Here is a 144179-nt window from a genome sequence, read left to right on the forward strand (position 1 = left end):
TGGGGTGTACCCAACACATCCTAGACACCTCGACACAGCCGGAGAACTAAATACCCCTATAGATGGAAATGGGAATTCTATCTTGCCTCAGAGCAGAACCCCAAAGGATAGGCAGCCCCCCACAAATAGTGACTGTGAGTATTAGAGGAAAGACACACACAGGCAGAAAACAGGATTTAGCAAAAGAGGCACTTCTAGCTAAATAGAAAAGGATAGGACAGAATTCTAAGCGGTCAGTATTAAAACCCTAAAAATATCCACAGCAGATAATACAAAAATTCCACATCTAACTAAAGACATGGAATGTATATCTGCATCTCCTGAGAATCCAACATGGCTGAAAAAATCCAAACACAGTCTAAGCTGGACAAGAAAAAACAATGAATAGTACTGAATAGTAAAGCACACAGCATGTGTGCTGCAGAAACAAAACCCAGACACTTATCTTAGCTGATTTGGCAGCAGGGCAGGAGGAACCAGACAGAGATGTAAGACCTCCAAGAACAATGGACAACTGGCAAAGGCTAATGGATCCTGCAAACCTAAATAGCCAGAGAGAGCTGCAACCAGCAGGGACACCTCAGGATTGCAACCCAGGGACAACTGAATTACCGCCAACAACCACCGGAGGGAACCCAAGAGCAGAATTCACAACAGGTCTCCAAACGCTACATGACATCTCTCTATTTCAGTCATTTTTGCGTTCAAAAAGTCAAACTGCTCATTCCCTGAAAATGTGCCCAAACAGTAGTTTTCACCCACATATGAGGTATTGGCACACTCAGAAGACATTGCACAACAAATATTGAGGTTAATTTTCTCCTGTTACTCTTGTGAAAATTAAAAAAAAACGGAGTTATAGTTTAAAAAATTTTGTGAGAAAAAAATGTTCATTTTTTTTCCTTCCACATTCCATTAATTCATGTGAAGCACCTGAAGAGTTAATGAACTTCTTGAATGTGGTTTTGAGCACTTTGAGGGGTGCAGTTTTAGAATGGTGTCACTTTTGGGTATTTTCTGTCATGTGGGACTCCACATTCACTTCAAATGTGAGGTGGTCCCTTAAAAAATGGTTTTGTAAATTTTGTTGTAAAATGAGAAATTATTGATCAACTTTTAACCATTCTAACTTCCTAACAAAAAAAATAAAAATTTTTGCTCATGTGGGAAATGTTGTTTATTAAATATTTTGTAAGACATAACTCTGCTTTAAGGGCAAAATTAAAAGTTTGAAAATTGTGAAATTTAAAAAAATGTTTTATATTTTCGCAAATAAATGCAAGTCATATTGAACAAATTTTACCACTATCATATAGTATATGATTTCACGAAAAAACAATTTCAGAATTGGTGGCATCCGTTGAAGCATTCCAGAGTCACTTTTTACTGACGCCGCTGCGGTCCCTCAGCACTATCTAATGCCCGAAAAGTCTGACTGGCTGGGATGCAAGTCTTTAAGTGCCAGAACGAGGTTCTCAGTTAGTAGTCAACCCTGGCGATCTCCATGAAACACTGGAGCTCCTAGGAGGTGGTTTTCCTGTGAGACAGACGAGTGATGCTGGAAAAGGATGAAGGAGGTGACAGGCAAGTACGAGATGGGGCAGGAGTATTACACTTAAAGCACCACTCCAGTGGTGCAATAAATAAAAAACAAAAACACTTTTTTGACTGGTGCTTTAAGGCAGTTTACATTCTTCATAGGCTTTTTTCACATTTGCAGTCGGGAGGGCTTCGGATGGCAGCGTACTTCCTTCTTCCTCCTTGAAGCCCCGCCTACTTCTCCATGTGTCCTGCGTAACTATCTTTAACATTGGGTACTCAGGGACGTGCATTGTATGCAGATGCGTCTGCATGCGGCGACCGCACAGAAACGCAAAATTTTGCGTTTCCGTGTGGTCGCCAAACACGTCAAATCGCTGAAATCATTAGTGGACCTCAAGTTCCATTTGGAGAGCCCCAGATGTGCCTAAATAATGGAAACCCTCCACAAGTGACCCCATTTTGGAAACTAGACCCCTCAAGCAATGTATCTAGATGTGTAGTGAGCACCTTGAACCCTCCAGGTACTTCGTAGAAATTTTAAAAGTTGAGCTGTGAAAATAAATGTAATTTTTCCAACAAAAATATTATTTTAGCCCCAACTTTTTATTTTCACAAGGCTAACAGGAGAAAATGGAACCCAAAATTTGTTGTGCAAATTCTCCTGAGTATGCAGATACTCCATATGTGGGGGAAAACTACAATTTGGGCGCACAGCAGGGCTCGGAAAGGAAGGAGTGACGGATTGGAACTCTCATAGAATGATGGTGACTTTGATGGAATGGTCTGCGGGTGGTCATGTCACGTGTGGAGAGCCCATAATTTGCCTAAACAGTGGACCCCCACAAGTGACCCCATTTTGGAAATTAGACCACTCAAGGAATTTATCTAGACATGTGGTTAGCACCTTACACCCCCAGGTGCTTCACAGAATTACAACACTGATCTGTGAAAATGAAAAAATATTTTTCCAACAAAAATGTTTTAGTCCCAAATTTTTCAATTTTCACAATAGCAGGAAAAACTGGACCTCAAAATGTGTTGTGCAATTATTCCCGAGTACGCCGATACCCCATATGTGGTCGAAAACTACTTTTGAGGCACAATGCAAAGCTTAGAAGGGAAGCACCACCATATTGGGAGTCCAGATTTTGCTGGAATGGTTTGCAGGTGCCATGTCACATTGGCAAAGCCCATGAGGTACCAGAACAGTAATCCCCCCCATGTGACCTCATTTTACAAACTACACTCCCCCAATGAATTCATCTAGGGGTGCATTGATCATATTGACACCACGGGTGTCACAGAATTTTATGCCAGTGAAGAAAAAATAATTACATACCGTATTTTTTGGACTATAAGACGTACCCCAAATTTGGGGTGAAAATTGCAGAAAAAAAGATTTTTTTATAAGATGGGGGTCCGTCTTATGGTCCGAATTTAAGGTATCGTACCTGAGGGCTGGAGGTGGCAGAGCAGGGTCGCAGGAGGCATGGTGTTGGCAGAGGTGCGGTGATGTTGAGGTGCGGTGGGCGATACGGCGGGCACCTGAGCAGGGTCCCTTCCTGCTTAGGTGGGCGACGCCACGGCCTGGTGTCCATGAGGGGGTTGCGGCAGTGCTGTGGCGGCGGCAGAGGTGCGGTCACCTCCTCAGGTGAGGGCCCGGTATCCAAGGTGAGCAGCAGAGCCGGGTTAATCACCGGTTTCTCGGTGGTGGTGGTCATCTTCCTGAGGCCGCACGTGTGCAGATTGAGTGATCTGCTTCCCGGGGCTTCAGGAAAATGGCGACGGGAGGCCGCGTGTGCGCAGATTGAGATCGTGGCGGCCATTTTCCTGAAGCCGAGGTCTCAATCTGTGAACTCTGTGTCAGCGCGGCGTCACCTCACCTGTGGAAGGGACCCTGCTGACGCTCATCCCCGCACCTCTGCCGCCGCCACACCACTGCAAGTAAGCCTGCATTCGAACTATAAGAAGCACCCCCCTTTTTCCTCACAATTTTTTTGGGGAAAAAGTGCGTCTTATAGTCTGAAAAATACGGTATTAACCACCAAAATGTGTTAGCCCCAGATTTTACATTTTCACAAGATAAAGTGGGTAAAAACGGCAATGACAATTTCTGCTGAATGTGGAAATACCACGTATGTGGCTGTGAAGAACTACTTAGCCATAAGCTGCAACGGAGTTCTATTTGCCTCCTGGAGCGCAGATTTTACTAGAATAGTTTGTTGACCTAAGTCCTAGAAGAGCAGAATACCCCCTTCAAATGACCTAATTTTGGAAATTATACCCCTTTGGGAATTTATCCACAGGTGTAGTGATGATTTTGACTCCATGGGTGTAGCAGCAGTGGATGTTGCTGAGTGAAAATAGAAACCTGCCGTTGTAGTCACCAGTACTTTGTAGTGCCCAGTAAGAGGTAGTGCTCAGCTCATGGTTCTAGAGACATGCACCCATAAATTAGGCAGACTCTCATTGCTACAGAAATGCCACACGTGAACGCTGAGGGTTTGTTCACGTGTTTTTTTTTGTTAATAACAATTTTCAGCTGCGTTTTACAGTACCTGCAAAGTCTGAGATATCAGAAATCTCATGCACACAGCTTGTTTTTTTGCCCTCAGTATTTTGTGCTTTGCTTGTTTTGTGCAGAATAGAGCACATCACTTCTTTCAGCATTTTTCACCCATTGAAAATAATGAGTGGTGAAAAAACACTGAAAAACAGCAGTTCTTGCTGCAATTTTTTTTGTGCCAAAACCTTATGAAGTAGAATATGCTTTTTTGTCACTAAAGTTTATCAGCATGCACAAGAGACAAATGTAGCGTGACAAAAAAGAATAGAGATGGGTGAACCAGAACAGTAAAGTTCAGCGTCCATACCAAACACCTACTGTTCAGGCATGAACACGGACTTCACCAGGAAATCTGTGTTATTATTCAGGTTCGGCACCCCAAACACCGGGTGTTTGTCGCCCTGTCATGTGAATGACAGAGCACCAAAGACCGCTTCTGATAGGTGGTAAAATCACCGCCGGTCCGACAGCTGCGGTTCCCACGCTGTCAAAGGACTGTGTAAGTGTGCAGCTGTGATGCCCCTATCTGAGGAAGCCAATACGGCGAAATGGCGCTGTCGGGGTTATTGACGGGCATCCAGGACAGGACATATACTTATGTGAGTAAGAGGATACATGGGCTAGGGGGGATAATGCTTATTGAAGCACTCTTTCTGCACCAGACACTTTATTTAACAACTTGCTGCAAGAAATCAATATTATTTTGCTCTTAGGATAAATTATCTAGCACTATGCACTTTGATTAAATACTATCTAATGAGCCATACTGCACATAGCAGCGTTTAAATGGAAGTTTTTGTACTTGGTATCCCCTTAGCTTTTCCATTTTTTCCTGGTTTACCCTCAGTAGTTATGAAATTTCTTAGTCTTGTTTTATTTTATATTAATGTTAAATAAACTAATGTTTTTATAATGCATTTATTTGCCTATGCCTCTTTTTCACCTGCAACGAGCATGGTGTATGTGAGAAGTAACTGTGATACGAGGTATAAAGTTTACCTCCGGTAACTGGTGTCAGCTGATCAGACTACTGCTCCCATCAGCAGACGCCTGCTGCTAATAACCGCGAGAGCAGAAGCGGCCGATGGGAGTATTCGTCAGCTGACTCCTGCTCTGTAAATAAATAATAAAAAAAAAACCCTGACATTGGTTCCCCTGTATTTTTGATAATCAGCCAGGTAAAACTCACAGCAGGCGGCTGCAACCCTCAGCTGTCAGCAATGTTGGTTATCAAAAATAGAGGGGTCCCCACGCCATAGTTTTTAAATAAATTTTTTAAAAAAACAGTGTGGGGTCCCCCCATTTTTGACAACCAGCTAAGCTAAAGCAGACAGCTGGGGGCTGGCATTCTCGGGCTGGTAAGAGGACATGGCTTTCACGCCCCCCCCCAGCCAGAGTAAAAATAGCAGCCCGCAGCCGCCCAGAAAAGACGCAAATTCTGGCATTTTGCCAGGCTCTTCCCACTTGCTCTGTAGCGGTGGCAAATGGGATTCATATTTGTGGGATTAATGCCACCTTTGTATTGTTGTATTATTGTATGGTGAATAAACACACAGTCAGAATAAAGTTTTCATTTGAAATAAAACAAACACTTTTACTTTTTTATTTAAAAAAAAAAAATGTTATACTAACTAACGCGTAATTCCGCTGAAGCCCTCGTCTTCTGTAATAAAACAACAATATCCTTAACCTGTCCATCATTGTGTCCCACGCTGTATTCCATGTATGGGGGATAAACAGTTTTCAAGATGCGACCATCCAGGCTGAGAACCACTGGTGAGTGAGCTGATGCGCAGCATCACTGAGGCTGCATTCCCATCAGGGCTAAACAGCGGTGAGATCCCCACTAGCACCATGAGAAAGTCTCACAGTGCAGAGGCAAGTTCACCGGGAGAATCTGAACTAGTGGTGATGTCACAGAGGTCACTACCGTTCAGCCCGGCTGAAAATGCAGCCTCAGCGACTGGCAGTAACCTCGATGACTTTACTGCTAGTCACTGATGCTGCACTTGCAGCAACTTATTCACCAGTGGTTCTCAGCCTGGACGGTCGCATCTTGGCACCATCTGCCCGGCGGCAATGATTTTACCGTCGATCAGAAGCAGTGTTTGCCGCGTTGTCATGCACATGACAGCGTGCCAAACACTGGATGTTCGGTTCACCTATACAAGTGAATGGGGTTCGAGTACTGTTCTGGGATGACCAGACCATGTCTCTGTACGGTCAGACACTGTCATTACACAGTACACAGCAGAGGCACATTTATAAGATTATCTCAGCACGGAGACATTTGTTTTAATCAAATCCATTTGTGGAAGTTATTATTATTCCAAGATCTAGTGAATAATAACTTTTGTTTGTGCGAAAACCCCTTTAAAGATAATAGTCACCTTTATCTAGTCCAGACAAGCCCTTTAAATAAAAACAGTACAACATTATGATGCAATCTTAAATTTGGAAGCTTAGAAAACTTGTCAAGTGGGAATGACAAACTTTATATATTTTATTATATAAAATTAGAAAATAAATTAATCATAAAAATAGAGTAATGATAGATGTAAATCAGAAAAAAGTGTGCACTGTACTTGTAACATGAAATATTTAGCAGCTCTTTTTAATTCTTTCTTTTCCCTTAATTTCAAAAGTTGCAGATACTTTTGACATTGCGTAAACTGTAGCACCTTTTATTCTATGTTGAATGGAAGAAGACGCACAGTCCGCTTGATCCTCCCATTCTTTCATTTCCTCTTCTTTGATGAGGATTGCCTTTCCAAGCGACTGGCCAACAAGTCGACAAACATCCTGGGCTTTGCGTCGTGCATTACTTACTGCATTGAGACATACTTGCCTCCTGGAAAACATAATTAGACAGTTGAAATTTAACTTTGTACTACATTCTCTATTACTAGTAACAATGGACAAGCAATAAAGTGCATCAGGGCTGAGGAGTAGGAAACCCAAGATCCCGACTCTTATTTGTCTAGCACAAACACCTTCATAAATAGTAATAAATTGATTTATGAAAAATGGTAACATATACAGTGGGGCAAAAAAGTATTTAGTCAGTCAGCAATAGTGCAAGTTCCACCACTTAAAAAGATGAGAGGCGTCTGTAATTTACATCATAGGTAGACCTCAACTATGGGAGACAAACTGAGAAACAAAAATCCAGAAAATCACATTGTCTGTTTTTTTATCATTTTATTTGCATATTATGGTGGAAAATAAGTATTTGGTCAGAAACAAAATTTCATCTCAATACTTTGTCCTTTGTTGGCAATGACAGAGGTCAAACGTTTTCTGTAAGTCTTCACAAGGTTGCCACACACTGTTGTTGGTATGTTGGCCCATTCCTCCATGCAGATCTCCTCTAGAGCAGTGATGTTTTTGGCTTTTCGCTTGGCAACAAGGACTTTCAACTCCCTCCAAAGGTTTTCTATAGGGTTGAGATCTGGAGACTGGCTAGGCCACTCCAGGACCTTGAAATGCTTCTTACGAAGCCACTCATTCGTTGCCCTGGCGGTGTGCTTTGGATCATTGTCATGTTGAAAGACCCAGCCACGTTTCATCTTCAATGCCCTTGCTGATGGAAGGAGGTTTGCACTCAAAATCTCACGATACATGGCCCCATTCATTCTTTCATGTACCCGGATCAGTCGTCCTGGCCCCTTTGCAGAGAAACAGCCCCAAAGCATGATGTTTCCACCACCATGCTTTACAGTAGGTATGGTGTTTGATGGATGCAACTCAGTATTCTTTTTCCTCCAAACACGACAAGTTGTGTTTCTACCAAACAGTTCCAGTTTGGTTTCATCAGACCATAGGACATTCTCCCAAAACTCCTCTGGATCATCCAAATGCTCTCTAGCAAACTTCAGACGGGCCCGGACATGTACTGGCTTAAGCAGTGGGACACGTCTGGCACTGCAGGATCTGAGTCCATGGTGGCGTAGTGTGTTACTTATGGTAGGCCTTGTTACATTGGTCCCAGCTCTCTGCAGTTCATTCACTAGGTCCCCCCGCGTGGTTCTGGGATTTTTGCTCACCGTTCTTGTGATCATTCTGACCCCACGGGGTGGGATTTTGCGTGGAGCCCCAGATCGAGGGAGATTATCAGTGGTCTTGAATGTCTTCCATTTTCTAATTATTGCTCCCACTGTTGATTTCTTCACTCCAAGCTGGTTGGCTATTGCAGATTCAGTCTTCCCAGCCTGGTGCAGGGCTACAATTTTGTTTCTGGTGTCCTTTGACAGCTCTTTGGTCTTCACCATAGTGGAGTTTGGAGTCAGACTGTTTGAGGGTGTGCACAGGTGTCTTTTTATACTGATAACAAGTTTAAACAGGTGCCATTACTACAGGTAATGAGTGGAGGAAAGAGGAGACTCTTAAAGAAGAAGTTACAGGTCTGTGAGAGCCAGAAATCTTGATTGTTTGTTTCTGACCAAATACTTATTTTCCACCATAATATGCAAATAAAATGATAAAAAAACAGACAATGTGATTTTCTGGATTTTTGTTTCTCAGTTTGTCTCCCATAGTTGAGGTCTACCTATGATGTAAATTACAGACGCCTCTCATCTTTTTAAGTGGTGGAACTTGCACTATTGCTGACTGACTAAATACTTTTTTGCCCCACTGTATATATTACACACAGACATCAAAACAGGAGTATGCGGAGAATAAAGGTTTAAATAGTGATTTCTATTAGGAAATTGTTATTGGATAAACAGTTGTTAAAAGAAAAAAAAAAAGACAGTAAAGCGAATGACAGCCATGAGTGACATCAGAACCACAAATGAGCAGGTGAAATTTTCATAGGATGTGCTTTTATGTAAGACTAGCACAAGACCAACCCATTATTGCATATTTAACTCAGACCAAGTGGACATAAATAATGTATGGTTGGAAAGGGTACATCTTACCTATGTGGAGGAACTCAGGATGTCAAAAAAATGAATGACAAGACCCCCGACGAGCGTTTTGTGTATTAAGATTTCACTTTCTCTGTGTTAAATGTGTAACAATGGGTGGGTCTTGTGCTACTCTTACCTAAAAGAACATCCTATGAAGATTGCACTTGCTCAATTGTGGTTCTGATGACACTCACGACTCTCACTCATTTGTTTTTTGACACACTTTCTTACTAACTGGTTATCCAAAAAGAATTTGCTAATAAAAAGCACTATTTACCGTATATACTCGTGTATAAGCCGAGATTTTCAGCACTATATTTTGTGCTGAAAACGCCCTCCTCGGCTTATACACGAGTCAATTGTCCAGAACAATGGAGGGGGATGGAGGAGCAGACATCATACTCACCCTCCGTTGCTGCATCTTCGTCCCTGCATCTCCATTGTCATGGCGCCGGCAGCTCTCCTCTCCTGTGCTGAGCGGTCACGTGGTACCACTCATTAAGGTAATGAATATGAATGCATAAGAGCTTAGTTATTGGCTGCAGTGCTGTTGAAATGGCATCAGAAATGCAGACAACAAAAGCCTTGGGGAGCAGCAACGAAGACTCAGCGCGTGACCCAGTGAGGGTCAGACTAGCCGTTCGTTTTAAAAACAGACTGCACCCGGGGAATGGATTTTTTCGAAACTAGAAACCCCTTTAACGACCGCCGATATGCTTCGGCGGCAGTTAAGGGTACTTAAACCACAGTGCCGTTAATTAATGGCGCTGTGGAAAAAGTGAATAGCTCCCCCCAGAGTCGGATTTTCTCTGGGGTCTCGGTTGCCGGGGGTAGCCGAGACCCCAGAGAACATGATTCGGGGGTTTTGTACCGACCCCCGGGTTACAATCGCTGGTAATTAACCAAATAAAAAAAACGCGATTTCCCATTTAATTTCTCTGTCCTCCGATGTGATCGCACATCAGAGGAAAGAGAAATGGGGACCCCGATCGCCCCCCGATACTCACCTGTCTCCCCCGGTGCTCCTCGTGGCTCCCGATGGGCGCTGCCATCTTGTTCCGGCCAAAAAATGGCGGGCGCATGCGCAGTGCGCCTTCCGACCGGCACCCAGAAGGTCTTTGGGGTTTCGGCTGCCGGGGGTAGCCGAGACCCCAAAGAACATGAGCGGGGTCGGTTTTTACCGACCCCTGTTTTGCGATCGCCGGTAATTAACTGTTAACCAGCGGCCGCATAAAGAAAAAAAAAAAAGCGATGTGTCATTCTCTGTCCTCTGATGTGATCGCACATCAGAGGACAGAGAAATAGGTGGAATCGGGGACCCTGTTATACTTACCAGTGTCCCTGGGTCCTCCTGTGTCCCCTCCTGCCCGCCGGCTTCTTCATCCGGAAAAAAAATGGAGGGCGCATGCGCAGTGCGCCCGCCATGATCTGCCGGCCGGCAGCTAGAGGAGTTGGGGCTAAATTTAGGGTTAGGGCTAGGGCTAGGGCTAGGGTTAGGCTTCTTTCACACTTGCGTCGGCCCGACGTACCGACGCACGTTGTGAAAATTGCGCACGTGGGCAGCGGATGCAGTTTTTCAACGCATCCGCTGCCCAGTCTATGTCCTGGGGAGGAGGGGGCAGAGTTAGGGCCGCGCATGCGCGGTCGGAAATGGCGGACGCGACGTACAAAAAAAGTTACATTGAACATATGGAGCATCAGCGTACTCGGGATAAATTGAACAACAACTTTTGAGGTCCAATTTCTCCTGTTACCTTTGTAAAAAATAAAAACTTGGGGGCTAAAAAATCTTTTTTGTGGAAAAAAAAAATATTTTTTATTTTCACGACTCTGCATTATAAACTTCTGTGAAGCACTTGGGCATTCAAAGTTCTCACCACACATCTAGATAAGTTCCTTGGGGGTCTAGTTTGCAAAATGGGGTAACTTGTGGGGGGTTTCTACTGTTTAGGTACATCAGTGGCTCTGCAAACGCAACATAACGCCCGCAGACCATTCTATCAAAGTCTGCATTCCAAAACGGCGCTCCTTCCCTTCCGAGCTCTGCCATGCGCCCAAACAGTGGTCCCCCCCCACATATGGGGTATCAGCCTACTCAGTATAAATTGCACAATAAATTTTGGGGTCCAGTTTCTCCTGTTACCCTTGTGAAAGAAAAATGTGGGGGTGAAAAGATCATTTTTGTGGAAAAAATATGATTTTTTTAAATTTTCATGGCTCTACATTATAAACTTCTGTGAAGCAGTTGGGGGTTCATAGTGCTCACCACACATCTAGATAAGCTCTTTGGGGGGTCTAGTTTCCAAAATGGGGTCACTTGTGGGGGGTTTCTACTGTTTAGGTACATCAGGAGCTCTGCAAATGCAACATGACGCCCGCAGACCATCCCATCAAAGTCTGCATTCCAAGCGGCGCTCCTTCCCTTCCGAGCCCCGATGGGTGCCCAAACAGTGCCCCCCCCACATATGGGGTATCAGCGTACTCAGGACAAACTGGTCAACAGATTTTGGGGTCCAATGTCTCCTGTTACGCTTGAGAAAATAAAAAATTGCAGGCTAAAAAATCATTTTTGAGGAAAAACAAAAGGATTTGTTCTTTTCATGGCTCGACTTTATAAATTTCTGTGAAGCACTTGGGGGTTTAAAGTGCTCACCACACATCTAGATTAGTTCCTTTAGGCCATGTGCCCACATTGCGGATTCCGCTGCGGAATTTTCCGCAGCGGATTTGATAAATCCGCAGTGCAAAACCGCTGCGGTTTTTACTGCGGATTTATCGCGGTTTCTAGTGCGGTTTCTGCTGCGGTTTTTCACCTGCAGTGTCCTATTGGAGCTGGTGAAAAACCGCTGCAGATTCCGCACAAAGAATTGACATGCTGCGGAAAATAAACCGCAGCGATTCCGCGCGTTTTTTTCCGCAGCATGTGCACAGCGGTTTTTGTTTTCCATAGGTTAACATTGTACTGTACACCGCATGGAAAACTGCTGCGGATCCGCAGCGTCAAAAACGCAGCAAAAACCGCAACGTGTGCACATACACTAAGAGGTCTAGTTTCCAAAATGGTGTCACTTGTGGGGGGTGTTCCACTGTTTAGGCACATCAGGGGCTCTCTAAACGTGACATGGCATCGGATCTCAATTCCAGCCAATTCTGCATTGAAAAAGTCAAACGGCACTCCTTCTCTTCCAAGCTCTGCGGTGCGCCCAAACAGTGGTTTACCCCCACATATGGGATATCGGCGTATTCAGGAGAAATTGCACAACAAAATATAGTTAAATTTCTGTTTTTACACTTATGAAAATAAAAAAAATGGTTCTGAAGAAAAATGTTTGCAAAAAAAAGTTAAATGTTCATTTTTTCCTTCCACATTGTTTCAGTTCCTGTGAAGCACATAAAGGGTTAATAAACTTCTTGAATGTGGTTTTGAGCACCTTGAGGGGTGCAGTTTTTAGAATGGTGTCACACTTGGTTATTTTCTATCATATAGACCCCTCAAAATTACTTCAAATGTGATGTGGTCCCTAAAAAAAAAATGGGGGTGTAAAAATGAGAAATTGCTGGTCAACTTTTAACCCTTATAACTCCCTAACAAAAAAAAAATTTGTTTCAGAATTGTGCTGATGTAAAGTAGACATGTGGGAAATGTTATTTATTATATATTTTTTGTGACATATCTCTGTGATTTAAAGGGAACCTATCACCCCGTTTTTTTCGGTATGAGATAAAAATACTGTTAAATAGGGCCTGAGCTGTGCATTACAATAGTGTAGTTTGTGGACCCTGATTCCCCACCTATGCTGCCGAAATACGTTACCAAAGTAGTCATTTTCGCCTGTCAATCAGGCTGGTCAGGTCGGATGGGCGTGGCTTCTTCCCCCAGATATTGCGTAGTTTTCCGTTGGTGGCGTAGTGGTGTGCGCATGTCCAACGTCCCCAATCCTGCACGGGGGGGTGAAAATAGCAGCGATGTCCGTTATTCCATTGGTGGTCGGTGGGCGCGGCCATCTTCCTTTGGCCGCGCGTGCGCAGAAGCGGCGCTCTGCTGGCCGCGGCTTCAGGAAAATGGCCGCGGGATGCCGCGCGTGCGCAGATGAAAACTACGCAATATCTGGGGGAAGAAGCCACGCCCATCCGACCTGACCAGCCTGATTGACAGGCGAAAATGACTACTTTGGTAACGTATTTCGGCAGCATAGGTGGGGAATCGGGGTCCACAAACTACACTATTGTAATGCACAGCTCAGGCCCTATTTAACAGTATTTTTATCTCATACCGAAAAAAACGGGGTGATAGGTTCCCTTTAAGGGCATAAAAATACAAAGTTTGAAAATTGCTAAATTTTAAAGATTTTCGCCAAATTTCCGTTTTTTACATAAATAATCGCAAGTAATATCGAAGAAATGTTACCACTAACATGAAGTACAATATGTCACGAAAAAACAGTCTCAGAATCAGCAGGATCTGTTAAAGCGTTCCAGAGTTATAACCTCATAAAGTGACAGTGGTCAGAATTGTAAAAATTGGCTCGGTCATTAAGTACCAAATTGGCTCTGTCACTAAGGGGTTAAACAATTAATTAACCAATATTCATAACTGATATGTTTTGAAATGGTTTTTCTGCCCACTACGCAGCCCTGGATGACATTATCCTTTTATTTCCATGTCCAGTCATTATAATAAGTTTAATAAATACCTCAATGTTTCCATGTTCTCAGGAGAGTGATAGAATTGTGGTGAAGAAATGCAAACTGAACTGGACAGTTTTTCTACAAGCATGTTGCAAACGTTCTGCAGCTTTTCAAAATCCTTAAATACTACACAGACCTAAAACAAAAGAATAAAACAAGTTTATAGGTCCACATCTTTAGACATAAAAAACATAACACTGGAAATATTGAAGACTATACCTCTACAAAACATACCCTAGCCTAAATACGTTCAGTAGGCCATTATGTCATGTCGGACGCTGTTCAGACCAGGTCGTTCGACAGACAGCGGTATCTCCGCTTTTGACCACTATGCGCTCATTGTCGTCGGCTAGATTTTATCTAGCTGGTCCAGGGTTAAATTACCTGGTGCTCGGATTGGAAGCTGGGCCATGCCCACTGCCTTTAAATAGTTCTCCTGAACATTGGGCGTCGCCGATTATAGCTTCTGTCTTGTGCATGTTATCTCGGTCTGGAGTGGTGAGCTAGTAGTTGGAGTATCGTTGCTGGTGGTGTATTTCCCTTTGTCTTATTTGCTCCTTCCTATATTTGTATTTGTTTTGCCCTTTGCATTTATAGTGTATTCCTGAGTGACTGCGGCGTGGTGCTTATTTTTCCGTTATCCTTGTCTGTGCTAACTGGGTATTGGAGTGTGGACTCTTCACTGGGTGGTGGGTTGAGGTTTCAGCCTAGGGTTGAAACAGGAGATAGGGTGGAGGCTCAGACATGCACACCATCAGTGTAAACTCTGGGTAGAGGGTCAGTCAGGGTTTCCCTAGTCTGAGGGAAATCGCAGGGGCCCGGGTTATTAGCTCTATCCTACCTAGGTCTCCCGTGACACATTATGTGTCTTTATGAAAAGTGGAAACCCTTACTAAAACAAGTATGAAGGTTGCAATATACATCTGACAGTTCTGCAACTTCCACAGTCTTTGAATGGTGCAAGAGGATGCATGCTGATCCTACTTATCAGTGTATCCCATTTATCCAGCAGATAGGTGGAAACATACCTGTGTAAGGCGACATTTTGACGTATTCCTATGTGTAATAATACAATTAGCAACCCTTGCTGGATACTGATTTGCAGTTGTCTAGATCTATCTAAGGCTATAGTCACATTTATATCAGTAGGTTCTATCAGGAACTTCTGTTGCAGCTGCCATTACATTTGACTGAAAAGACAGCACTGCAGGCAGTCCTCTTTTTTTTATTTTTATCAAGAGATAGAATCCAATGAGATACGCCGTACTAGCATGTGACCGCAGAAACCAAAAGCAGACCAATTGCAATGATGCCTCTATGTGGTACGTCCTTGCTTCCAGGGTGTAAATAAAAACTAGAGAATGGGACAAGCAGCAGGAAACAAAGAGCAACAGTCATCAATGTCAGTATTGTAAAAATATGTCTTCACTGAAGATAGATTTAACCTGTGAATTGAAAATATTGAGTGACTGATTAGTCTGGAGGAGAAAGAAACAGAGTTCTCTGATAATATATACTACTATGTATGCACTATTAACCACAATAGAAAAAGAGCTTAAGTACAAGATATGTAAAATTCATATAAATCTTTATTGACCATTTTTTTTTTAAATTGCAACTAGAAAAAATACAAAATGCCGAGGCTGCAAAAAACCCAAGACAGTCTAGGGAGCCCTTTAATTCATCTTAAGCTCATAAGTAGAATCCTAATTAGCATAAACATATATAAAGTGGTAAAAGAATGCTTGAAAAGAAACAAATTTTGCTAAAGAGCATGCAAAAAATATGTAATCTTATAAAGTGCTATCTATATAATTGTCTAAGGGGTACTTCCGTCTTTCTGTCGGCAACTTCCGTCACGGAAATCCCGCGTCGCTGATTGGTCTCGCCAGCTGCCTGTCATGGCTGCCGCGACCAATCAGCGACGGGCACAGTCCGATTAGTCCCTCCCCTACTCCCCTGCAGTCATCTGGGTAATTTCGAAATGCATCCTGGGAACGGAAGATGGCGGCAGCCGTGCGCGCATCGCCAGAGCTTCGCTGGATCCCAGGGGGTGAGTATATAACTATTTTTTATTTTAATTATTTTTTTTTAACAGGGATATGGTGCCCACACTGCTAAATACTGAGTGGACAGTGTTACATACCGCTTGGCTGCTATATACTACATGGGCAGTGTTATATACTGCGTGGGCTGTGTGATATACTGCGTGGGCTGTGCTATATATTACGTGGCCAGTGTTATATACTGCATGGTCTGTGTTATATACTACGTCGCCTGTGTTATATACTGCGTGGGCTGTGTTATATACTGCGTGGGCTGTGTTATATACTGCGTGGGCTGTGTTATATACTGCGTGGGCTGTGTTATATACTGCGTGGCCTGTATTAACGCATCGGGTATTCTACAATATGTATGTATATATCAGCCACATAGTATATAGCACAGGCCACGTAGTATTTGCTATATACTACATGGCTCCTATATACTACGTGGCCTGTGCTATATACCGTATTTTTCCAAATAGAAGACGCACTTTTTCCCAAAAAAAATTGTGAGGAAAATGGGGTGTGCGTCTTATAGTTGGAATGCAGGCTTACCGGCACTGTGGCAGCGACAGAGGTGCGGGGATGATGTGGTGCAGTGGCGTGGTGAGCGGTATGGCGTGAGCAGGGTCCCTTCCACATTTGAGGTGACGCCGCGGCCCGGTATTGAAGGAGAGCAGCAGAGCTGGGTGAGTCACGGCTTTCCTGGTGGCGGCAGCCATCTTCCTGAGGCCGCGCGTGCGCAGATTGAGCTTTCTGCTTCCTGGGGCTTCAGGAAAATGGCCGCGGGTGTGGAGATTGAGATCTCGGCTTCAGGAAAATGGCCGAAGCGATCTCCATCTGCGCACGCGCGGCCTCCTGTGGCCTTTTTCCAAAAAATTACCGTAGGGGACACCACAATTCAAGGCTATAATAAGTATACACTCAATAGTATATAATATGTACTAAATAGTCACTAGACAGCATAAATAAATACCCACGCTGATACAACAAATCAATACCAGCAATAATACACATCAAAAAGTGGCAATGCCATAGCTTAATCCAAAAGGAATTGTCAACATATTATGCCCAGACAATGCGTTATCTGTCTACACAGAACTTACAATAAACGGCACAGTGGCCTAATAAAGGACAGAAATAATGATCTGGAGAAGTGTGACCCAAGATAACTATCTACAGCGGACCAGTGTGGATACTAAGTATAGTACCATGCAGAACAGTATATTTTACCTTGTACTAATGGCGTCCCCTCACCCGGCGCCATTGGTTTTAACTATGATTGGGATCGCTTCTTCTTCTCACATGCAATGATGTGGGATTAGTTGTTTGTATATGCTCAGTAGTAGAGATTGGCAAACCTGAACAGTAAAGTTCGGGGTCCGTACCAAACACCTACTGATCAGGTACGTGTGTGAAGGGTGTGAAGTCTCCATGCTTCTGCATTTTTAGGATTGCTAAAAGAGTAGGGGAGAACAATTTCCCTGCTCCCAAGCAATTTCACCAATATCACAGTTTTTAAAGGTGAGAGTCTTGACAGGCAAACCTTCCAATGGTTCAAAGAGGGGCTTGGTCAACACCTACAGGAACAGATTTAAGTCCCAGGGAGGTATTCTTAGCCCAGGTACTGGCTTGGATCTGTTACATGCCTTGATGAATCTAACAATCCACCTATCAGCCGCTAGATTATAGTTACGGAATATAAGGCTCATAATGCCGACACCTGCACCTTAAGATAGACGCATTTCCATACCCTTCTGGAGGAATTCTAATTTTGCGTTAATTGGTATTCTACCTTCCAAGGTCTGCCCCGAACTAGACAAAAATCTTGCCCAGGTTCTTCCATATATCTTAGTTATTACCGGGTTTCTTCTTTTAAGCAGAGTAGAGACTTAGTAAGTTCGGGGAAAAACCTTTCTGAATCAATAATGCCCTCTCAAACTCCAGGCAGTCAAATGAAGGCTAGAAAAAACCTTTTTGACTGTGATTGTCATCAATGAGTGAAACAGGCTGCCACGAGAGGTGGCGAGTTCTCCTTCAGTGGAAATCTTTAAACAGAGGTTGGACAGACATCTGTCTGAGATGGTTTAGTGAATCTTGCATTGAGCAGGGGGTTGGACACGATGACCCTGGATGTCCCTTCCAATTCTAACATTCTATGATCCACAATCTGCTGAAATACTGATTGATTCAGTTCCCATTCTCCTTGACTTCGTTAGTTCTGACTCAAAAAATCTGCTCTTTTGTTTTCCTTCCCCTTTATAAGCAACGCTATTAGTATCAAATGATGTTCGGCAATCTGAAAGATCTCCTCCGCCACCAACATCAGAAAGCGGGATCTCATGCCCCCCTTGATGGTTGATGTATGCTACTGCTCTCCGACTGTCAGACAAGATATGAACAGGATTACCTTGCAGGAAGGAAAGGAACTTCACTATTGCATTCTTTACTGCCAGTAAAAAATTCTCTTTCATTTTTCAACCAGGTTCCTTGGACCACACCATCCATGCGCTCCCCATCCATCCGAGCTTGCATCTGTTGTTCTTGCATCCTTGATCTGATATGACCAAGGGACACCTAGTGACAGATTTTCTATTTTCAGCCACCATGCCATGGAATCCAGTTACCGAGGAAAGGATTACCTTTCCCTCTAAACAGCCCTTGGAGTCCTTTTTCGCCATTTAGAATGTCCTAGTCACCAATGTCCAGATATAATGACTGGCACTTCTCAATATATACTAATCGAAACTCGGTCTAACCTAACAAAACAGCCGAAATGAAGCGATCCAGAACAGCAATAAAATACATTAAAGCTTTATTGTAAACAATTTTTATCACATGCATAAATGCCCAAGCACCCTAACAAAGTGGGAAGCTGAATAATGTATATCACACTCAGTAGTCAGTAATGCAAAGTAGTTAATACACATCCCTTATACCTGTCCGGTACATCCCTAGCTGCTACAGCATGCATATAGTACAGATGTATATGAAACCAACAGATAAAAGTAATATCTACCTGCAACACAGCGTCCCACATCATCGGTATTTTTTGCACCTGTGTTTTTGCCATCATTAATCGGGTCCGATGCGCCCTGCTAGTGCATTTCTTTGGAGGCTTAAGCAGGTAATCATCTCTGCTTTTTTCTCTGATTTTTTTCAATTTTCTGGAGGATTTTTAAGTCCTCTTTTTGTGTCTGTGAGCTTTTAATGCCCCTGCCGAAGACTCCCTTGTCTACTTCAGATATACATCCGCTTTCTTAGCAAGAGGGTCTTTAAGAGTGCCCAAATCTTCAAAAGGCATGGTAGATTTCTTGGATGATTTGGCCACTGCCACATGTATCTTAGGGGGTCTTATCCCAGTTGGCCAATTCTTATCAAATGGATACCTCCTTTTGGATGACGAGCCAGTGGACCTTTCGTTTCCTTTTTTTTTCCATTCCCTATTAATGAGCATCTTGATTTTCTCATTAACAGTAAATGTGTGCCTTTTCTTTTGTTCCAAACTTTCGAGCATAATGTCCTGGATCGGTCTGGGGGTTTGAGACTCTAATATACCCATGGTGGCCCTAAAGGCTTTGACCACCTTACCAGTGTCTTCCAAAGGAAAACACGGTCTACCCCCTGTATCAATATCAGAGGAGGAAGGAGAAGAGAAATCTGAGTCATCTCTATCTTCAGATATTACAGAATTGTCTGAATCTGCTGCCTGCAGTTTATTTTTTTTTCTCTTTTTTTCCCTCTTTCCTGTTGAATGAGTGATCTAATAGTCCTTAACTTCTGTCCTAGTTACAGATTTTAGAACCATGGCAAAGTTGAGGGTTTCTTCAGAGAGTCTTCTGAATGCAATCTGTGCAGAGCTTCTTCAGGTGTATGCTGGGCAAGTTATCCCAGCACAGAGCACATTCCTTATTTTTAAGCTTGGCGCTACACTTCCTTCCTCAGTAAGAATACAGAGAGAAGGGGTCCTATTTAACATGATAAACTTTCACGAAAGCCACTCATCACTCTGCCGTTCAGTCTAGGGTACCGGAGATGGAGGCTGGATCAGCTCGCATGATCTTTCTCCCCTGAAGGCGGTGGACTCACGACATTCCCTGGTCTTCTGGCTGGTCCTACTGCCACTTGTATGGCTGCTGCTGTTCCTGCCACGCTGCTGTTCTTCCTGCATATCCATGCTAAGCAAAAGAGAAAAGCTATCTGCATACTGGTGGTCATAACTGTAATATGAGCGACCACCACAGCCAAGCCTTCAGCACTTGTCTTCCAAACCCTTCACCGGAAACACCATCTCGATTTGTGCAGGGAGCTGTCAGGCGAGCCCTGCGCATGATTAGACCCGGCATTTTACCGCTGCGCTTCGTCATCAGGGTGCCAAATACAATACTTGTGCACTCTGCGCGTGCGCAGACCCAGGCAGCCATGTCTCCGGCACGCTCGACACCAGCCACACAAATCCAGCGTGTCACAGCTTGCGCAGACCCGGGGCTGCATGCCAGCATGAGACTTTATAGCAAAGAGGTCTTCTGTATGAGACCGCATACCACCAACCTCCTGGCCGGCAGCTACGTTTCCAGACATGCAGTGTCCCGGACCTCGGCAGATACCAGCCAGACCTTTTTATAGATTGCATCGCTCTGGATACAGCCATACCATCTATGAGTACTTTTTTACTAATATATATATATATATATATATATATATATATATATATATATATATATATATATATATATATATATATATATATATATATATATATATATATATATACACACACACACACAGTACAGACCAAAAGTATGGACACACCTTCTCATTTAAAGATTTTTCTGTATTTTCCTGACTATGAAAATTGTACATTCACACTAAAGGAAGGCATCAAAACTATGAATTAACACATGTGGAATTATATACTTAACAAAATAGTGTGAAACAACTGAAATTATGTCTTGTATTCTAGGTTCTTCAAAGTAGCCACCTTTTGCTTTGATGACTGCTTTGCACACTCTTGGCATTCTCTTGATGAGCTTCAAGAGGTAGTCACCGGGAATGGTTTTCAATTCACAGGTGTGCCCTGTCAGGTTTAATAAGTGGGATTTCTTGCCTTATAAATGGGGTTGGGACCATCAGTCGTGTTGTGCAGAAGTCTGGTGGATACACAGCTGATAGTCCTACTGAATAGACTGTTAGCTGCTTTCTTCTTGCCATAATACAAATTCCAAGTAAAGAAAAACGAGTGGCCATCATTGCTTTAAGAAATTAAGGTCAGTCAGTCCGAAAAATTGGGCAAACTTTGAAAGTGTCCCCAAGTGCAGTGGCAAAAACAATCAAGCGCTACAAAGAAACTGGCTCACATGAGGACCGCACCCAAAAAGGAAGACCAAGAGTCACCTCTGCTTCTGAGGATAAGTTTACCCGAGTCACCAATCTCAGAAATCGCAGATTAACAGCAGCTCAGATTAGAGACCAGGTCAATGCCACACAGAGTTCTAGCAGCAGACACATCTCTACAACAACTGTTAAGAGGACATTTTGTGCAGCAGGCCTTCATGGTAAAATAGCTGCTAGGAAACCACTGCTAAGGACAAACAACAAGCAGAAGAGACTTGTTTGGGCTAAAGAACACAAGGAATTGGCATTAGACCAGTGGAAATCTGTGCTTTGGTCTGATGAGTTCAAATTTGAGATCTTTGGTTCCAACCACCGTGTCTTTGTGCGACGCAGAAAAGGTGAACGGATGGACTCTACATGCCTGGTTCCCACCGTGAAGCATGGAGGATGAGGTGTGATGGTGTGGGGGAGCTTTGCTGGTGACACTGTTGGGGATTTATTCAAAATTGAAGGCATACTGAACCAGCATGGCTACCACAGCATCTTGTAGCAGCATGCTATTCCATCCGGTTTGCGTTTAGTTGGACCATCATTTATTTTTCAACAGGCAATGACTCCAAACACACCTCCAGGCTGTGTAAGGGCTATTTGACCAAGAAGGAGAGTGATGGGGTGCTACGCCAGATGACCTGGCCTCCACAGTCACCAGACCTGAACCCAATCGAGATGGTTTGGGGTGAGCTGGACCGCAGAGTGAAGGCAAAAGGGCCAACAAGTGCTAAGCATCTCTGGGAACTCCTTCAAGATTGTTGGAAGACCATTCCCGGTGACTACGTCTTGAAGCTCATCAAGAGAATGCCAAGAGTGTGCAAAGCAGTCATCAAAGCAAAAGGTGGCTACTTTGAAGAACCTAGAATATAAGACATAATTTCAGTTGTTTCACACTTTTTTGTTAAGTATATGTATTGTCTGTACTGTGTGTATATAATTTTTTACCGTACCTGGCAGACCCGGTGGTCATCATGATGACATCGGGTGACCATGATGACCATTGGGAGCCCTCTCCTAAATGTTGCGATCAATATCGATCACGGCACTTAGCAGGTTAAACCGCCAGGGGCGTGTGTGTGCCCATACAGCTCATAGCAGTGATAGCCGGAGCCCGGCTATTACTCTGCCTCACTGCCACGCACGATCAATAGGACGTACCTATACATCATTGGTTTGGGACCCCTGCCTGACAATGACATATAGGTACATCAAATGTCTTGAAGGGGTTATGGCTTGGTTGACATAGCCTTTTTTTTTCTGTTGTCAGTGGCTCCGTCAAGACTTGCATCTGAACCCCTCGCACAACAGGAATCGGGCATATGCATCATTATAGCCTAAGGCGCTGTCTGAGCATACACCCAAAACTCGTTTTGTGGGGAGTTTGGACGTAAGCAAGGACAAAGCCATTGACTGTAGGAGAAAACACTGTGTGAACCCAGCCTAAGAGGCGAGTACAATGGTTTTTATTTCCTAATGTTTACTGATGCTCTGAGAACCCCCTTAACATTTTGCTTTATAAGACAAAGTTGCTGAAAAAGTGTTGCACAGATTATTCCACCAATGGTTTGTTTGTACAGAAAGAGTGTTCTGCAATCATACCTCAGCATCCATTTGATATGAATTTGCTTTTCTTTCAATTTCCTTGGAAATAGTTATGTTTTCATCCTGGGCATTAAAAAAACAGAAAAAAAGTAGTCAAGTTCAAGCTATTCTGAGGCACGCTATGTCTAAGCGTCCCTCGATTCTTCACACAGAGCAAGCTGATTTCTGTAAAGATGATTTTTTAATTACATTTTCAGTAGTTTGGGATGTCTTTCTGGTGTGGACTTTGCAGGCTGAGGAGTGGCCACAAACTGTACAAACATTAACCCCTTAATGACCGGCCAAGAGATGCAGAAAGCGCGGAGGAATTTCCACAAGCAAATCTGCAACATGCGCACTTAGCCTTAGGAGGTTTAAAAATGTACCAGTATTTTTTTTATTTTTTCAAGGAAATTTACAACATTTTTTTAGGGACCTATCCAGGTTTGGAATGACTTTGGGGGTCCTATATATTGGAAAAACCCCAAAAGTGATACCATTTTAAAAACCGCATCCCTCAACATATTCAAAATTGCTTTCAGGTAGTTTATTAACCCTTCAGGTGCTTTTCAGGAATTAATGCAAAATGGCATAACAGGAATGAAAAGGTGTATTTTTACCACCCTAAATGTCGCTACCTTTGGAACAGGCCGCTATTTGGCCATGAATTGCCATGTCAAACATCAGGAACACACAATCATGATCTCAGGGTGCCGATGGGGATAAAGAGGAAGCCCCCACACTCTGTTAACCATTTATATGATGTAGTCACTATTGACAGCAGCATCTAAGGGGTTAAACAGATATGGACGGTGCCAACACTGAACTTGGCTGATGTAGTAAGTTGTCAGCTATAGCGTACAGCCGACAGCTGCTGGACTGTCACCTGTATGGGGAGGCTATACTCTTATATCTCAGGTCAGTAAAAAGACGTATTGGTGGTCATGAAGGAGTTAATAAATAGACCCTTATTTGCCACATGCTAAAATGAGCTGGCATTTTTCCAGCTCCAGAGTTCAGCGCAGGTCAGGCTGTAAGGGAGCGCAGCTTCAGTGACGGCACCGCTAGTCACTGAAGCTGCGCTGGCAGCATCTCCTTATTCACCAGTGGTTTTCGGCTTGGGCAGTCGCATCTTGGCACCGTCCTGGTTGAAAACTGTATATACCCCAGATATGTATTACAGCGTGGGGCACAACTACAGGTATGGGTATATTGTTGGTTTGTTGATTTTATTACAGGAGATCGAGGGCATCGCATGCATTAGGAGTAACAATAAAATGGGAAAACTGTGTTGTTTTATTTCATTAAAAAACTTTATTCTGGTTGTGTCTGTATTTAACATGTAAGGCTTCTTTCACACTTCGGTCTTCCAAATCTGCACAGGATCCGTCAAGGCGTTGAAATTACGGATCCTGTGCAGATTGTGGAAAACGTGTGCACTGGGCCCGTCTTTCTGACGGACCCGTCGAGGCTATGTGCACCTGTTTGTATATGGGTCTTCGCAGCGGTTTTCCGCTGCGAAAACGCATACAAAACACAAACCAGGTTAAAAAAAAAAAGTCGCAGTATTCTCACCTACCGACGTCCCAAGCAGCGATGCTCCTGGCAGCTAGCGTTCCTAGTAATACATTGCGAAATCTGGCGAGAAGTGAAGGACTCGCGAAACCGCGACTTCTCGTGAGATTTCGCAATGTATTACTAGGAAGTAACGCTAGCTGCCGGGAGCATCGGTGACGCTGCGCAGGAACGCCGGTAGGTGACAATATTGTGATTTTTTATTTTTATTTTAACATTATATCTTGTTACTATTGATGCTATATAGGCAGCATCAGTAGTAAAAAGAGAGAGAGCGAGAGAGAATTTCCCTGACGGGATATTCTTCCACGCATGCTCAGTTTGAAAAGACGGGACCTGTCGCTGGATTCCTGCTTTTCACAGTCAGCGATGCATCCTGCGCCCATAGGCTACTATTGTAGCCAGTGACGGGCAGCGCAGGATGCGTCGCTGACCGATTTTCCGACGTGCAGAAAAAACGTTCCTCTGAACGTTTTCTCTGCCCGACGGACCCTTTTGGTACACAGGATCCGGTGCACGACGGAAGAAACGGATGGCCATCCGTCACAATCCGACGCTAATACAAGTCTATGAGAAAATGCAGTATCCTGAAATTTTTTTTTGCAGGATCTTGCATTTTCAAAAATCAACGGATTGTGACGGGAGCTGAAAGACGGAAATGTGAAAGAGGCCAAACAAATATAGGATTAGTAATAGATAGGTGTCTTATTGACACCTATAATGTAAACCTTAGAAATGACACCTCTCCATTACTAAGCCGTGGGCTTGATGTCACCTTACAATACAAAGGTGACATCAGCCCCACAACTATTACCCCACTTGCCACCACTACAGGGCAAGTGGTAAGTGCGAGGCTAAGTGCCGGAATTGGCACATTTTAGGGATGCGCCTTTTAGGGGGTGGCTGGGAGCTGATGTTTTTAGCCGGGGGGGAGCCAAGATCCATGACCCCTTCCTAGGCTATTAATATCAGCCTGCAGTTGTCTGCATAGCCTTTGCTGGTTATTAATTATGGGGGGACCCCATGTCATTTTTTTGGGGTCCTCCATTTTAATAGCCAGGAAAGGCTAAGTATACAACTGTGAGCTGAAATTAATAGCCTAGGAAGCTCCATGGGTATTACCGCCTTCCCAGGCTAAAAACATCTGCCCCCAGTTGCTGGCTTTCCCTCTGCTGGTTGTGAATATTGCGCGGGAGCCAACGCCATTTTTTTCCGTAAAATAATCTTTTGTTAATTAAATACATGTTCAGAATGCTGGGATTTTTTTCCATTCCGTTCGTGATCCGATCCGAACTGGAAAAAAAAATCAGATGAACACACAATCATAGAATAACATTGGCCCGAATTAAATCCGATTTTTTTATCAGATTGAATTCGTCAGATTTCATCACAAGTGGGCATGAGCCCTTACTGGGCTGCTTGGTGTAGTTTTAATAAAATACCTGTTTTGCCTGATGTGAATGTATAAGAGCTAAGACTTTTGGGCTGTGTATAATCCCACCTACACTCCTGACTGGCAGCTTCCCGTGTACATTGTGCATTGTGAGCAAGCTGCTGATCAGTGGTGGGGGCGAGGTTACACTGCATGTGAGATGTAGTCAGGCAGTGAAAATATCTAGCTAATAAAATACTGATTGAACTGAACCTACAACACACAGCCTATTAAATGACACATCCCTGTAATCAGGCACTCGTAATAACCTGTATTATGCGGCTGCTCAGATTAAATAGCAAAAACCTGCTGACATTCCTTTTAAGTTGGCCACTGGGAGTACCTTGACTGGAATCTGTCAGGTTTATCCAACAATGCATCACTTAGTTTACTGAGTGCAGCAGTTCTGATAAAATTAGAGTGTTTAGATTTAGAATGAAGCAGAGCTGATGAAGCTAACCCCACCCACACCAGGCTCTCCATGTACAAAGTTTATAGTCAGTGAGGTGCTTATCACTGGAGGGAGGCTGCCAGACTACTGTAGTCCAGGAATGTTAAAGGGACCCTGTCACCTGAATTTGGCGGGACCAGTTTTGGGTCATATGGGCGGGGTTTTCGGGTGTTTGATTCACCCTTTCCTTTGGCATGCTTTTGGCACACAAAAATGCAGCAAAACTTGATACCTGCTTTTTTGGTGCGTTTTTGCCACCCATTCAAGTCGCTGAAAAAAACTGCTGAAAGAAGTGACATGCTCTATGTCCAAAAAAAACATGCAAAGGACAAAATCATGATGAAAAAAAAAAAGTGTGTGCAAGAAATTTCTGAAATCTCAAACTTCACTGGTACTGTAAAAAGCAGCTGAAAATGAGCATCAAAAGCGCCTAGTGTGAACTTAGCATTACAGATGTGCAGAAAACAGGTACTTGAAGGGGTTTTCCACTAGACTATTGATGATCTAACCCTCGGACAGATCTATAATATCAGACAGTCCCGCCATCAGTGCATTACTGGTTTATGGAGCCCGGGCTGGGTGAGACATGCTGCGCAGTCGAGCCATTGTATAAATGGCATGGCAGACTGTGTGGCATGAGCTAATTACTTTACTTTATTAGGCTGCCGTCACACTAGCAGTATTTGGTCAGTATTTTACCTCAGTATTTGTAAGCCAAAACCAGGAGTGGAACAATTAGAGGAAAATTATAATAGAAACATATGCACCACTTCTGCATTTATCACCCATTCCTGGTTTTGGCTTACACATACTGATGTAAAATACTGACCAAATACTGCTAGTGTGACGGCAGCCTTAAGCCCCGGGCCCTAGTCACTCACATTGTATGGCTGCGGAAAAGGGGGCTGGCTGCGCCTGACATCAGATGCTGTCGGCCTGCCCTCTGTTTCTAAGCTGACGGCTTGCCCTTTCAGCCCATTATACAGGTCCTTCTCAAAAAATTAGCATATAGTGTTAAATTTCATTATTTACCATAATGTAATGATTACAATTAAACTTTCATATACTATAGATTCATTATCCACCAACTGAAATTTGTCAGGTCTTTTATTGTTTTAATACTGATGATTTTGGCCTACAACTCCTGATAACCCAAAAAACCTGTCTCAATAAATTAGCATATTTCACCCGACCAATCAAATAAAAGTGTTTTTTAATAACAAACAAAAAAACCATCAACTAATAATGTTCAGTTATGCACTCAATACTTTGTCGGGAATCCTTTGGCAGAAATGACTGCTTCAATGCGGCGTGGCATGGAGGCAATCAGCCTGTGACACTGCTGAGATGTTATGGAGGCCCAGGATGCTTCAATAGCGGCCTTAAGCTCATCCAGAGTGTTGGGTCTTGCGTCTCTCAACTTTCTCTTCACAATATCCTACAGATTCTCTATGGGGTTCAGGTCAGGAGAGTTGGCAGGCCAATTGAGCACAGTAATACCATGGTCAGTAAACCATTTACCAGTGGTTTTGGCACTGTGAGCAGGTGCCAGGTCGTGCTGAAAAATGAAATCTTCATCTCCATAAAGCATTTCAGCCGATGGAAGCATGAAGTGCTCCAAAATCTCCTGATAGCTAGCTGCATTGACCCTGCCCTTGATGAAACACAGTGGACCAACACCAGCAGCTGACATGGCACCCCACACCATCACTGACTGTGGGTACTTGACACTGGACTTCAGGCATTTTGGCATTTCCTTCTCCCCAGTCTTCCTCCAGACTCTGGCACCTTGATTTCCGAATGACATGCAAAATTTGCTTTCATCAGAAAAAAGTACTTGGGACCACTTAGCAACAGTCCAGTGCTGCTTCTCTGTAGCCCAGGTCAGGCGCTTCTGCCGCTGTTTATGGTTCAAAAGTGGCTTTACCTGGGGAATGCGGCACCTGTAGCCCATTTCCTGCACACGCCTGTGCACGGTGGCTCTGGATGTTTCCACACCAGACTCAGTCCACTGCTTCCTCAGGTTCCCCAAGGTCTGGAATTGGTCCTTCTCCTCCACAATCTTCCTCAGGGTCCGGTCACCTCTTCTCGTTGTACAGCGTTTTCTGCCACATTGTTTCCTTCCAACAGACTTACCATTGAGGTGCCTTGATACAGCACTCTGGGAACAGCCTATTTGTTGAGAAATTTCTTTCTGGGTCTTACCCTCTTGCTTGAGGGTGTCAATGATGGCCTTCTTGACATCTGTCAGGTCGCTAGTCTTACCCATGATGGGGGTTTTGAGTAATGAACCAGGCAGGGAGTTTTTAAAAGCCTCAGGTATCTTTTGCATGTGTTTAGAGTTAATTAGTTGATTCAGAAGATTAGGGTAATAGGTCATTTAGAGAACCTTTTCTTGATATGCTAATTTATTGAGACAGGTTTTTTGGGTTATCAGGAGTTGTATGCCAAAATCATCAGTATTAAAACAATAAAAGACCTGACAAATTTCAGTTGGTGGATAATGAATCTATAGTATATGAAAGTTTAATTGTAATCATTACATTATGGTAAATAATGAAATTTAATACTATATGCTAATTTTTTGAGAAGGACCTGTATGCAGGAGTTGAGGGCACGAAAGTGATATAGTTTGCGCACCTGCCCAAAATAATTAGAGCCCCCTATAATATCTTGTGATATATATACATCTATATGTCCATATCTCCAAACAGGCAAGAGATCATCTTCCATAAATGTACAGAAACCACACTAAAATAATGTGAAATCAGAAATATAGATTATATAAAAATGACCACCACATTCACTGCTTAATAAACATGGAGATGAAGTGCACCAACTTTCCTCCTGTAATGCCAAGCAATCCTGCAACACCACAGACTGAAGGAGAGCTGCTGAAAGAGGGGGGCTATGATGGTCAAGCATTGATCAATGGTCCCCCCTATCGCTGGCCACATGCATGTTTAAATCCAAGGTGATAGACCATCAGCTTCATTAAAGAAGCACTCCAAAGAAAAATGGTATCCCCTAAAACTTCTAAAAATGTCTGCAATCTAGTGTAGTTATATTAAAATACTTATTGTACATTGATATCCTCCCAGCTAACAGAGTTGCTCCACTCCTCTATTGGGACACTTGACATCAAATCAGCCTAGCCAGATGACACTAGGGTTTATGTGTGGACCAGAATGTAAATCTTTGGAGCCTCGTTCTAAGTCTCCATTGGCTTACGCTGATGGAAGTATCGGCGGTCCCTGTGTGAGCCGACAAAGAAGGGGGGAGTTCACCTGACCCATAAGAGGACCATAGCGAAGCTGGATACTGGAGAATATGGCGTCGGTAACTATACAATACAACTACACTACAATACAGACATATTTGGAAAGGGGGTAACATTTTTGTTAGCAGTGCTTCTTTAATGAGATCTTCAGGAATTTATTATTTATTTTTAGTGCTATAATCTTTATGCTATACAATGTGACCGGAAAAAAACAGACATAGAATCTATGGATCTGTTTAGAATCTGCAGGAAAACTACCCCATGCAGGATTACAGTTGTGCACAAAAGTTTACATACCCACAGCAGAATTGTTGCTTTTTAGATTTAATTTTATAAATAATAGAACGATCTCACCCAGCGTTGCTGTTTTCAAGAAGCATTCGTAGGGCACCGAATGTCCGTGAATCCCGGGGGAGGCTTATCAAATGTCCATACAATACCCCGTTCTTAAGACAGACTCGGATCAATTCATCCCCAGAAATGCGGCTCCCGACGCGTTTCCCTCGGCTCTGTTCATCAGGGGAGACAAGACTTTTTACAATAATATGGGGAATAGATGCGCGGTGTCCATAACTCCTCTGTCATGAGGAAGTGGGAGCAACGCTGGGTGAGATCGTTCTGTTATTTATAAAATTAAATCTATGAAATTGAGGTATTTTTGTGACCTGTGGGCTGCAAGGTGATTGCGCCTTGTAACTCTTCTGGTAGAGCATAATCTTTAAGCTATTGTGATACGCATCTACCTTGCTCCTCCTAATTTCAAAGGAAGGGACTGTGTTTGGAATTTTAAATGGTGTAATTCACTTTGGTGTGTTATTATTTTTCGTTTTGTCTTCTCTCTAAACCGGCTGGGTCTATATACCCTACGGTATTTTAGTGGGATTTATTAAAGGTTAAATTTTAACTGTTGAGCTATATGTTTACCTTGCTGCTATACTCATACACAGTAAAAAGGTATAGTTACATGTGGGAAAGCCTGCTCTGCGTTACTGCATGTAGGTCATAATGAAGATGTATAATATATTGTAATCACATAGTGTCAAAAAGTAAATGACCAATGTGGCTAGCAACAGAAGAAGTTACATAGCACCTGTAATTAGGCTGCAGGCAAGGGCACACTGGGTCCGGGTGTCCACCCCAACGCGCATTTTGGATGCTTATCATTCATCAGGGAGCATGGCATGTGAACTTCTTTCACCTTTCTCTTATGTCTATGGCGACCGATCCGTATTTTGGTACGGTATTTATGCAAGCTGAATTTCATGATATAATTTAGATATATACCAATACCCTTAATATGCTGAAAATTTTCATGAGTTCCTTTTATAGCTACATAGGGGTACATGGGGTGTAATGCTGCAGCTATACATAGGGGTACATGGGGGTATAGCTCTCTGCTATACACAGGGGTACACGAGGTGTAATGTTGCCTTCTATACATAGGGTACACGGGGTGTAATGCTGCCAGCTACAGTGGGTATGGAAAGTATTCAGACCCCTTTTCATTTTGTTTCATTGCAGCCATTTGGTAAATTCAAAAAAGTTCATTTTTTCTCATTAATGTACACTCTGCAGCCCATCTTGACTTAAAAAAAACAGAAATGTAGTAATTTTTGCAAATCTATTAAAAAAGAAAAACTGAAATATCACATGGTCATAAGTATTCAGACCCTTTGCTCAGTATTGAGTAGAAACACCCTTTTGAGCTAGTACAGCCATGAGTCTTCTTGGGAATGATGCAACAAGTTTATCACACCTGGATTTGGGGATCCTCTGCCATTCTTCCTTGCAGATCCTCTCCAATTCCGTCAGGTTGGATGGTGAATGTTGGTGGACAGCCATTTTCAGGTTGCTCCAGAGATGCTCAATTGGGTTTAGGTAAGGGCTCTGGCTGGACCAGTAAAGAATGGTCACAGAGTTGTTCTGAAGCCACTCCTTTGTTATTTTAGCTGTGTGCTTAGGGTCATTGTCTTGTTGGAAAGTGAACCTTTGGCCTAGTCTGATGTCCAGAGCACTCTGGAAGAGGTTTCATCCAGGATACCTCTTTACTTGACCGCATTCATGTTTCCTTCAATTGCAACCAGTCGTCCTGTCCCTGCAGCTGAAAAACACCCCCATATCATGATGATGCCACCACCATGTTTCACTGTTGGGATTGTATTGGGCAGGTGATGAGCAGTGCCTGGTTTTCTCCACACATACTGCTTAGAATTAATACCAAAAAGGTCTATCTTCGTCTCATCAGACCAGAGAATCTTATTTCTCATAGTCAGGGAGTCCTTCATGTATTTTTTTAGAACTTTTTTTTAAACTCTATGTGGGCTTCCATATGTCTTACACTGAGGAGAGGCTTGTCTGGCCACTCTGCCATAAAGGCAGACTGGTGGAGGGCTGCAGTGATAGTTGACTTTGTGGAACTTTCTCCCATCTCCCTACTGCATTGCTGGAGCTCAGCCACAGTGATCTTGGGTAGTGATGAGCGAATAGCATTGTTGCTCGGGTCTCCCTCAGCACGCTCGGGTGGTCTCCAAGTATTTGTTAATGCTCGGAGATTTAGTTTTTGTTGACAGAAGCTGCATGATTTACGGCTGCTAGACAGGCTGAATATATGTGTGGATTCCCTAACAGGCATTCCTCACATGTATTCAGCCTGTCTAGCAGCCGTAAATCATGCAGCTGCATCGACAAAAACTAAATCTTCGAGCACTAAGAAAATACTTGGAGACCACCCGAGCAATGCGTATACTCGCTCATCACTAATTTTGGGGTTCTTCTTTACCTCTCTCACCAAGGCTGTTCTCCCACGATTGCTTAGATTGGCTGGACGACCAGGTCTAGGAAGATTTCTGGTGGTCCCAAACTTATTCCATTTAAGGATTATGGAGGCCACTGTGCTCTTAGGAGCCTTGCGTACTGCAGAAATTCTTTTGCTACCTTGGCCAGATCTGTGCCTTGCCACAATTCTGTCTCTGAGCTCCTTGGCCACTTCCTTTGACCTCATGATTCTCATATGGTCTTACATGCACTGTGGGGTCTTATATAGACAGGTGTGTGCCTTTCCACATCAAGTCCTATCAGTTTAATTAAACACAGCTGGACTCAAATGAAGGAGTAGAACCATCTCAAGGAAGATCACAAGGAAATGGACAGCATGTGACTTAAATATGAGTGTCTGAGGAAGGGGTCTGAATACTTATGACCATGTGATATTTCAGTTTTTCTTTTATTAGATTTGCAAAAATTTCTACGTTTCTGTTTTTTTCAGTCAAGATGGGGTGCAGAGTGTACAAGTAATGTGAAAAAAATAACTTTTTTGAATTTACCAAATGGCTGCAATGAAACAAAGAGTGAAAATTTTAAAGGGGTCTGAATATTTTCCGTACCCACTGTATAGGGGTACACGGGGTATAATGCTGTCTGCCATATATAAGGGTACATGGGGTGTAATGCTGTCCGTCATATATAGGGGTACACGGGGTGTGATGCTGTCCGCCATATATAGGGGTACACGGGGTGTAATGCTGTCCGCCATATATAGGGGTACACGGGGTGTAATGCTGTCCGCCATATATAGGGGTACACGGGGTGTAATGCTGTCTGCGATATATAAGGATACACGGGGTGTAATGCTGTCTGCCATATATAAGGGTACACGGGGTATAATGCTGCCCGCCATAAGGGTACACGAGCAAAGCTCCCAACCGTCCCTCATTCTGCGGGACTGTCCCGATTTTGATGCTTTGCCCCGCAGTCCTGCACGGGACTCTGCTTCTCCCGCAGACAGCAGGAGAAGCAGCCGACACGCCCCCTTGCATGAGGCCACGCCCCTTCCCCTGCAGTCTGTTATCTTCCAGTGTGCGCGGTACAGCTCAGAGGGAGAGAGAGGGGACATGTTTGAGGTAAGTGTCACGGAGGGCGTGTGTGTGTAGGGGCTGAAATCTTTGCCTGCACTGTAAGCCGAGCTGCTGGGAGTGGGACACATCTACCGCCGGGAGCCCCGCCTGTACACTGGCATCTACATCTTACCTGCCGGTCACAGCCTGGGCATCAATGTAAGCAGCAGTGGCGCTAATGCCTGGCTAATCCTGCGTGGAATGAGTGGGGCTGAGCACGGTGGGATGGACACTGACAGCCTCCTCTGTTACTGGCCTCTGCTGCTGTGATTGCAGATCGACGTATCAGGTATGGAGAAGTCTGTGCAGTTAGCCGTATGTGTATGAGGTGTATGGAGTGGAGCTAAATGTGTATGAGGTGTATGGAGCGGAGCCGAATGTGTACAAGGTGTATGGAGCGGAGCCGTGTGTGTATGAGGTGTATGGAGTGGAGCTAAATGTGTACGAGGTGTATGGAGCAGAGCTGAATGTGTACGAGGTGTACGGAGCGGAGCCCTGCGTGTATGAGGTGTATGGAGCGGAGCTAAATGTGTACGTTGTGTATGGAGCGGAGCTGAATGTGTACAAGGGGTACGGAGCGGAGCCGTGTGTGTATGAGGTGTACGGAGCGGAGCTAAATGTGTACGAGGTGTATGGAGCGGAGCTGAATGTGTACAAGGTGTACGGAGCGGAGCGTGTATGAGGTGTATGGAGCGGAGCTAAATGTGTACGAGGTGTATGGAGCGGAGCTAAATGTGTACGAGGTGTATGGAGCAGAGCTGAATGTGTACGAGGTGTACGGAGCGGAGCCGTGTATGAGGTGTATGGAGTGGAGCCGTGTGTGCGGAGCGGAGCCGTGTGTGCAAAGTGTACGGAGCGCAGCCGCGTGTGTAGGAGTAGCTATGTGTGGCCATTATACGGTACGAAGTATCATGTGCGGCCAATATACAGTATGGAGCATCATGTGCGGCCAATATACAGTATGGGCCATCATGTGCAGTCATTATACAGTATGGAGCATCACGTGTGGCCATTATACAGTATGGAGCATCATGTGTGGCCATTATACAGTATGGAGCATCATGTGTGACCATTATACAGTATGGAGCATCACGTGTGGCCATTATACAGTATGGAGCATCATGTGTGGTCATTATACAGCATGGAGCATCATGTGCAGCCAATATACAGTATGGAGCATCATGTGCAGTCATACAGTATGGAGCATCATGTGTGGTCATTATACAGTATGGATCATCATGTGTGGCCATTATACAGTATGGAGCATCATGTGGGGCCATTATACAGTATGGAGCAACATGTGTGGTCATTATACAGTATGGAGCATCATGTGGGGCTATTATACAGTATGGAGCATTGTGGGGCCATTATACAGTATGGAGCATCATGTGTGGCCATTATACAGTATGGAGCATTATGTGGGGCCATTATACAGTATGGAGCAACATGTGTGGTCATTATACAGTATGGAGCATCATGTGGGGCCATTATACAGTATGGAGCATTGTGGGGCCATTATACAGTATGGAGCATCATGTGTGGCCATTATACAGTATGGAGCATCATGTGCAGTCATTATACAGTATGGAGCATCATGTGGGGTCATTGTACAGTATGGAGCACTATGTGTGGCCATTATACAGTATGGAGCATCATGTGGGGCCATTATACAGTATGGAGCAACATGTGTGGTCATTATACAGTATGGAGCATCATGCGGGGCTATTATACAGTATGGAGCACTGTGTGGCCATCATACAGTATTGAGCATCATGTGTGGCCATTATACAGTATAAAGCGCTGTGTGGAAATATTTTTTTTGTTTATAATTATTCTTTATGAAAGTGTGATCAGCAGTGCTAAATGGGTGTGGCTGGGACGTGGATATGGATGTGACTAGTTATGAATGGGTGTGGTCAGAGGCGTTGCCTAAAATTTGTTGCGGCGCACGTTGCAAACTTCCCTCTGTCCCATCTTCAAAAGTTGGGAGGTATGCACGAGGTGTAATGCTGCCCGCCATATATAGGGGTACACAGGGTGTAATGCTGCTCGCCATATATAGGGGTACACAGGGTGTAATGCTGCTCGCCATATATAGGGGTACACTTGGTGTAACGCTGCCCGCCATATATAGGGGTACACGGGGTGTAACGCTGCCCGCCATATATAGGGGTACACGGGGTGTATCGTTGCCCGCCATATATAGGGGTACACGGGGAGTAACGCTGCCCGCCATATATAGGGGTACACGGGGGTGTAACGCTGCCCGCCATATATAGGGGTACACTTGGTGTAATGCTGCCCGCCATATATAGGGGTACACGGGGTGTAACGCTGCCCGCCATATATAGAGGTACACGGGGTGTAACGCTGCCCGCCATATATAGGGGTACACGGGGTGTAACGCTGCCCGCCATATATAGGGGTACACTTGGTGTAACGCTGCCGCCATATATAGGGGTACACGGGGTGTAATGCTGCCCGCCATATATAGGGGTACACGGGGTGTAACGCTGCCCGCCATATATAGAGGTACACGGGGTGTAACGCTGCCCGCCATATCTAGGGTTACACTTGGTGTAACGCTGCCCGCCATATCTAGGGGTACACTTGGTGTAACGCTGCCGCCATATATAGGGGTACACGGGGTGTAACGCTGCCCGCCATATATAGGGGTACACGGGGTGTAATGCCCGCCATATATAGGGGTACACTTGGTGTAACGCTGCCCGTCATATATAGGGGTACACGGGGTGTAATGCTGCCCGCCATATATAGGGGTACACGGGGTGTAACGCTGCCCGCCATATATAGGGGTACACTTGGTGTAACGCTGCCCAACATATATAGGGGTACACGGGGTGTAATGCTGCCCGCCATACGCCATATATAGGGGTACACGGGGTGTAATGCTGCCCGCCATATATAGGGGTACACTTGGTGTAACGCTGCCGCCATATATAGGGGTACACGGGGTGTAACGCTGCCCGCCATATATAGGGGTACACGGGGTGTAATGCCCGCCATATAGGGGTACACTTGGTGTAACGCTGCCCGTCATATATAGGGGTACACGGGGTGTAATGCTGCCCGCCATATATAGGGGTACACGGGGTGTAATGCTGCCCGCCATATATAGGGGTACACGGGGTGTAACGCTGCCCGCCATATATAGGGGTACACTTGGTGTAACGCTGCCCACCATATATAGGGGTACACGGGGTGTAATGCTGCCCGCCATACGCCATATATAGGGGTACACGGGGTGTAATGCTGCCCACCATATATAGGGGTACACTTGGTGTAACGCTGCCGCCATATATAGGGGTACACGGGGTGTAATGTTGCCCGCCATATATAGGGGTACGCGGGGTGTAACGCTGCCCGCCATATATAGGGGTACATGGGGTGTAATGCTGCCCGCCATATATAGGGGTACACGGAGTGTAATGCTGCCCACCATACGCCATATACAGGGGTACACGGGGTGTAATGCTACCCGCCATATATAGGGGTACACGGGGTGTAATGCTGCCCGCCATACGCCATATATAGGGGTACACGGGGTGTAATGCTGCCCGCCATATATAGGGGTACACTTGGTGTAACGCTGCCGCCATATATAAGGGTACACGGGGTGTAATGTTGCCCGCCATAGAGGTAGACGGGTTGTAATGCTGCCCGCCATATATAGGGGTACACGGGGTGTAACGCTGCCTGCCATATATAAAGGTACACGGGGTGTAATGCTGCCCGCCATATATAGGGGTACACGGGGTGTAACGCTGCCCGCCATATATAGGGGTACATGGGGTGTAATGCTGCCCGCCATATATAGGGGTACACGGGGTGTAATGCTGCCCACCATACGCCATATACAGGGGTACACGGGGTGTAATGCTGCCCGCCATATATAGGGGTACACGGGGTGTAATGCTGCCCACCATACGCCATATATAGGGGTACACGGGGTGTAATGCTGCCCGCCATATATAGGGGTACACTTGGTGTAACGCTGCCGCCATATATAAGGGTACACGGGGTGTAATGTTGCCCGCCATAGAGGTAGACGGGTTGTAATGCTGCCCGCCATATATAGGGGTACATGGGGTGTAACGCTGCCCACCATATATAGGGGTACACGGGGTGTAATGCTGCCCACCATATATAGGGGTACACTTGGTGTAACGCTGCCGCCATATATAAGGGTACACGGGGTGTAATGTTGCCCGCCATAGAGGTAGACGGGTTGTAATGCTGCCCGCCATATATAGGGGTACATGGGGTGTAACGCTGCCCACCATATATAGGGGTACACGGGGTGTAATGCTGCCCGCCATATATAGGGGTACACGGGGTGTAACGCTGCCCGCCATATATAGGGGTACACGGGGTGTAATGCTGCCCACCATATATAGGGGTACACTTGGTGTAACGCTGCCGCCATATATAGGGGTACACGGGGTGTAATGCTGCCCGCCATATATAGGGGTACACGGGGTGTAACGCTGCCCGCCATATATAGGGGTACACTTGGTGTAACGCTGCCCACCATATATAGGGGTACACGGGGTGTAATGCTGCCCGCCATACGCCATATATAGGGGTACACGGGGTGTAATGCTGCCCACCATATATAGGGGTACACTTGGTGTAATGCTGCCGCCATATATAGGGGTACACGGGGTGTAATGTTGCCCGCCATATATAGGGGTACGCGGGGTGTAACGCTGCCCGCCATATATAGGGGTACATGGGGTGTAATGCTGCCCGCCATATATAGGGGTACACGGGGTGTAATGCTGCCCGCCATATATAGGGGTACACGGGGTGTAGCGCTGCCCGCCATATATAGGGGTACACGGGGTGTAATTCTGCCCGCCATATATAGGGGTACACGGGGTGTAATGCTGCCCACCATAAGCCATATATAGGGGTACACGGGGTGTAATGCTGCCCGCCATATATAGGGGTACACGGGGTGTAATGCTGCCCGCCATACGCCATATATAGGGGTACACGGGGTGTAATGCTGCCCGCCATATATAGGGGTACACTTGGTGTAACGCTGCCGCCATATATAAGGGTACACGGGGTGTAATGTTGCCCGCCATAGAGGTAGACGGGTTGTAATGCTGCCCGCCATATTTAGGGGTACACGGGGTGTAACGCTGCCCGCCATATATAGGGGTACACGGGGTGTAACGCTGCCCGCCATATATAGAGGTAGACGGGTTGTAATGCTGCCCGCCATATACACTGTGTTCCAAATTATTATGCAAATAGTATTTCCTCATATTTTCTCTAAATTACCTATCTGAATTGCAGTCATTGTTATTTTCCAGTCATCTACTATTCTAGTATAATCGCAATGTTTTGGAACAAACTGCCTATGAAAACAGTATCTTTTTAAAAAAAATAAACACTCAAAATGCATGTTCCAAATTATTATGCACAGCACAGTTTTCAACCTTTTTTTTTTTTATTTTGAACAAAAAATGGTCAATTGTGAAGTTATAAGCATTATCAGCTTATTACAAAATGAAATCAAACTCAAATTCAAGTGAAAACTTTATTCTAGGTGATGTTACATTTGCACATAGGACCCCTTGTTCAAAAGAAGCTTCTGAACTCTCTCGTGCATTGAATTTGTCAGTTTTTGGATGGTTTCTGCTTCAGTTGTTTTGCCTGTGGACAGAATACCCTCCCAGAGCTGTTGCTTAGATGTGAACTGCCTCCCGCCATCATAGACACTCCTTTTGATGATGCTCCAGAGATTCTCAATGGGGTTGAGGTCAGGGGAAGATGGTGGCCACACCATACGTTTGTCCTCTTTTATGCCCATAGCAGCCAGAGATGCAGATGTGTTGTTTGCAGCATGAGACGGTGCATTATCTGCATGAAAATGATCTTGCTGCGGAAAGCACAGTTCTTCCTCTTGAACCATGGCAGGAAGTGTTGTTTTAGAAACTCCACATAGATTATGGAGTTCATGTTTACTCCTTCAGGGATCATAAAGGGGCCGACAATCTCTCTCCCCATGATTCCAGCCCAAAACATTACTCCACCTCCTCCTTGTTGGTGCCTTAGCCGTGTTTTCATGGGGTGTCCATCAACCAGCCATCCTCCACTCCATCCATCTGGACCATCGAGCGTTGCACGGCACTCATCGGTGAACAAAACAGTTTGGAAGTCAGTCTTCATGTATCGTTTGGCCCACTGGAGCCATTTCTGCTTGTGGATAGAGGTGGTCGACAGGATGGCTTACGCACCTCTGAAGGACCCTGCATCTTGTTGTTCTGGGGACGTTGGAGGCACCAGCAGCTTGAAAAACTTGTCTGCTGTTATGACAAGGCATTTTTGCAGCTGCTCTTTTAACCTTACGCAATTGCCTGTTGGAAAGAGTCCTCAATTTTTCCTTATCAGCACGCACACGTGTGTGCTGGGAATCAGCCACATACTTCTTGATTGGGCGATGATCACGATGAAGTGTCTTGGCAATGTTGATTGTAGTCATGCCTTGACCTAAATACTCCACAATTTGTTGCTTCTCAGCAGCCGACACATCCTTTTTCTTTCCCATTTTGGCAAAAAATGTAGGCTGCTTAATAATGTGGAACAGCCTTCTTAAGTAGTCTTGCCTTTATTTGGACACACCTGCCAAACGAATTTGCACAGGTATCTGCAATTGCTTTCAGTGATATAAAGAGCCCTGACACACATCACCATCAATGCGTTTAAATGACAAACAAAAAAATTCTAACCTTATCACTCCTAAACTCTTTGTGTATAATAATTTGGAACACAGTGTATAGGGGTACACGGGGTGTAACGCTGCCCGCCATATATAGGGGTACACGGGGTGTAACGCTGCCGGCCATATATAGGGGTACACGGGGTGTAATGCTGCCCGCCATATATAGGGGTACACGGGGTGTAATGCTGCCGGCCATATATAGGGGTACACGGGGTGTAATGCTGCCCGCCATATATAGGGGTACACTTGGTGTAACGCTGCCGCCATATATAGGGGTACACGGGGTGTAACGCTGCCTGCCATATATAGGGGTACACGGGGTGTAATGCTGCCCGCCACATATAGGGGTACACGGGGTGTAATGCTGCCCGCCATATATAGGGGTACACTTGGTGTAACGCTGACGCTATAGGGGTACACGGGGTGTAATGCTGCCTGCCATATATAGGGGTACACGGGGTGTAATGCTGCCCGCCATATATAGGGGTACACGGGGGGGAATGATGTCCGCCATATATAGGGGTACACAGGGTGTAATGCTGCCCGCCATATATAGGGGTACACGGGGTGTAATGCTGCCCGCCATATATAGGAGTACACGGGGTGTAATGCTGCCCGCCATATATAGGGGTACACTTGGTGTAACGCTGCCGCCATATATAGGGGTACACGGGGTGTAATGTTGCCCGCCATATATAGAGGTAGACGGGTTGTAATGCTGCCCGCCATATATAGGGGTACACGGGGTGTAACGCTGCCCGCCATATATAGGGGTACACGGGGTGTAATGCTGCCCGCCATATATAGGGGTACACGGGGTGTAATGCTGCCCGCCATACGCCATATATAGGGGTACACGGGGTGTAATGCTGCCCGCCATATATAGGGGTACACTTGGTGTAACGCTGCCGCCATATATAGGGGTACACGGGGTGTAATGCTGCCCGCCATATATAGAGGTACACGGGGTGTAATGCTGCCCGCCATATATAGGGGTACACTTGGTGTAACGCTGCCCGCCATATATAGGGGTACACGGGGTGTAACGCTGCCCGCCATATATAGAGGTACACGGGGTGTAACGCTGCCCGCCATATATAGGTGTACACTTGGTGTAACGCTGCCGCCATATATAGGGGTACACGGGGTGTAATGCTGCCCGCCATATATAGGGGTACACGGGGTGTAATGCTGCCCGCCATATATAGAGGTACACGGGGTGTAACGCTGCCCGCCATATATAGGTGTACACTTGGTGTAACGCTGCCGCCATATATAGGGGTACACGGGGTGTAACGCTGCCCGCCATATATAGGGGTACACGGGGTGTAACGCTGCCCGCCATATATAGGTGTACACTTGGTGTAACGCTGCCGCCATATATAGGGGTACACGGGGTGTAATGCTGCCCGCCATATATAGAGGTACACGGGGTGTAACGCTGCCCGCCATATATAGGGGTACACTTGGTGTAAAGTTGCCGCCATATATAGGGGTACACGGGGTGTAACGCTGCCAGCCATATATAGGGGTACACGGGGTGTAACGCTGCCCGCCATATATAGAGGTACACGGGGTGTAACGCTGCCCGCCATATATAGGTGTACACTTGGTGTAACGCTGCCGCCATATATAGGGGTACACGGGGTGTAACGCTGCCCGCCATATATAGGGGTACACGGGGTGTAACGCTGCGCGCCATATATAGGGGTACACGGGGTGTAACGCTGCCCGCCATATATAGGTGTACACTTGGTGTAACGCTGCCGCCATATATAGGGGTACACGGGGTGTAATGCTGCCCGCCATATATAGGGGTACACGGGGTGTAATGCTGCCCGCCATATATAGAGGTACACTGGGTGTAACGCTGCCCGCCATATATAGGGGTACACTTGGTGTAATGCTGCCGCCATATATAGGGGTACACGGGGTGTAATGCTGCCCGCCATATATAGGGGTACACGGGGTGTAATGATGTCCGCCATATATAGGGGTACACGGGGTGTAATGATGCCCGCCATATATAGGGGTACACGGGGTGTAATGCTGCCAGCCATATATAGGGGTACACGGGGTGTAATGATGCCCGCTGTTGTGAATTCTGTTGTGGGTTCTGCTCTTGGGCTCCCTCCGGTGGTTATAAGTGGTAGTGCTGCTGTTTGTCCTTCACAACAGTCATCAGCTGCTTCCACTTTGGACGGGGCTATTTAGTCTGGCTCCTTCCTTTAGTGAGTGCCAGTTGTCCATTGTTTTCTAGGGATCCACATCTCTGCTTGGTTTCTCTTTCTGGATTGTCCAAATCATCAACGATAAGTCCTGGCTCTGTTTTTGCAGTCCACATGCGGTGGACTTAAAGGGAACCTGTCACCCCGTTTTTTCCGTATGAGATAAAAATACTGTTAAATAGGGCCTGAGCTGTGCATTGCAATAGTGTAGTTTGTGGACCCCGATTCCCCACCTATGCTGCCGAAATACGTTACCAAAGTAGTCGTTTTCGCCTGTCAATCAGGCTGGTCTGGTCAAAAGGGCGTGGTGTCTACCCCAGACTTTGCTTAGTTTTCCGTTGGTGGCGTAGTGGTGTGCGCATGCCCAAGTCCAGAATCCTCTGCCAGGGGATTGAAAAGAGCGCGATGTTCGTTATTTCATTGGTGATCGGTGGGCGCGGCCATCTTCCTTTGGCCGCGCGTGCGCAGAAGCGGCGCTCTGCTGGCCGCGGCTTCAGGAAAATGGCCGCGGGGTGCCGCGCGTGCGCAGATGGATATCGCGGCGGCCATTTTCCTGAAGCCAAGATGCGAACTCGGCTTCAGGAAAATGGCCGCCGCGATATCCATCTGTGCACGCGCGGCATCCCGCGGCCATTTTCCTGAAGCCGCGGCCAGCAGAGCGCCGCTTCTGCGCACGCGCGGCCAAAGGAAGATGGCCGCTCCCACCGATCACCAATGAAATAACGAACATCGCGCTCTTTTCAATCCCCTGGCAGAGGATTCTGGACTTGAGCATGCGCACACCACTACGCCACCAACGGAAAACTAAGCAAAATCTGGGGTAGACACCTCGCCCTTTTGACCAGACCAGCCTGATTGACAGGCGAAAACGACTACTTTGGTAACGTATTTTGGCAGCATAGGTGGGGAATCGGGGTCCACAAACTACACTATTGTAATGCACAGCTCAGGCCCTATTTAACAGTATTTTTATCTCATACGGAAAAAACGGGGTGACAGGTTCCCTTTAATAGTTCTGTGAATTGCTATGTTATTTCTTGTCCAGCTTTGTCTGTGTAAAGATTTATTCAGCCAAGTTGGAAGCTCTGGAGTCACAGAGTTACCCTCCATGCCTTTAGTTAGGTGTGGAGATTTTTGTATTCTCTGTGGTGGATTTTGTAGTATTTTTTATACTGACCGCACAGTACTCTTTCCTGTCTTTTCTTTCTAGGTAGCGTGGCCTCCTTTGCTAAATTCTGTTTTCAGTCTGCGTTTGTAATTTCCCTCTCCTCTCACAGTCAATATTTGTGGGGGGCTGCCTTTCCTTTGGGAATTTTCTCTGAGGCAAGATAGTATTCCTGTTTCTTTCTTTAGGGGTAATTAGTTTTCCGGCCGTGACGAGGTGTCTAGGGAGCGACAGGAACATCCCACGGCTACTTCTAGTTGATGTGTTAAGTTCAGGGTCTGCAGTCAGTATAGAGGCCACCTACTCCAGAGCTCGTCCATGCTGCTCCTAGGCCACCAGTTCATAACAGCCCGCCATATATAGGGGTACACGGGGTGTAATGCTGCCGGCCATATATAGGGGTACACGGGGTGTAATGCTGCCCGCCATATATAGGGGTACACTTGGAGTAACGCTGCCGCCATATATAGGGGTACACGGGGTGTAACGCTGCCTGCCATATATAGGGGTACACTTGGTGTAACGCTGCCCGCCATATATAGGGGTACACTTGGTGTAATGCTGTCCGCCATATATAGAGGTACACAGGGTGTAATGCTGCCCGCCATATATAGGGGTACACGGGGTGTAATGCTGCCCGCCATATATAGGGGTACACGGGGTGTAATGCTGCCCGCCATATATAGGGGTACACGGGGTGTAATGCTGCCCGCCATATATAGAGGTACACGGGGTGTAACGCTGTCCGCCATATATAGGGGTACGCGGGGTGTAACGCTGCCCGCCATATATAGGGGTACACGGGGTGTAACGCTGCCCGCCATATATAGGGGTACACGGGGTGTAACGCTGCCCACCATATATAGAGGTAGACGGGTTGTAATGCTGCCCGCCATATATAGGGGTACACGGGGTGTAATGCTGCCCGCCATATATAGGGGTACACGGGGTGTAACGCTGCCCGCCATATATAGGGGTACACGGGGTGTAACGCTGCCCGCCATATATAGGGGTACACGGGGTGTAATGCTGCCCGCCATATATAGGGGTACACGGGGTGTAACACTGCCCGCCATATATAGGGGTACACGGGGTGTAACGCTGCCCGCCATATATAGGGGTACACGGGGTGTAACGCTGCCCGCCATATATAGGGGTATACGGGGTGTAACGCTGCCCGCCATATATAGGGGTACACTTGGTGTAACACTGCCCGCCATATATAGGGGTACACGGGGTGTAACGCTGCCCGCCATATATAGGGGTACACTTGGTGTAACGCTGCCCGCCTTATATAGGGGAACACGGGGTGTAACGCTGCCCGCCATATATAGGGGTACACGGGGTGTAACGCTGCCCGCCATATATAGAGGTACACGGGGTGTAATGCTGCCCACCATATATAGGGGTACACGGGGTGTAATGCTGCCCACCATATATAGGGGTACGCGGGGTGTAACGCTGTCCGCCATATATAGGGGTACGCGGGGTGTAACGCTGCCCGCCATATATAGGGGTACACGGGGTGTAACGCTGCCCGCCATATATAGGGGTACACGGGGTGTAACGCTGCCCACCATATATAGAGGTAGACGGGTTGTAATGCTGCCCGCCATATATAGGGGTACACGGGGTGTAATGCTGCCCGCCATATATAGGGGTACACGGGGTGTAACGCTGCCCGCCATATATAGGGGTACACGGGGTGTAACGCTGCCCGCCATATATAGGGGTACACGGGGTGTAATGCTGCCCGCCATATATAGGGGTACACGGGGTGTAACACTGCCCGCCATATATAGGGGTACACGGGGTGTAATGCTGCCCGCCATATATAGGGGTACACGGGGTGTAACGCTGCCCGCCATATATAGGGGTACACGGGGTGTAACGCTGCGCGCCATATATAGGGGTACACGGGGTGTAACGCTGCCCGCCATATATAGGTGTACACTTGGTGTAACGCTGCCGCCATATATAGGGGTACACGGGGTGTATTGCTGCCCGCCATATATAGGGGTACACGGGGTGTAACACTGCCCGCCATATATAGGGGTACACGGGGTGTAACGCTGCCCGCCATATATAGGGGTACACGGGGTGTAACGCTGCCCGCCATATATAGGGGTATACGGGGTGTAACGCTGCCCGCCATATATAGGGGTACACGGGGTGTAACGCTGCGCGCCATATATAGGGGTACACGGGGTGTAACGCTGCCCGCCATATATAGGTGTACACTTGGTGTAACGCTGCCGCCATATATAGGGGTACACGGGGTGTATTGCTGCCCGCCATATATAGGGGTACACTGGGTGTAACGCTGCCCGCCATATATAGGGGTACACTTGGTGTAATGCTGCCGCCATATATAGGGGTACACGGGGTGTAATGCTGCCCGCCATATATAGGGGTACACGGGGTGTAATGATGTCCGCCATATATAGGGGTACACGGGGTGTAATGATGCCCGCCATATATAGGGGTACACGGGGTGTAATGCTGCCAGCCATATATAGGGGTACACGGGGTGTAATGATGCCCGCCATATATAGGGGTACACGGGGTGTAATGCTGCCCGCCATATATAGGGGTACACGGGGTGTAATGCTGCCCGCCATATATAGAGGTACACGGGGTGTAATGCTGCCCGCCATATATAGGGGAACACGGGGTGTAACGCTGCCCGCCATATATAGGGGTACACTTGGTGTAACACTGCCCGCCATATATAGGGGTACACGGGGTGTAACGCTGCCCGCCATATATAGGGGTACACTTGGTGTAACGCTGCCCGCCTTATATAGGGGAACACGGGGTGTAACGCTGCCCGCCATATATAGGGGTACACGGGGTGTAACGCTGCCCGCCATATATAGAGGTACACGGGGTGTAATGCTGCCCACCATATATAGGGGTACACGGGGTGTAATGCTGCCCTCCATATATAGGGGTACACGGGGTGTAATGCTGCCCGCCATATATAGGGGTACACGGGGTGTAATGCTGCCCGCCATATATAGAGGTACACGGGGTGTAATGCTGCCCGCCATATATAGGGGTACACGGGGTGTAACGCTGCCCGCCATATATAGAGGTACACGGGGTGTAATGCTGCCCGCCATATATAGGGGTACACGGGGTGTAACGCTGCCCGCCATATATAGGGGTACACGGGGCGTAACGCTGCCCGCCATATATAGGGGTACATGGGGCGTAACGCTGCCCGCCATATATAGGGGTACACGGGGTGTAACGCTGCCCGCCATATATAGGGGTACACGGGGTGTAACGCTGCCCGCCATATATAGGGGTACACGGGGTGTAACGCTGCCCGCCATATATAGAGGTGCCATTCCGCCCTCTAGTGCAGGCCTCCGTACATAAACGTCTCTCACCGTGACCCCTCTCTGGCGCAGGGTCTGCTCAATATACTCCAGCCGTTTACCGACGCTGCTCTTCGCCTCCGCAGCGGCCCCTTTGCTGCTGGACACACGTACACACACCCGGGCCCTGTCCGGGGCTGCGCTTAGCTCAGCGGTGCCCGTCACTTGCACTTCGCGCCCTCCTTTGTGCCCAACCACAATACCCGGCTTGTTCTCTGTCTCCTCTGGAGCCAGAGGCGTCATATCTCCCGGCTGCAGAGACGCGAAAAGCCGTGATACCGGCAACGGAGCAGCCATTGCTTCACTGTCACTATGGAAACAAGAGCGCCGCACGCTCGCGTCTAGTGACGTGTCGCCCGGCGGCGTAAACACGGGAGGGGGAGCCAAGGTCCCTGTCACGTGACTAGATTATGAAGCGACTAGGTGTCGTGTTCTGTCCTCACCTCGTCCATGCGGAGGCTTGTTGTGAGACAGCTGCTGGCGCTGAGGGATAGGAAACGTTGTATTACACAACTGCTATAAATGGCAGCCATAGTTTGCCTTATGCTAGTCCCTCATAATTGCTAGCAGTAGCCACATGTCTTTAAGTGTGGCAACCATTCATAATGGCTCCAGAGACCACGCAGAATCACACTTCATGGGATTCTTCAGGCTATGGGAACGTGACTGAACGATTTCTGTTCTCTGAGGGCTTTGCGCTTACCCTCCAGTGTACACCGCGTCCCATGTGCCGCCATGGCCTCCCGTATGTGCACGCTGCCTGCACGCATAGACGATGCAATAACATTTCAAAGGGCGATCCTGAAATAGCAATCGCCAAAGTCTCCGATTATTCGCCCCTAATTACATCTTATTACCTGTTCACAGGCTAAGGGAGTAGTTTCTGATTGCCGGAGTCCCACCAACCACGAGAACGAGGTTCTTGTGTCCCTTATTTGACTGGAGAGGCGGTGATTGTATACTCACTGTCACTACATTCATTGTCTGGGACCGGCGGAGAGACTCGAGTACAGTGAATGGCTTCATTAGTCCCATAGACTTTGGGGCAGTAAGGCACGTGACGACTACCATGCCAGCCAAACAGGGATTTAAGACCTCCTTTCTTGTGATTGGTGGTGGTCCCAGTTGCAGGACCTACAGCAATCAGAAACCTATCTTGTTTATGAGTGAGCAGTTGGCATAACTGGTGGCGAAAGGTTGAACTTGATGGACAGAATGTTTTCAACCCGAATATGTAACTATATAAAAATGTCACCCGTAAGTCGGGGCCCACTATGGTGATGAAGACGTCACCTATGAGTCACTGAGTAGGGATCCAGTATGGGCATGACATTGTCACTTGTGAGACAGTGGGGTGGGGCTCAATATGGGCATGAAGATGTCACCTATGAGTGAGTGCGGGCCCAGGATGGGTATAAAAAGTCACCTGTAAGGGTGAGTTTCCACGGTCAGTAAACGCTGCGTGTTTGACGCTGCGCAGAGCTGCAGCGTCAAACACGCAGCGTCCAGATGTTCCAGCATAGTGGAGGGGATTTTATGAAATCCCGTCTCCACTATGCGTGGAAACCTGCATCCGTCTTCCCTGCGACTCCGGACATGCTGCGCGTCTTTTCAGATCGCACATGTCCGTACACCTTGCGGGGACGCTGCGTCCCCGCAAGGCATATCACAGGGCGCTATGGGAGAGAGCGATGATCCCGGATGTGTACAGTTAACACATCCGGCATCATCGTGTCCCAGAAAGGGGGCGGGGCTTAGCGCCGAGCGGCGATACCGCCGGCCATCCTGACCATGGACACATACCCTAAGGGTATGTGTCCACGTTCAGGATTTGGTCAGGATTTTTCATCAGTATTTGTAAGCCAAAACCAGGAGTGGAACAAATAGAGGAAAAGTATAATAGAAACATATGCTCCACTTCTGCATTTATCACCCACTCCTGGTTTTGGCTTACAAATACTGATGGAAAATCCTGACCAAATCCTGATGCAATCCTGAACGTGGACACATACCATTAGGGTGCGGGCCCAGGATGGGTATAAAAGGTCACCTTGTAAGGCCCTAGGTAGGGCATAAAGTTGTCACCTTTAAATCACTGAGTAGGGGTTCAGTAAAGCAATGAAGACTCCACCTGTGAATCACTGAGTAGGAGCTCAGTATTTGCATGAAGATGTTACCTGTGAGTCACTGAGTAGGCGCTCAGTATGGTCATGAAGGTGCCACCTGTTAGTTTCTGAGTGTGAGCAAAGTATGAGTAGGGGCCCAAAATGTGCAATATGTCAGCCGCGAGTCACTAGGTTAGGTCTTAGTATCGACATGAAATTGTTACTAATGAGTCACTGAGTATGCTCAGTATGGTCATAAAGATGTCACCTGTGAGTCACTGAGTAGAGGCTCAGTATGAGCATGAAGATATGACCCCTGAGTCACTAATTAGGGCCTTAGTACGGTCATGAAGTTGTGAGTTGTATGGGCATGAAAATGACACCAATGCATCACTGATTAGAGACTTATTATGGGCCTGAAGACACCACCTGTGAGTCGCTGACTAGGAGTTCAGGAGGGGAATGAAGATGTCACCTGTGAGCCACTGAGTAGGTGCTCAATATGGTCAAGTAGATATCACCTGTAAGTCACTGAATAGGGGCTCGAAATGAGCATGAAGATGTCACCTCTGAGTCACTGAATAGGGGTTCAGTATGGGTACGAAGATGTCACCTGTGACTCACTGCATAGGACCTCAGTATGGTCATGAAGGTGCCACCTGTTAGTCTCTGAATGTGAGTGAAGTATGGTCATGAAGATGTCACCTGTGAATCACTGAGTAGGGACTCAAAATGAGCATGAAGATGTAACCTCTGAGTCACTTAGTAGAGGTCTAGTATGGTCATGAAGCTGTCAGCTTTCAGTCACTGTAGCTAATGGGTATGAAGACATCAGCAGTGAGTCAACGCCTTCATGACTGATGACATACATGTAAATCATGTCATGTCCCTGCCTTTGATCCGAGCTTGCACATCAAGCCCACACCTTTCCCAGCAGATGATGGCAGATAATGGGTTGCCATGACAGCTAGCAATCTGCTGATGACCCCTGTGCCTGTCATTACGATACTCCTGTGAAAGCCAGGAGTGATTTTCGTGATTTTCTTTATACATAGCAGTGCTGTAGGACTTCTGTGTATAGCACTAGCGATCAGATGATCTCAGCTTCTTGTTCCCTTTAAAATACAGTAAAAAGTTTTGAAAATATCAAAAAACCCTACTAAAGTTCAAATCAGCTACCTTTTCTCCTTAAAAATAAAAAAAAAATAAACACATTTTCTATTGCTGTGTTCCTAAAAGTCTGATCTATCAAAATGTAAAGGTTGTTAATCAGATTGGTAAAGGGCATAATGAGAAAAAAAATATCAAAACACCAGAATTACGTTTTTTGACCGATACAGCATTGCAATAAAATCAATGAGGCAATCAAAACATCGTATCTAACCCAAACCCCAAAATGGTATCAATAAAAACCATCAACTCACGGCACAAAAATAATAAGCCCTCGCCCAGTTCCAGATCCTCAAAAATGGAGACGCTATGGGTCTCCGAACTTGGCACCAAAAGTAAAATTTTATTTTTTCAACTATCCAAATTTGTTTTTATCACTTACGGTAAATAAAAAAACAAACTATACATGTTTGGTATCTGTGCACTCATACTTACCTGGAGAATCAGATTGCCAGGAAAGTATTACCGTACAGTGAACGTGTTAAACGAAAAACCAAAAAAACAATTTCAATACACTTGGATTTTTTCTAGTACACTATGTGGAAGAATGAATGGTGTCATTCAAAAGCACAACTCGTCCCGCAAAAAACTAGCCCTAATATGGCTATGTATATAGACAAATAGAAAAAAACTTATGGCTCTTGAAAGAAGGGGAGGAAAAAAATAAAAATCGCTGTCATGGTGGGGTTAATAGGAGTTCAGTATGGTCATTAAGATGTGACCAGTAACGCTAGTTTCACATTTGTGTTAGAATCCGCAGCGTTTAATCCGCATCCGCAAGTGCTGGAAAAAACGCATACAAACGCGGCGTTTTTTAGACGCATGCGGGAACGCATGCGGTTAAAAAAATGCCGCGTTTGCACGCTTTTACATGCTTTTTTTTCTGCGTTTGCGTTTTTGGTGCGCATGGTGACAAATTTTACAGGAGAAAAATCTAGATAAACAGACACTGCCAATGTGACTACAGAGGGCGTGTATTATGGGATCTCTATATATAGACCATAGGACTGCTGAAATCTTAACCGTGTGCTACTGTTTCCTGTGTCATGATGGATCTTCGCATGGAGAGCTTTTATTTCAACCTGGATTTAAGCATAAAGCTGTTTCTTGCCTGTGCATTTGCTTGGGAGCAAGACAGAAATCGCGAAAGATGGAGAAGGAGACGGCGTAGGTGTTTTTGGAGACACCCCATTATTGAATTACGAGAGACGTGGGGCCTATCACACGCTGTATGGCGAGCTTAATGCCAACCCGGACAAATTCCCGGAATACACAAGGATGTCGCAAGACTCGTTCCGGGATTTGCTTGCTCGCGTTCAAGGAGCCATACGGAGACAGGACACCCAGCTCCGTAGAGCGATTCCACCCGAGGAACGTCTGCTGGTTACATTAAGATACGTAAGAAATGTAAACCAATGCCAGTGCTAATTTTGGATGTAGTAAAGTTTTTTTTTTTGTTTGGTATTTTCCTTACTATCATTAGCATAACCACACCTTAAATAGAACTGATTGTAATTTTTCTTAATTAATTATTTTCTTCCAGATTTCTGGCAACCGGAGAGAGTTTATCATCCCTCCATTTCCAATACCGGCTTGGAATATCCACCCTGTCGGGAATAGTTGCGGACACCTGCCGGGCTTTGTGGAATGTACTCCGGGATGAGTTTATACCCCTACCCACCTTGGACATGTGGATTGGAATTGCGGAAAAATTCTGGAGGTGTGTGATTTCCCCAACTGTTTGGGAGCGGTGGATGGAAAGCACATCCGCATTATCAAACCAGCCAGAACAGGATCGGAGTACTTCAACTATAAAAAATATTTTTCTGTTGTGCTCATGGCAATAGCCGATGCGGACTTTCGCTTCATCGCCGTGGACAGTGGAGCTTTTGGCTGTGGCAACGATTCCCAGACTTTCAAGAACTCGGATATGGGCCACCGTGTGTATGGCAAAAATTTTAATAAAAACCTCTCCCCAACACTCAAGGTCCACCGATGCCATTTGTTATGGTTGGGGGTGAGGCCTTTCAGATGTGCGAAAACCTACTGAAGCCATATTCCAGTCGTGACTTGAACCACACTAAAAGGATCTTTAACTACAGACTGACCAGGGCACGAAGAACTGTAGAGTGTGCCTTTGGGATTCTAGTCTCAAAATGTCACATTCTTGCATCAGCCATAAATCTAAAAATGGAGACAGTTGACGAGGTGGTCAAAGCCTGTGTGGTTCTGAACAATTACATTATGGCTAAGGAGCGGCCCAACATTGAACTGGATGAACCAGTTGCACACCCACTGCCCGATTACCAGCATCACCCGTTGCCGTCAACAGCTGAAGTTGGCCACATGCGGGACCAATTTGCTGCCTTTTTTGATTCGGATATTGGACGTGTGTCATGGCAGGACAACGTTGTGTAAATGTCCTGTTGTTATTTTATCTGTACCAGTTATTTTCTTACATGTTACTAATGTTTCTCGTTAATAAACTTTTTTTGGTTGTTTTGACCGTGTCTCATATGTATTTCCTCTATAAACCGAGGTTGTCCTCACACTAGCAGTATTTGGTCTCTATTTATTATCAGTATTTGTAATCCAAAACCAGGAGTGGGTGATGAAGGCTGAAGTGCTAGATATGCTAATATTATACTTTTCCTCTAATAGTTCCACTCCTTGTTTTGGCTTACAAATACCAATATACAATTTTGACCACATACTGCTAGTGTGACAGCAGCCATGTGGTTTTAGTGATAAGGTTGTTGACGTCATTGCGTCCTGATTCTGTTCTGCTATGCAGTATCCATTGGACACAGACTGAAGAGACAATGGCTGTCATACAAAACAGATCTATACTCATCAAGTCAGGTGTCAGAAATAATGAATTCATGATGCACAAATAACAGCCTCACGAATTCACTATTTCTGACACATGTGCAGGTGAGCATAGATATGCCGTGTATGACCACCATCGTCCCTTGAGTTTGTGTGAAATAGATTATGTACACAGAAGAGAAAAAGGAGGCTATACAATGCACTTCTCTACTCACCATTTTAGGCGTCCCAACTAATGAGTTTTTGGACACCTGACCTGTAGAGTATAGTTTTGCATGGTATTGCCACCATTTTCTTTTCAGTCTGCAACACTATTCAGACTAAGCAGAATGAAGAGATTAAGGAGAAAATACAAGTATAAATTTTTTGGTCCACCTCATAGCTCTATACCAAAGACACACAAAGTCTTGTACTTGCTAACTACTGGAGCTATGATGTGGCCAAAAAATAAAGTGTGTGGCAAAGTTTTTTATTTGGCGCACGGTGTGCTAACAACCAAATATTTATTTAACTGCGCCTGCTTGGGGTAGAGTGATGTAAACAGGGGGTGTGAAGCTGTGAGGTCTGGCTAACTGTTGATGACGCAGAGGTGGCAGGAGAAGGGGCAATGAAACTTGTGGGGTCTGGTAGTTCGGGGATAGGGCTTGACACATGAGAGGCTTGAGACGCACTGAAAGGGTGTGACAAACCTGACATTACAGACACACTGGGAGGTGAAGGGGGAAGAATACTAAGAGTCCGCTGTTTTTTTTTTTTTTTCCTTTCAGGGTTTGACGGGTTCTGGTAAGCCTCGGTGGGCTCATATGTCGTGGCATGGTCGTGGTGGGTGACATGTCAGGGTCCGGCTGCACTGCACTGTGTCAGAGTCCATAGTGCTCGTAGAGCGTGCAGCCATGCCAGAGTCCATAGCGCTTGTAGAGCGGAAGGCCATGCCAGGATCCTGCTGCATCATAGTGGTGGTGGCGGTACGGAAGGCCATGCCTGAGTCCTGCTGCATCTTGGTGGTGGCGGTACAGAAGGCCATGCCTGGGTCCTGCTGCATCGTGGTGGTGGCGGTACGGAAGGCCATTCCTGGGTCCTGCATCGTGGTGGTGGCGGTACAGAAGGCCATGCCTGGGTCCTGCTGCATCGTGGTGGTGGCGGTACGGAAGGCCATTCCTGGGTCCTGCTGCATCTTGGTGGTGGCGGTACAGAAGGCCATGCCTGGGTCTTGCTGCATCGTGGTGGTGGCGGTACGGAAGGCCATTCCTGGGTCCTGCTGCATCTTGGTGGTGGCGGTACAGAAGGCCATGCCTGGGTCCTGCTGCATCGTGGTGGTGGCGGTACGGAAGGCCATTCCTGGGTCCTGCTGCATCGTCGTGTTAGTGGAGGAGGTCCAGGCAGGAGCAGCGGTTGTCATGGTGGTGGCGGTGGGCTGTCCAACAGCACTCGGCATGGTGGTGGTGCTGTACTGGTGTCCTGCAGTGCAAGGAATAGAGGTGGCCGTGCAGTGGTATGCAGCAGAGGTCGGCATTGAGGTTAATCGTGACAGTGAAGGCACAGGTGGATATGCCGCCACTGTCTGCTGAAAATACCGACTCTGCTGCATAGCCTGCACATAAGCAGCATTGCAGGCCTGCATGACATTCAGCTGGAGATCAGGAGTAAGGTGTTCCGACATGCCCTGCTCAATTTGGTTAAAAAAAAATGATGTGCTGGCCTCTGGAGGTCGGCTTTTACTTGGTCAAGGCTTTTGGTGACCTCCTGGATACGTGTATTCATGTGGCTAAGTGAAATATCCATTCGGTAACCCAAAGCCTTGAGTCCTTCGTGAAAAACCGAGCTCAAGTGCAAAAACTCAGGCATGAGGGACCTGTCCGATGCCCTCTGCTGCTGTCGGGAGGAGCCCCCCCAAAAAAGGGGCAGTGGCAGAGGACTGGGAAAGGGGAATACCTGATGGACCAGCTTCCTGGTCTCCAGTTAGTGTGGCAGGCCCACTTGCTGCAGCGCTGCTGGATGGCTGGGACGGGTCCGTGGCTGTCTGATGAAGGACCGCTCCAGAACCTGGGCCAACAGTGATGCTCCATGTGCTGTGAAAAAAGGAAAAAGAAAATACCAAAAATGAACCAGACGCAAAATCCTGTGTAATAGAAATATACAGATTATGGCAATACAACACAACCTAATGCACAGGAGAAATACTTACGTTCTCTGGGCAAGGACCGGTCTTAAAAATGCCAGAACGCAATGGTATTTGTATTTTCTGATCCTTGCTCCTGAACCACTGGGAACACGGCTCTCTTGACGCAGGTCCTTGTTGAAGCGGTCCTTCATCGAACGCCAACGTGTTTTGACTCTGGCCACTGTTGAAAGAACAAAACATAATGGTTAGACAATGGACTTTTGGCCGTGCTCACACAACTGTGTGTGATGAGAGAAACTCCTGAGAGTTTATCTCATCACACACAGGTGTGTGAGCACGGCCAAGGTCTCTGCTGCTTCACACTGCATTGCAATGCTTACCAAAAGCATTTCGGGCCCGAGTCGGGGCGTTGTCCCAGCCATCTCACATCTCTTTGGCCACCTCGTTCCATAGGCGCCGGATCGTCACATTGTCCGAGTGCTGTGGAACCCGGGTGTCCCACAACGGGACTCGCTCCTGGACCAGGGAGATGAGGAAGTAATTTTCTATGAGGTCTTCATCCCGTTCTGGAACCTAAAAATTAAATAAAGACATTAATGTTGGATCCATTAACATAAGGAAAAAAAAGAAAACAGAGGCTGAGAAATGGCATGAATAAGGAAAGTCAAGATACAAAAGGATTCCAGAAGAAAAATGTAAATAAATAGGAATGTAAAGAAAGGAAGATTCAAGAACACTAAAGTGAGGATACAGTAAACTGTTAGCCTTGTATACGTACACGCTGCCGCCTTGCCACCCGACCGTGACTCCGCTGCTCCTGCCCAGTCTCTGCCGCAGTAGAAGAAGTGCTCTAAAAAAATGAAAAACAAAAAATTGTCATACGTGTAGATGTGACAGTGAATACTTACCCATCTGTGGAGGTGAGTACTCACTTCACTGACATGTTCTACTTCAGAAGGCCCAGGACGTTGCTCCTCATCAGAAGAAGACGACATTCTGATGCATGCAGAAAGAAAGAAATGACAGAAATTAGGACATGTAGAGACAGAAAATAGAAAACAAAGGCATTGGCTAGGATATACTCACATTGTTCAGAGGCTTGTTTGCTCCAAGGTGCTGTGGTCTGTCTGCTCTGCTTGGCTGTCTGCTGAGTAGTGACCTGCAAATGTCCACTACCTCCCTTTATCACCTTTTATGTGGGGGGTGGCTTATCAGTGTCTAGACATGTTTTTCTCTGGTGCAACGCATGCGTTCACGAACGCAAGCAAACGCATGTGCTTGTGAACGCATGCATTCATATAGACAGCAATGCGTTTTTTAGGTGCATTCCTTACGCAATCGACTGCATACGTTTCCAGGCGGCAAATTGACGCCTCTAAAAATTACTACATGTTGCATTTCCGCGACAAACCGCAGACGACGAAACGACGCATGCGTCGTCAAACGCAGCAAAACGCGAACGATCGCAGACGCATGCGTCCCTAATGTTAAATATAGGAATACACAACGTATGCGGATATTTGCGGAAGAAACGCTGCGGACACAACCGCAAATGTGAAACCGTGTGAATGTGAATGTGAAGTCAATGAGTTAGGGCTCTAAATGAGCATGAATATGTCACCTTCGAGTGACTGAGTAGGGGGCTCAGTATAGTCATAAACATGAAATCGGAGAGTCATTGAGTAGGGGCTCACTATGGGCAAAATAATTGCAGGGAGGTACTGTCACCGGTGTGTCATAGGCTGCAGATTGTCACTCTGCATCTGACTGCAGAAAATCTGAGCAGTTTGTTTGGCAGACTTCTTCCTGGGCCTTCTGACTTTAGGACCCAGTGGCAACCGCCCCAGCTCTAGTAGATACATCTGGACCAGGGTGTATATAACTCCCAGCTTGCTGCTGGAAGTTGCGGTTGATATTTCTATTTCCAGTTCCATATTGTGGCTTGGAGCTCTAGCAGTCTGCTATCTTCCTCTCTGGTGTTTGGAGGATGTCTGAGTTTCTCTCTGAGTCTACTCAAGCTAAATTTCCCTTGTTTGTTTATCCCATCTGTCTTTAGTGGTAGTGGGGCTTGACTAGCGCTCATCCTGTCCTTCCCGTTGCAGGGCTTATCACCGGGGTCAGGCAGGGATTGGGTCAGGCAGGGATTATGCATCCTGCTCGGCGATAGGAGCGAAACCTATATAGGGACGATAGGGCAGACAGGGTGACATTAGATCTGCTCAACCCCTTTACCCCCAAGGCTGGTTTGCACGTTAATGACCGGGCCAATTTTTACAATTCTGACCACTGTCCCTTTATGAGGTAATAACGCTTGGAACGCTTCAACGGATCCCAGTAATTCTGACATTGTTTTCTCGTGACATATTGTACTTCATGATAGTGGTAAAATTTCTTTCATATTACCTGCGTTTATTTGTGAAAAAAAAGGAAATTTGGCGAAAATTTTGAAATTTTTGCAATTTTCCAAATTTGAATTTTTATGCCCTTAAATTACAGAGATATGTCACACAAAATACTTAATAACTAACATTTCGCACATGTCTATTTTACATCAGCGCAATTCTGGAAACAACATTTTTTTTGTTAGGGAGTTATAAGGGTTAAAAGTTGACCAGCAATTTCTCATTTTTACATTTTTTTTAGGGACCACGTCACATTTGAAGTCATTTTGAGGGGTCTATATGATAGAAAATACCCAAGTGTGACACCATTCTAAAAACTGCACCCCTCAAGGTGCTCAAAACCACATTCAAGAAGTTTATTAACCCTTCAGGTGTTTCACAGGAATTTTTGGAATGTTTAAAAAAAAAATGAACATTTAATTTTTTTTCACAAAAAATTTACTTCAGCTCCAATTTGTTTTATTTTACCAAGGGTAGGAGGAGAAAATGTACCCCAAAAGTTGTACAATTTGTCCTGAGTACCCGGATACCCCATATGTGGGGGTAAACCACTGTTTGGGCGCATGGCAGAGCTCAGAAGGGAAGGAGCGCCATTTCACTTTTCAATGCAAAATTGGCTGGAATTAAGATGGGATGCCATGTTGCGTTTGGAGAGCCACTAATGTGCCTAAACATTGAAACCCCCCACAAGTGACACCATATTGGAAAGTAGACCCCCTAAGGAACTTATCTAGATGTGTGGTGAGCACTTTAACCTACCAAGTGCTTCACAGAAGTTTATAATGTAGAGCCGTAAAATTAAAAAATAATGTTTTTTCACAAAAATGAACTTTTCGCCCCCAATTTTTTATTTTCCCAAGGTTACCAGAAGAAATTGTACCCCAAATGTTGTTGTGCAATTTGTCCTGAGTACGCTGATACCCCATATGTGGGGGTAAACCACTGTTTTGGTGCATGGCAGAGCTCGGAAGGGAAGGAGCACCTTTTGACTTTTCAATGCAAAGTTGGCTGGAATTGAGATGGGACGCCATGTTGCGTTGGGGAGCCCCTGATGTGCCTAAACAGTGGAAACCCCCAATTCTAACTGAAACCCTAACCCAAACACACCCCTAATCCCAACCACACCCCTAACCCCAACTCTAACCACACCCCTAACTCCAACACACTCCTAACCCTAATCCCAACCATAACCCTAACCACACCCCTAACCCTGACACACCCCTAACCCTAATCCCAACCGTAAACGTAATCCAAACCCTAGCCCCAACCCTAACCCTAGCCCCAACCCTAGCCCCAACCCTAACCCTAATGGGAAAATAGAAATAAATACATTTTTTTATTTTTTTTATTTTTCCCTAACTAAGGGGGTGATGAAGGGGGGTTTGATTTACTTTAATAGCAGTTTTTTTTGCGGATTTTTATGATTGGCAGCTGTCACACACTAAAATACGCTTTTTATTGCAAAAACTATTTTTTTGCGTTACCACAATTTGAGAGATTTAATTTTTCTATATTTTGGTCCACAGAGTCATGTGAGGTTGACGTTTTTATTGGCAACATTTTCGGGCATGTGACATTTTTTGATCGCTTTTTATTCCGATTTTTATGAGGCAGTATGACCAAAAACCAGCTATTCATGAATTTCTTTTGGGGGGGGCGTTTATACCGTTCCGCGTTTGATAAAATGGATAAAGCAGTTTTATTCTTCGGGTCAGTACGATTACAGCGATACCGCATTTAGATTATTTTTTTTATGTTTTGGCGCTTTTATACGATAAAAACTATTTTATAGAAAAAAAATAATTATTTTTGCATTGCTTTATTCTGAGGACTATAACTGTTTTATTTTTTCACTGATGATGCTGTTTGGCGGCTCGTTTTTTGCGGGACAAGATGACGTTTTCAGCGGTACCATGGTTATTTATATCTGTCTTTTTGATCTCATGTTATTCCACTTTTTGTTCGGCAGCATGATAATAAAGGTTTGTTTTTTGCCTTGTTTTTTTATTTTTTTTACGGTGTTCACTGAAGGGGTTAACTAGTGGGACAGTTTTATATGTCGGGTCGTTACAGACACGGCGATACTAAATATGTGTACTTTTATTGTTTTTTTTATTTAGATAAAGGAATGTATTTATTGGAACAATATATATATTTTTTTATTTATTTAGGAATTTTTTTTTTTTTTTTTACACATGTAAATATTTTTTTTTTAACTTTTTTACTTTGCCCCAGGGGGGACATCACAGTAAAGTGACAGATCGCTGATCTGACACTTTGCTGTGCACTGTGTCAGATCAGCGATCACACAGGCACAGCAGGGAGGCTTCCCGGCAGCTGCTCTGAGCAGGCACTTGTAAGCCACCTCCCTGCAAGACCCGGATGCAGCCCCGCGGCCATTTTGGATCTGGGGTCTGCAGAGAGGAGACGCCCGGTACAAGGTGAGCACATCGCCTTGTACGGAGGGTCTCAGGGAATCCCGCAGGGAGCCCCTTCCCTGCGCAATGCTTCCCTATGCCCCCGGAATGCTGCGATCATGTTCGTTCCGTGGCCGCTCCTGGCACATAGTGCCGGATGTCAGCTGCGATAGTCAGCTGACACCCGGCCGCGAACGGCCGTGCTCCCCCCGTGAGTGCGGCCAATCGCTATGACGTACTATCCCGTCGGTAGGCATACGGGTCCACCCCACCTCGACGGGATAGTACATCTAATGTCAAAAAGGGGTTAAAGGGTCTCCACTCCCCCTTCCCTAGTGTTTGGTTCCCTTATCCCTTTGTGTTGCACTTAGCCTTTCCTACACGTTGTGTGACAGGTAAGAGGTTTTTTGGGCTCGTGTCCGTCAACCACTGACCACTGACATGACCTTTCAGGAGAGTGCTATGAATAGTTTTGCTTAACTCTACAAATTATTTTACATATTACAGTGAAAACACTAACCATAATCATTCAGATAGTATACTCCGTGGATTCAGTTAGACAATTTGGGATGAAATTATGTAGCCCTGTCACGTCCCTCTATCTCCCAAACTTCCCAGTTATGATTTAGAGCCATATCCAGCATTATAATTATTTTCTAGATGTCTTTTATTATGGATGCTCTGCAGATGTACTAGTCCAGCATGGTGTCACTTCCACAGTGCACAGAATTTGACCTCACACTCCCAAATCATGATCTCTTGAGTATGATTAACGTTCTCCACAGATCCATTTTTAAAGGTGTTGTGTGTATGGATCAATGAAACTCCATGGGTCTGCGTGCTATCCAAGAAAAAACAAGCAGAACCTGAACGTGTCACATGGAAGTGCGAATGGAGCCTAATTCTGCTGCCCCCCCCAAAAAATACTGAAATTAACATGTTTATTAGTGTTCTTGCTTTTTTATCATGCACATATGATTTTTTCCAAATATGTATTGTTTGAGTTCTTCACCGTTAGATGGCAGTGTTACATATAGTATGAACTAGAAAACGGGATCAATACTTCAAGCTTTCAGGGGACAGCAAAAAGACAGATGAAAGGTGTGGTAAAATGGTTGAAATTCTTACTGAATCTGAGATCTTAAATGGTCTTAAAATGATCTATAATGCTTGGAATTCTCTAAGGGCACAGCAGAGAAACAAGGAACGGCTAACCAGTTTATAGTTGTATCACATTTTTCATTCGGAACCCCCATCTACTGTAGCAACTGTGTAATGTGGGGGCCAGGCAGTTACTTTTGTGCCATATGTTTGTCACAAGTGAATAGTTAGAAAGGACTGTGGATAGTACACGTACAATTTTTTTTAAAGAAATATGCTAGAAACTAGAAAAAAATCTATAAAGGCTTACTAAAGATTTACCAGAGTAAAGACTCTTCAAAAATAAAAAGATATGGCCAAAAGTAGGGCATAAAATCAATAGATTCAAGAAAAGTGGAGAAGCAAAGTACAAAAAGTATACATCTATGCCTTCCCTTGTGAGAAGATTAATAAAGTTTAAAGTAGTCCCACTGACTAAATCATTTTACGGCCCACAACAGGAACCACGATTTGTATATGCAGTGTTAGGCCAGTGTAACACTTGCGAGTGCAAGGCGAGAAACTTGCGCGAGTGTCCCGTCTCCATACCCGACACTCAGGACTGGAGTGTGTGGCTGCATGTACTTCTATGCAGCTGAACGCTTCGGTCCCAAGTGCCGACAGCAGTGCCTGGTATTGATGCGAGAGACTTGTACGAGTTTCTTGCATTGCACTCGCAAGTGTGACCCCGGCATTAAAGGGAGTCTGTCGGCCCAAACGACAGTATAAAGGAAGCACACAACTTTGTAGAGAACATAGGTCCTTTAAAAATCACACCTTTAATGCTTTAAACTGATGCTTAGATTTTGCAGAAACTGAAGTTAAATATGCTAATTAGGATGCTTGGTGTACAGTTCGGCATGCTGATTTTGCAAACCCTCACTTTCCTCACTGATGATTGACAGTGCTGCCTTGCATGGAATGAACACTGTTTTTAGAGGAAGCTCAGGCAAGCCTGTCAATCACCAGTGAGGGAGGAGGGGCTGCATGTAGAACCAATTGGCAGAATCCTGCGGAGATGTTTTGCCACACCAAGCCTGCACAAGCCCCCTAATTAGCATATTTGAATAAAATTCTATTTCTGTAGAGAGCAGGTAGCGTTTAGAACATGAAAGCGTAATTTTTACTGCTATAACTGCTAAACACATGAGCCCATCCGTCCCTCAAGGTACCAATGTATTCAATGGCGGACAAGGACTTTTGTGTCAGAACTGAATATGGGCCTCTCATATCCCATAGCTCATCTTCCAGCACAACATTTTTTCTCTCTGAAAATCCACCAGTAATTATGTTCTATGAAGTTTATTAGCGTATGCTTTCTGTGCAGTCTAATTGATCATAGTTAACTGCTTTTCAAATGACAGTGAGCCTGTAACATATTGAGCCAAGGTGAAGATGCATAGATTTCACTATCAGAATATGTGGTGTACTGCTGTAACTTAGACCCCCTTCACACGTCTGCTTAAAAAAATGTACACGTATACTATTCATTGCTTTTCTGTTGGCGGTCCATGTGCGCATGTGTACAGTCTCTGTGCCATCCATGTGCCGGGCACCGTGTCCACTTCCTTCATTAACATCCCCGGCGCCTGCGCTGTAAGTTCCCATCATGTGATGGGTCGAAGGGAAGCGCAAAATGCGCATACCTAAAAAAAAAAAAACTTACAGCGTCGGGGACGTTAATGAAGGAAGCGGCGGCGGCGCCTGGCGCACGGAGGCCCTGAGTGATGGCTGGGAGGCGTTTGTGTCAGGGGGGAAAAGACATGCCTCTCTGACAAACTACAGGTAGGAAAGGCAAATTTGAAAAACGAATAGTTCAGCGTTGGCAGGGACCCCAACTAAAAGAGCCACCTTGACAGAATGCAGCATTAGTGCTGCACAAGGTGGCTCTTTTACTTAAAAACACCTGGGGGTGAGAGGTTCCCTTTAAAAAGGTGCAAAGATATGAATAGATAAATAATAATGGATAGATATCCGTGAGACATATAATTTGTGCCTTGCATGTATAGCTTACTGTATATCTATTAACCTAATAAATTAATGAAAAAAATAACGTGGGGGTCCCCCCTCATTTTTGGTAATCAGCAAAGGGAAAGCAGACAGCTGAGAGCTGACATTATCAGGCTGGGAACGTCCATGGGTATTGGTCCCTTCCTAGCCTAAAAAGCATCCCATTGCCTCTCCAGAAGTGGAGCATCAGATGAGATGCTCCAATTCTGGCACTTAGCCTTGGCTCTTCCCGATGCCTTAGTGCATTTACAATCAGGATAATGGGGCGTGGGGTTGATGTCAGCTGTGAATTTTTCAAAACCACAGCAAGATATCATGCATGAAATGTTCTAAAATTTCCTAGTAGATGGCTGCGCTGACTTTGGTATTGATAAAACACAGTGGACCTACGCCAGCAGATGACAAGGCTCCCCAAACCATCACTAATTGTGGAAACTTCACACTAGACTACCTCAAGCAGCTTGGATTGTCTGTCTCTCCACTCTTCCTCCAGACTCTGGGACCTTGATTTCCAAGGTCTAGTGTGAAGTATCCACAATCAATGATGGTTTCGGAAGCCATGTCATCTGCTGGTGTAGGTCCACTTTGTTTTATCAAGACCAAAGTCAGCGCAGCCGTCTACCAGGAAATTTTAAAGCACCTCATGATTCCCTCTGCCAACAAGCTTTTTTGGAGATAGAAATGTAATTCTCCAGCAGGACTTGGCACCTGTCCACACTGCCAAAAGTACCAATACCTGGTTTAAAAACAACAGTATCACTGTGCTTGATTGGCCAGCAAACTCGTCTGACCTTAACCCCATAGAGAATCTATGGGGTATTGTCAAGAGGAAGATGAGAGACACCAGACCCAAATGTCATGCTGCTGCAGTGCAGTGTAACGCAACCTCCACCAGAGCGAGCTTGGGAGGGAAGTGAGACTGCGTACAGAGAAACTCCACATAGCAGCCGCACAAGCTGAGAGAGTGGTCAGTCAAGCCAAGTCAGAAACCGTTCAAATGCAAAGTACAAAAAGGGGTAAGAAGTATACGTGATCAGGAGCAAGCCAGGGGGTTCAGCAACGGTCGAAAGCGGATAAGACAAAGACAGAAAGCAGAAACAAATCCGAATATAGGCCGAGTCAGAAAACCAGATAACATAACCAAGAACAGAGAAGAAACAGAGAAGCGCTGGGAAAAGGGCAGAGGAAGACAACAGACACGGGGCAAGTCAGGGATCACAGCAGGACAAATCAAGGGTTACCAGAGTCAGGTACACTCGCTGAAGGCAGAACTATAGCTGACACTGCCAGCAACATTCAAGGGAGCTAAATAGCAAACCTGAACCCAGAATGAGACAGAACAAAGTTAACCCTTGACATGATCCGCCCAGAGAAAGGGCAGACAGGAATAAACCCTGGAACGGATCATGACAGTAACAATGCAGATGAGCTGAAGGGCTGCTATCAGAGCAACCTGGGCTTCCATAACACCTCAGCAGTGCCACAGGCTGATCGCCTCCATGCCACGCCACATTGATGCAGTAATTGATGCAAAAGGAGCCCCGACCAAGTATGTATTGAGTGCATTTACTGAACATACATTTCAGTAGGCTAACATTTTGGATGTTAAAATCATTTTTTCAAGCTGGTGTTATAAGGTACTCTAATTTACTGAGCTAATGACTTTTGGGTTTTCATTGGCTGTAAACCATAATCATCAACATTAACAGAAATAAACATTTGAAATACATCACTCTATTTGTAATCACTCTATCTAATATAGGAGTTTCACTTTTTGTAATGAAGAACTGAAATAAATTAACTTTTTGATGATATTCTAATTTTGTGAGATGCACTTGTATATACTGTAGCTGCGGCTTTTTTTGGGGGTGAGAAAATGGAATATATTTTAATCCATCGAGTATTACGTGATTTGTGTCAAATTTTTGTGTTATATAACACTGCAAATAATCATTAAAAATTTCCATGTGTATATATATATATATATATATATATATACACTCACCGGCCACTTTATTAGGTACACCATGCTAGTAACGGGTTGGACCCCCTTTTGCCTTCAGAACTGCCTCAATTCTTCGTGGCATAGATTCAACAAGGTGCTGGAAGCATTCCTCAGAGATTTTGGTCCATATTGACATGATGGCATCACACAGTTGCCGCAGATTTGTCGGCTGCACATCCCAAAGATGCTCCATACAAGGCAGGATGGATCCATGCTTTCATGTTGTTTACGCCAAATTCTGACCCTACCATCCGAATGTCGCAGCAGAAATCGAGACTCATCAGACCAAGCAACGTTTTTCCAATCTTCTACTGTCCAATTTCGATGAGCTTGTACAAATTGTAGCCTCAGTTTCCTGTTCTTAGCTGAAAGGAGTGGTACCCGGTGTGGTCTTCTGCTGCTGTAGCGCATCTGCCTCAAAGTTCAACGCACTGTGCGTTCAGAGATGCTCTTAGGCCTACCTTGGTTGTAATGGGTGGCGATTTGAGTCACTGTTGCCTTTCTATCAGCTCGAACCAGTCTGCCCATTCTCCTCTGACCTCTGGCATCAACAAGGCATTTCCGCCCACAGAACTGCCGCTCACTGGATTTTTTTTCTTTTTCGGACCATTCTCTGTAAACCCTAGAGATGGTTGTGCGTGAAAATCCCAGTAGATCAGCAGTTTCTGAAATACTCAGACCAGCCCTTCTGGCACCAACAACCATGCCACGTTCAAAGGCACTCAAATCACCTTTCTTCCCCATACTGATGCTCGGTTTGAACTGCAGGAGATTGTCTTGACCATGTCTACATGCCTAAATGCACTGAGTTGCCGCCATGTGATTGGCTGATTAGAAATTAAGTGTTAACAAGAAGTTGGACAGGTGTACCTAATAAAGTGGCCGGTGAGTGTATATATATATCGTACTAATATGGACCTATCATCATGATACATGAATGAGCAAAAAGAGGGAAAAGGATGATAGACTAGTCCAAGATAAGTAAACAAAATATACTTTATTAATAAAAAAAACTGGTGAGGGGGAGAGGGATATGTATTGCAAGTCATAATTTACATGCAGTAACAACGGGAGCGCACCCAACTGGGCAGGTGATAAAGTGGAATGTGATACATCATCCTGTTCATAATATACCTAATATAATAATATATATATCACAATTGACAAAAAAATAGCTCAGGGTGAGTGGCTGAAGGTAAAGTCTCTGCATAGCGTAAAGGTACTGAGCACCTTTGTGATAACCGTAGCATCCATACAAATAATTATTATATACTGGCCAAGTGGAAACAAATATTGGAAAAATCGTTACTTATGCAAGGTACAGCCCACAGCCCAGAGAGATGCGCGTCCGGGGCACATGCGAACACCCGGCTGCTAAGGCTTCTTTCACACTTCCATCTTCTGGGGGCTGTCGCAATCCGTCATTATGGCAAAAAAACGGATCCTGCAAATGTGCCCGCAGGATCCGTTTTTTAGCCATTGACTTGAACTAACGACGGATTGCGACGGATGGACACAAATGTTTTTGCGGTCCGTCAAGACGAAAAAACGTTCAATGTAACGTTTTTCGTCTGTCGAATCCGCCAGTTCCGACCGCGCATGCGCGGCCGGAACTCCGCCCCCTCTTCCCCGGAACTCACAATGGGCAGCGGATGCATCATAAGACTGCATCCACTGCCCACGTTGTGCACAATTGTGCACAACGTCCGTCGATACGTCGGGCCGACGGTTTGTGACGGCCCCGTACCGACGGAAATGTGAAAGAAGCCTAGGCTAACAGCGTGTCCGCTATTAAAGGCAAATGAATATTCACTGCTTTCCACTCCCATGGGTGTGGAATGCAGGAAATATTTATTTCTCTTTAGCAACGGGCACAGGAGTTAATAAAACCTACAAGAAACAAAATAAACAAATAACCCTGCTGTAACTAAATAAGTAAAAAGCAAAAGTGCATCTTAATAACTCAGGGTTCTTAGTAATACTGCTTTTGAGCAAAAATAACATAAAAGCCATCCCACCATCGTCAAGGTGCTGTGATCGGGACGGTCCTACACTGTCTATTATTAAAAACCTTACCATGCAGCACATAAACAAAAAACCCTGCTGTAACTTTGTTAACTTTTGTGCTATTTCTGATCAAAGACATTGTTGCTGAGAGCACTGTGTTATTCAAAAGCACTTTATATAAGTTTGATGTGTCACATGACCCTCTTCCCATTGTAAAAAATAAAGTTGGATCCAAAATGGCCGCCTTCAAATTGGCCGCCATGGTCACCACCCATCTTGAAAAGTTTTCCCCCTCCCATATACTAATGTGCCACAAACAGGAAGTTGATATCACCAACCATTCCCATTTTATTTATGTAGCAAAAAAGGCAGAGATGCTTACCTGCCTAGGCCTCCAAACAAATGCAGTGGACCCATGTGGTTAAGATGGCGGCAACACAGGTGCAGAAATACCAATGAGGCTGCCACTCACAGCCTACCAAATTAATGGAGGGGGTGGCTGCTTGGCATATGACTGCACATAAGAGACTTATATGTGGCGCTGTTCACACAATGCATTTTTTTGGGGTGCAGTTGGGCCCATTCTGTCTTGTAAACTGTGGTGTCTGTTCACATGGGATGCATCTTAATAGCGCTGGGCAGCCCGCCTGAGCTAATAGAAGGGTGTCACTACTAGGCTGTTAACCTGGATGCTGTGCATTCCCATTGTGTGAACAGCACCACATACAAGTCTCTTATGTGCAGTCATATGCCAAGCAGCCACCCCCTCCATTAATTTGGTAGGTTGTGAGTGGCTGCCTCATTGGTATTTCTGCACCTGTGTAACTGCCATCTTAACCACATGGGTCCACTGCATCCTGATAATGTATTTGTTCGGAGGCCTAGGCAGGTAAGCATCTCTGCCTTTTTTGCTATTCTTCTGAATTTTTGGAGGATCTCTGAATCCTCTTTTTGTGCTAGCATTTTATTTATGTGTATCCATATGCGTGGCCCACCCTGTAGTTTCTGGAACACTTGGTCAACTTTTACCTAGCCTTCTATCTTTCTGATTATTCTCTTTTAGACTTTTTAAAATATGTTTTCCTGACTCTGGCCTTAAAGGGAATCTGTCAGCAGGTTTTTGCTACCTCATCTGCGAGCAGCATAATGTCTGAATAGAGAAGTTGAATCCAACGATGTATGACTTAAATTACTGGGTGCAGCGGTTCTGACACAATGAGAGCTTTTAGATTTAGAATGAAGCAGAGCTGAAAAAGCTGCCTCCTCCGACAGCTGTATACATCACAGAGGAGACAGTGAGACTACTGTATATACATCACATACAATACATCAAGACTCTGCTGTATATACATCAAATCAATTATACTGACACAGCTGTATATACATCAAGTAGGATACACTGAGACTCTGGAAGTGACTCAGGATGGCGGTCATTATAGCAGCAAGGGGCCCAGGATGGAGGACCTTTTACCAGGAAGATGCCCAGGATGGGGGAAAATTATACCAGGAAGGGGCCCAGTATATTATTACTGGAAGGGGCCTAGGATGGAGGACATTATTGCTGGAAGAGGCCAGGATTGGGGCCATTATTACATGGGAGGGAGTAAACACATATGTCTTTACTGGATCTAGAATGCTACAAGGGCCCATACAATTGATCAACACGCAAATGGGGGCACGGGTCAAAATTTTGCACCAGAGCTCTTTGTACTAATATTTGTTACTAAACACCAGTTATACATGCTGGAACAAGTAAATGACACTTAAAAAGGATCTAACACCAGGTCAGTGGTGTCTATTTTGTGCTCCTATTTTTTTCCAACTGCTCGTTTGATTATTCCATTCGGTTTTTTTTTTTTTAATCCATCATATGGTTCTATAAATATGGACTTTTTTGTTTAGTGCAAATTTTTGTGGTCTTTACCAAGGGGACATGGCTCACAGGGTAATCATGCAGCGCATCCTAATAACACGCCCACAGAGAATCTTTGTGCCACGTCTCCTTTGCAAAGACCATATAAACAGCTATAAAAAAAACAGGTATAAAGGCCCATATCTCTGGAACCATATGGTGTATTAAAAAGAACCTAAAAACAGTAGGTGGAGTACTCAGCGGAGCAATAAAAATAAAATAAGTGCAAAAATGGGCAGCGTTTGACCTGGTGACAGGTTTTCTTCCAATAGAATACCTGGTTATGCTAGCTTTAGCAGCAATCATTTTCTTCCACTCTTCTTGGCAGAATTGCTTCATTCAACCACAACTGCAAACATTTCAACAGTAAACTCCCCCTTTAAGCTCTTGCCATAGCATTTGAATGGATTGTATGCCTTGAACTAGACCACTTTAAAATCTTAACTTGGTCTCTTCTGGCCCATTCAGAGGTAGACTTGCTCTTGAGTTTCATCGTTTTTCTTCATAACCTAATTGACACCCTTCAGATCTTGGCCTGTTGACTAAACATTTTCCTACAAGATTTTCAGTGTTAGGGACAAACCTATGCAAACCTATACGAAAGATAAAATTCTTAACTGAACATAAATAATTGTATGTTTTACAGAACAGTGAACAGAAGGAAGCTTGATTTTTAGGACTAGGCAGGGGGTCCTCCATGTGGAGGCTAGTATCTTGATGTGATAATGTATTACATGGTTGTTCATTCCCTTAAAAATATGTCGTCTAATACAATATTTTACTCTGTAGGAAACAAACAGCCTCCTAGCACTTTCCCCAGCAAAAATAGCTGTTAGCTATTAGAACAGCCTGATTTTGATAATGTTCTTAAATCTGTAATTCATGTTATTCTTGTCGAATATGCAGCAGTGTGATGGACAGCCTATATTTTGGTAATTCTAAACACACCAATATGGTCATTTGAATTTTAGAATCCGATTTACGTCTAAAAGTTCAAAGTCCTTTTAATGTCTGAATGATTTTGCAACTCAAAAGATTTTATTTCATTTTTTCCCCCCATTTCCTTTAGAGACAGCACAAAATCCCTCAGAAGCTCGGATATTCTGTTAGAAAGCTATGTTGCATTCTCTAAAACAGTCTGTACTTTTATTTCTTCAAGAATCCCTAACAAGTAAAGTCTCTCCTGCACTGCCATCGATGTCAGCCATAAACACTCGTACATTTTTAGCTACTATTTGTGACCTTGTCTCAAGAGACTGTATCTAATGCTGATAAATGTATTATCACTGTAAACAGGAATTTGAAGTTGACTAATGACAAAATTCAACTATCATGACAGTCATCATGTTATATATAGAACGATATTAGGGCTGAATTATTAATGTTATTCTTTGTAGCAAAAATATAGATACAAAATAAACAATATAAGCAAATGCTTCCTATGAACGGACATAATGTATACCTGTTGTTTAATGTTTGATAAACAATAACCTTAAACAAACTGGCAAATGTTATATTACTGTCATACTGCCAGAATAATTTGGATATTCAAAATTAATTGGAAATTTCAAAGAGCAAAATGCCAAAATTGCTGTTATATATATATATATATATATATATATATATATATATATATATATATATATATATATATATATATATATATATACTAGCTGTACTACCCGGCCTCGCCCGGGTTAATGACTGCTGTTAGCAAAATAGAATGTGTTAACAAAAATGTATTCTGCACACAAAAACCACAAAACAAATAGATAGAAATGTAATTATTAAAAGGCAAAAACTAAGCTAATAGAAGCATTTCACAACATATATTAGCTTTGTTATACTGAGAATGTCTTTGTTGCCTATATTAACCAATCAGAGCTCAGGTTAATTAAAGGGGTTGTCCACTACTTTCAATTAACCCCCCTATGTATCCCCCCGGGGTTCCTGATGATTTGTGTAAATACCTTCTTTAGCCGTTTTCCCCTGTGAGCGGCGCTATGCTGGTGCCTGAGTCCAGGTCACGTGACTCCCAGGCTTCAGCCGCCGCTCATTTCCGCCAACGTCACGTCAATTTCCAGACTCTGGAAATTGACGTGACGTCAGTAGCAGGCGTGTCCCCAGGCTCCACAGACAGCAGTCACTCATAAAGAGTGACTGGGCTGTGGGCGGGGCTGAGGCTGCCTGCGGGGCTGTGCTGGGGGCGGGCGGGGCTAGACAGGGATGATGAAGGTGCGGGCGCCGGTGCTGTGCGGTCCCCGGCGCTGTGCGGTCCCGGGCGCCGGCGATGTGCGGTCGCCGGCGCTTTGCGGTCCCGAGCGCCGGTGCTGTGCGGTCCCGGTCCCCGGCGCTGTGCGGTCCCGGGCGCCGGTGCTGTGCGGTCCCGGTCCCCGGCGATGTGCGGTCGCCGGCGCTTTGCGGTCCCGAGCGCCGGTGCTGTGCGGTCCCGGTCCCCGGCGCTGTGCGGTCCGGTATGTGCTGGGGGGTGGTGTGTGTGTGTGTCTGTCTCTGTGTGCAGGCATCGTCCGATGGGACAACAAGTCCCATCGGGCTCTGCCTGCTACAGTGGCAGTGAGTGACACATTAGCCAATGATGGGACAGTAGTAGTCCCATCATCCGGCTAATGTGTTGAATGTAAAAAAAAAAAAAAATACACATATACAGTACATACATACATACATACATACAACACACGACATGCGACGACACTCACCATGCGACGACATGCGCCATGCGATGACAAGCGCCATGCGACAACATGCGACATGCAGCATGCGACGACATGCGCCATGCAACTACATGCACCATGCAACGACACTCACCATGCGGCAACATGCGCCATGCGACGGCATGCGACATGTACCATGCAATGACATGCGCCATGCGACGACATGGGACGACGTGCGCCATGCGACAACATGCGCCATGCGATGACATGCGCCATGCGACAACATGCAGCATGCGACGACATGCGCCATGCAACTACATGCACCATGCGGCGACATGCACCATGCAACGACACTCACCATGCGGCAACATGCGCCATGCGACGGCATGCGACATGTACCATGCAATGACATGCGCCATGGGACGACATGCGCCATGTGATGACATGCGCCATGCGACAACATGCGACATGCAGCATGCGATGACATGCGCCATGCAACAACATGCGACATGCAGCATGCGACGACATGCACCATGCGACGACATGCGCCATGCAACTACATGCACCATGCGACGACATGCGGCATGCGACGACATGCGCCATGCGACGACATGCGCATACAGTACATACATACAGTACATACATACAGACATACAGTACATACATACAGTACATACATACATTACATACATACATTACATACATACATATAGACATACAGTACATTAAACATAGATTACATACTCACCATCACTTGTCACTTTGATCCCCGAAGCCAGTGTCATCTGTAAAAAATATTAAAATAATAAACAAACACTATACTCCCTGATCCGCAGAAATCCAATTAAAACGAGTGTCCCTCGACGATCTCCCGTGGAGAGCAGGAGCATCAGCTGACGCAACCACTCACCAGGGGCACCAGGAACACAATGAGGGGAGGAAGGTATCCTTCCACAATGTATTCCCCACAATGTATTCCTACGCCCCTGTGAGAAAATAGTCCCTAGTCTCACTTTATGGCATGCTGTATGAGAAAGTTCCCACGCAGCTTTTTGCCATAAAGTGAGACCAGTGAACTTTAGTAACCTCAGTGATACACTGCAGGAGCCATTGCCTCCTGTCAGTGTGTCACTGAGGGTCCTATAGAGCGGTGACATCAACCCTAACCCTAACCGTAAACGTGACAGAAAAACGTGACACTGAAATACGTGGCACTGAAATACGTGGCACTTACATAGGTGGCACTTAAATCCGTGGCACTGAAATACGTGGCACTTACATAGGTGGCACTTAAATCTGTGGCACTGAAATACGTGTCACGTGGTACTTAAATACGTGGCACTTACATGCGTGGCACTTACATACATGGCACTTACATACGTGGCACTTATATACGTGGCACTTATATACGTGGCACTTATATACGTGGCACTGAAATACGTGGCACTGAAATATCGTGGCACTATGTCAGAAAATGTTCATTAAACGGTTAGGGGTGAGGTTAGGGGTAGGGTTAGGGTTAGGGTTCGGATCCCTTTATCACCCTGATGGTGGTGGGTGGTGTTTCAGTGTTTTTTTCTGTTTTTTTCTATAAAAACGCATGCGTTTTTAACGCAAACAAACGCATGTGCTTAAAAACGCATGCGTTTACATAGACAGCAAAGCATTTTTTTGCCGCAAATAAACGCATGCGTTTTTTTGCGGCAAAAAAAGTATGAAACTGAGCTGTGAAATGATGAATCCGGCCTTGGAATCCGTTTTTTCATGCATGTTTCCATTCAAATCATGCACATTTTCCGTTTATTTACTTATTTCCAAAAACGGCATTAAAACCGCGCATAAACCGCACCAAAAAAAGCATCAAAACTGCACCAAAAACTGCATCAAAACCTGGTGCAGTTTTGCAGTTTTGGTGCGGTTTTGATGCAGTTCTTGGTGTGGTTTTGGTGCGGCTTTTTCCGCTGCATGTGCACAACAAGTCTGCGGCTCCCATAGACTTACATTGGTTGTACACTACACTGCGGACTTGATGCAATTCAGTGCAGCAAAAAACGCTGCGGATCTGCAATCCGATCCACAACGTGTGCACACAGCCTTAGCATTTAGGGAACCTAGCCAAAAAGCCAAGCAAAAAACAAGTGTGGGATTTGCACTTTTTTGCCATTTCATTGCACTTTGAATTTTTTTCACATTTTCTGCTACACGACATGGTAAAACCAATGCTGTCGTTCAAAAGTAGAACTTGTCCCGCAAAAGATCACATGGCCATATTGACGGAAACATTATGGCTCTGGAAAGAAGGGGAGCGATAAACGAAAACAAAAAAGCTCCAGGGGGTGAAGGGGTTTAGAAACATGGATATGGACATACCTATGGAAATAGACATACAGTTAGGTCCATATATATTTGGACAGAGACAACATTTTTCTAATTTTGGTTATAGACATTACCACAATGAATTTTAAACAAAACAATTCAGATGCAGTTAAAGTTCAGACTTTCAGCTTTCATTTGAGGGTTTCCACATTAAAATTGGATGAAGTGTTTAGGAGTTTCAGCTCCTTAACATGTGCCACCCTGTTTTTAAAGGGACCAAAAGTAATTGGACAGATTCAATAATTTTAAATAAAATGTTCATTTCTAGTACTTGGTTGAAAACCCTTTGTTGGCAAGGACTGCCTGAAGTCTTGAACTCGTTGACATCACCAGACGCTGTGTTTCCCCCTTTTTGATGCTCTGCCAGGCCTTCACTGCGGTGGGTTTCAGTTGCTGTTTGTTTGTGGGCCTTTCTGTCTGAAGTTTAGTCTTTAACAAGTGAAATGCATGCTCAATTGGGTTGAGATCAGGTGACTGACTTGGCCATTCAAGAATATTCCACTTCTTTGCTTTAATAAACTCCTGGGTTGCTTTGGCTTTATGTTTTGGGTCATTGTCCATCTGTAGTATGAAACGACGGCCAATCAGTTTTGCTGCATTTGGCTGGATCTGAGCACACAGTATGGCTCTGAATACCTCAGAATTCATTCGGCTGCTTCTGTCCTGTGTCACATCATCAATAAACACTAGTGACCCAGTGCCACTGGCAGCCATGCATGCCCAAGCCATCACACTGCCTCCGCCGTGTTTTACAGATGATGTGGTATGCTTTGGATCATGAGCTGTACCACGCCTTTGCCATACTTTACTCTTTCCATCATTCTGGTAGAGGTTGATCTTGGTTTCATCTGTCCAAAGAATGTTCTTCCAGAACTGTGCTGGCTTTTTTAGACGTTTTTTAGCAAAGTTCAGTCTAGCCTTTTTATTCTTGATGCTTATGAGTGGCTTGCACCGTGCAGTGAACCCTCTGTATTTACTTTCATGCAGTCTTCTCTTTATGGTAGATTTGGATATTGATACGCCTACCTCCTGGAGAGTGTTGTTCACTTGGTTGGCTGTTGTGAAGGGGTTTCTCTTCACCATGGAGATTATTCTGCGATCATCCACCACTGTTGTCTTTTGCATTGATGAGTTCACCAGTGCTTTCTTTCTTTCTCAGGATGTACCAAACTGTAGATTTTGCCACTCCTAATATTGTAGCAATTTCTCGGATGGGTTTTTTCTGTTTTCACAGCTTAAGGATGGCTTGTTTCACCTGAATGGAGAGCTCCTTGGACCGCATGTTTACTTCACAGCAAAACCTTCCAAATGCAAGCACCACACCTCAAATCAACTCCAGGCCTTTTATCTGCTTAATTGAGAATGACATAACGAAGGGTGTTATGGTTCTCAATGGCAAGAGAACATAGCCCAGCATACATAGGAACTAGCTCTTGGAAGGATGGAAACTTAAACTGACCATGAACTAAACCTGCCGCACAACAAACAGTAGCCGGGTAGCGTAGCCTGCGTTTTATCCCTAGACGCCCAGCGCCGGCCGGAGGACTAACTAATCCTGGCAGAGGAAAATATAGTCCTGGCTCACCTCTAGAGAAATTTCCCCGAAAGGCAGACAGAGGCCCCCACATATATTGGCGGTGATTTAAGATGAAAATGACAAACGTAGTATGAAAATAGGTTTAGCAAAATCGAGGTCCGCTTACTAGATAGCAGGAAGACAGAAAGGGTACTTTCATGGTCAGCTGAAAACCCTATCAATACACCATCCTGAAATTACTTTAAGACTCTAGTATTAACTCATAACATCAGAGTGGCAATTTCAGATCACAAGAGCTTTCCAGACACAGAAACGAAACTGCAGCTGTGAACTGGAACAAAATGCAAAAAACAAACAAGGACAAAAGTCCGACTTAGCTGGAAGTTGTCTGGTAGCAGGAACATGCACAGAAAGGCTTCTGATTACAATGTTGACCGGCATGGAAGTGACAGAGGAGCAAGGTTAAATAGCGACTCCCACATCCTGATGGGAACAGGTGAACAGAGGGGATGATGCACACAAGTTCAATTCCACCAGTGGCCACCGGGGGAGCCCAAAATCCAATTTCACAACAGAAGGGATTGCCCACACCTGTCCATGAAATAGCCTTGGAGTCAATTGTCCAATTACTTTTGGTCCCTTTAAAAACAGGGTGGCACATGTTAAGGAGCTGAAACTCCTAAACCCTTCATCTAATTTTAATGTGGATACCCTCAAATGAAAGCTGAAAGTCTGAACTTCAACTGCATCTAAATTGTTTTGTTTAGAATTCATTGTGGTAATGTCTATAACCAAAATTAGCAAAATGTTGTCTCTGTCCAAATATATATGGACCTAACTGTAGATATATAGATATATCTGTATCTATCTATCTATTTATCTATCTATCTATCTATCTATCTATCTATCTATCCATTTATCTGTGTGTAATGGAGTGTGGGTTGGACAAATGTAAAGAGGAGGTTGGACAGAAATGACATCATAAATCTTTCTGAAGCTAGAGGGGGGAGAGGAGGGAGGGGTTGGGTGTGTTTTGGAGTGGGTGTGGTAGGTTCGTGCTTAGTAGCAGTGCAATGCATCATGGAACTTGTAGTATTAGAGCACAGTAACTCAGGAGAAAGGAAGTTGTCGATTAACCCCATGAGAGCTGAATCCAGCACTAAAGATGTGCTGCTACAGCATGATAAAAGGTTATATTGCTAAAATAAACACAGTAGATGTTTTCAGTGGCCCATAATAGCAAGATTTATGAAAAAAAAAAAAAAGGTTATAGTAGTGGACAACTTCTTTAACTGTAGCAAAATAGAAGCTGAGCTGTGATTGGTTGCTATTGGCAGCCTGATAAATCCCCAGCCAACAGGAAGCCCTCCCCCCTGGCAGTATATATTAGCTCACACATACACATAATAGACAGGTCATGTGACTGACAGCTGCCGGATTCCTATATGGTACATTTGTTGCTCTTGTAGTTTGTCTGCTTATTAATCAGATTTTTATTTTTGAAGGATAATACCAGACTTGTGTGTGTTTTAGGGCGAGTTTCATGTGTCAAGTTGTGTGTGTTGAGTTTTGTGTGGCGACATGCATGTAGCAACATTTTGTGTGTCGAGTTGCATGTGACAGGTTAGTGTAGCAAGTTGTGTGCAGCAAGATTTGTGCATGGCGAGTTTTGCGCGTGGCGAGTTTTATGTGTGGTGCGTTTTGAGTATGTGCAAGTTTTGTGTGAGGCAACTTTTGCATGTGGTGCAACTTTTGTACATGTGGCAATTTTTCTGTGTGTGCAAGTTTTGCATGAGGTGAGTTTTCCATGAGGTGAGTTTTGCACGTGTGGCGAGTTTTGCGTGAGCCTAGTTTTGCATATGGCGAGTTTTGCATGTAGCGAGTTTTGCGCGTTGCGAGTTTTGAGTGGTGACTTTTGTGTTTCGACTTTTATGTGGCGAGGTTGGTGTGTGTGTGGTGAAATGTGTGCTGAGGGTGGTATATGTGTTCAAGCACGTGGTAGTGTGTGGCGCATTTTGTGTGTGTGTGTTCATATCCCCGTGGTGGTGTGGTGATTATCCCATGTTGGGGCCCCACCTTAGCAACTGTACAGTATATACTCTTTGGCGCCATCGCTGTCATTCTTTAAGTCCCCCTTGTTCACATCTGGCAGCTGTCAATTTGCCTCCAACACTTTTCCTTTCATTTTTTCCCCATTATGTAGATAGGGGCAAAATTGTTTGGTGAATTGGAATGCGCGGGGTTAAAATTTCACCTCACAACATAGTCTATGACGCTCTCGGGGTCCAGACGTGCGACTGTGCAAAATTTTGTGGCTGTAGCTGCGACGGTTCAGATGCCAATCCCGGACATACATACATACATACATACACACACACATACACACATTCAGCTTTATATCTACTATATAATTGTCTAAGGGTACTTCCGTCTGTCCTTCTGTCTGTCACCGTTATTCGTTCGCTGATCGGTCTCGGCAGCTGCCTGTCATGGCTGCCGCGACCAATCAGCGACGCGCACAGTCCAGAAAAAAATGGCCGCTTACTCCCCGCACTCACTGCCGGCGCCCGCATACACCGCTCACACAGGGTTAATGCCGGCGGTAACGGACCGCGTTATGCCGCGGGTAACGCACTCCGTTACCGCTGCTATTAACCCTGTGTGTCCCCAACTTTGTACTATTGACGCTGCCTATGCGGCATCAATAGTACAAAATGTAATGTTAAAAATAATAAATAAAAAAAAAAAACCTGCTATACTCACCCTCCGCAGCCTTTCTCGCTCCTCGCCACGCTCCCCGGACCGCTCCATTACAAGCGTCAGCTTGCGGTGCGGTCCCGTCCCAGGGCTGGTGTGCGGCAAGGACCTGCCGTGACGTCACGGTCATGTGACCGCGACGTGTCATGATCTCTGCAGGCAGAGATCATAGCAAGCCTATAGAGGGACAAGCTCTCGGAAGATGGAACTATACTGACCATGAACTAAGCCTGCCGCGCAACTAGAAATAGCCAGGTAGCATTTCCTATTTATCGCTAGATGCCCAGCTCTGGCCTAAGACCTAAATAGCTAGCAGAGGGAAATATAAGACCTGGCTCACCTCTAGAGAAATATTCCAAAGAAGACAGTAGCCCCCCACATATAATGACGGTGAGTTCAGATGAAACAACAAACGCAGCAGGAAAATAGTCTTAGCAAATTTGAGGTCCGCTTACTAGATAGCAGAAGACAGATAGTATACTTTCATGGTCAGCAGAAAAATACTAACAAAACACCATCCAGAGATTACCTTAAACTCTGGCATTAACTCATAACGCCAGAGTAGCAATCCCTGATCAACGAGAGCTTTCCAGACACAGTAACAAAACTTCAGCTGTGAACTGGAACAAATAGGCAAAACAAAACATGGACAAAAGTCCAACTTATCTAGTAGTTGTCTAGAAGCAGGAACAAGCACTGAGAGGCATCAGATAACATTGTTGACCGGCAAGAAACCACCAGAGAAATGAGCTTAAATAGCGACACCCACTACTGATGGAATCAGGTGAAACAGGAAAGAGGATGACAAGTCCAATTCCACAAGCGGCCACCGGGGGAGCCCAGAATCCAAATTCACAACAGTACCCCCCCCTCAAGGAGGGGGCACCGAACCCTCACCAGATCCACCAGGGCGACCAGGATGAGCCCTATGGAAGGCACGAACAAGATCAGAAGCATGAACATCAGATGCATTGACCCAAGAATTATCCTCCTGGCCGTAACCCTTCCAGTTGACCAGATACTGGAGTTTCCGTCTGGAAACACGAGAGTCCAAAATTTTCTCCACAACGTACTCCAACTCACCCTCAACCAACACCGGAGCAGGAGGCTCAACTGAAGGTACAACAGGTACCTCATACCTGCGCAATAACGACCGATGAAAAACGTTATGAATGGAAAAGGACGCAGGGAGGTCCAAACGGAAAGAAACAGGATTAAGAATCTCCAATATTCTATAAGGGCCGATGAACCGAGGTTTAAACTTAGGAGAAGAGACCCTCATAGGGACAAAACGAGAAGACAACCACACTAAATCTCCAACACAAAGCCGAGAACCAACACGACGATGACGGTTGGCAAAACGCTGAGTCTTCTCCTGGGACAACTTCAAATTGTCCATAACCTGCCCCCAGATGTGATGCAATCTCTCCACCACCGCATCCACTCCAGGACAATCCGAGGATTCCACCTGACCGGAGGAAAATCGAGGGTGAAACCCCGAATTACAGAAAAACGGGGACACCAAGGTGGAAGAACTGGCCCGATTATTGAGGGCGAACTCTGCCAATGGCAAAAAAGCAACCCAATCATCCTGGTCAGCAGAGACAAAACACCTCAGATATGTCTCAAGGGTCTGATTAGTCCGCTCGGTCTGGCCATTAGTCTGAGGGTGAAAAGCAGATGAAAAAGACAAATCTATGCCCATCCTAGCACAGAATGCCCGCCAAAATCTAGACACAAATTGGGTACCCCTGTCAGAAACAATATTCTCAGGAATACCGTGCAATCGGACAACATTCTGAAAAAACAGAGGAACCAACTCAGAAGAAGAAGGCAACTTGGGCAGAGGAACCAAATGGACCATTTTAGAGAAACGGTCACAGACCACCCAGATGACAGACATCTTCTGGGAAACAGGCAGATCTGAAATAAAATCCATCGAGATGTGTGTCCAAGGCCTCTTAGGAATAGGCAAGGGCAACAGCAGTCCGCTAGCCCGAGAACTACAAGACTTGGCCCGAGCACAAACGTCACATGACTGCACAAAGACTCGCACATCTCGTGACAGAGAAGGCCACCAGAAGGATCTTGCCACCAAATCCCTGGTACCAAAAATTCCGGGATGACCTGCCAATGCAGAAGAATGTACCTCAGAGATGACTCTGCTGGTCCAATCATCCGGAACAAACAGTCTATCAGGCGGACAACGATCCGGTCTATCCGCCTGAAACTCTTGCAAGGACCGCCGCAGATCAGGAGAAACGGCCGACAAAATTACTCCCTCCCTAAGGATACCTGTGGGTTCAGAATTACCAGGAGAGTCCGGGTCAAAACTCCTAGAAAGGGCATCTGCCTTAACATTCTTAGAACCCGGTAGGTATGACACCACAAAATTAAAACGAGAAAAAAATAAAGACCAGCGCGCCTGTCTAGGATTCAGGCGTCTGGCAGTCTCAAGATAAATCAAATTTTTGTGGTCAGTCAATACCACCACCTGATGCCTAGCCCCCTCGAGCCAATGGCGCCACTCCTCAAACGCCCACTTCATGGCCAAAAGCTCCCGATTCCCAACATCATAATTCCGCTCTGCGGGCGAAAATTTGCGAGAAAAGAAGGCACAAGGCCTAATGACGGAGCAGTCGGAACCTTTCTGCGACAACACTGCCCCAGCTCCGATCTCCGAAGCGTCAACCTCAACCTGAAAAGGCAGATTCACATCAGGCTGACGCAACACAGGGGCAGAGGCAAAACGGCGCTTAAGCTCCTGAAAGGCCTCTACAGCATGAGGGGACCAATTAGCAACATCAGCGCCTTGTCTGGTCAAATCAGTCAGTGGTTTAACGACATCCGAAAAACCAGCAATAAATCGGCGGTAAAAGTTGGCAAAGCCCAAAAATCTCTGAAGACCCTTAAGAGAGGAGGGCTGAGTCCAGTCACAAATAGCTTGCACCTTGACGGGATCCATCTCAATGGAAGAGGGAGAAAAAATATACCCCAAAAAGGAAATTTTCTGGACCCCAAAAACGCACTTAGACCCCTTCACACACAAAGAATTAGACCGCAGAACCTGAAAAACTCTCCTGACCTGCTGGACATGAGAGTCCCAGTCATCAGAAAAAATCAGAATATCATCCAGATATATTATCATAAATTTATCCAGAAAATCGCGGAAAATATCATGCATAAAAGACTGGAAAACTGAAGGGGCATTAGAAAGACCAAAAGGCATGACCAAATACTCAAAGTGGCCCTCGGGCGTATTAAATGCGGTCTTCCACTCATCCCCCTGCCTGATCCGCACCAAATTATACGCCCCACGAAGATCAATTTTAGAGAACCACTTAGCACCCTCTATACGAGCAAACAAATCAGTAAGCAATGGCAATGGGTATTGATACTTAACAGTGATCTTATTCAGAAGCCGATAATCAATACATGGTCTCAAAGAGCCGTCTTTTTTTGAGACAAAGAAAAACCCAGCTCCCAAGGGAGAAGAAGATGGACGAATATGTCCCTTTTCCAAAGACTCCTTTATATATTCCCGCATAGCAGCATGTTCCGGCACAGACAAATTAAACAAACGACCCTTTGGATATTTACAACCCGGTATCAAATCTATGGCACAATCGCACTCACGGTGCGGAGGTAACGACCCAAGCTTGGGTTCGTCAAAGACGTCTTGATAATCAGAGAGGAACTCAGGGACTTCAGAGGGAATGGACGACGAAATAGAAACCAAAGGTACGTCCCCATGAATACCCTTACATCCCCAGCTCAACACAGACATAGCTCTCCAGTCCAAGACTGGGTTGTGAGACTGCAACCATGGCAATCCCAGTACCAAATCGTCATGTAAATTATACAGCACCAGGAAACGAATAATCTCCTGGTGATCCGGATTGATACGCATGGTTACTTGTGTCCAGTATTGTGGTTTATTATTAGCCAATGGGGTGGAGTCAATCCCCTTCAGAGGAATAAGAGTCTCCAAAGGCTCTAAATCAAAACCACAACGATTGGCAAAGGACCAATCCATAAGACTCAGAGCGGCGCCAGAGTCAACATAGGCGTCCGTGGCAATGGATGACAAAGAGCAAATCAGGGTTACAGACAAAATAAACTTAGACTGAATGGTGCCAATGGAAACAGACTTATCAAGCTTCTTTGTACGCCTAGAGCATGCCGATATAACATGAGTAGAATCCCCACAATAGAAACACAATCCATTCTTCCGTCTAAAATTCTGTCGCTCGCTCCTGGACAGAATTCTATCACACTGCATACTTTCTGGCGTCTTTTCCATAGACACCGCCAGATGGTGCATCGGTTTGCGCTCCCGCAGACGCCTATCAATCTGAATAGCCATTGTCATGGACTCATTCAGACCTGCAGGCAAAGGGAACCCCACCATAACATCCTTAACGGCATCAGAGAGACCTTCTCTGAAAGTTGCCGCCAAGGCGCACTCATTCCACTGAGTAAGCACAGACCATTTACGGAATTTTTGGCAGAAAACTTCAGCTTCGTCTTGCCCCTGAGATAGTGCCATCAAAGTTTTTTCTGCCTGAAGTTCCAAATGAGGTTCCTCATAAAGCAAGCCCAAGGCCAGAAAAAACGCATCCACATCGCGTAACGCAGGATCCCCTGCTGGCAATGAGAAGGCCCAATCTTGAGGGTCACCCCTGAGCAAGGAAATCACAATCCTAACCTGCTGAGCAGGGTCTCCAGCTGAACGAGACTTCAGGGACAAATAAAGCTTACAATTATTTCGGAAATTCTGGAAGCTAGCTCTATTCCCTGTGAAGAACTCCGGCAAAGGAATTCTCGGCTCAGATACCGGAGCATGTACCACAAAATCTTGTAAATTTTGTACTTTCGTGATGAGATTATTCAAACCCGCAGTTACACTCTGGAGATCCATTATTGTCAGGTGCACACAGAGCATACAGAGATTAGGAGGAGAGAGAGAAAAAAGACTGCAGCAAGGCAGACTGGAGGAAAAAAAAAAAAAAAAAAATTCCAGCAGACTTCTTATAACTCTCCTTTCTCAACCTGGGTCTTTAACACTTTAGTGGCCGGTCAAACTGTCATGATCTCTGCAGGCAGAGATCATAGCAAGCCTATAGAGGGACAAGCTCTCGGAAGATGGAACTATACTGACCATGAACTAAGCCTGCCGCGCAACTAGAAATAGCCAGGTAGCATTTCCTATTTATCGCTAGATGCCCAGCTCTGGCCTAAGACCTAAATAGCTAGCAGAGGGAAATATAAGACCTGGCTCACCTCTAGAGAAATATTCCAAAGAAGACAGTAGCCCCCCACATATAATGACGGTGAGTTCAGATGAAACAACAAACGCAGCAGGAAAATAGTCTTAGCAAATTTGAGGTCCGCTTACTAGATAGCAGAAGACAGATAGTATACTTTCATGGTCAGCAGAAAAATACTAACAAAACACCATCCAGAGATTACCTTAAACTCTGGCATTAACTCATAACGCCAGAGTAGCAATCCCTGATCAACGAGAGCTTTCCAGACACAGTAACAAAACTTCAGCTGTGAACTGGAACAAATAGGCAAAACAAAACATGGACAAAAGTCCAACTTATCTAGTAGTTGTCTAGAAGCAGGAACAAGCACTGAGAGGCATCAGATAACATTGTTGACCGGCAAGAAACCACCAGAGAAATGAGCTTAAATAGCGACACCCACTACTGATGGAATCAGGTGAAACAGGAAAGAGGATGACAAGTCCAATTCCACAAGCGGCCACCGGGGGAGCCCAGAATCCAAATTCACAACAGCGACGTCTTCATAGGTCCTGCTCCCACCAGCCCTGGCACTTGCAATGGAACTCTGCTTCAGGGAAATGGCCGCCGCGATCTCGATCTGCGCACGCGCAGCATCCAGCGGCCATTTTCCTGAAGCCGACCACTACCATCTGCACAGGATCCCAGGAAGAGAAGAGGCAGGACGCAGAGGAGCAGCGACAAGAATGGTGAGTATGATACACTACAAGGGGCCCTCGGATCGTTAGGTGAGTATGTTTATTTTTTATTTTTTGGCCCTATACGTGCCTCGGTAATATACTACGTCACTGGGCAATATCCTACGTGGCTCTGCTGTATACTACGTGGCTGGGCAATATACTACGTGGCTGGGCAATATACTACGTGGCTGGGCAATATACTACAAGGCTGGGCAATATACTATGTGGCTCTGTGCAATATACTACGTAGCTGCGCAATATCCTACGTCGCTGTGCTGTATACTATGTAGCTGGGCAATATACTACGTGACTGGGCAATATACTACGTAAATGGGCAATATACTACGTGGACATGCATACCCTAGAATACCCGATGCGTTAGAATCGGGCCACCATCTAGTATTAGATATATATATATATATATATACATATATTTAACATACAAATATGGAACGTAAACCCTGATGAGATGAAGGCTGCATCAAGAGAGTCCATTTTAATTGTAGGGGGCAGCACTTTAGTTGGGACATTATAGTGAAGTCAAAGATCATGGGACCAGCTGCAAAAGAGATTGTCTGTCTTTGCCAATACTGGGCTTTCTCCTGTAACAATGTAGTCAGCGTCGGACTGGAGCCCACCAGAGAAAATCATTCTTGGGGTCCACTATGTAGCTACATAGAAATAAATACAAGACCACCAATTGTGTGGTAAAACACGCTAGTATCAGGGTATAATGTAAGGTAGTACACATCTTAATTATGTAGCAGGGGTTGGGTAGCCCCCCTCATAGAATATAAAGTAGCCCCTTCATAGTGTGCAATGTATCCCCCTCATAGTATATAAAGTAGCCCCCACCCAGAATATAATCCAGCCCTCATAGAATATAATGTAGCCCACTCATAGCAAATAATGCAGTCCCCCTTAGAATATAATGCAGCCCCCATAGGGTATAATGTATCCCCCTTAGAGTATAGTGCAACCCCCTCATAAGGTATAATGCAGCCCTCCATAAAATATAATGTAGCCCCCTCATAGGGTATAATGCAGCCCCCTTCAAATAGTATAATACAGCCCCCCACAGAATAGAATGCAGCCCCCTCATAAGGTATAATGCAGCCCCTTCATGGAATATAATGCAGCCCCCCACAGCATATAACGCAGCCCCCCACAGAATATAATGTAGCCCCTCATAGAGTGTCATGCTGCCCCCCTTCATAGGGTATCATGCTGCCCCCTCTCATAGGGTATCATGCTGCCCCATCATAGGGTATCATGCTGCTCCCTCATAGGGTATCATGCTGCCCACCCTCATAGGGTATCATGCTGCCCCCATAGGGTATTATGCTGCTCCCCCTCATAGGGTATCACGTTGCCCCCTCATAGGGTATCACGCTGCCCCCCTCATAGGGTATCATGCAGCTCCCCCATAGAGTATCATGTAGCTCACCCTCCCATAGGGTATCATGCAGCTCACACCCCCATAGGGTATCATGCAGCTCACACCCATAGAGCATCATGCAGCTCCCCCATAGGGTATCATGCAGCTAAACCCCCTTCCATAGGGTATCATGCAGCTCACCCCCCTTCCATAGGGTATCATGCAGCTCCTCCATAGGATATCATGCAGCTCCCCCATAGAGTATCATGCAGCTCACCCCCATACGGTATCATGCAGCTCACCCCCATAGGGTATCATGCAGCTTCCCCCAGAGGGTATCATGCAGCTCACCCTCCCCATAGGGTATAATTCAGTTCACTTCCCCTTCCATAGGGTATCATGCAGTTCACTCCCCCTTCCATAGGGCATCATGCAGCTCACTCCCCCTTCCATAGGGTATCATGCAGCTCACTCCACCCATAGGGTATCATGCAGCTCACCCCCCATAGGGTATCATTCAGCTCACTCTCATAGGGTACCATGCAGCTCACCCTCCCCATAGGGTATCATGCAGCTCACCCCCCTTCCATAGGGTATTATGCAGCTCACCCCCCCATAGGGCATCATGCAGCTCACCCTCCCCATAGGGTATCACGCAGTTCACCCCCCTTTCATAGGGTATCATGCAGCTCACCCCCTTCCATAGGGTATCATGCAGCTCACTCCACCCATAGGGTATCATGAAGCTCACTCCACCCATAGGGTATCAAGCAGCTCACCCCCTTCCATAGGGTATCATGCAGCTCACTCCACCCATAGGGTATCAGGCAGCTCACTCCCCCATAGAGTATCATGCAGCTCACCCCCTTCCATAGGGTATCATGCAGCTGATTCCCCCCATAGGGTATCATGCAGCTCACTCTCCCCATAGGGTATCATGCAACTCACCCCCCTTTCATAGGGTATCATGCAGCTCACCCTTCCCCCATAGGGCATCATGCAGCTCACCCCCATAGGGTATCATGCAGCTCACCCCCTTCCATAGGGTATCATGCAGCTCACTCCACCCATAGGGTATCAGGCAGCTCACTCCCCCCATAGGGTATCATGCAGCTCACTCCCCCCATAGGGTATCATGCAGCTCACCCCCTTCCATTGGGTATCATGCAGCTGACTCCACCCATAGGGTATCATGCAGCTCACCCTCCCATAGGGCATCTTGCAGCTCTCCCTCCCCATAGGATATCATGCAGCTCACCCCCCTTTCATAGGGTATCATGCAGCTCACCCTTCCCCCATAGGGCATCATGCAGCTCACGCCCCTTCCATAGGGTATCATGCAGCTCACCCTTCCCCCATAGGGTATCATGCAGCTCACTCCCCCCATAGGGTATCATGCAGCTCACTCCCCCCATAGGGTATCATGCAGCTCACCCCCCAATAGGGTATTATGCAGCTCACCCTCCTTCCATAGGGTATCATGCAGCTCACCCATAGGATATCATGCAGCTCCCCCATAGAGTATCATGTAGCTCACCCTCCCATAGGGTATCATGCAGCTCACCCCCCATAGGGTATCATGCAGCTCACACCCATAGAGCATCATGCAGCTCCCCCATAGGGTATCATGCAGCTCACCCCCCTTCCATAGGGTATCATGCAGCTCACCCCCCTTCCATAGGGTATCATGCAGCTCCTCCATAGGATATCATGCAGCTCCCCCATAGAGTATCATGCAGCTCACCCCCATACGGTATCATGCAGCTCACCCCCATAGGGTATCATGCAGCTCCCCCCATAGGGTATCATGCAGCTCACCCTCCCCATAGGGTATAATTCAGTTCACTTCCCCTTCCATAGGGTATCATGCAGTTCACTCCCCCTTCCATAGGGCATCATGCAGCTCACTCCCCCTTCCATAGGGTATCATGCAGCTCACTCCACCCATAGGGTATCATGCAGCTCACCCCCCATAGGGTATCATTCAGCTCACTCTCATAGGGTATCATGCAGCTCACCCTCCCCATAGGGTATCATGCAGCTCACCCCCCTTCCTTAGGGTATTATGCAGCTCACCCCCCATAGGGCATCATGCAGCTCACCCTCCCCATAGGGTATCATGCAGTTCACCCCCCTTTCATAGGGTATCATGCAGCTCACCCCCTTCCATAGGGTATCAGGCAGCTCACTCCACCCATAGGGTATCAGGCAGCTCACTCCCCCCATAGGGTATCATGCAGCTCACTCCCCCCATAGAGTATCATGCAGCTCACCCCCTTCCATAGGGTATCATGCAGCTCACTCCACCCATAGGGTATCAGGCAGCTCACTCCCCCCATAGGGTATCATGCAGCTCACTCCCCCCATAGACTATCATGCAGCTCACCCCCTTCCATAGGGTATCATGCAGCTGACTCCCCCATAGGGTATCATGCAGCTCACCCTCCCCATAGGGTATCATGCAGCTCACCCTTCCCCCATAGGGCATCATGCAGCTCACCCCCCATAGGGTATCATGCAGCTCACGCCCCTTCCATAGGGTATCATGCAGCTCACCCGTCCCCCATAGGGTATCATGCAGCTCACTCCCCCCATAGGGTATCATGCAGCTCACTCCCCCCATAGGGTATCATGCAGCTCACCCCCCATAGGGTATCATGCAGCTCACCCCCCAATAGGGTATTATGCAGCTCACCCTCCTTCCATAGGGTATCATGCAGCTCACCCTTCCTCCATAGGGTATCATGCAGCTCACACCCCCTTCCATAGGGTATCATGCAGCTCACCCCCCCCATACAACCAGGACTCACTGATATTAAAAAAACAAAACACAATACTCACCTCTCCTCCTCGCTCCCACGCTGATCTGGCTGCGGCTCTGCTCCGATGTCAGGAGCTGCGCTGCAGTCGCCCTCACACACAGCAGGTACGCGATGAAGTGACGTCATCCCGAACCCACTGTGTGTCAACGGCGAGGGGAATGATGGGAGAGGGAGCGTCATCTGATGCTCTCTCCCCATTAACGAGCACTGGGGCCGTGTGAGCTGGGGGCCCCTGAGGGAGCAGGGGCCCTGGTCTGTGGGCTCTGATAGCGGGCAGTGTTTAGCCGCAGCTTGCGGCAAACACTGCCCGCTATTAAAGTGAAATGAATTCACTCCTCTCCACTCACATGGGGGCATGGGGAAGCGAGAATATTAATTTCACTTTAGCAGCGGGGACAGGCTTAAGCTTCCTGTCACCCGCTGCTGCTCCGCTGGCACCAGGGGCCCCATAGCAGCTGCTGGCACTGTATGCCAGCAGGTGTCAGGGCCTGGGCCCACCAGAGAATCCTCCGATTCTCCGGTGGCCCAGTCCAACCCTTAATGTAGTTATGGCATCAGAATATAACAACTGACCTGTGAAAAAGAGTGGGGGAGAACAAGAGGGAAGAGCAGCAGGCATAATAACAAGACCATGGAGGAATCTGGAGCAAAATGGAATAAAAATCAAAGATGATTAAAACATCTTCATATGCATCATTAGTCCATAGGTAAGAACATCAACACATTTTGGTTCACTCAGTGCCAATATATCATGAGTAAAGGTGCTGAGTACACCAGAAACTTGTGGATGTTCTTATCTATGGACAAATGATGTACGGTAAGTGAAAATGTTTTAATTTTATACAACTGAAGATTTTATACCATTGCTGGATTTCTCCCACAACATTCTCATTGACCTATCATCAATCATAAAATTCTGGAAAACCCCTTGAAATGGGTTCACCCCTATGCAGTAATGCCATACATATAGGCAACTACTGCAGTTGGGGTATTCTGTGGAGCTCAGAATTGGTAGCTGTTTGGGTTTGGGAGCACGGATTTTGCTGTATTTGTTTTTGGGAACTATGACACTTTTTTACAGCCTTTGGCCTACCAGTCATGTAGAAATCTCCTTTATTTCAGACAACAGCAACCATTGGCACCCCACTATTGTATCGTGGGGAAGCCTATGGAATGAAATAGGAATCTCTCTTTTCACACAACTTCTAGATGCTGCACTCACGATTGACCACAGCACTTGAAGGGATACATGTGTCAGTTAAAATATAAAGAGGACGCCTGCTGCTGATGGCTCCAGCTCTTGGTATGGGGGCGCTTCATTAAGACTGGTACATGCACGCTGATCTTACCAGCTTGAATACACTGTCCTGTTTGATTAAGCAAAATGCTCTGCTTAATGAATCAGGTGGTCCTGAGACCTAGCGTGCGCCGTCACCACAAATATACAATAGTCAGGGGTTAGACCAGGGTATCTAATACCCATCCTGGGGGATACAGCCCACAGAGCTGTATATCTAATGCTTATAATGTACTACACCACTCATGGTGATGCATATTTAATCACATAATGTGTGGTACAGCCCACTGACATGCATATCTAATCCCAGAGTGTGATACACTCCCTTTATTCAATCCCAGTGTGTGATATTCTCCACATATCTATTCCCCGTGTGTTATGCAGTCTGCGTATCTGATCCCAGTGCGTGATACACTCCATGTATCTGATTTCAGTGCATGATACAGTCTGCGTATCTAAACCCATCCTGTGTGATACTCTCCGCTGAGCCCTGTATCTAATCACATCATGTGATACACCCCTAGTATCCAATCCCACTGCGTGATACACTCTGCATATTTAATCCCAGCGCGTGATATTCTGCGTAACTAACCCCAGTGTGTGATATGGCAAGCAGCACCAACTATCAGAAAAAGCGCTGCCAGCCATCCTTGGTGACACTGTCCGCATGTCAGTATCACTTTGCAGTCACCATCAAAATGGCTCCTCCACACTGTGATCTGAAACTTCATCCTCGCTTATCATTTTGCAAATGCTCAGAAAGGGAGGAAAGAAGTGACATCACACATGTGAGCAGACCCCGCCCACTTTTACTGCAGTGGTAATTTCAGCCAGCAGGTCTTCAGGGCAAATTACAGAGTCTCCTCCTTGTCTTTAAAAGTGGAAAATCGCAATTTTAAAAAAATTACTTTTCAGATTTTATACCCTTCATACAAATGTTAATATTTTTTTTATCAAAACATTAATACATTACATTTTTTCATTTGTGGATTTTTTTTATGTCACATTCCATTTTAGTTAAGCTTTAAATATTGAACTGAGCACACTGTAATGTTTTCTGCAGACCAGAATAAAATATGGTTTTTTTTTTTCGCCCTTACGCTAAAGAGATATTAGAAATCAAATTATTTGGTAGGCAATGAGTTAATTTTCGTTAAGTCCAAGTGGGTGTTATCAGAAAGTTTTTACTTGGGGCGTTGTATTTCTTCCCCCATATGGCATTGGCCAATTATAAGGCAGCAACACTCAAGGGAGAGAAGAACACGCCCACTCCAAAGCTTAGAACAGACTACTCCTTTGTGAGACATATAATGACTAGAAATGAGCGAATTTGATCGGGTCAAGGCTTATTCGGCAAGCTATAGCTATAAGCCCTGACCCGATCAAATTCTCTTATCTCTAATAATGACAAACAGCCTGATCTCACTGCAGAGTGTTTAGAAGTTGCTTCAGAACCACAAATATAAATGTGACTGCTGACACCTTTAAGCCCTCATCTCTGAACAGTCAGTATGTGGGGAGGCACAGAACAGCAGATGTAACAATGCTGTGAGAGGAAGAGACAGTGCTGTGATAGAAAGGTTTGTATTGCCACTAGTTCAACAAGAAAAAATGGTGAAGGTCCTCTTTAACATCACACTTGTTAGTCTTATGATGCTACATGTATAATGACATCAAAAACTAAACAAAATCTCTTCAATGTCTCCCTCATTAACCTTCTGTTTCCTAGAATCATCCACAATATGCTTCCAGAAGGGGGTCTAGAATTTGTGGACCACCATGTTAATGATTTCATTGGCACTGTATCTCTATGTGGGACTAGAGATGGTGTAATTGAAGTAAAATATTAAATAATACTTTTAAAGGAATCATATTTACCTTTTCAAGCAAATGATCAAAAGGAAAAACATTTTCTTTGGGCCAAATCCATTCTAGTTTATGTTCATATCTCATATACTGTAGATGCTAATGTTGACTTTATTGTCACATTAAATAAATGTATCTAAAATGTGAAATGATGTCAAGCATGCTAGGTGAAGAGTAGCTATCTTAGATAATCCAACTGCATTCAAAAAAAGGTTTAATAGATGCAATATAAAACATAAAATAACAAATAAAGAACACAAAGACAAACTAAAATGTGCAGTTGATACTAATACTTCAAATTGCTTCCAAAATACATTTCTCATTTTGTTTTCTCATTTTACCTTGCCGAAAGCCAAATCCATTGTGTTTGCAAAAACCGCAAAGCATATTAACTTTTTCTTTACCTTGGCCATTAGTGGGAAGATATACTTTGATAATTGTATTCATTTCTGTTACCAGGGTTTCTGCTTCATTAAACTCCCATAATATTGACTTGTAGAGGTGAGCAGTTGATTTACATCATTATGATCTGTCTTCTGTATTGATTTTTCGCTGTCCATTTGAAGTTATTTGTAATATATGGAGGCCTATTGAATTGCAGTGTCAGCTATTCTCCAATTGATCTGAAGTTTGTATTTTCCAGTTATTGGAGAAAGTAGCATTTCAGCTTATCCTGTAGCGGGGCTGAGCAATGCTCTCTATGCATGTGTAAGGAAAAGAGCAGTGACGAAGAAGAAAACAGAAGCACTGATATTGAGCCTCATCTTCATTAATGATATCAATCCAAGGGAGACAAACACTTTGCTTAATGTAGACTGGCTTAATTCAAGGGGATCACCATCCAGAATTAGTGGCTGAATCAAAACATACAGGTGCTTCTCACAAAATTAGAATATCATCAAAAAGTTAATTTACTTCAGTTCTTCAATACAAAAAGTGAAACTCATATATTATATAGAGTCATTACAAACAGAGTGATCTATTTCAACTTAAAAGAGAGGTATTGAAATTGGTTGCAGTAGTTTATTTTGGAAAAACTTGGTGACAGATTCCCTTTAATATTGGACAAAACTGCATGTAACCAACCACCACAATCCACAATTGCCAATAATTTTATTATTAAGAACATGTAACTATCAAACTTCCTTACAAAGTATTAGAGAAACCATGAAGCAAATTGTACCACTTCAAGTTCCCATAAACATTTACCAATGACAGCAACAATTAGGGCTTGTTCACATGCTGCATTTCTATCATATTTTTCTGTACATTTTCAAGGGTAAAACATGCAGCATTTTACAGTACCAGCAGAGTGAATTAGATTTCTGAAATCTCATGCAAACACTGCTTATTATTTCCTTGGGGATTTGAACAAAGTGTTTATTCAAATCTGCAGTATATCAATTCTTCCAACGTTATTGCAACATTTTTCACCCGTTCGGGAAAAAAGTAAAAACACAAAAAACTGCACATAGAAAAGCGTCAAAAACACACAAGCAGTGTTTATGATGACAGCAATCAGGCTTTTGGGGCAGAAAAATCTAATCAATGTGGGCACATCCTTAGGGCTGAGTCAGATTGCCATATAACTCGTGCAAAGATCGCATTGCACTGCACGCACTGGCCTGGCACCTCTCCTGACCTGAGCAAGACAGTATGATGTATTTCTATGCTGCTGTCAAGCTCTGGTCAGGTGAACCTACAGCCAGTACGAGGTTTACGATGTGGTTCTCGCACGAGAAATATGGCAGTCTGTCTCTGCCCTTACAAGTAGTATGGTTCATTATAAGAAAAGAGAATAATTTTGCAGCAACTATCTGTGCCATTTTCCTTGCAGGTTGTAGATCCCCTGACCAATGTGTTCATGTGGATATGACAGCACCGAAGGCAAACATACGGGTGCTTCTCAAAAAATTAGAATACCATCAAAAAGTTAATTTATCTCAGTTCTTCAATACAAAAACTCATATTTCACATGTTTATTTCTGTTAATGTTGATGATTATGGCTTACAGTCAATGAAAACCCGAAAGTCATTGTCTCAGTAAATTAGAATACTTTATAACACCAGCTTGAAAAATTATTTTAAAATCCAAAATGTTGGCTTACTGAAATGTATGTTCAGTAGATGCACTCAATACTTGGTCAGGGCTCCTTTTGCATCAATTACTGCTTCAAAGCGGCGTGGCATGGAGGCGATCAGCCTGTAGCACTACTGAGGTGTTATGGAAGCTCAGGTTGCTGTGATAGCAGCCTTCAGCTCATCTGCATTGTTGGGTCTGGTGTCTCTCATCTTCCTCTTGGCAATACCCCATAGATTCTCTATGAGGTTAAGGTCAGGTGAGTTTGCCAATCAAGCACAGTGATACTGTTGCTTTTAAACCAGGTATTGGTAGTTTTGGCAGTGTGGACAGGTGCCAAGTCCTTCTGGAGAGTGAAATTTCCATCTCCAAAAAGCTTGTCAGGAAAAGAAAGTGTGAAGTGCTCCAAAATGTCCTTTTAGACAGCTGCGCTGACTTTGGTCTTTATAAAACACAGCAGATGGCTCCCTAAACCATAACTGATTGTGGAAACTTCACACTAGACCTCAAGCAGCTTGGATTGTGTGCCTCTCCACTTTTCCTCCAGACTCTGGGACCTTGATTTCCAAATGAAATGCAAAATTTACTTTCATCTGAAAACAACACCTTAGACCACTGAGCAACAATCCAGTTCTTTTTCTCCTTGGCTCAGGTAAGACGATTCTGGCATTGTCTATTGGTCATGAGTGATTTGACACAAGGAATGCGACACTTGTAGCCCATGTCCTGGATACTTCTGTGTGTGGTGGCTCTTGAAGCAATGACTCCAGCAGCAGTCCACTCCTTGTGAATCTCCCCCCAATTTTTGAATGGCCTTTTCTTAATAATCCTTTCAAGGCTGTAGTTATCCCAGCTATTTGTGCACCTTTTTCTACCACACTTTTTCCTTCCACTCATCTTTCCATTAATATATCCATATCTATATATGTTAGCCATCTTAATATTCATTTGTTTGTGTTTATAGATATTTAACTCACTTCTGCTTGTCCCTATGTAGAGAGATCACATAACTGTTTCAAAGGGGTTTATGATCCATGTAGACCTGGACATTTGTTTATCTGATCACTACATTTATTGTGTCCTGCTGTCTCAACTGAGTTAATTTGTAACGAGAAAAAAAAAAGTGAGATCTAAGAGCTAGCCTTCTATAAATGTAGACATAGCTTGGGGATGCATTCATGCAGGGGTGTATTTGTGCACTATTATTCGTGTACTTTTATTCAAAGTAGTTTTTTCTAAGTATTCGGCAGTTATAACATGGCAGTTAGACAGGGCAGGAGACAGGTAAGAAAAACTAAACCTATTCCCTATTCATTTGGAACAGAACAAATACTCACCATATGTATCTGTATAATCTATATCCTGGCTGCTGCATTCACTCACAGTCACCGCCCTTGCATAAACTCTTTACACTCCATCCATATCGGCCCCTCTGTCCTTGCCTCTCCTATGTATAGCACTCATGCTCTGTTCACATTGCTTAACAGCGCAGATCCATTCAGTCCCACCATCCAACACAAGAGACACTCTCACAAATCACTTAACCATCTGCTCACTCTTTCTATCCTCCTTCTCCTAGTCACTGGAGACATCTCTCCAAACCCCGGCCCCCCATGTTATAGCCAGTCAAACCTCCCAATTGCTACACCCAGAAACCCCTCTAACCTTATTAATATTCCATGCATGCCTTCTGTCTCTTTTAATTGTGCCCTTTGGAATTCTCGCTCTGTGTGTAATAAACTCTCCTTCATTCATGACATTTCCTTTCTAACTCTCTTAATCTACTGGCTCTTACTGAAACCTGGATCCAGCAGTCAGACACCACCGCTGCTGCTGCTCTCTCATATGGTGGACTACACTTTTCTCATACCCCAAGATCAGACAACAGAGCAGGTGGAGGCGTTGGTCTGCTCCTTTCACCCAAATGTACCTTCCAAGTTATCCCCCAAGTACCCTCACTTGTATTCCCTTCCTTTGAGGTCCATGCTGTCAGACTGTACGTCCCCTTCTCCATGCGAGTGGCGGTGGTGTATCGTCCTCCCGGCCCCTCCCATCAGTTCCTGGATCATTTTGCCACCTGGCTTCCACACTTTCTCTCCTGTGACACCTCCATCCTTATCATGGGTGATTTCAACATCCCCATTGCTTCTCCCCTCTCCCCATCTGCTTCTCACCTTTTATCTCTAACCTCCTCTTTCGGCCTCTCGCAGCATACTAACTCTCCAACGCATGAAGATGGAAACTCCCCTTGACTTGGTCTTCTCCCGGCTTTGCTCACTGGATGATTTCACAAACTCCCCTTTCCCGCTCTCTGACCACAACCTTCTTTCATTCTCTATCAAGAACTGCCATCCCGCTCAGGTCACCCCCACTTTCCACACTTATAGAAACATACAGGCCATTAACACCCAGAAACTTATGAAGAACTTGCAGTCCTCTTTGGCCCCAATCTTCTCCATCTCATGTCCTGATTCTGCTCTGAAGCACTACAATGAAACCCTGCAAAGTGCCCTGGATGAAGCTGCACCTCCTATACATAGAACAACTCGACACAGACGGCGACAACCATGGCACACGCTGCAAACACGTTTCCTGCAGCGGTGCTCCAGGTGCGCCGAATGTCTGTGGAGAAAATCTAATCTACCCGAAGATTTCATCCATTATAAGTTCATGCTAAAAACATACAACTCTGCCCTTCACCTCTCCAAACAAACCTATTTCAACATCCTCATCACCTCGCTGTCCAATAACCCTAAACGTCTCTTCGACACTTTCCAGTCCCTACTCAACCCAAGAGAGCAGGCCCCAAACACAGATCTCCGCGCTGACGATCTGACCAATTACTTCAAAGAAAAAAATTGACCACATTCGACAGGAAATCATCTCCCAATCTCTTCATACCATGCACTGTCCTCCCTCCCCCACTGCATCTAGTTCACTCTCTGACTTTGAACCAGTTACAGAAGAAGAAGTAAGCAGGCTCCTTGCATCTTCTCGCCCGACCACTTGCACCAGTGACCCCATTCCGTCACATCTCCTCCAGTCCCTTTCCCCGGCTGTCACCTCTCACCTAACAAAAATATTCAACCTTTCCCTCACTTCCGGTATTTTTCCCTCTTCATTTAAGCATGCCATCATACATCCATTACTTAAAAAACCCTCCCTCGACCAAAATTGTGCCGCTAATTATAGACCTGTCTCTAATCTTCCCTTCATCTCTAAACTCCTCGAACGCCTGGTCCACTCCCGTCTTACCCGCTATCTCTCAGATAACTCTCTTCTCGACCCTCTTCAATCTGGATTCCGCTCTTTACACTCTACTGAAACTGCCCTCACGAAAGTCTCTAATGACCTACTAACAGCTAAATCTAATGGTCACTACTCCATGCTAATTCTCTTGGATCTCTCCGCAGCATTCGACACTGGATCATCAGCTCCTCCTCACTATGCTCTGCTCCATCGGCATCAAGGACACCGTTCTCTCTTGGTTCTCCTCCTATCTCTCTGACCGATCCTTCACTGTATGTTTTGCTGGTTCCTCCTCCTCTCACCTTCCCCTTACTGTTGGGGTTCCTCAAGGATCAGTCCTAGGCCCCCTCCTCTTCTCTTTGTATATTGCCCCTATTGGACAAACAATCAGTAGATTTGGTTTCCAGTACCATCTCTATGCTGACGACACCCAATTATACACCTCTTCTCCTGTTATCACGCCGACCTTCTTAGAAAACACCAGTGATTGTCTTACCGCTGTCTCTAGCATCATGTCCTCCCTCTATCTGAAACTGTCAAAAACTGAACTCCTCGTGTTCTCTCCCTCTACTAACCTACCTGTGCCTGACATTGCCATCTCCGTGTGCGGTTCCATCATTACTCCAATGCAACATGCCCGCTGCCTTGGGGTCATCCTTGATTCTGAGCTTTCATTCACCCCCCACATCCGATCATTGGCTCGCTCTTCTTATCTGCATCTCAAAAACATTTCTAGAATTCGCCCTTTTCTTACTTTCGACTCTGCAAAAACTCTTACTCACTTATTCATTCTCGTCTGGACTATTGTAACTCTCTACTAATCGGCCTTCCTCTTACCAAACTCTCCCCGCTCCAATCTGTCCTGAATGCTGCTGCCAGGATCATATTCCTCACCAACCGTTACACCGATGCCTCTACCTTGTGCCAGTCATTACACTGGCTACCCATCCACTCCAGAATCCAGTACAAAACTACTACCCTCATCCACAAAGCACTCCATGGCTCAGCACCACTCTACATCTCCTCTCTGGTCTCAGTCTACCACCCTATCCGTGCCCTCCGCTCCGCTAATGACCTCAGGTTATCATCCTCAATAATCAGAACCTCCCATTCCCGTCTCCAAGACTTTACACGTGCTGCGCCGATTCTTTGGAATGCACTACCCAGGTTAATACGATTAATCCCCAATCCCCACAGTTTTAAGCGTGCCCTAAAAACACATTTGTTCAGACTGGCCTACCGCCTCAATGCATTAACCTAACTATCCCTGTGTGGCCTATTAAAAAAAAAAACATAATCAGGTTCCTCGCATCATGTTCTCATACACTTTATGCAGTTAATAGCACTCTGTGTCTGTACTGCTACATACTTAGGCTGTTAACTGGTTCATGCAGCTTTACATGAACACCCGAGCCTTACACTATGGCTGGTCCAAATAACTAAAGCAATTGTTACCATCCACCTCTCGTGTCTCCCCTTTTCCTCATAGTTTGTAAGCTTGCGAGCAGGGCCCTCATTCCTCCTGGTATCTATTTTGAACTGTGATTTCTGTTATGCTGTAATGTCTATTGTCTGTACAAGTCCCCTCTATAAGTTGTAAAGCGCTGCGGAATATGTTGGCGCTATATAAATAAAAATTATTATTATTATTATTATTATTATATGCTTGGATACAGCACTCTTTGAACAGCCAGCTTCTCTAACAATGACCTGTTGTGGCTTACCCTCCTTGTGGAGTGTGTCAATGACTGCATTCTGGACATCTGTCAGGTCAGCAGTCTTCCCCATGATTGTGGAGCCTGCTGAAACAGACTAAAGCTGGAGTCACACTAAACGACTTACCAACGATCACGACCAGCGATACGACCTGGCCGTGATCGTTGGTAAGTTGTTGTGTGGTCGCTGGGGAGCTGTCACATAGACAGCTCTCTCCAGCGACCAACGATCAGGGGAACGACTTCGGCATCGTTGAAACTGTCTTCAACGATGCCGAAGTCCCCCTGCAGCACCTGGGTAACCAGGGTAAACATCGGGTTACTAAGTGCAGGGCCGCGCTTAGTAACCTGATATTTACCCTGGTTACCATTGTAAAAGTTAAAAAAACACTACATACTCACATTCTGATGTCTGTCACGCCCCCGCCGGCGTCCACAGGGTTAAAACTGCTTTCGGCAGGAGCGCTGCTAATGCACGCGCTGCTGCCGAGAGCTTCCCTGCACTGAATGTGTCAGCGCCGGCAGTAACAGCGGTGACGTCACCGCTGCGCCCTGCTTTACGGCCGGCGCTGACAGTCAGTGCAGGGAAGCTCTCGGCAGCAGCGCGTGCATTAGCAGCGCTCCTGCCGAAAGCAGTTTTAACCCTGTGGACGCCAGGGGACGTGACAGACATCAGAATGTGAGTATGTACTGTTTTTTTTTTTAACTTTTACAATGGTAACCAGGGTAAATATCGGGTTACTAAGCGCGGCCCTGCGCTTAGTAACCCGATATTTACCCTGGTTACAAGTGATGACAGCGGGTGATCAGCGACCAAAAAATGGTCCTGATCATTCCCCAACGACCAACGATCTCCCAGCAGGGGCCTGATCGTTGGTCGCTGTCAAACATAACGAGATCGTTAGCGGGATCGTTGCTAACGATATCGTTATGTGTGACTCAGCCTTTAGGGACCTTTTTAAATGCTTAGGAAGCCTTTGCAGGTGTTTTTGTTAATTATTCTAATTTAGCGAGATAATGACTTTTGGGTTTTCGTTGGCTTTAAGCCATAGTCATCAACATTAACAGAAATAAACACTTGAAATCAGGTACTGACTGGGGCTGAAATTCAGCCCTGGCATTTGAAATCACACAGACCAATGTTGTCCTCCCCATGTACCAGATGGGATATATTACTAATATTACCCTGGATGCTGGAAAGGAAGATTTTCTACAAGACCAATATTTCTAATGATACCCATTACCTGCTGGAGTAAGTGATGGAGTCAGCGACTTTGTGCTCCACCACAACTCTTAACAGTATGGGAATCTTGAGAACACCGATTCTGTTAACAACATAGCAGACAAGGCAGCCCATGACCATACAGTCCCTTCTGGCATTTGCCAGAATTGCCTGATGGCCAGGCCCTGCAGCCAACTCAGAGTATAATGCAGCCACCCCATAGAATATAATGCAGCCCCCTCATAGTTTAATGCAGATCCCTCATAGAGTATGATGCAATCACCCCTCAAAGAATATAAATATAATACAGTCCCCACATAGAATATAATACAGCCCACCTCCCCACAGAATATAATGCAGCCCCATCAAAGAGTATGATGCAATCATCCCTCATAAAATCTAATATAATATCATAATATAATACAGCCCACCTCCCCATAATATAGAATGTAGCTCCAATAGAATACAATGCAGCCCCTCATAGTATATAACACTGCCTCCCCCCTAGATTATAATATACCCCACAATAGTATATAACATAGCCACATAGTATATAACACGGCCTCCCCCATAGAATATAATATACCCCCATAGTATATAGCAAAGCCCGCTATTATATAGCACAACCCACATAGTATATAGCAAAGCCCGCATAGTATATAGCACAGCCCAGATAGTATATAGCACAACCCGCATAGTATATAGCACAACCCGCATAGCATATAGCACAACCCACATAGCAGATAACACAGCCCACGTAGTAGTATACAGCACAGCCCACACAGTAGTATACAGCACAGCCCACACAGTAGTATACGGCACAACCCACACAGTAGTGTACAGCACAGCCCACATAGTAGTATACAGCACAGCCCATGTAGCAGTATACAGCACAGCCCACATAGCAGTATACAGTACAGCCTGCATAGCAGTATACAGCACAGCCCACATAGCAGTATACAGCACAGCCCACATAGCAGTATACAGCACAGCCCATGTATCAGTATACAGCACAGCCCACGTAGTAGTATACAGCACAGCCTACACAGTAGTATATAGCACAGCCCACGTAGCAGTATACATCACAGCTCACGTAGTAGTACACAGCACAGCCCACGTAGTAGTATACAGCACAGCCCACACAGTAGTATATAGCACAGCCCACATAGTAGTATACAGCACAGCTCGCATCTCTCCTCCCCCTCGAGACTGGCCCCACAGTCCAGTAAAAAACAAAAAACACACTCCTCACCTCTCCTTGTGCCCGCGTTGCTCCCTGCTCCTGTCTCAGTGGCTGCTGCTGCACTCTCTGGGACACAGTGAGTGCGCGCGCACCCGCAGTGTCAGAGGCAGAGCGGGGAATGATGGGAGAGGGAGCGTCAGTAGACGCTCTCTCCTCCATCACTGCATTCAACTGTATATAGTTGAATGCGGCGGCGGCGCTGGTGGGGGGGTTAGTCGGCGCGCAGTGGCCCACTACTGGCACCGGCCCTTCTTGCATTTGCCAGAACTGCCCGATGGCCAGTCCTGCCCTGCTTTTAACCCATTCATGACCTTTGGATTTTCTGTTTTTGCTTCTTCTTTTTTTTGCTTCTCCTTCTTCCCAGAGCCATAACTTTTTTATTTTTCTGTCAATATGGCCACGTCAGGGCTTGTTTTTTGCTGGACGAGTTGTACTTTTGAATAACACCATTGATTTTACTATATAGTGTACTGGACAATGCGAAAAAAATTCCAAGTGCTGTGAGTTGGCAAAAAAGTGCAAATCCATAATCGTTTTTGGGTGTTTCTTTTACCTTGTTCACTAAATGCTAAAACTGACCTGCCATTACGATTCTCCAGGTCATTACGAGTTTGCTGATACCAAACATGTCCAGGTTCTTCTTTATTTATTTTGTGAAAAAAAAATCCAAAGTTTGTAAAACAAAGTGTCGCCATTTTCCGAGACCCATAACGTCCCCATTTGTCATAGTCTCAGGTTGGGTGAGGGCTTATTTTTCGAATTATACTATTTTGGGGTAGATACAATGTTTTCATGGCCTCCTATTGCATTTTATTGCAATGTTGTTGCAACCGGAAAAAAAATTTCTGGTGTTTTGATTTTTTTCCCGTTACACCGCTTACCAATCAGATTAATTTAGTTTATATTTTGATAGATCGGATGTTTCTGAATGCAGCTATACCAAATATGTGTATTTTTTTATTATTATTTTATTTTGAATGAGGCAAAAGAGGGGTGATTTGAACTTCTATATTTTTTTTAATATTTAGAAAAAAAATTCTACTTTTTTCTTACTTCAGTAGTCTTTTTAGGAGACTTTAAGCTATGATCTTCTGATCGTTTGTGCTACAAATAGCGGTGCTACAGACCTGCTTCGTGTATCAGAAATTATCATCTCCTATGGACTCCGGCCACGGGGCGGCGCTTATAGCAGATTGGCAATAATATGCACGAGGCGTCTTCTGCAGATACCCGGTTGTCATGCCAACTCATCTGCGCCCCGCGATGATGTGGCAGGCGCTGATGGGCACGGTCATGGTAAATACGGCTGCCAGAGATTGACAGCGGCATTTAACAGGTTAACAACCGTGTTTGGATCGTGATTCCACCTGCGGCTGTTATCGGCACTTAACGGCTGATCAAATCAGCTGTCATGTGGCTGAAAACATGTGGGCTTAGCGCCAGAGCCCGCATCAAATACAGGACACGATCTATGATGTATCTATTAGTCTAGCAAGCTGTATATAAATCTACACACAATCTGCATAACCCAAAATATTACCTTGTATTTTGCAACCATATGATGCGGTCTGGTCCGATCTCTCCTCGCAATCGCCGTTTCATGTGAATGATGTGTCCTACATCCTCACGGTGTCCCCAAACCTGCACTTCACTCTGCCTTGTCAAGTAAGCAAGTGATCCATAATCTTATACCGATCATGATCAAATTGCAGTGTAAATGTACTGTAATATCCACATGAATACGAAGTCCCAATGGTTTCCCCGCAGAACATTTTCCTGAACATCACACTGCTGCCTCCAACTTCCGACACCTTTCTATCACAACCAAAATTAACATCTTTGGCAATTACTGCCAGAGTGGTTCTTCTGTGGGAACAGATTAGACACACTAAACTTCGCTCTTATTTTTAAGAGAAATCCTTATCACCATTTGGCACTTGTCAAAGTCACTTTGATCCTTCTGCTTGTCCATTTTTCCTGATTCCAACACATCAACGTCAAGAAATTGCTGATCTCTTGCTGCCTGATATATCCCATGTCTTGACAGGAGGCATCGTAATGAGACAGTGTTATCGCTTTACCTGTCAGTGATTTTAATATTATGGCTGATCCGTGTTACTCTACCTTCTCTATTGTCTCTAAAAGTGAAAGCTTGGGGCTACTTTAATGCTACAAATAGTTTAAGCAAGCTGTAAATTAATATATGCCAAGTCTCGTTTATGTGAACCGCTGTCCAGCAGCAAATACAAATGACACATTATATATCTATATAATACTCAGTTATAAGATTTTTCATCAGAAATGCTTAATCAAGTGTCATGTGTATTAGGAATGGCAGACTGTTACAATCTTAATATTTTTAATCACAAGATTCAAGCTGTTCCTTTTAGCATTTAGTGTGACAGCAGGAACATCTATCCACCGAGAATCCTGCATATCAAGAATGGCTTCCAGCACTATCAAGCATTTTCAAGATGAAGACTTAGATGCCAAAGACTTTATTGAGAATCACTTTTCTCATAGGAGAATCAGTATAATAGAGGAATGCATGGGACATGGGATATCCGGTTGAATTACTATATGAATTATTTTCTTCAGGTATGTATACAATTAAGTATATTTTAAAGTACCTGTTTAATGGATTTTGAGGTATTTTAGTGCTACACTGTTGACGAAAACACCTTTGCATATCCATTTCAATCTCATTAGCCTATGAGTATATTATTTTTACTCAATAGAATTAGTAATATACAATTAGTAATATGCACTTCACAGTTGACGTAATTATACTGTTCACCCCACAAATGTTAACATCTGGTAGTTACCGGCAATGAGAAAAGCAGATCGTTGGTGGTACCAGGTGCTAGACCTCTACCGATCTGATATTGATGACCTATCAACAGGCTAGGTTATCAATATAAAAGTAGTGGAGAAACCCTTCAACTAAATGAGTCATAATCAGCAGTCAGAAACCAAAATGCAAAAAAGATAGAGAAGGAGGTAGCACGAATTCAGGAACAGGGCAAAGGGTATGACACAGGAACATCTAGGAACATAGTATATAAGGGCTATAGGCACATGCTGGATGCAACATACTCGGGCGGTACGCTTATATAAGCACAGGATTAAATCCTCCAAGTCACGTCAATTGGAAACACAGCTTGCCATGGAAATGCAAACTAGATGGTTGAAGGGGACCAATTTGTGGGAAAGAATATTGGAGTGGCATTAGGACTAGTGTGCAAAGTCAGAGACCAACCTTTAATTTATTTTTAGTCAAGAACTGATCATTCATTAGCACTAGAAATTTATACAGGAATCTGTACATAAAATTTAGTGTGTTTATCGTATGTCCTTTATTATAATTTTTAGCCTTTTTGCTACATCTACTGTAAGTCTCACGTGTAAAGCCAAATAATGGCTACATGTATGGAGCCATAGTAAGGCACCCATATGGGTCATGATGACCTATTGAAGCGCAATGTAAGCGTGAAACGATTGTCGTTTGTATTTGCTATGGTGCAACAGCCATCATAGTACTGGCCTTTTAACTTTAGCGCGATACCTACTTTTATCTATTGTAATTTTCAGTTTCTGACAGAGTCGGCACAGTATTTGTCTTGGTATCAGCGGCTTCAGGGCTTCTTCTATTTAGCGCCAGTGTGCTTTATAATTTGCAAACAATTTTTATGCCCTTAAATCAGAGCATTATGTCAAACAAAATAATTACAGTGGGGGAAATAAGTATTTGATCCCTTGCTGATTTTGTAAGTTTGCCCACTGACATAGACATGAAAAAGTCTATAATTTTAAGGGTAGGTTAATTTTAACATTGAGACAAAATCACATTGTATAAATTATATACATTTATTTGCATTTCGCAGTGAGAAAGAAGTATTTGATCCCTCTGGCAAACAAGACTTAATACTTGGTGGAAAATCCCTTGTTAGCAAGCACAGCAGTCAGACGTTTTTTTGTAGTTGATGATGAGGTTTGCGCACATGTCAGGAGGAATTTTGGTCCACTCCTCTTTGCAGATCATCTCTATATCATTAAGATTTTAAGGCTGTCGCTTGGCAACTCGGAGATTCAACTCCCTCCATAAGTTTTCTATGGGATTAAGGTCTGGAGACTAGCTAGGCCACTCCATGACCTTAATGTGCTTCTTTTTGAGCCACTCCTTTGTTTCCTTGGCTGTAAGTTTTGGGTTATTGTCTTGCTGGAAGATCCAGCCACAACCCATTTTTCATGTTCTGGCTGAGGGAAGGAGGCTGTCATTCAGGAGTTTAAGGTACAGTGCCTTGCCAAAGTATTCGGCCCCCTGGAACTTTTCAACCTTTTCCCACATATTATGCTTCAAACATAAAGATACCAAATGTAAATTTTTGGTGAAGAATCAACAACAAGTGGAACGAAATTTATTGGTTATTTTACATTTTTGTGGAAATTCAAAAACTGAAAAGTGGGATGTGCAATATTATTCGTCCCCTTTACTTTTAGTGCAGCAAACTCACTTCAGATGTTCATTTTGAATCTCTGAATGACCCAATGTTGTCCTAAATGCCTAATGATGATAAATATAATCCACTGTGTATAATCAAGTCTCCGTATAAATGCACCTGCACATCCCTTGATGAACTCCTCAAGGAGAATAGTTACCAAAATGAGATCACTTGTGGGTTTTTCTTCTGTCTTGTCATGTCAGGATGTCACATAGTGACATTGGACTGTGGACACCTACCCAATTCCTCAAACTAGGAACACCCTAAGATATACCTGTCCCCCGGATTACCTTGGATAGTGGAGATGCCAGGGTCTTGCACCTTGCTTGCTCCTATCTTACCCTTATCTGGTCCATCCCCCAGAGAGGATAAGGAAAAACATACAAACCAACTTCATTTAACAATCTCTAGAACAACTCTCCAACTGCCTACTCCAAACACTGAACTCTTTCCTTCAACTCCAAACTAGGTAGTGGTAACTATCACTGGCAAGGTCAGAAGCAAAGAGGGTTTTTATACCTGCTGGGTGTAATAAACCCTGAGCAGCTGATACAACCCAAGACAGACTCTAGGAGTTCAACTAAGCAGCTTAACCCTCGAAGCACCAGAGCAAAGAAAGCCAGAACTGCTAATAAGATGGTAAAGCCATACTAACTACTGCAGGTGTATGTGTCCCCAGATGCTGCAATCGTCTGACCCCATGCTTTCACTGCATCCCCATGACATTTCCCCCTTCCCTAAGAGGGGACTTCAGACCTCCAGAGCCCAGTTTATCAGGATGAAAGGTGTGAAAAACCTAAACAAACCTGACTGCATGAACATCGGACGCTGTTGCCCACATTCTTTTCTCTGGACCATAACCCGTCCAATGCACTAAATATTGAAGAGACTAGTGAAGCAAGCAAGAATCAACAATTTTACAGTGGGTACGGAAAGTATTCAGACCCCTTTAAATTTTTCACTCTTTGTTTCATTGCAGCAATTTCAACAGAAATGTAGAAATTTTTGTATATTTATTAAAAAAGAAAACCTGAAATATCACATGGTCATAAGTATTCAGACCCTTTGCTCAGACACTCATATTTAAGTCACATGCTGTCCATTTCCTTGTGATCCTCCTTGAGATGGTTCTACACCTTCATTGGAGTCCAGCTGTGTTTAATTAAACTGATAGGACTTGATTTGGAAAGGCACTCACCTGTCTATATAAGAGCTCACAGTGCATGTCAGAACAAATGAGAATCATGAGGTCAAAGGAACTGGCCAAGGAGCTCAGAGAAAGAGTTGTGGCAAGGCACAGATCTGGCCAAGGTTACAAGAGAATTTCTGCATACTCAAGGTTCCTAAGATTACAGCGGCCTTCATAATCCTTAAATGGAAGAAGTTTGGGACCACCAAAAGTCTGAGCAATCGTGGGAGAAGAGCCTTGGTGAGAGAGGTAAAGAAGAACCCCAAGATCACTGTGGCTGAGCTCCAGAGATGCAGTTGGGAGATGGGAGAATGTTTCACAAAGTCAACTATCACTGCAGCCCTCCACCAGTTGGGCCTTTATGGCAGAGTGGCTCGACGGAAGCCTTTCCTCAGTGCAAAACATATGAAGCCCGCATAGAGTTTGCTAAAAAACACATGAAGCACTCCCAGACTATGAGAAATAAGATTCTCTGGTCTGATGAGACGAAGATAGACCTTTTTGATGGTAATTCTAAGCGGTATGTGTGGATAAAACCAGGCACCTCTCATCACCTGCCCAATACAATCCCAACAGTGAAACATCGTGGTGGCAGCATCATGCCATGGGGGTGTTTTTCAGCTACAGGGACAGGATGACTGATTGCCATTGAAGGAAACATGAATGCGGACAAGTACAGAGATATCCTGGATGAAAACCTCTTCCAGAGTGCTCTGGACATCAGACTTGGCCGAAGGTTCACCTTCCAACAAGACAATGACCCTAAGCACACAGCTAAAATAACAAAGGAGTGGCTTCAGAACAACTGTGACTATTTTTGACTGGCCCAGCCAGAGCCCTGACCGAAACCCGAATGAGCATCTCTGGAGACACCCCAGTCTTTGTCATTGTCCATCAATGTTCACCATCCAACCTGACGGAACTAGAGAGGATCTGCATTGAAGAATTGCAGAGGATCCCCAAATCCAGGTGTGAAAACTTGTTGCATCATTCCCAAGAAGACTCATGGCTGTATTAGCTCAAAAGGGTGCTTCTACTCAATACTGAGCAAAGGGTCTGAATACTTATGACCATGTGATATTTCAGTTTTTCTTTTTGAATAAATGTGCAAAAATTTCTACATTTCTCTTTTTTGTTCAGTCAAGATGGGGTGCAGAGTGTACATTAATGAGAAAAAATTATGAATTTACCAAATGGTTGCAATGAAACAAAGAGTGAAACATTTAAAGGGGTCTGAATACTTTAAATGCCGCAAGTGTGCCGGGTATTGATGCGAGAGAAGTGAAGTGAAGTGAATGGAACAGAGGGCAAGCACTCCATTCACTGTCCTGGCTTCCATCCCTGACAATAAAGTTTTTTGAAAGGCTGAGCGAGCGCAGGGCAGCTAATCAACAAACTTTGCAGCTGTAGCCCTTCCCTAAGTCATTAGCATAGGTTACTAATAGCGAAGGAGAAGATGCACAGCCGAATACACAGGGATTCGCTCATCCCTAGTAGCAACATATCAAACTTTAATGTGGTGTTATGTTTGCTATTTATGCTCCCCACAGGTTTATTCTTTAGTTTAGTGTTGTCAGAAAAAATGGCGTCTTCAAATTGCAGTGTTAGAGGAATATGGCTAATTGGAAGGACAGCAGGCAGTATTACTGGTTCTAAGCTGCAGTTGAATCCGCAGGTGTTGGCTGGTTTTATTTCCTGCACTGTACAAAATCATAATCAACATGTGCTACCGTCGCATCCAACAAAGTAATTTGGTTCTGGGAAAAAGTGAGAATCCTGACAAAGCCACAATATCACGTGATCAGTAAGGTGAAGAGTCTGTTTGGTTAATGGAAGAATCTCAAGAAGAATGCTTAAATGGCAAACCAAAACACAAGAATCCAAGGAGAATGAATTAATTAATAAGCTTGATGATTTGTTTGATGTTGCTCATGCTCATGGCATGAAACTTATTGATATGAGGATGTCATGCCTCCCTGGAAGACCTGGAGCTAGACGGTCACGTCAGGTAATGAATTGCAGGTCTTTAGAGATTATGTGATTTGTGTCCCATATTAAATGGATTTAGTTTCTTCTGGTGCTGAAGAGGTTAATGACCCATTGTATGCTGGTCAGAAACATGCAGCTGCATTTCAGCTGCTTCTGATCTGGTCATTACCTCTTCTTATATAAACTGGTCAGACTTTCTTGTCCCTGCCAGTGAAAGATTTGTTTTTCTGTGCTGTGTGCTAAAGCTAAGAATTTAGAGTAGAGTTTATCTCCTGGTCCCTGTTCCCATTTAGCTAATTCCTCCCTGTCCCTATACTCCTCCCTATTGTTGGTTAGTGCTTTTGTATGATAGAGGTTTTCTGTTAGCCCTATTTTGCCTTTTGCGTCTTGATTACATTATATTTCCCTCCCAAGCCTCGTGGGGTGGGCGAGGAGACAGATGAGAGTTTAATAGGAGGATAGTAAGGTCAGAGACTCTGGCCTCTCTGCCTTCAAGAGTAATCCCCAGAACAGTGATAGGTTCCCAGTTCCAGGGAGAGTATGAGGCCCCCTTCATTATCGAAGACCGTCACAGTGTGACACTTATACAATTTCAGGAAGACCATGACTTCTTGCTAGCTCAAAGTAAAAAAAGGTTGTCTTGGAAACATGGGACCATTAGACAGAAAACTGGCTAAAGTCGGGGAATGAAGACTTATGAGGGAAGTACAAGCAGAAAAACTAAGAAAAAAGGAAACTGAGCAAGTTCAGCAGTCGACAGCATGATCTGAACTTTGCAATAGTAGTTACAGTTGCAGTGACAACGGCGCTTCCGACAATAGTGATGAGGGTGAAGGACATTTTAGTCCCAAGAAACATAACTCAGTAAGTTCTGCCAACATTTTGACTCTAGAAGTTGCTGCAGCTCTAGACAGAACTGATACTAATGATAGAAAAGCAACCTACCTTCTTGCTACTGGTTCTCAGTCACTTAGCCTTGATCCAGACAGTCTCATGTTGAATTGGTAATCTATCAGACAGGCTCGTCACCAGCATCAAGAGATTGCAGCAAATGCTATCAAAGCTTCAATTAATAGCAGTAATCCATTGACTGTACACTGGGATGGGAAAAGTTTTTCAAGTCAGACCCACAATGAAACTGCTGAGTGACTGGCAGTACTAGTTGTCATGAGGAGGAACTGAGAAGTTGTTGTCAGTCCCAGAGCTACCTAACAGCACAAGAGCAGCACAAGCTAAGGCTGTATTCGAGGTTATGCATGATTGGCAGCTCTTGGATAAAGTGAAGTTTGTGACATTCAACATGACCAGTAGTAGCACTGGAACAAAGGCTGGTGCGTGCATCAGCTTGCAAGAGAAACTGAAGAAAGAACTACTGAGTTTGCCATGTAGACACCACATTCAAGAGCTAATTATTGCAAGCGTGTTTGATAAATTGTGGCTGGCATCAACAGGTCTAAATATAAAGTTGTTCAAGAGATTTTCGGCTGCCTGGAATCAACAGGATAAAACAAAGTTTTTGACTAGAAAGGAAGATGACATAGTTTCAACTGAGGTCAACTTAAGGAGTGTCTAGCTGAATTTTGCACCAACCAGCTTGAACAATGCCATCCAAGAGATGATTACAAGGAATTCTTAACACTGGCACCTCTGTTCCTTGGTTCACTGGTAAACCCAGGCGTATACATCAATACTCCAGGCACTTATCATCGGGCCCTATGGATGGTCAAAGTTATCTGCGCTCTGATCTTCATGTTTCATCATCAATTTCATTTAACTTTGAAAGAGTTAAAAAATCTTCATCAATTTTGTTCTTTTACTGTCCGCTTATACATGAAGGCTTGGTTCCTCTGTCAGATTCCAGCCGCATCGCAACAACATGACGTGACAATACAGCAAGAACTCGTAGCATACAAAAGAATCAAAGCACTTGTTGTTGCTGAGGCCTCAAAAAAATCTTTCAACAGAGACCTGTGGTACCTCAGTGAGATTATGTTGCATCTGGCTTTTTTGACAGTGAGGTTCCAACCGCAGAAAAGCTTGAGATGGTACTGGCTTTGCAGAAGGACGGCAACAATGTCTGCTCAACTTGCGTGCAGAAGACCTTGTGTCAAACAAGAAGCTTCATTACTTTATGTCGTCCAACACAAAAAAATCTGTTCGTTCCACTTGAAATAAACCAATATTTGCTTTATCAAGATCCTTGTCTGTGACATACTAATGCAAGTTACATTGATGCATCCTCAAAAGTCGCTGGATTGAAAATCGTGAATGATGCCGCCAAATGCTCTACTATTGTACTCATAAGTACATTCAATTTGTCACTGAGAAATCAAAAATACCAGAAACAGTTTATTCTTCAGTGTGTTGAGAAGCATTGCCATGACTATCCTGTGCAAAATAAAGCGTGTTTTGTAAAAAAAAAAAAGTGAAACTGTGAAACTACTGTAAAATTGTACATTTACTTTGCTGCATGATATTTATTACAAATAGTTGTTAGTTTTGTGATATTTGAGACACCAGTAAAATATGTTGCAATGTTACAAATTTTGTGTATGTTACAATCAGACCAAAGGGAATTATTCCAAGGAGGAGACCTTAATATATGCACAAAAATGTTTTGACTGTCACCCTAACTCATTGAAGAGGGTCTGATATGTCTCTTAGCAAGGCTCTCTGTAATATAATCTTTTATGGCCTGCCTCTCAGTACCTGAAATATTATACAATCTGCTCTTCGGCAACTTATTTTCATGAATCAAATTGACTGAGCAATCATAAGGGGATGAGGTGGTAGTTCTTGACACCCTTGTTCCTGAAAACACATCTTTGTAATCAGACAAATACTCTGGTAGAGACCTGGTAGTTATCATGGATAATCGAGTGCTCATGCAGTGCTCATGCAGTTATTGTGACAGTATTTGCTCCACCTCACTACCTGCTTTGCCTGCCAGTTCATTACAAGATTGTGTAGCATTAGCCAAGGTAGGCCAAGAACCACTGGGAAGGGCAAGCCCTCTAACACATAACATTTGATGGATTCAACATGCATGGCCCCTACCTTAAGATGTATATCCCAAACGACCTGAGTGAAATGCCCATGACTCAGTGGTGCAGAATCTATTGCGATTATTGGAATAGGTCTTGACAACTCATGAGGAATAAGGCCCTGGGTCTGGACAAACTGGGCATCAACCAGATTAGATCCTTCTTCACTGTCCAAAAAGACAAAAATGAATACCTTTCTTCCAAAAGGATTTAGTCAGAAAGAATTGAGGCCTACTAATGGAGAAGAAATGTACACCCAGCTTGCTAACCTCAATGCAACCTGGGCTTTTTAATTTTCCTGTGGCAGTTTGTATGGGTAGGTACTCACAAAACTACCCATCCCCCCACAAAAAAAACACACTTCCACCCCTTTTGTGTCAAACCGCTGGAGGACTGGTGCAACGAGTTGTCCTCCAATTGCATGGGTTACTTAGTGGACTCAGGCCTAGGTTTATTAGACACATGATGTTAGGGGTCGAGTTCCCACCTCTGCACAAGGAGAATCTCGAGCTGCAGTCTCCCATTCTTCTCCTGCCGCAGTGGAGTCTGCTCAGTGGAGGCGCTCCATCCCAACGTCTTGCTCAGTCTGACACTGTGCAAAGGGTTACTGCTGCCTTTCCAGTTTCTGCCATTGTAGCCAGTACTGGTCAGCGGCGAGCAGACGTCTTTGGGATTAAGTCCTACTTTTCCCCTTCTGAGCATGCCCAGGGTAAGATCTCTCATTGGAGATCAAGGGTCACATGCTCAGGTACTGCAGAAATTCCCATTGGTCCTTTAGGAAGGTCCTGAAGTTGCTCAAGTTCTGTGGCAGCCTCCCATTGGTCCTTCTGGGAAGGTCCTGTAGTTGCTGCAGCTATAAAAAGGTTTGCATGACCGCACAGCCATGCGCTAATATCAATCTAAGGCTACTTTCACACTAGCGTCGTGCACTGCACGTCGCTATGCATAGTTTTGGAGAAAAAACGCATCATGCAAATGTGCTTGCAGGATGCGTTTTTTCTCCATAGACTTTTATTAACGACGCAGTGCGACGCATTGCCACACGTCGCAACCGTCGTACGATGGTTGCGTCGTGTTGCGTCGGACCGTCGCCACCAAAAAATGTTGCTTGTAACGTTTTTTGGTGCGTCGTTCCCGCCTTTTCCGACCGCACATGCGTGGCCGGAACTCTGCCCCCCTCCCTGCACCTCACAATGGGGCAGCGGATGCGTTGAAAAACAGCATCCGCTGCCCCCGTTGTGCGGCGCTTCCACAGCTAGTGTCGGCGCGCCGCAACGTCGCATAGCGACATGCTAGTGTGAAAGTAGCCTAAGTTATGTGCTTTTGCGCCAGTGTGGTTATGTGTGTATGTATTCAGGGGCCCGGCTGAAATAAGCCCCTAGAATACCGGCACCTCTGGTGAGGAGATTGTGTGTTGTGTATGTATTCAGGGACTCGGCTGAAATAAGCCCCTAGAATACCAGCACCTCCAGTGAGGAGATTGTGTGTTTGCATGACCACTGACTGCTATCAGCTTGGCAGTTAGCTTGTGCTCCTGTGAGTCTAACAGGGCGCAGTGCTTTCCTTTCGCGGAGACTCTGTGAAGTAACAGAGCAAGCTTATACTGCCAAATAGTGCTACCATTCACTAGCAGCAGGTTCCTCCTGCACGGTGGACCCCGGGCTGCGAACGCACCAATAATAAACATCTATATTTACTCGGTGCGTTCCGCTAGCCCTAACACATGACTCTGCGAAAATTGATGTGTCACATTTTTCTCTCTTTGAGACGGCGGCCTACATGGATAGTTGGAGACATGGCTAACTCCAGGGAACACATACAGAGCAAAGGCATTCTTTACCCTCTCAGAAAGCCCCTGACAAGACCGACTACAGAGCAGAGGGTTATTCCATCTAGTATACATAGACCACCTACAGAACTGCGACCATGGCTCCTCCATTTGGCTGGTCTTCCTGCTCCTGCTGAAGCTGACATAGTTTAGACTCAGCCAGAAAAACACGGTTGGCGTCATCACATGTAACATTCAGAGCCTGAAAAATTTCCATGACTGTCTGAAGTGACTGGGAATCAGACAGGAGAGAAAATGTCCAGGCATGAGAGTCAGAAGAGATACACCGATCCCCACCCGTTGCTCCTCCGCACCCGAGGAGTGAGGACATAACCTAAAATAAAGTTTTCAGGCCTCCCTGAAAACCACAATCTTATCCCGACCCCCAGAGAACCTACCCGGCAAAGCGATCTTGGGCTCCACTAGAGGTTGCCCAGGAGCCATGGCCCTAAACTTGCAGTCAATGGGCGATGCAAAGCAACTGAGCGCAAGTCTGCCACCTCCAGGCTGAGTTGAGTCCTGCCAGAGCAGCCACAGGATCCATAATGGATCCAAAAAGGCATAATGAATCCAAAAAGGCACAGCCAGTGATAATGTCATGTAGTGACAAAGCACTGTTGGCACAGAGTGCTATTGTCAGGACTTTGAACATTTTTTACCTTTTGTGCATTACTGCCCTTTTCCAAGATGGCGTCTTTGGTCTCATGTGCACTGTGTCTTCCTGCTATAAAACTCCACCCCAGCCTTCAGTCTGTGCTAGAGTATTCTGCCTTGCATCCAGCTCCTGATCTCTGATTACTCCCTGGTTATATACCTGCTCCTGTGAACCTGTGTGGTGATCCTGCTACTCTGCTCTGAGTTCCTGCTGCATACACTAGTTTCCAGTAATCCTCCTCCATCTGCTGCTTGTGTTTACTTCCATCTGCATTTGCTGGACATGTAAGCGTTTGCGGCTCTGCAAAAACCTGAGACTATTAACCAGGCCTCCCTGATTGAGCTAAGATATGATTTGAACTGCCTTATAAGCTTATCTATCTGTGTTTGGACTAAGACAAGGATTTATTCGTGTCAAGTATCCTCAAGAATAATTGTGCTTCATAGACTTTCTGCGTGATTGCATTTTCCCCTGAAGTTTCCTATAGACTGCTAAGCTGCGTTTACTATTTACACCAAGTGTTGTGGACTTGTGTTTCTCTCTGCACCTGTTTGAATCACCGTGTGATAATATAGACTTTACCACTTATAAAACTGTGTCCTGTGGTTGTCTTGTTCCATGCAAAGAGTCTCCTGAGTTATCCCCTATAATTATTACAGCTATATAATAAGATGATTGCAATATATTAAGAGGAAAAAACCTCGATGAGAGTGCTTCTTTAATAAAAAGACAAAAACAATACTTTTGGCCATATTCTGCGAGCCATCTTTTTTTTCATCAAATTTGTGCAAGTACTTTTTTTGCAGGATGTACTGTAATTTTTATTGCTTTTATACGATAGATACCATCTTTTTTCAGCCCACCTGGTGACTTGAACATGCAAAAACTTTTATACTTCTGTATTTCAGTGTATTAAGCTAACATCTTAAGGTACCTTCACACGAAGCGACGCTGCAGCGATAGCGACAACGATGCCGATCGCTGCAGCGTCGCTGTTTGATCGCTGGAGAGCTGTCACACAGACCGCTCTCCAGCGACCAACGATGCCGAGGTCCCCGGGTAACCAGGGTAAACATCGGGTTGCTAAGCGCAGGGCCGAGCTTAGTAACCCGATGTTTATCCTGGTTACCAGCGTAAAAGTAAAAAAAACAAACAGCACATACTTACATGCGTCCCCCAGCGTCTGCTTCCTGACACTGACTGAGCTCCGGCCCTAACAGCACAGCGGTGACGTCACCGCTGTGCTTTCACTTTCACTTTTAGGGCCGGCGCTCAGTAAGTGTCAGGAAGCAGACGCTGGGGGACGCATGTAAGTATGTGCTGTTTGTTTTTTTTACTTTTACGCTGGTAACCAGGGTAAACATCGGGTTACTAAGCGCGGCCCTGCGCTTAGTAACCCGATGTTTACCCTGGTTACCAGTGTAAAACATCGCTGGTATCGTTGCTTTTGCTTTCAAACACAACGATACACAGCGATCGGATGACCAAATAAAGTTCTGGACTTTATTCAGCGACCAGCGACATCACAGCAGGATCCTGATCGCTGCTGCGTGTCAAACGAAACGATATCGCTAGCCAGGACGCTGCAACGTCACGGATCACTAGCGATGTCGTTTCGTGTGAAGGTACCTTTAAAGCTGTCAGGCACCCTTCTAGGCTTCTGGCAGTGTCTAATATACTAAGATAGCAGATGACAAAGAAGTCATTCAATAGACATCTCACATTCTTATCTAGAAATACTTTTTGGAAAGAGGTTGTAGTTGTATCCAAAATTGCAGGATTTGCTTTTGTATGACTGCTCCTACCTGGAACTGTTTTTTTCTTTGGCAGTTCCATCAAATTCATCTCTAATAGTGCTTGAAGCTTTTTAATGCTTTCTGTTTGTCTTTAGTAGAGGAACACCTCTTGAAGGGTTATTCTCAATATTCTCAAGTCACCTCTTGAGCAGCGCACAACTCTGCATTGTCCTTATAGTCGCCTTTCTTCCTAGTTACTGCTAGGATATGTTTTTGTATGGCTGCTGCCTGAAACTGTTTTGTTCTTTGGCAGTTCCACCAAATTCATCTCTAATAGTGGTTGAAGCTTTATAACGCTTTCTATTTGTCTTTAGTAGAGGAACACCTCTTGAAGGGTTATTCTCAAGTTACCTCTTGAGCAGCTCACAACTCTGAAGTCTCCTTATAGTCACCTTTCTTCCTGGTTTCTGCTAGGACATTCACTCCTCCTCCTTGAATGACAGTTCTGGTGAATTGCAGAGCTGTAGTATGAGTAGAACTTTAAAGCTCAGCACAAATTCTGTTGCAAAACATTCAGTTATTAGCGGTTTCTTCTGGAGTGTTCACTGCTATCACTATATTTACACATAGAGATAACAGGGCATTTGAACAAGAACAAAGTTCAGGACATTGAGAGTCTTGATTCTGGGTGCCAAGTGCATTGTGAGACTACAGGATTGGGAAAACCAGCTTGGTCAAGAGAGAGGGAAGGGGAGGGTGGGGAGCAGTCGAGCAGAAAACTGATGAAAAGAACCTTTCTGGCTGAATAGTGCCCGATATGTTAGGAATTAATGTCTCTCCTGGAACTACTGCACACTCTATGTCATGATCTGGGCAAGCACTGGTGATCAAACTCCTTGGAAATGAGGTGTACACTATGAAAGATAAAACCTATCATTACAGGACAACTACAGCAGCTAGAGAAAAGAAGTCAAAGTGAACTTGATTGTTTTCAAGTTAACTAATTATAGCAATTTAATAACTTGAGAATGCAGCTTTAAGGTGGGTTTCCCAGTACATTATGAACATACATGTTTTATAGACTCTCTAATCACCTATAAATCAATAAGGCCTTATTTTGTACAACGGTATCATTGTGCTGCCATGGGGCTGCCAAAGAGGTGCATAAGGCTACTTTCACACTAGCGTTAACTGCAAACCGTCTCAAATCGTCTTTTTTCAGAAAAAATGCATCCTGCAAAAGTGTTTGCAGGATGCGTTTTTTCCCCATAGACTTGTATTGGCGACGCATTGTGACGGATTGGCATACGTCGTACGACGTATGCGTCGAAATTTGGCGACACGTCGTCGGCAAAAAACGTTGATTGTAATGTTTTTTGTCTCCGCCTAAAAAACGTGTCGCGACGCATCCTGCGGCATGCGTCGTTGGCTACAATGGAAGCCTATGAGCGACAGATGCGTCGGGATACGTCGTACGACGCAATGCAGCGCTGCAATACCTTTTTTTCCACTGAGCATGCTCAGAAGCAGGATTTTGTTGCCAATTGGCCAGACACCTCCAAATCTATATAAACCTGGCCTGGGCCTTGAACCCCACATATGCCAGCAAGACACAGAGAAGCAAAGAAGCCTGCCACAAGACTCCAGCCAGCCTGCCACAAGACTCCAGCCAGCCTGCCACAAGACTCCAGCCAGCCTGCCACAAGACTCCAGCCAGCCTGCCACAAGACTCCAGCCAGCCTGCCACAAGACTCCAGCCAGCCTGCCACAAGACTCCAGCCAACCTGCCACAAGACTCCAGCCAACCTGCCACAAGACTCCAGCCAGCCTGCCACAAGACTCCAGCCACCATAGAGCCAGTGTGAGTATTGCAATTTTTGTGTGCATCTGTGTGCCTGTGCATTTGTGTGTGTATGAGGTACTGACTACAGCAAGAGCTTAAAACCTGAAGAGAACCAGAGGCCTGCCATCATCCTGCAACAGCCAGTGCCATGCTAGAGTCCAGATCCACCCTGATGCCAGCCACTGTGAAGACATGCAGCTCCAGCCGGAGGACTGTCAGCCTTTTTTACGTGTGTGTGTGTATGTGTGTGCGTATGCGTCTTCTGTTTGGGTCCGCCTTTGTGCCTTTCTTGTACATATGTGTATTTGCGTGTGTGTGTGTGTGTGTATATGTGTATTTTTGTACGGCTGTGTGCTTTTGTATGTATGTCTTCATGTGCCTGCACCTTATTATGCCTTCGCCAATTTTATGCCTGTTCATGTGGGAGGGTATGTGTTCATGTTCAGGATTGCAGCAGGATTTGGTCAGGATTTTCCATCAGTATTTGTAAGCCAAAACTAGGAGTGGTGCATGTGTTTCTATTATACTTTTCCTCTAAGGGTATGTCTCCACGTTCAGGATTGCATCAGGATTTGGTCAGGATTTTCCATCAGTATTTGTAAGCCAAAACCAGGAGTGGGTGATAAATGCAGAAGTGGTGCATACGTTTCTATTATACTTTTCCTCTGATTGTTCCACTCCTGGTTTTGGCTTACAAATACTGATGAAAAATCCTGACCAAATCCTGATGCAATCCTGAACGTGGACACATACCCTTATTGTTCCACTCCTGGTTTTGGCTACAAATACTGATGGAAAATCCTGACCAAATCCTGATGCAATCCTGAACGTGGACACATAACCTTATGCTTGTGTTATGACTGCGCCTGTGTGCTTGCAGGCATGTATGTGTGCGTCTTGTTGATTGCATGTGCATTTGTCCATGCCTTTAATTGGTTAATTGCCTTTTTCTGATGTATTCTGTGCAGCATGTGGTTTAATTTTTTTTTTTTTTTTATCTCAATTTTTTTTTTTTTTTTAAATCGGATGTATTTTTGCAAAGTCTAGTGGTCTGCAGCTTGTGGTTTTAATGTGAGCTTGAGGTTTTTTTTTTCTATTTAAAAGTGTTGATTTTCTTATTACTGTTGAAACCATTCGCAGTTGATGTACTTGTATTTAAAATAAAGAGCATTACAGCTCCTAATTGTGATGTAAAAAAAACCCCCAAAAAACAGAAAATAATAAAATGTTTATTTAAAAAATATCCGTAGTATCATTTCAGAAAGGTAAATTTAAAACTGGTGTATGTACCAATGGTTACACATGCAATACAGAGTTGGTTGAGGGCTCATTTTTTAATAAAGGTTATACTTTAAAGGGTTTTTGGGGGAGGTGATTTTTGAAAATAAAATGTGGTATATATATTTTTACATGGTGGGTTCACATTTCAAAATAATTTTTTTTGGGACATGGAAAGGAATGGTATAACGTGCACCTGTTTTGGGGTTTTGGTGTTCACCTTTAATGAACATTTCTCACATCATTTTAGCAGGGTGTTTATTGTTAAACATTACCTGGTTCGGGGGGTGGTCTAACTATAAATACATTATACTTATTACAGATACACCAGGGACCACATCCACTCAGCAGCCCACCAGGACCACATCCACCAATCGTTAAAAGTAAGTTTTGAAGACCCCAAATCTGCTACTTTAATGTGTAGAGCAGATTGCAAGGGTCTTTTAACTTACAGAGACACGAGGACCACAGCCGCCGCCTGTCTTGCCCACCAGGAACAGCCCACCAGGACCAGCCCACCAGGACCACATCCAACAATCGTTAGAAGAAAGTTTTGAAGACCCCAAATCTGCTACTTCAATGTGTAGAGCAGATTGCAAGTGTCTTTTAACTTACAGAGACACCAGGACCACAGCCGCCGCCTGTCTTGCCCACCAGGAACAGCCCACCAGGACCAGCCCACCAGGACCACATCCACCAATCGTTAAAAGTAAGTTTTGAAGACCCCAAATCTGCTACTTTAATGTGTAGAGCAGATTGCAAGTGTCTTTTAACTTACAGAGACACCAGGACCACAGCCGCCGCCTGTCTTGCCCACCAAGAACAGCCCACCAGGACCAGCCCACCAGGACCACATCCACCAATCGTTAAAAGTAAGTTTTGAAGACCCCAAATCTGCTACTTCAATGTGTAGAGCAGATTGCAAGTGTCTTTTAACTTAGAGAGACACCAGGACCACAGCCGCCGCCTGTCTTGCCCACCAGGAACAGCCCACCAGGACCAGCCCACCAGGACCACATCCAACAATCGTTAAAAGTAAGTTTTGAAGACCCCAAATCTGCTACTTCAATGTGTAGAGCAGATTGCAAGTGTCTTTTAACTTACAGAGACACCAGGACCACAGCCGCCGCCTGTCTTGCCCACCAGGAACAGCCCACCAGGACCAGCCCACCAGGACCACATCCAACAATCGTTAAAAGTAAGTTTTGAAGACGCCAAATCTGCTACTTCAATGTGTAGAGCAGATTGCAAGTGTCTTTTAACTTACAGAGACACCAGGACCACAGCTGCCGGCCTTGCTACAGCAACAATGTCCTCTTCTGACAGCCCTCCTCCACAGCAACAGCGTGTATCGGTAAGTTAACACAAAAAATGTTTTTTTTGGGTTTTTTTTGGTTTTTTAATTTACATTTTTGTTGATCACTACATGCATAAATTATGTTTAAACAGGAAGCTGAATCAGATGAGGAGCTGTCAGAAGGGGGCGAGACGGGTGGAGAGATGCAAGTGGAGGAGGAACCAAGTGTAAGTAGTGGTGAAACAGTTGCTTCACACATCACACTGCACCATACACAAAACAGATTTTCATACATAACTAAACACAGAAAATATATGCCTACATTAAAGAGAATTTGTTTCCTTTATTTCAGTCTCCTGCTGCTCCTGCTGCTCCTGCTGCTGCTGCTGACCAGTCAGCAAACCGGGAAGGTTCTCCCAGCCGCTCCCAGAGTCGGCGTCATCGTCGCCGCGGTCGGCCATCAGTGAGGTTTTTTTTGGAGGGGGATTCTATTGGTACTTTTGTGTTTCATTGCACTAATTTATTTGTTTTTCTTCTTTTTTTGCACAGGCTTCACGGCGTGCTCCCGCCGAAGACTACGATGACGATATAGACATCGAATGTCTCATCGAGGAGGTTCGCGAGCGGGAGCCGCTCTGGAACATGGCTGACCGCAAGCATGCCGATACCGGTGTCACCCGTCGGCTCTGGGACGAAGTGTGCCAGAACATCTTTCCGAGGTGGGAGGACCTTCATCCACAGCAGCAGAGCAAACTATGTAAGTATTCACTTTTCAGTGATGTTTTGAGCTGAATGTAATGTATTGCATTGACCAATTTTTTTTTTTCTTTTCATTGTTGTCTTCACAGGTGGAAAGGTTAGGAAGCGGTGGCGGTCACTGAGGGATCGCTTTAAGAGGGAATTTAACAAGGAGATGCAGGCCCCGAGTGGCTCAGCAGGAAGGAAGAGGAGCAAATATAAATATGGCCAGGCCCTCTCCTTCCTGAGGCGAACAATGCTGAGTAGAGTGTAAGTATTCTACAGCCCACTAATAACCATGTTAACCTGTCTAACTTAGTTTTGTTTCAGTCAGGGCTTTTTCATATCAATATATTAATAGTTTTTGTTTTTTCTTTCACAGCACCTTCTCCAGCCACCGGGCGCCTGCATCTTCCTCTGCGCTCTCTGGAGCGATCCCTCCTGAGTCCGCCACTGAGGGCCACGTTGGTAGGCCCCACACCTCTGACCCCTCTGTCCCCTCCAGTTCATCTGCCCCAAGCACTGGAGCATTATTGCAGCCTTCATTGCTCGCATCTGATGCTCAACAGATAGCGTTCCCTTTACCCCACCCCTCTGATACTGCCACCTCTAGTCCACCATTAGGTTCGTGGCGGCAGCGACAGAGGGGTCAGGAAAGGAGCTATGCTCCTGAATTCTTACATCTGAATGCATCCTTCCAAAGCTCTTTCAAAATTTTGGGAGAGCAAGTGACTGCTGGTTTCAACATGGTGCAATCACGCATCAGTGAAACCAGCCGTGAAACCAGCAGTCACTTGGATAGGCTGCATTCAGATGTAAGTCAGTCTCCGGCAAATCTTTTTTTTCAATCCATGCTCAGGAGCATGGAAAAGCTTTCTTTTGAGCAACAGATGCGGGTAATGAATACCTGCCATAATGCTCTACTGAAGGCCCTTAACGAACCCCAATCTACCCACACACCTCCCCACACATCCACTACAATTCCACCCCAGGCCCCATTTCCACACCATGCCCCACCCCAGGCCCCATTTCCACACCATACCCCCCATTACCAAACCCAGCCCCAATACCCACATCAGCCCCAATACCAAACCCAGCCCCAATCCCCACGCCAGCCCCATTACCAAACCCAGTCCCAAACCCCACGCCAGCCCCATTACCAAACCCAGCCCCAAACCCCACGCCAGCCCCATTACCAAACCCAGCCCCAATACCCAACCCAGTCCCAATACCCAACCCAGTCCCAATACCCAACCCAGTCCCCATACCCATCCCGGCCCCCAAACCAAATTTCTTCCCCAATGTTTTCTTCCTTGCCCAGCTTTTCTTTCCCAGTAAGTATTCCCCCTACCCCAACATCACCCCCCTCTGGTCAGCCTCCTGGTTTCACTCCCCCTTCCACTGCACCCCAACCAAGTAGGGTTTCCCCACCTATCGACGTGGTCCAACCTTCCAGCCCCTCCTCCCCTTGTATCTCCACCCCACAGTTTGAAGATTTGTAAAAAGTTTGTTATATTTTATAAAAAAAAAATTAAAATACCAAATATATTTCTAATTTTTTTGCAAAAAAAGTTGAAAAAAAAAAGTTCAAATAAAATTAAGTATGATTTAAATTCTACTCTTTGTGTGTGTGTGGATTCATTAAGGTAATATGGTAACTAATAAAAAAGGTAAACTAAAAATAAACACCAGACGTGTGAAAGGTACATATTGGTTTTATTAGCAAGAAAACCACGCTACTGGACCTTTTTTTTTTTTTTTGGGAGAAACACATTTTTTACATAAACAAAACACATGGAAAACAGGTCACACAATGATGCCTTGCCATGGGATCCGCCCGACAGGTGACAAAATAATCCGCAAACTGGTCCCTCATCCTTGTAACAGAACCTGTGGAGCGAACCGAGCTGCTGCGGTAGTCCCACAAGGTTGTCTCCAATTCTTCGTCATCCAAGGAAACGGGCTCCTTTGAAAGGACAAAGTTATGGAGCACCACACAGGCTTTAACAACCTCGTCTATAGTTGTGGTTTTCAGTTTGATTGCCGTCAGCAGAACTCTCCACTTTGCCGTCAATATACCAAAAGAACACTCTACTACTCTTCGTGCTCTAGTAAGGCGGTAATTAAATACCCGTTTGGTACTGTTTAAGTTCCGGCTACTATACGGTTTGAGTAGGTGCGGCGAGAGTTGAAACGCTTCATCACCTACACAAACATATTCCATGGCTGGTTCACTTGTTCCTGGCAGTGGTCTGGCTGGCGGGAAATTGTATGTCTCTCCATACAGGCAACGACCCATTGGAGAGTTTTTAAAAACTTGAGAATCATTGGACCGTCCATACGCTCCTATGTCCACAGCAAGGAACTTGCAGTTGGGGTCTGCAATAGCCATAAGTACGATGGAGAAGTACTTCTTGTAATTGTAGTACTCCGATCCTGTTCCTGCCGGTTTCGCAATCCTTATGTGTTTCCCGTCAACTGCACCAACACAATTTGGGAAATGGCAAATTTGCTGAAACTGTTCTGCACTTCTCAACCAGATTTCCATGGATGGTTGGGGGATATACTCTGGCTGTAAAGTCGTCCAAATAGCCCGACATGTCTCCTTCACTATTCCGGAAATAGTGGAAATGCCCAGCCGGAATTGGTAATGGAGCGAAGTCATAGATTCACCCGTAGCTAGGAAGCTGGAAAAAAAAAAAAAAATGTTAGAAAAAATTGCACAGACCAACAACATTTTAAGTTTCAATAAATGGCACTGTGAACATTTTTTTTTAGGACGGGACACACAATAAAACCTGCATGAAACCGGTGTAAAATAGTGGAATGGCCACAAACAAAACAAAAATTACATGCTGCAGAAAATAGTGCGCAATATGTCAGCGCAGTATTGTCTGCAGCATGTAATGTAACATTAAATATGAGCAATGACATAAAAAAAAGCAGTTGCATGTCAACAAACCCCCCCCAAAAAAAAACATTCTGCAGAAAATGCAACGCAATGTTTCAGCACAGTATTTTCTGCAGTCTGTTATAGGACATTCAATATGAGCAATGACATTAAAAAAAAGCAGTGGAATGGCCGCAAACAAAACAAAAATTACATGCTGCAGAAAATAGTGCGCAATATGTCAGCGCAGTGTTGTCTGCAGCATGTAATATAACATTAAAAATGAGCAATGAAATTAAAAAAAGAGGCTTACCGCAGGGTCACCATCAGCCGCTCCGCCGGTGTGATGGCAAGCCTCATCCTTGTGTCCTGCCTTCGGATGACATCCTCCAGTTTTTCAAGCAAATAGTCAAAATTTTCCATCCTCATCCGTACGTAATTGTAGAATTTGTGTGGGTTGTGCCGCAACTCCAGGTAGAGAGTGGACTTGACACCCCGGGTCATCCGCAGTTCATTTATCGGATGTATCCATAGTCATCTCCGTCGACGTTGCTGCAGAAGCATCCTACGTCTTTCCACTGCCGCCTCCTTCTCCCGCACTATGATATCCAGGCGATTCGTCTCAAAGATAACGTCAGTAACCAAACTCGCAATCCTCACAAGAACACCTTCCATCGCTGCCACAAAACTAAAACCCTCAAAGATGGGCTGTAAAAACAGTAACTATATAGTTTTCCATATTTTCCAGAAGCCAATCAAATTTGGGAGCCTCCCATTTTAAAAACGGATCCGTCATAAAAACGGATGCAACGGATGGTAAAAACGGATGCAACGCATCCAGTATTTCGACGGAAACGTTTAGCGGATTTGCGACGGATCTGTCGAAATGCTGTATGCGTTGCATACGTTTTTCACTTTTTTGACGCATCCGTTTTTTCGGCAAAAAAGACGATTTGAGACGGTTTGCAGTTAACGCTAGTGTGAAAGTAGCCTAAGTCTTTCACTGTATCTTTCATTCAGACAGTCACAAAATTTTGTTCTGGTCATTAAAATAGTTTTTCTTTAGAAAGTCATTAGACAATTACTACAGGTTTCTTATAATAATAATAATAATAATAATAATTTTATTTATATAGCGCCAACATATTCCGCAGCGCTTTACAACTTATAGAGGGGACTTATACAGACAATAGACATTACAGCATAACAGAAATCACAGTTCAAAACAGATACCAGTAGGAATGAGGGCCCTGCTCGCAAGCTTACAATCTATGAGGAAAAGGGGAGACACGAGAGGTGGATGGTAACAATTGCTTTAGTTATTTGGACCAGCCATAGTGTAAGGCTCGGGTGTTCATGTAAAGCTGCATGAACCAGTTAACAGCCTAAGTGTGTAGCAGTACAGACACAGAGGCTATTAACTGCATAAAGTGTATGAGAACATGATGGAGGAACGTGATTATGTTGTTGTTTTTTTATTAATAGGCCACACAGGGATAATTAGGTTAATGCGTTGAGGCGGTAGGCCAATCTGAACAAATGAGTTTTTAGGGCACGCTTAAAACTGTGGGGATTGGGGATTAATTGTATTAACCTAGGTAGTGCATTCCAAAGAATCGGCGCCGCACGTGTAAAGTCTTGGAGACGGGAGTGGGAGGTTCTGATTATTGAGGATGCTAACCTGAGGTCATTAGCAGAGCGGAGGGCACGGGTAGGTTGGTAGACTGAGACCAGAGAGGAGATGTAGGGTGGTGCTGAGCCATGGAGTGCTTTGTGGATGAGGGTAGTAGTTTTGTACTGGATTCTGGATTGGATGGGTAGCCAGTGTAATGACTGGCACAAGGTAGAGGCATCGGTGTAACGGTTGGCGAGGAATATGATCCTGGCAGCAGCATTCAGGACAGATTGGAGCGGGGAGAGTCTGGTAAAAGGTAGGCCAATTAGTAGAGAGTTACAATAGTCCAGACGAGAATGAATAAGTGAGACAGTAAGAGTTTTTGCAGAGTCGAAAGTAAGAAAAGGGCGAATTCTGGAAATGTTTTTGAGATGCAGATAAGAAGAGTGAGCCAGTGATCGGATGTGGGGGGTGAATGAAAGCTCGGAATCAAGGATGACTCCAAGGCAGCGGGCATGTTGCTTTGGAGTAATGGTGGAACCGCACACAGAGATGGCAATGTCGGGCAAAGGTAGGTTTGTAGAGGGAGAGAACACGAGGAGTTCAGTTTTTGACAGGTTCAGTTTCAGATAGAGGGAGGACATGATGTTAGAGACAGCGGTAAGACAATCACTGGTGTTTTCTAAAAAGGTCGGCGTGATAACAGGAGAAGAGGTATATAATTGGGTGTCGTCAGCATAGAGATGGTACTGGAAACCAAATCTACTGATTGTTTGTCCAATAGGGGCAGTATACAAAGAGAAGAGGAGGGGGCCTAGGACTGATCCTTGAGGAACCCCAACAGTAAGGGGAAGGTGAGAGGAGAAGGAACCAGCAAAACAAACAGTGAAGGATCGGCCAGAGAGATAGGAGGAGAACCAAGAGAGAACGGTGTCCTTGAGGCCGATGGAGCGGAGCATAGTGAGGAGGAGCTGATGATCCACAGTGTCGAATGCTGCGGAGAGATCCAAGAGAATTAGCATGGAATAGTGACCATTAGATTTAGCTGTTAGTAGGTCATTAGAGACTTTAGTGAGGGCAGTTTCAGTAGAGTGTAAAGAGCGGAAACCAGATTGAAGAGGGTCGAGAAGAGAATTATCTGAGAGATAGCGGGTAAGACGGGAGTGGACCAGGCGTTCCAGGAGTTTAGAGATGAAGGGAAGATTAGAGACAGGTCTATAATTAGCGGCACAATTTTGATCGAGGGAGGGCTTTTTAAGTAGTGGATGTATGATGGCATGCTTAAATGAGGAGGGAAAAATACCGGAAGTGAGGGAAAGGTTGAATATTTTTGTTAGGTGAGAGGTGACAGCCGGGGAAAGGGACTGGAGGAGATGCGACGGAATGGGGTCGCTGGTGCAAGTGGTCGGGCGAGAAGATGCAAGGAGCCTGCTTACTTCTTCTTCTGTAACTGGTTCGAAGTCAGAGAGTGAACTAGATGCAGTGGGGGAGGGAGGACAGTGCTTGGTATGAAGAGATTGGGAAATGATTTCCTGTCGAATGTGGTCAATTTTTTCTTTGAAGTAATTGGCCAGATCGTCAGCGCGGAGATCTGTGGTTGGGGCCTGCTCTCTTGGGTTGAGTAGGGACCGGAAAGTGTCAAAGAGACGTTTAGGGTTATTGGACAGCGAGGTGATGAGGGTGTTGAAATAGGTTTGTTTGGAGAGGTGAAGGGCAGAGTTGTATGTTTTTAACATGAACTTATAATGGATGAAATCTTCGGGCAGATTAGATTTTCTCCACAGACGTTCGGCGCACCTGGAGCACCGCTGCAGGAAACGTGTTTGCAGCGTGTGCCACGGTTGTCGCCGTCTGTGCCGAGTTGTTCTATGTATAGGAGGTGCAGCTTCATCCAGGGCACTTTGCAGGGTTTCATTGTAATGCTTCAGAGCAGAATTAGGACAAGAGATGGATGAGATTGGGGCCAATGAAGACTGCAAGTTCTTCATAAGTTTCTGGGTGTTAATGGCCTGTATGTTTCTATAAGTGTGGAAAGTGGGGGTGACCTGAGCGGGATGGCAGTTCTTGATAGAGAATGAAAGAAGGTTGTGGTCAGAGAGCGGGAGAGGGGAGTTTGTGAAATCATCCAGTGAGCAAAGCCGGGAGAAGACCAAATCAAGGGAGTTTCCATCATCATGTGTTGGAGAGTTAGTATGCTGCGAGAGGCCGAAAGAGGAGGTTAGAGATAAAAGGTGAGAAGCAGATGGGGAGAGGGGAGAAGCAATTGGGATATTGAAATCACCCATGATGAGGGTGGGGGTGTCATAAGAGAGAAAGTGTGGAAGCCAGGTGGCAAAATGATCCAGGAACTGGTGAGAGGGGCCGGGAGGACGATACACCACCGTCACTCGCATGGAGAAGGGGACGTAGAGTCTGACAGCATGGACCTCAAAGGAAGGGAATACAAGTGAGGGTACTTGGGGGATAACTTGGAAGGTACATTTGGGTGAAAGGAGCAGACCAACGCCTCCAGAATGTTTATAAATTAATTACTCTATCAGAGCCCCCTGTGACATTATATTAGATATACAGGTCAAAAAGGTTTACTGTCCGCTGCACTATTATTCATTTTCCCCTTTATTACTCTTGTTTTATGCTTTCATGAACCAGATTATTTTAGGCTTAAAATTGGCAATCCACATAATTATTAAATATAATTACAGCTGTGTTATGTGAGCTTCAGCTGATGACTATCAGGAAATCCACTCTGCAACTTTAATTACTTGCTTTGCTTTGTACTCTTGTCATATTCTCTCACAATCCCTTTGGAAATTACACCAGAAGTGTTCTTTTTTAAAGAGAACAATAAACCAAACCAATTTAGTGGTAATGACATTGAAAGATGGTTACACAGACTTCTGTCAGTATTCTTAAGACAAAGCATAACTTGTGAAGAAAAAAAAAGAATCTTGTTAAAGAATGACCTCATTATACCTTCATAAATGAACCTAAATGTTCTGTATTTCAAAACGATAACAGGGCAGTGTGTACAGTTACCAACTCCAAATAGCTAACATGACCTCTATTAAAAGCTGTTACCTTCATATTTTGTGAGTAGAAAAGAACTGATCAGGCAAAATTTGAATTAGTCTGATCGCGCACATTTTCCATGGAAATTTTTCTCTTCAAATTTAATGTCCCTTATTATGCTCTGGGGTCTCTCTGGATCCTAGAGCAGTGTTCCCAAACTCCAGTTCTCAAGAGCCACCAACAGATCATGTTTTCTGAATCTCCTTCGTATTGCACAAGTGAGGGAATTATTGCCTGTGCAGGTAATGCAATTATCACCCAGGCAATACTAAGGAAATCTTGAAAACATGATCTGATGATGGCTCTTGAGAACTAGAGTTGGGGAACACTGTCCTAGAGCATAATACATGTAACATGTAAGAAAATAAAAAAACATGAATACTCAACTTATCACTGATCTCACAGGATCTCCGACTCCTCACTGCCATCTGTCATGTCTCTGTAGCATCCTCACGCTAGGTCTAGGACTTCCACCTCTGATGAGGCCCGAGAATGCGTGCCTAGGAACATTTTCATTTTCAGACCAGTTCTAGAATAATGGAGTATAAAATTCATAGAAGGGTGAGAAGGAATGGAGAGGACTAGCAATTAAGGGTTAGCATCTTAAGTATTCTTTCTCTAATTAGAAGATTTGTGGGAAGCCCTGGAGTATCCAACCAAGGACCCCATTTCTTTTCAAATTTGCGAATTGAGTTACATTTATGATAGACTGCTCTTTCCAACCAGATTATATTATTTATCTTTCATTGTAGTTCTCCTAAAGATTGAGGCTAGTTGTCTAACTCAGGGGTGGGGAATCTTTTTTTGCGAAGGGCCATTTGGATATTTATACCATCCTTCGGGGTCCGTACAAACTCCGCCCACAAAGTATATCCTGACTCTGGCACTGGTTTCAGGACGTAATCTTTCATTGCATGCCCTTCAATGTTCAGTAGTGAACACTGCGTTTGTGTGCTAACAGAGCAAGAAGAAATTAACCCCTTCATGACCCAGCCTATTTTGGCCTTAATGACCTTGCCGTTTTTTGCAATTCTGACCAGTGTCCCTTTATGAGGTAATAACTCAGGAACGCTTCAACGGATCCTAGCAATTCTGAGATTGTTTTTTCGTGACATATTGGGCTTCATGTTAGTGGTAAATTTAGGTCGATAATTTCTGAGTTTATTTGTAAAAAAAAGGGAAATTTGGCGAAAATTTAGAAAATTTTGCAATTTTCACATTTTGAATTTTTATTCTGTTAAACCAGAGAGTTATGTGACAAAAGATAGTTAATAAATAACGTTTCCCACATGTCTACTTTACATCAGCACAATTTTGGAAACAAATTTTTTTTTTGCTAGGAAGTTGTAAGGGTTAAAATTTGACAAGTGATTTCTCATTTTTACAACAAAATTTACAAAACCATATTTTTTAGGGACCACCTCACATTTGAAGTCATTTTGAGGGTTCTATATGGCTGAAAATACCCAAAAGTGACACCATTCTAAAAACTGCACCCCTCAAGGTGCTCAAAACCACATTCAAGAAGTTTATTAACCCTTCAGGTGTTTCACAGCAGCAGAAGCAACATGGAAGTAAAAAATGAACATTTAACTTTTTAGTCACAAAAATGATCTTTTAGCAACAATTTTTTTATTTTCCCAAGGGTAAAAGGAGAAACTGGACCACGGACGTTGTTGTCCAATTTGTCTTGAGTATGCTGATACCTCATATGTGGGGGTAAACCACTGTTTGGGCGCACGGCAGGGCTCGGAAGGGAAGGAGCGCCATTTGACTTTTTGAATGAAAAATTATCTCCATCGTTAGCGGACACCATGTCGCGTTTGGAATGCCCCTGTGTGCCTAAACATTGGAGCTCCTCCACAAGTGACCCCATTTTGGAAACTAGACCCCCAAAGGAACTTATCTAGAGGCATAGTGAGCACTTTAAACCCCCAGGTGCTTCACAAATTGATCCGCAAAAATGAAAAAATACTTTTTTTTCACACAAAATTTCTTTTAGCCTCAATTCTTTCATTTTCACATGGGCAACAGGATAAAATGGATCCTAAAATTTGTTGGGCAATTTCTCCTGAGGACGCCGATACCTCATATGTGGGGGTAAACCACTGTTTGGGTGCACGGCAAGGCTCGGAAGGGGAGGCGTGCCATTTGACTTTTTGAATGGAAAATTAGCTCCAATCGTTAGCGGACACCATGTTGCGTTTGGAGAGCCCCTGTGTGCCTAAACATTGGAGATCCCCTACAAGTGACCCCATTTTGGAAACTAGACCCCCCAAGGAACTTATCTAGATGCATAGTGAGCACTTATAACCCCCAGGCGCTTCACAGAAGTTTATAACGCTGAGCCGTGAAAATAAAAAATAATTTTTCTTTCCTCAAAAATGATTTTTAGCCCAGAATTTTTTATTTTCCCAAGGGTAATAGGAGAAATTGGACCCCAAATGTTGTTGTCCAGTTTGTCCTGAGTACGACGATACTCCATATGTGGGGGTAAACCACTGTTTGGGCGCACGGCAGGGCTCGGAAGGGAAGGCACGCCATTTGGCTTTTTGAATGGAAAATTAGCTCCAATCATTAGCGGACACCATGTCGCGTTTGGAGAGCCCCTGTGTACCTAAACATTGGAGCTCCCACACAAGTGACCCCATTTTGGAAACTAGACCTCCCAAGGAACTAATCTAGATGTGTGGTGAGCACTTTGAACCCCCAGGTGCTTCACAGAAGTTTATAACGCAGAGCCATGAAAATAAAAAATAATTTTTCTTTTCTCAAAAATGATTTTTTAGCCCACAATTTTTTATTTTCCCAAGGGTAACAGGAGAAATTGGACCCCAAAAGTTGTTGTCCAGTTTCTCCTGAGTACGCTGATACCCCATATGTGGGGGTAAACCACTGTTTTGGCACACGTCGGGGTTCGGAAGGGAAGTAGTGACGTTTTGAAATGCAGACTTTGATGGAATGCTCTGCGGGCGTCAGGTTGCTTTTGCAGAGCCCCTGATGTGCCTAAACAGTAGGAACTCCCCACAAGTGACTCCATTTTGGAAACTAGACCCCCAAGGCAACTTATCTAGATGTGTGGTGAGCACTTTGAACCCCCAAGTGCTTCCCAGAAGTTTATAACGCAGAGCCGTGAAAATAATAAATGTGTTTCCTTTCCTCAAAAATATTTTTTTAGCCCAGAATTTTTTATTTTTGCAAGAGTAACAGGAGAAATTGGACCCAAAAGTTGTTGTCCAGTTTCTCCTGAGTACGCTGATACCCCATATATGGGGGTAAACCACTGTTTGGGCACATGCCGGGGCTCGGAAGGGAAGTAGTGACGTTTTGGAATGCAGACTTTGATGGAATGGTCTGCGGGCATCATGTTACGTTTGCAGAGCCCCTGATATGCCTAAACAGTAGAAACCCCCCACAATTGACCCCATTTTGGAAACTAGACCCCCCAAGGAACTTATCTAGATGTGTGGTGAGCACGTTCAACCCCCAAGTGCTTCACAGAAGTTTACAACGCAGAGCCGTGAAAATAAAAAATCATTTTTCTTTCCTCAAAAAAGATGTTTTAGCAAGCAATTTTTTATTTTCACAAGGGTAACAGGAGAAATTGGACCCCAATATTTGTTGCTCAGTTTGTTGTGAGTACGTTGATACCCCATATGTGGGGGCAAACCACTGTTTGGGCACACGTCAGGGCTCGGAAGGGAAGTAGTGACATTTGAAATGCAGACTTTGATGGAATGGTCTGCGGGCGTCACATTACATTTGCAGAGCCCCTGGTGTGCCTAAACAGTAAAAACACCCCACAAGTGACCCCATTTTGGAAACTAGACCCCCCAAGTAACTTATCTAGATGTGTGGTGAGCACTTTCAACCCCCAAGTGCTTCACAGAAGTTTATAACGCAGAGCCGTGAAAATAAAAAATAATTGTTCTTTCCTCAAAAATTATGTTTTAGCAAGTAATTTTTTATTTTTGCAAGGGTAACAGGAGAAATTGGACCCCACCAGTTGTTGCCCAGTTTGTCCTGAGTATGCTGGTACCCAAAATGTGGGGGTAAACCACTGTTTGGACGCACGTTGGGGCTTGGAAGGGAGGGAGCACCATTTGACTTTTTGAACGCAAGATTGTCTGGAATCAATGGTGGCGCCATGTTGCGTTTGGAGACCCCTGATGTGCCTAAACAGTGGAAACCCCTCAATTCTAACTTCAACACTAACCCCAACACACCCCTAATCCTAATCCCAACTGTAGCCATAACCCTAATCACAACCCTAACCCCAACACACCCCTAACCACAACCCTAACCGCAACACACCCGTAACCCTAATTCCAACCCTAATCCCAACCCTAATCCCAACCCTAACCCTAATCCCAACCCTAACCACAACTGTAACCCCAACGCACCCCTAACCCTATCCGTAACCCTAACCACAAGCCTAATCTTAACCCTATTTCCAACCCTAGCCCTAATTCCAACCCTAACTCTAATTCCAACCCTAACCCTAAGGCTATGTGCCCACGTTGCGGATTCGTGTGAGATTTTTCCGCACGATTTTTGAAAAATCTGCAGGTAAAAGGCACTGCGTTTTACCTGCAAATTTATAGCAGATTTCCAGTGTTTTTTTATGCGGATTTCACCTGCGGATTCCTATTGAGGAACAGGTGTAAAACGCTGCGGAATCCGCACAAAGAATTGACATGCTGCGGAAAATACAACGCAGCGTTTCTGCACGGAATTTTCCGCACCATGGGCACAACGGATTTGGTTTTCTATAGGTGTACATGGTACTGTAAACCTGATGGAAAACTGCTACGAATTCGCAGCCGCCAATCCGCTGCGGATCCGCGGCCAATCCGCTGCAGATCCGCGGCCAATCCGCTGCAGATCCGCGGCCAATCCGCTGCGGATCCGCAGCCAAATCCGCACTGAGTGCACATGCCATAACCCTAACCCTACCCCTAACCCTACCCGTAACCCTAACCCTAACCCTAACCCTACCCCTAGTTCTAACCCTAGTTCTAACCCTAACCCTAGTGGAAAAAGAAAAAAATATATTTTCTTTATTTTATTATTGTCCCTACCTATGGGGGTGATAAAGGGGGGGGTTTATTTATTATTTTTTTTATTTTGATCGCTGTGATAGAACCTACCACAGCGATCAAAATGTACTTTGTAATGAATCTGCCGGCCGGCAGATTCGGCGGGCGCACTGAGCATGCGCCCGCCATTTTGGAAGATGGCGGCGCCCATGGAGGAGGCGGACGGGCACCGGGAGCCTCGGTAAGTATAAGGGGGGGAGATCGGGGCACGGGGGGGCGTCGGAGCACGGGGGGGGTGACATAGGAGCACGGGGGGAGCGGACAGGAGGACGGGGGAGCGGGGCACAGGACAGAGGGGACTACGGGACAGATCGGTGGCTTGGGGGGGCGATCGGTGTGGTGGGGGGGTGTCACTTCAGTATTTCCAGCCATGGCCGATGATATTGCAGCATCGGCCATTGCTGGATTGTAATATTTCACCAGTTTTTTAGGTGAAATATTACAAATCGCTCTGATTGGCAGTTTCACTTTCAACAGCCAATCAGAGCGATCGTAGCCACGGGGGGGTGAAGCCACCCCCCTTGGGCTGAAGTACCACTCCCCCTCTCCCTGCAGATCGGGTGAAATCGGAGTTAACCCTTTCACCCGCTCTGCAGCGACGCAATCATTCCATGACGCCACATAGGCGTCATGGGTCGGATTGGCACGGGTTTTCATGACGCCTACGTGGCGTCAAAGGTCGGGAAGGGGTTAATGAGCTTGTGGCAATCAAAGTTCAGCTCCTTGCTCAAGAATGCGGTCCCTGAGAATCTGCTCGGGCTCCAGATAAAAGGTCATCGAGGGCCGTAAGTGGCCCTGGGGTCTGAGGTTCCCCACCCCTGGTCTAACTAATGAAATGCAAGAAGTTTATGTGCTTGAAATAAGATACGAGAGATACCTATGAATAAGAGCAAGTTAGGATCCACTCCATCTTCAAATAATCCCAATATACATATACGGGGATCTGTTAACAATTTCACTTCATAAACCCTTTCTATCAAGGAGATGACCTCATTGCAAAATGAGCCTGTCTGCATTCCCACATCATATGCATCAAATGTGCCTCATCAATCCCACACCTAGGGCATTTTGCATCATGGTAATATCCTATCTTGTGTAAAATGCTTGGAGTGTTGTATACTCTGTGAATTAAATATAGTTGAGAGAACCTTAGGGCCTCAGAGGGAGATAATTTGGGAAAAGTTTTCAATGCACATTCATAGGCTAATTTTATTTTAACTCATCAAATGAGACGGATAATATTTAAACCATAACTAATTTTCATTTTTCTCATGTTTTCTCATATATTCTATTTCACCTACAAAGATCCTGTGCACCATATCTCATGATCCTGAACATTATGCAAAACATACATATATTCCATTACCTATTCCATTGAAAATTCATGCATTAGTGCCCAAAGTCTTTTAAAAAGGACCTTTCACAAACTTTTACATTATGAACTGTATATTCCTGCATATGGCTGCAGGAATGTAGATTAGTACATATTCATATAATTTATCTCTCCGCTATATTGTGGAGATTACAGGGTGTGAAATTATTCATGCCTTATGGTTTAATTTTGACAGCCACCATCTTTGCTTTTATCATGTTACAGACCCCATTTTATTCTGTTCTGTTGCCAGATGAGTCAAAATTTTATTTTCTTAAGGGAAACAATGGATGCTGTGTACTGAGACTCAAGTGGAGGGGGACTAGACAGCTTTTTACCAGTGCAATGAAATGGAAAAATGCCATCAATAAAAAAAGAAGTGACCAACCTCTTTAAGGTTTTTCTTAAGCTGAATATTGTTCTTACTAATATTGGCTGTATGTTTTTAATTCTTGTACTACCATAGAATAGATTTGGAGCCAACCAGTCACCCGATGGTATTGCATAATGCATAAATATTTGCTTAATATTTAGAATTGAGAGTCCTCAGTGGTTGATACCTTTTAATGGCTAACTGAAAAGATGGTAACAAATTGCAAGCTTTCGAGACTACATACGTCTCTTCATCAGGCAAAGACTAAAACAAATTCTGAAGAATCACATATTTTCTATCTACTGGCTAACACGGTACCAAGATATATTTCTTTCCTGTATCTAAATATTTGCTTGTATTTCTCAGCGTTGTGGACACCATTAATCTTGACAAACCCCCCTATTAATTGGCTTAAATGTAGCCCCAAACTTGCAATGAACCTCCCCATAGCGGCTACATGGTGTGCTGCTATTAGCGGCACGCCACTGGCTGGGTGCCCCTGGAGGAGCGGGGGCACTAGGCGGCTGCCTGGTCTGCCTGCTCCTAATACCAGCCCTGCCCATAGTCATCCATAAAGTGTAATACAACCTTGTAGTCATCCATAAAGTATAATGCACCGCTATAGTCATCCATAAAGTATAATGCAACCCCGTATTCATCCATAAAGTATAATGCACCCTGTTAAGTCCTTTTCAGTCCCTGGCTTACTGGAGGTAAGCTTCCAGGTAAATGACACGCAAACAAAGTATTGTGTGATCATAACAGGGAAAGCTCAGGAGCCCGTCTGACTCACCGGGTGCTCACCCATCCTTTATACAGAAAAGAGTTATACATTTTAAGACATGCGCACAAGCGCTCATATTCTCTTACAAAGCTTATCTATACTGTGAAATTTACGACCTCTAGTATGTAGGTACAAGGTTACAGCAAAGAAGAGGAATGCGTTCATAAAAGGAAATGTCAACTTGCTCAAGTTTCTTGATATGAGCCAGATGAGTCCAGGAGAAAGATACAATGGATTCTTTCAGTCTAATCTCTACAATTCCCCCCTTTGACATATTCCTTTTATTTATTACCATAGGGCTAAAGACAAAGCCTTTATTTTTGGTATTACACATGTACACGCTTATATTATCAAATCTAGTATTAATTCTTCTATTGCAAATTATTTTCTTCTTTAGCAGTATACTAAAATATAAAAACAAAAATTAGTACAGTAATATTAATTAGAATCACTAGAGGATAACATAAGAATAAAGAAGAAAATTTATACTCTTGCATCTATTACACAAAGTTTATCTGTGCATACTGAGATACCCTTGAGCACAATCTGGAATAGTACGTATATGACTACAATAATCATAACTATATGTATTATGCTCTGCATGATCCCAGCAACCCACCCACCGATTCCTCTGAACCAGTTGGCTGGGTTAAGAAAAGAAAAGGTATCTGACCACCAGCTATCCTTATTCTGGTCATTATCTTTGTCATACTGATCTCTGAGTCGTTGTACGTCCTTTAATTTAAATGTCATGTACTAATTTTCTATGATGTTGTACGAATCTATTGTTCAAAGGGGTTAGAGAATTTAGTCTATCCCATGCCTCCGTTGAGGTTAACACTATTAACATCAATATTCTGAGTTTTATACTGCTCTTTTGCAATGGCTTGCATGTATCCATGATGCCTTTCCTTCAAGCTTGACTGATGTAGGTGTTGTCAACAGGACTTGGAAGGGTCCGTCAAATCTTGGTTCAAGAGCCTTTCTGGTGTGTCTTTTTACATAGACTTGATCACCTGGTTCCAACTTGTGACTTCCTTCAATGTTGTCAGGATCTGGAAGAGAAGCAAAAACTTGTGCATGCACCTTAGTTAATTGTTTCTGAAGATTTTGCACATAAGAAGTCAATGACTCAATATTTAACACAAGTTGCTGTGGAAAATAACATCCTAAATTGGCAGTCCTGCCAAACAAAATTTCATATGGAGACAGTTTAGTCTTACCCCTTGGGGTATTGCGTATTGAGTAAAGGGCCAGTGGAAGGCATTCTGTCCAAGGCTTTCCTGTTTCAGCCATGGCTTTCTGTATTTTTAATTTTAAAGTTCCATTCATGCGTTCCACCTTACCAGAACTTTGAGGATGGTACGGAGTGTGTAACTGACTTTCAACACCCAACATTTTCAGTACATTTTGAAATATTTCTCCAGTGAAATGAGTACCCCTATCTGACTCGATCACTTCAGGGAGACCGTAACGGGGTATCAGTTCGGCAACTAGCTTTACAGCAGTGTTTTTAGCTGAAGCCTTCCGAACTGGATAGGCCTCTGGCCACCCTGAGAACATGTCCACACACACCAACACATACTCATACCCATTACTTTTTGGCAGCTGGATAAAGTCTATTTGTAATCGCTGAAACGGATAGAGAGGTCGGACGTGGTGCTTCATAGGGGTCTTTGTTGTCTGTCCGGGATTATGTGTTAGGCATATAACGCATGCAGCACAATAGTCTCTTGCGTAGTTGCCAAAACCTGGAGCCAACCAGACTTGCTTTGCCAGTAGTGTCATTGCATTTGCAGACACATGAGTAGGGTGGTGTAGTCCACCAACTACAATCGGGTACCAGGCTCTAGGTAGACATATTAGTCCATCTTTCTTCCAAATTCCTGCTTGTTCTTCTGCCCCTTCCTTTTTCCACCTGTCCCTCTCCTCTTCTCCTGCATCTTCCTGTGCTTGTCTCAGTCTATCTTCAGTATTTTCTGTGGGGTTTACAGTATGAACCTGCTGTAAGGGTTTGACTGCTGCTGCTTTGGCTGCTTTGTCAGCCCTATCATTTCCCCTAGATTCCCTAGTGTCGAGTCTCACATGTGCAGCTACCTTAATTACTGCTACTTCTTTTGTTTCTTGTGCAGCCTCTAAGATCTGTTTGATCAGAGAAGCATGTTTTACAGGTTGTCCTGACGCTGTCATGTAACCTCTAGCTCTCCAGATTACTCCAAAATCAAACACAATACCATGTGCATACCTAGAATCAGTGTATATATTAGCTGTCTGATTCTCAGCTATTTTTAGCGCTTCAATCAATGCTGTTAGTTCTGCTTCTTGTGCAGACTGTTTCGGTGGAAGAGGTTCTGCTTTGAGAGTTTCAGATTCTGACACAACTGCATACCCTGTATGGAAATTACCTGTGTCATCTGCAAACCTACTACCATCTATAAACAGCTCTAAATCTGGATTTTGAAGTGGTGTTTCGGATACATTGGGTAAGCCTGCTGTTTCTTGTAAAATGAGCTCTGTACAATCATGTGTGTCTGTAGGGAAAAAATTTGCGTGTGGATCAGTGTCCTTATTCCCCCCTTCAGACTCGAGAGGTAGCAGTGTAGCTAAATTGAGAGTCTGAAGCCTTGCAAATGTGATAGTAGAGGGGAGCAGCAAAGAACACTGTAGCTGCAAATGTCTGGCCATGGAAATGTGTTTTGGTTGGACCTGGTTTAATATCCCATAAACATCATGTGTAGTTTGAACTGTGAGTGGATGCTCTAGGACAATTTCTGATGCTTTATCCAACAATAGCGAGACAGCAACAACCACACGTACACAGGTTGGCGCTGCTTTAGCTACTGGATCTAACCTTGCTGAAAGATATGCAATTGGTCTTTGTTTCCCTGCATGCTTCTGGGTAAGAACTCCTGTAGCATGGGAATCAACTTCTGCAGCCATAAGCTGAAATGGTTTTGTGTAGTCTGGTAGCCCTAACGCTGGAGCTGAAACAAGGGCATCTTTTAATTGTTGGAACGAAATCTGACCTTCTTTTGTCAACAAATAAGGTTCACTTTTTACACAGTCATACAGTGGTTGCATTAGTTGACTGGCATGTATAATCCATTGTCTACAATGAGACACTATTCCTAAAAATGCTCGTAGCTGTTTATGATTTCTAGGCTCATTCATCTGTCTTATTGCTTCAGTTCTTTGAGGTGTAAGATGCTTTTTACCTTGAGAAATGCAATGACCTAGAAAGACCACTTTGATCTGACAAACTTGTAGCTTTTGTCTATTCACTTTACACCCTTCTTTTCCTAGAAAACATAGTAAACTTACAGTGGACCTTTCTGCAGTTTCTAGATCTGGGCAGCAAAGTAGTATGTCATCCACATACTGTAAAATTACTACCTGTGGTTCGGGTTCAAACCTTTGAAGAACTGTTTGTAGGGCATTTGAATAAAGAGTAGGGGAGTGTATCATTCCCTGTGGAAGGCGTGTCCACGCCAACTGTTTGCCCTTAAATGTAAATGCAAACAAATGCCAACTATCTTGGTGTAAAGGAACCGAGAAAAATGCATTCGAAAGATCTATTACAGTAAATATTTGAGAACTAGCTGGTATCTGTGATAATAACGTATGAGGATTGGGTACAACTGGGGTGATTGGATCTAGAACTTTGTTTATTTCTCTTAGATCATGTACCATACGATATTTGGGCATAGAACTCTTATCAAGAGTTCTCTTCTTGACTGGATACAGAGGAGTGTTAGCAGGTGATTGTATCTCTACCAAAACTCCTTTCTCTCTATATCCCTCTATCTGTTTTGTAATCGCTAATTCCTGCTGGGCACTCACAGGGTATTGTCTGAGCTGTGGGAGAACAGTTCCTGGTTGCACAGATAATTTTACAGGAGAGATATGCAATAATCCCACATCAGTGTCACCCTGTGCCCACAGTGTTTCTGGGATCATTGAGAGGTCTAGATCTGTGGTGTACTCTTTTTCTTCAGCATAATCCTCAAAAGCCTGAATTCTGACATATTGTTCTAATGATTCTGCATCATCAGGGATAGTCAGCATAACTGTGCCATCTTCCCTAAATTTGATGTTAGCTTCTAATTTCTTTAGTACATCAGTTCCTAACAGACATGTTGGGGCACCTCTGGCATACAAAAATCTGGATGCAAAACATTTAGGTCCTAATGAGACCTCTAGGGGCACAGTATATGGCAGTGTTCGAATTACCCCATCATAACCCTCAGCAAAAGTTGTTTGTTCTGAAATATCTTCCGGATTCGGAAGAAAATCTTGATTCAAAATTGAGGAAGTTGCACCTGTATCTATCAAAAATGGAATCTCTCTCCCCCCCACATTCACCTGAATCATAGGTCTTCTAGCTGGTAGGGAAGTTTGTAACACATTGAGTCAATCTGAATCTGGTATGGGACCATCTATGATGGTAGATTTCTGCTGATTGTCCGTTTGGAGAGGGTTATTTCTGGGAACAAATTTGCCTGACTTTATATCTGCCAACTTTTTCCTGCACTCTCTTTGGAAATGACCTGGCTTTTTACAGTAGTGGCAAGGAAAATTGTGTCTCACTCTTCCTCCTGTATTAGCTTGTGCTATTCTAACAGGCTTACGATTCTCTCTCATATCCATGGCTATTCCTAAACATCGTTGTTTCACAATATTTGGTTGTTCAATTGTTCTCCAATCTGGAGTAGAGGATTTAAATTTTTCTCTGATTTTCGGATCTAGCCCCTCTATTAATTGTTTTGTAAAAAGTCTCCTTACTGAAGCATCAGTCAAATCCAATCCTTCATCCCTAAAGCTATTTTCTAGTTCTTGACTATATTCTTCAATACTTTGCCCAAATTTCTGCATAATCACACCTGTAGACCCCCTTTCCCTCTGTTTTCCTCTCATGAAAATTATTAATGCCTCTGTGAACTGGGTACCTGATGCTTCTGTCTGTAAGGCACCCCCTTCTGCCACTGGTCTATTGGGCTGTAAGTGTGTCAATAATTCCTGAAAAAGTCCGGGGGACATTTTCATTCTACATAATTCTTCCCCGTCCGCCCAGACCCCAGCATGAGTCTGCATGATTTGTTGTATATATTGTGCAAATCTAACTGGAAACTGGACAGGATCTGGTGCGTTATGTAAGAGGGACATACCCTCGGCAGGGGACCAAGGGAAGTATTGCCGTGTGTTATGGTAGTGGGTTGCCATTACTCCATTGGCGCCAGCTTCTCTAAAAGGTCTAGGCACTACCCTAACAGGGGCAAGTACAGCGCCATATCTAGGTGTACCACAGGCTAGGCAATCATTTCTCCAATCTGGATTTTGTTGTCCACAGTGTGAACATTCCCATCCTCCTACCCCACCAAGATTGGGATACAAGGCTGGAAATTGTTTTCCTCCTTCTGCTCTTCCAGATGGTACAAATGATTGGGCTTTTGGATCTAGGTAAGGTGGTGGGATTATGTCACAACTTTTTCCCTTTCCCATGATCCATTTGGAAGTGTCTGGATCATACTTCCAATTCTCCTCTTTAGCTGTTTTTGAGACCTCTATCATACAATGTATGATTTCTTCCCACCCATTGTCTTTGATAATTCCACCTCGTTCTTTACTCAGTCTTTCCCATTCTGTACTGAACATAAGTGCTTCTGAAATTCCCAATTTTCCTCTTACCCTTCTAATCTGCTTTCTGACTGCCTTTCCACATCTTTCCTGTATGATATCTGCTGCTTCCACTTGTCCTAAGACAGTTTTGGTCTGTTTATTTCCCATTTTTCTTTTTCAATATTAGCTATGACTACCCTAGGTGACGTTTGGACAATCACTCACTCCATGGTGATGTCTCGTTGCCTTCTCTCCTAGGGAGCTAAAATATTGAAAGGCTCGTCTGCTCCGTTTCTTCTAATATGCAGGACGTACTTAAGTGCTATTATGCACACAGACCCAGCAACACCATACAGATCACAAAACTTTCTGTGTCAGTTAGCATACTTGTCCCAGGCTCATGAAAACCGCGTCCTGGGCTCATTCTATCACACCTTATCCAGGGAATGTAGGAACAAGTTCTATAGGAGAGTCAAGCATGGGCAGAGGTCTCCCAAAAAGGACGCAAACACATGACCCAGTTAGGCTGACTTCACCAATAACCTTGTTCTAACAATCGTGGCTTATTGTTCTACGTACTTCTATTCTTCTTTCACAACATGTCACAACCTTCACACTGCTCACACACTGTTCACACACTGTTCACACACTGCTCACACACTGCCAGGGACTAGACTCATAAATCTATACAATATGGTAACCCGAGTTTTATAGGTATCTACTCACTACTAGACTAACCCAGCGTGACACGGCTCATAGAGATCTTTCGGATAATACAGGGCAGATAAAAGAGAACTAATAATGTCTCTTACCTGGCCAGGTATTTCAGTTCATTTGCCGTCCATTATCCCAGATCTCCGTTGTCCGTATCCGCAGGTGAATCTTGAGTAAATACTCTCGTCTCGGGTCCCTGTTCGGGCGGCCAAGAAATGTTAAGTCCTTTTCAGTCCCTGGCTTACTGGAGGTAAGCTTCCAGGTAAATGACACGCAAACAAAGTATTGTGTGATCATAACAGGGAAAGCTCAGGAGCCCGTCTGACTCACCGGGTGCTCACCCATCCTTTATACAGAAAAGAGTTATACATTTTAAGACATGCGCACAAGCGCTCATATTCTCTTACAAAGCTTATCTATACTGTGAAATTTACGACCTCTAGTATGTAGGTACAAGGTTACAGCAAAGAAGAGGAATGCGTTCATAAAAGGAAATGTCAACTTGCTCAAGTTTCTTGATATGAGCCAGATGAGTCCAGGAGAAAGATACAATGGATTCTTTCAGTCTAATCTCTACACACCCCCATTCTGATCCATAAAATATAATGCACCCCCATAGTCCTCCATAAAATATAATGCCTCTGGCTCATCCCTCCTCCTATCTACAGAGAATCTCATTAGTAGCAACTGCCATCTCCTTTCTCAGTAGTGGGAAAGTCTTCACTGAATACAGATTTTACCTCAAAATTGAGAATTGTGATAATTTTGGCAGAGAAAGTAGCAGATTCCTCTGATAAGATATATTACAAAGTTTCTTATTTTATGTGTAGTATTGATTTATTAAATAAAATTAAAATGACAGTTACTCTTTAAACATACATTTCTTTAAGAATTATCTTCAGCTTAAAGGGTTTGTTCAGGACTATTTTAATTTTATTTACTATGGGACTAAAAACTAAAAGGCAGGTAGCTGCTAACATATGCACTTACCTGCCTGTCCTACCTGGACCTGGCTCAGAGCAGTCAGTGACCACTCTTGACAGCGGTTCAGCTGCTCCTCGTCAATAGAGCAGCTCTTCTTCCAACATCATTATTTCTCACTGCAAAATGAAAATACATTTATATAATTTATACAATGTGATTTTCTGGATTTTATTTTTGATATTCTATCTCTCAATGTTAAAATTAACCTACCCTTAAAATTATAGACTGTTCATGTCTTTGTCAGTGGGCAAACTGAAGAGCCATTACGATAGATGCTACTGGGCAAGTGCTGCCGCCATTTTACTGCAGCCAATTTTATTTGTCCCTAGCATAATGGTGCCGGCGGTGCTTGCA

General features: G+C 44.7%; 1 protein-coding gene across 2 annotated transcripts; it reads right to left on the reverse strand.

Moving 5' to 3' along the window:
• Positions 1-6589: 6589 nt before the first annotated feature.
• On the reverse strand, positions 6590-47252 carry IRAK1BP1 (interleukin 1 receptor associated kinase 1 binding protein 1). 2 transcript variants are annotated; one of them, XM_077289847.1, is made up of 4 exons: positions 46901-47249; positions 22740-22805; positions 13716-13846; positions 6590-6959 (listed from the first exon to the last, which is right to left on the reverse strand). In XM_077289847.1, the coding sequence occupies exons 1-4, from the start codon at positions 47183-47185 to the stop codon at positions 6710-6712; spliced, it is 732 nt and encodes a 243-aa protein (XP_077145962.1). In that variant the 5' UTR covers positions 47186-47249; the 3' UTR covers positions 6590-6709. The 2 variants fall into 2 exon arrangements, with proteins under 2 accessions (XP_077145962.1, XP_077145963.1); XM_077289848.1 differs by lacking the exon at positions 22740-22805 and having other exon boundaries at positions 46901-47252.
• Positions 47253-144179: the final 96927 nt, after the last annotated feature.

Source organism: Ranitomeya variabilis, chromosome 2, assembly GCF_051348905.1.
Source record: "Ranitomeya variabilis isolate aRanVar5 chromosome 2, aRanVar5.hap1, whole genome shotgun sequence".
In the NCBI taxonomy this organism is placed as follows: domain Eukaryota; kingdom Metazoa; phylum Chordata; class Amphibia; order Anura; family Dendrobatidae; genus Ranitomeya; species Ranitomeya variabilis.

Excerpts from the sequence above, each read along its gene's own strand:
- IRAK1BP1 (XM_077289847.1), bottom strand. The coding sequence starts at position 47,185 with ATGGCTGCTCCGTTGCCGGTATCACGGCTTTTCGCGTCTCTGCAGCCG. Across the intron at positions 13,847-22,739 it reads CATATCAAATGGATGCTGAG|GTCTGTGTAGTATTTAAGGA; the intron begins GTATGATTGCAG and ends CTTTTGTTTTAG. Across the intron at positions 6,960-13,715 it reads GAGAACATGGAAACATTGAG|GAGGCAAGTATGTCTCAATG; the intron begins GTATTTATTAAA and ends TATGTTTTCCAG.